Source organism: Rhinoraja longicauda, chromosome 10 (genome assembly GCF_053455715.1).
Source record: "Rhinoraja longicauda isolate Sanriku21f chromosome 10, sRhiLon1.1, whole genome shotgun sequence".
In the NCBI taxonomy this organism is placed as follows: domain Eukaryota; kingdom Metazoa; phylum Chordata; class Chondrichthyes; order Rajiformes; family Arhynchobatidae; genus Rhinoraja; species Rhinoraja longicauda.
The window spans coordinates 742,662-886,840 of record NC_135962.1 but is presented as its reverse complement, the minus strand read 5'-3'; the positions used below and the strand labels follow the sequence as shown (position 1 = coordinate 886,840).

General features: G+C 47.7%; 2 protein-coding genes and 1 non-coding gene across 4 annotated transcripts; 2 read left to right on the top strand and 1 right to left on the bottom strand.

The window, feature by feature from the left end:
* Window positions 1-13,725: 13,725 nt before the first annotated feature.
* Window positions 13,726-13,798, bottom strand: trnaq-cug (transfer RNA glutamine (anticodon CUG)). Its single transcript has one exon. It is a non-coding gene; the product is annotated as a tRNA-Gln (tRNA).
* Window positions 13,799-35,078: 21,280 nt separating this feature from the next.
* Window positions 35,079-62,715, top strand: traf3 (TNF receptor-associated factor 3). 2 transcript variants are annotated; one of them, XM_078406008.1, is made up of 10 exons: window positions 35,079-35,353; window positions 37,028-37,079; window positions 37,180-37,284; window positions 38,507-38,671; window positions 40,549-40,626; window positions 41,585-41,659; window positions 42,633-42,716; window positions 52,760-52,900; window positions 58,361-58,553; window positions 59,021-62,715. In XM_078406008.1, the coding sequence occupies exons 1-10, from the start codon at window positions 35,085-35,087 to the stop codon at window positions 59,590-59,592; spliced, it is 1,734 nt and encodes a 577-aa protein (XP_078262134.1). In that variant the 5' UTR covers window positions 35,079-35,084; the 3' UTR covers window positions 59,593-62,715. The 2 variants fall into 2 exon arrangements, with proteins under 2 accessions (XP_078262134.1, XP_078262133.1); XM_078406007.1 differs by having other exon boundaries at window positions 42,633-42,725.
* On the top strand, window positions 59,642-132,189 carry amn (amnion associated transmembrane protein). The gene is made up of 14 exons (XM_078407247.1): window positions 59,642-59,740; window positions 61,105-61,203; window positions 64,321-64,435; window positions 74,672-74,790; window positions 74,879-74,923; window positions 85,093-85,180; window positions 107,299-107,531; window positions 111,304-111,441; window positions 115,567-115,675; window positions 118,407-118,489; window positions 123,638-123,824; window positions 128,742-128,910; window positions 129,889-130,006; window positions 132,073-132,189. The coding sequence occupies exons 1-14, from the start codon at window positions 59,642-59,644 to the stop codon at window positions 132,187-132,189; spliced, it is 1,719 nt and encodes a 572-aa protein (XP_078263373.1).
* Window positions 132,190-144,179: the final 11,990 nt, after the last annotated feature.

Genomic DNA, 144,179 nt, shown 5'->3' with positions numbered 1-144,179 from the left:
TCCCGCTCTATTCCTCTCATGATGTTGTTCACCTTTACAAGATCAGTGCAGTTGTCCTCGCATCAAAAAATGCCTTGAAGCATTTTAACTAAAAACATAGAAACATAGAAAATAGGAGCAGGAGGAGGCGATTCGGCCCTTCGAGCCAGCACCGCCATTCATTGTGATCATGGCTGATCCTCCACAATCAGTAACCCGTGCCTGCCTTCTCCCCATATCCCTTGATTGCACTAACCCCATGAGCTCTATCTAACTCTCTCTTAAATTCATCCAGTGAACTGGCCTCCACTGCCCTCTGTGGCAGAGAATTCCACAAATTCTCAACTCTCTGGGTGAAAAAGCTCCTTCTCACCTCAGGTTTAAATAGTATTTATTTCACAAAATTCTGGAGTAACTCAGCAGGTCAGGCAGCATCTCAGGAGAGAAGGAATGGGTGACGTTTTGGGTCGAGACCCTTCTTCAGACCCTTCTTCAGTTTTAAATGGCCTCCCCTTTATTCTTGGACTGTGGCCCCTGGTTCTGGACTCGCCCAACATTGGCAACATTTGCCCTGCATCTAGCTTGTCCAGTCCTTGTATAATTTTATGCATTTCTATAAGATCCCCTCTCATCCTTCTAAACTCCAGTGAATACAAGCCCCGTCTTTCCAATCTTTGCTCCCATGACAGTCCCGCCATCCCGGGGATTAACCTGGTGAAGCTACGCTGCTCTGCCTCAATGAAATGAAGGTTCGGTCAGTGCCGACGCTGGCGAAGGTGCTCTCGGACAAAGACATGGTTTGTGCTGGTGGTGGGGACATGTCATGGTGGTGGGGGCAACCTCGTAGTCTAGGAAGCAGGAGAATCGTGCAGTGTCATGACTGCTGCTCACAAGCTAAAATGCTTCAAGCCACTTCTTCATGTGAGGACAGACAACTGCACTGATCTTGTCGAGGTGAACAACATCATGAGAGGAATAGAGCGGGTAGATGCACAGAGTCTCTTGCCCAAAGTAGGGGAATCGAGGACCAGAGGACATAGGTTTACTGTGAGAGAGGAAAGATTTAAAGGAATCTGTGGAATAGCTTTCCCTGCAAAGGGTGGTGGGTGTATGGAACGAGTGCCGGAGGAGGTAGTTGAGGCAGGTTATGAAACAGTTAGACAGGTACGTGGATAGGAACGGTTTGGAGGGATATGGGCCAAACGCAGGCAGGTGGGACTAGTGTAGATGGGACCTGTTGGCCGGTGTGGGCAAATTGGACTGAAGGGCCTTTTTCACACTGTATCACTCTAGGCAGTAGTTGAAAGAGAAAGGATACAAAGTGCTGGGACAACTCAACAGGCATCTGTGATAACACAGGTAGGTGATGTGGTGGAAAGAGAACTTGTGAAGGTGATGTTTGGTTGCGTATGTCATCATAGGCAGTTACTGTAGGTGCTGATTCAAGGAATTCAGATCGGCACAAAATGCTGGAGTCACTCAGCGGTAAATAATTCACAATCTCACTAACTTTCCTGTGCTGTGTCAGTGTAACCTCCTGTTCCAACTGAAAAATGTGTACCGGATCTCGGCCAGAAACGTCACCTATCCACGTTCTCCAGAGATGCTGCCTGACCCGCTGAGTTACTCCAGCACTCTGTGAAACGTCACCTATCCATGTTCTCCAGAGATGCTGCCTGACCCGCTGAGTTACTCCAGCACTCTGTGAAACGTCACCTATCCATGTTCTCCAGAGATGCTGCCTGACCCGCTGAGTTACTCCAGCACTCTGTGAAACGTCACCTATCCATGTTCTCCAGAGATGCTGCCTGACCCGCTGAGTTACTCCAGCACTCTGTGAAACGTCACCTATCCATGTTCTCCAGAGATGCTGCCTGACCCGCTGAGTTACTCCAGCACTCTGTGAAACGTCACCTATCCATGTTCTCCAGAGATGCTGCCTGACCTGCTGACCAGCGATCACGGCACGCTAACACTACCGCACACACACTAGGTACAGTTTATATTTATACCAAGCCAATTAACCTACAAACCTGCACGTCTTTGGAATGTGGGAGGAAACCGGAGCATCCGGTGAAAGCCCACGCAGGTCACGGGGAGAGCGTACAAACTCCGTACAGACAGCGCCCGTAGTCGTGATCAAACCCGGGTCTCTGGCGCTGTGAGGCAGCAACTCTACCGCTGCACCACCGTGCATATCTTTCTTTCATTTGTTCTATATCTCTCCACATCACCATCTAAATCTCTCGTTTCCCTCTCCCCTGACTCTCAGTCTGAAGAAAGGTCTCGACCCGAAATGTCACCTATTCCCTCTCTCCAGAGATGCTGCCTGACCCGCTGAGTTACCCCAGCTTTTTGGATTAATCAGTCAGAGAGTTGTGAATCTGTGGAATTCTCTGCCTCAGAAGGCAGTGGAGGCCAATTCTCTGGATGCTTTCAAGAGAGAGCTAGATAGAGCTCTTAAGGATAGCGGAGTCAGGGGGTATGGGGAGAAGGCAGGAACGGGGTACTGATTGTGAATGATCAGCCATGATCACATTGGTGGTGCTGGCTCGAAGGGCCGAATGGCCTCCTCCTGCACCTATTGTCTATTGAGTACTGCATTTCGAGACCTGTTGTGCTGCTGCAAGTAAGAACGTAACTGCTCCGTTTTGGTGCATATAACAGTAAAGCATTCTTGACTCTTGACTGAAGGAAGCGACCATGTTAGCTGTGGTCATAGAGTCACAGAGTGATACAGTGTGGAAACAGGCCCTTCAGCCCAACTTGCTCACACCGGCCAACATGTCCCAGTTACACTAGTCCGACTTGCCTGCGCTTTGTCCATATCCCTCCAAACCTGTCCTATCCATGCACCTGTCTCACTGTTTCTTAAACGATGGGATAGTCCCAGCCTCAACTACCTCCTCTGGCAGCTTGTTCCATGCACCCACCACCCTCTGTGTGAAAAAGTTACCCCTCGGATTCCTATTAAATCTTTTCCCCTTCACCTTGGACCTGTGTCCTCTGGTCCTCGATTCCCCATCTCTGGGTAAAAGACTCTGTGCATCTACCCGATCTATTCCTCTCATGATTTTGTACACCTCTATAAGATCACCCCTCATCCTCCTGCGCTCCATGGAATAGAGACCCAGCCTACTCAACCTCTCCCTGTAGCTCACACCCTCTAGTCCTGGCAACATCCTCATAGGTTGGTACAGTGATTGCCATATTGGCAGCTCATACCATACACGAGGTGGGTAGTGTAAATGAGAAAATAAACTGTTTAGTTTATTGATGCCACGTGTACTGAGGTACAGTGAAATGCTTTTCTGTTGCTTCCTACCCAGTCAGCAGAAAGACTACTATGCATGATTACAATCGAGCCGTCCACAGTGTACAGATACTGAATAAAGAGAATAACGTTTCGAGCAAGGTGAAGTCCGATTGAAGATATTCCGAGGGTCTCCAATGAGGTAGATGGGAGGTCAGGACCGCTCTCTAGTTGGTGATAGGATGGTTCAGTTGCCTGATAACAGCTGGGAAGAAACTGCCCCTGAATCTGGAGGTGTGCGTTTTCACACTTCTGTACCTCTTGCCTGATGGGAGAGGAGAGTAGACTGCAGAATATAGTGTTACAGCAATCTAGAAAGTGCTGGTTAAATTTTTTTTTTTAATTGCAAAAGCCGCAACGAGGTAGAGTGGAAGATCTGGAACACGTCAGCATGTGAGGGGACACTGTTCAAGAGACTGGTAACAAACGGGTGACTGAGGCAACTGGGCTACCTGACACAAAGTAGATTGTTGATGAGAATATTTCACCAGAATCCAGAGATCCTTTTGCTTGGGGAATAACGCATGCTCAGCACTAATAATTAAAAAAATATATATAGTCGAGTGTTCGAGGAGGAGCATCACAGTGCCAGAGACGTGGGTTTGATCCTGACTGTGGGTGCTGTCTGTGTGGGTTTCCTTCGGGTGTTCCGGTTTCCACCCACATTCCAAAGATGTGCAGGTTTGTAGGTTAATTGGCCCTCTGTAAATAGTAAATTGTCCCTAGTGTGTGTAGGATCGTGTTAGTACACGGGGATCGCTGGTCGGCGCGGACTTGGCGGGCCGAAGGGCTTGTTTTCGCGCTGTATCTCTAAAGTCTGAACTCTAAAGAGTGGGTCAGGCTAATGGAACGTTATGGGAATTGCACCATTTTATTTGAGGGTGGGAATAAGATGGGGTAAAGGGCATGCCTTATCTTGCGTGAAGATAATACTTCACTTTTTTGCAACATCAGCAGTTTTTTTCCTTGTTCACGTGAATTTGGCTTAGGCCAACCACATGGGAGACCACCAAAGCACATGTTTTATGGTGCAGCATTTAACTTGTTTATTACAGCACTCAATGATATTGTACCTCACGACAGTGAAACTCTTTGTTTTGCGTACAACCCGGTAAAATCATACAGCACGCCTCACCTAGGCAGTGCACAGGAATCACACACAATGCTGGAGTAACTCAGCGGGACAGGCAACATCTCTGGATAGAAGGAGTGGGTGACGTTTCACGTCGAGACCCTTCTTCACACCCTTCAACAGAGTAAGCTGACAAGTGTCTGAAGGTGGCTCTCGGCCCGAAAGGTTACCCATTCCTTCTATCCAGAGATGCTGCCTGTCCCGCTGAGTTACTCCAGCACCCTGTGAAACGTCACCTATCCATGTTCTCCAGAGATGCTGCCTGACCCGCTGAGTTACTCCAGCACCCTGTGAAACGTCACCTATCCATGTTCTCCAGAGATGCTGCCTGACCCGCTGAGTTACTCCAGCATTTTAGAAACATACAAACAGAGAAAATAGGTGCAGGAGGAGGCCATTCGGCCCTTCGATCCAGCACTGCCATTCAATATGATCATGGCTGAACATCCACAATCAGTAACCCGTGCCTGCCTTCTCCCCATATCCCTTGATTCCACTAGCCCCTAGAGCTCTATCTAACTCTCTTTTAAATTCATCCAGTGAATTGGCCTCCACTGCCCTCTGTGGCAGAGAATTCCACAAACTCACAACTCTCTGGATGAAAAAGTTCTCCCTCCTCTCAGTTTTAAGTGGCCTCCCCTTTATTCTTAGTCTATTTAGTGTCTATCTTTAGTGTAGACCAGCATCTGCAATTCCTCCCTATACAAAAAGCCTCCACATTTCTGGTACTGATAAAGTTTCAAAAGTTCTTAGTACAATCTTATCTGCTCACAGCTGCGAAGCGGGCATTCTGCTGCAGGTTTATAGAACAGAGGACATTTCTAAAATGTATTGATTGACATTTATGGAACATAGAGCTATAATGTACAGCACAGGAATGGCCCTTCGGCCCACAATGTCCGTGCCGAACACCATGCCAAATCAAACCCGTTGTGTAAAAGAAAATGACCCCTTGGTTTCCTATGAAATCTACCACCCCTCATCTTAAACCTATGCCCTCTGGTTCTTGATTGCCCTACTCTGGGTATGTATTTATCCTATCTAGACTTTAGACTTTATACATAGACTTTAGAGATACAGGCCCTTCGGCCCATCGAGTCGGTGCCTACCAGCGATCACCCCGTACACAAGCACTATCCTACACACTAGGGACAATTTACAATTTTTACCCAAAGTCAATTAACCTGCAAACGTGAACATCTTTGAGTGTAGGATGAAACCGGAGCACCCGGGGAAAACCTACGCGGTCATGGGGAGAAAGTACAAACTAACGGACAGCACTCGTAGTCAGGATGGTGTCCGGGTCTTACTTAAATAGTGGTTTTGGTTTCATCCTGAATGTTACTGATTTAACCCAGTTGCACTGAATGTGTCAGTCAGTTTCTTTGTGACAAACCCTGTTACTAGTCTATTTTCACCTCTGCCAGTAACTTCATCATATTATTAGAATTGTGACCTTTTATACTTGGGGAGTGCTCAGAATGGGAAGCCAGTATGTAAATCAGGGCTTGTAGCAAGGAACTGCAGATGCTGGTTTAAACCGAAGACAGACACAAAAAGCTGGAGTAACTCAGCGGGACAGGCAGCATCTCTGGAGAGAAGGAATGGGTGACGTTTTGTGCCGAGAAAAGGAAAATGAGTTGCAGACAATGAAACAGGACGACGATGAAACTAGTTCAACGACTAGGGTGGGGAGGGACGGACGGGGAGAGAGGGAAAGCAAAGGTTACTTGAAGTTAGAGAGGTCAATGTTCATACCACTGGGGCGTAAGCTGCCCAAGCGAAATATGAGGTGCTATTCCTCCAATTTGCGCTGGGCCTCACTCTGACAATGGAGGAGGCCCAGGACAGAATGGTCAGTGTGGGAATAGGAGGGGGAGTTAAAGTGTTTAGCAACTGGGAGATCATTTAGAGAGACTTTCCCAAGCTCCTGAGACCCTGTGTCGTTCCCAATTGGAGGCAGGCTGACCCGCTGAGTTACTCCAGCACTCTGTGAAACGTCACCTATCCATGTTCTCCAGAGATGCTGCCTGACCCGCTGAGTTACTCCAGCACTCTGTGAAACGTCACCTATCCATGTTCTCCAGAGATGCTGCCTGACCCGCTGAGTTACTCCAGCACTCTGTGAAACGTCACCTATCCATGTTCTCCAGAGATGCTGCCTGACCCACTGAGTTACTCCAGCACTCTGTGAAACGTCACCTATCCATGTTCTCCAGAGATGCTGCCTGACCCACTGAATTACTCCAGCACATTGTGTCCTTTGATACTTGAAATTCTAAGTTTGTCAGCTTCTCAACTGGCAGCAAGGAAATCTTCTGACTACAGAGATTTTAACTTATTTATTAAATATTAAATAAGGTGGTGCAAAGTTGCTGCCTCACAGCGCCAGAGACCCGGGTTCGATCATGACTACGGGTGCTGTCTGTACGGAGTTTGCACGTTCTCCCCGTGACCGCGTGGGTTTTCTCTGGGTGCTCCAGTTTCCTCCCACACTCCAAAGACGTAGGTTAATTGGCTTGGAATAAATGTAAATTGTCCCTAGTGTGTGTAGGAAGGTGTTAGTGTGCGGGGATCGCTGGTTGGCATAGACTCGGTGGGTCGAAGGGCCTGTTTCTGTGCTGTATCTCTGAACTAAACTATTAACAGTGGAAAGACATCTTTTGGTAATGAACAAACTGGTGAAGAATGATATTTGCAGGTGTTGTGGGGAAGCTTTGTGAGTGATGTGTAGACTAGCAGGTGGTGTGGTAAGGCACCATCTTGTACATTGCCCACCCAAACAGTATTATCATTCACTGTATATCTCTCATCACTACTCCTGTTGTCCAACGCCCATGGCTTTAAATTCTTATCACTTTTCCTCCCGCACCAGTTTATTTTCTCATCTTTCAATAATTCTGCTTTAGTTTAGAGATACAGCGTGGAAACAGGCCCTTCGGCCCAACGGGTCCGCGCCGACCAGTGATCCCCGCACATTAACACTATCCTACACCCACTAGGGACAATTTTACATTCACCAAGCCAATGAACCTACAAACCTGTACGTCTTTGGAGTGTGGGAGGAAACTGAAGATCTCGGAGAAAACCCACGCATATATAACATATAACATATAACAACTACAGCATGGAAACAGGCCTGTCCGGCCCTACCAGTCCACGCCGACCATTCTCCCTGACCTAGTCTCATCACCCTCCAATCCCCTCCTATCCATATACCTATCCAATTTACTCTTAAATAATAAAATCGAGCCAGCCTCCACCACTTCCACCGGAAGCCCATTCCATACAGCCACCACCCTCTGAGTAAAGAAGTTCCCCCTCATGTTACCCCTAAACCTTTGTCCCTCAATTCTGAAGCTATGTCCCCTTGTTGGAATCTTCCCCACTCTCAAAGGGAAAAGCCTACCCACACTCTGTCCGTCCCTCTCAAAATTTAAAAAACCTCTATCAAGTCCCCCCTCAACCTTCTACGCTCCAAAGAATAAAGACCCAACCTGTTCAACCTCTCTCTGTAGCCTAAGTGCTGAAACCCAGGCAACATTCTAGTAAATCTCCTCTGTACCCTCTCCATTTTGTCGACATCCTTCCTATATCCTCCCCAGGTCACGGGGAGAACGTACAAACTCTGTACAGACAGCACCCATAGTCGGGATGGAACCCGGGGTCTCTGGCGGTGCATTCGCTGTGAGGCAGCAACACTACCGCTGGGCCACTGTGACACTGATTTCAGTCCCAGACTTCTCCCTTTAAATGCTGCATCATTTTCCTCCAGTGATCTCATCCACTGACCTTAATGCCAGGAAATTCTGCACCAAGAAACATATTTTCCGATTCATTTTGTAACACCCTGTTCTTTGGTTGCCTTATGATTACCTCCTCTTCAGCTGACAGGCCATCTGCATGAGAAGGGGAGAGAGAGGGGTGAGGGAGAGAGAAGGGGGGTGAGGGAGAGAGAGGGGGGTGAGGGAGAGAAAGGGAGAGAGAGGGAGAGAGAGGGGAGAGAGGGAGAGAGAGGGGAGAGGGAGAGAGAGGGGAGAGAGGGGAGGCGAGGGAGAGAATGGGTGAGAGGGAGAGGGGTGGCGAGGGAGAGAGTGGGTGTGTGGAAGTGAGAGTGTGCGCGAGAGTGAGAGTGTGTGGAAGTGAGAGTGTGTGCGAGAGTGAGAGAGTGTGTGGGAGTGAGTGTGCGAGAGAGTGAGAGTATGTGTGGAAGTGAGATTGTGTGCGAGAGTGAGCGTGTGTGTGGGAGTGTGTGAGAGTGTGTGTGGGAGTGAGAGAGTGTGCGGGAGTGAGAGTGTGTGTGGGAGTGAGAGAGAGTGCGAGAGTGAGAGAGTGCGAGAGAGTGAGAGAGAGTGCGAGAGACTGAGAGAGTGTGCGGGAGTGAGAGAGTGTGTGGGAGTGAGAGAGAGTGTGAGAGAGTGTGTGTGTGAGAGAGTGTGTGTGGGTGAGAGTGTGTGGGAGTGAGAGAGAGTGCGAGAGTGAGAGAGAGTGTGTGGCAGTGAGAGAGAGTGTGTGGGAGTGAGAGAGAGAGTGAGTGAGAGAGAGTGTGAGAGAGAGTGTGTGAGAGTGTGTGTGTGAGAGTGTGTGTGTGAGAGTGTGTGTGTGAGAGAGTGTGTGGGAGTGAGAGAGAGAGAGTGAGAGTGTGTGTGTGAGAGGGTGTGTGAGAGAGTGAGAGAGTGTGTGTGAGAGAGTGTGTGGGAGAGTGAGAGAGAGTGCGAGAGTGTGCGAGAGAGTGTGTGAGAGAGTGAGAGAGTGTGTGAGTGTGTGTGTGAGAGTGTGTGAGAGAGTGAGAGTGCGAGTGTGTGCGAGAGTGTGTGAGAGTGTGTGTGTGTGAGAGAGTGTGTGTGTGCGAGAGTGTGTGAGAGTGTGTGAGAGTGTGTGTGTGTGAGAGAGTGTGTGTGCGAGAGTGTGTGAGAGTGTGTGAGAGTGTGTGAGAGTGTGTGAGAGTGTGTGTGTGAGAGAGAGTGCGAGAGTGTGCGAGAGTGTGTGAGAGAGTGAGTGAGAGAGTGTGTGAGTGTGTGTGTGAGAGTGTGTGAGAGAGTGAGAGTGTGCGAGTGTGTGCGAGAGTGTGTGAGAGTGTGTGTGTGTGAGAGAGTGTGTGTGTGTGAGAGTGTGTGTGTGTGAGAGAGTGTGTGTGTGTGAGAGTGTGTGAGAGTGTGTGTGCATCAAAGAAGTGTCAAGTCAAAAGAGTGTTTTATTTTTCCACAATAAATGAGTGAGAGATATGGAAAGGGAGTGAGAACGTGAACGCAAACAACATAAAAGCCTCAAAATACTGAGCTGGAATAAGTTTGGTGTTTAGACAGATTTTGCATAACTGGTGTTTGGTAAGAGTGACCTTTATAAATGTAAAGATTGTCCCTAGTGGGTGTAGGATAGTGTTAATGTGCGGGGATCGCTGGTCGGTGTGGACCCGGTGGGCCGAAGGGCCTGTATCTATAAAAACCAAACCATGTGACTCTTGATAGTTTGCGTTGTCTGAATGCCTGACTTTGTTTAAAACATGTTTAAAGTGTCAGAAACTCCTGCCATGTTGAGCCGTGTTGTTAGGTTGAAGGATAAACTGTGTAGGAAGGAACTGCAGATGCTGGTTTACACCGAAGATAGACTCAAAAAGCTGGAGTAGCATAGAAACATAGAAAATAGGCGCAGGAGGAGGCCATTTGGCCCTTCGAGCCATTCAATATGATCATGGCTGATCATCCACAATCAGTCCCCCATTCCTGCTTTCTCCCCATATCCCTTGATTTCATTAGCCCTGAGAGCTAAATCTAACTCTCTCTTAAATACAAGAGACTCAGAATACTCAGCGGGTCAGACAGCATCTCTGGAGAAAAGGAATAGGTGACGTTTCGGGTCGGATCGGGTCTGAAGAAGGGTCTCGACCCGAAATGTCACCTATTTCTTTTCTCCGGAGATGCTGCCTGACCCGCTGAGTTACTCCAGCATTTTGTGTGTGTTGAGGGAAAAGCTGTTTTGTTAAAAACTGACAGCCATGTAAGCTCTGGATAATGATGTTTGGGTGATTGCTTGTGAAAGCACTCTGTGACTTGGTAGTGGTTGTCAGCTAAAATGAGACAGAGCTGGTGGGATCAGGATTACAATCCTCTCTTTAGTTAGCGTGGATGTAATAGATGGACTACTTGCAAATTTATCTTTTTATAGAGTGGAATTTCTTGTAATGTGCCTGAAGTTGGATTTGCAGTCATTTATGTATATTGTTCAAACACATAGAGTCATATGGCACAGAAACAGGCCCTTTGTTTGGCTAAACTCAACTAATCTTGGTCGGAAGGAATTGCAGATGGTTTAAACCGAAGATAGACACAAAATGCTGGAGTAACTCAGCGGGTCAGGCAGGATCTCGGGAGAATAGGCAACGTTTCAGGTTGAGACTCTTCTTCAGACTCTGGGGAAAGGGAAACGAGAGATTTAGACGGTGATAGAGAGAGATATCGAATAAATTAATGCTTTTTTGCATGTCTTTCATTCATTTGTTCTATATCTCAACATATCACTGTCAAAATCTCTCATTTCCCTTTCCCCTGACTCTCAGTCTGAAGAAGGGTCTCAACCCAAGTCACCACCCATTCCTTCTCTCCAGAGATGCTGCCTGACCCATGTACCTGTCCAAATGCCTTTTAACTGTTGTTATAGTCCCTGCCTCAACTACCTTCTCTGGCAGCTCGCTCCATACACCCACCACCCTCTGTGTGAATTGAATTCTTGCAGCAGCTGGTCCAATTTAAAGCTGAGAAGAATCCCCGACCAAATGATGCATTGAAGTTTTCTTGTACATAATATGTTCACAGTGCCTAACAGAGTATGTGATTAGTGATAGACATCCCACTAAAGGTCTTTGTTGACCAATTGCTTTCAACCAAGTGTTGTTTGTGACTATGACTTTCACACTGGAGAAAGGTATTTTCATGAATACATATTTTTTAATACAAATTTGCGGAAACCGTACATTTTCAGTACTTAGTGCCTGCACCAATCTTTGTCCACTCTGATGTCCACTCTGAATCTATCTATCTCTGCCTTAGAAATATCCATTGACTTGGCCTCCACAGCCTTCTGTGGCAATGAATTCCACAGATTCACCCACCCGCTGCCGAAAGACATAGAGATAAGGAAGCGTGAGGTGTGAGAACGAACAGCATCCCCTTTGATGTCTCGTTTTCACACTTTACCCTTCCATATCTCTGTTTCTCCTTTTCCCCTGACTCTCAGTCTGAAGAAGGGTCTCGACCCGAAACGTCATCCATTCCTTCTCTCCAGAGATGCTGCCTGACCTGCTGAGTTACTCCAGCATTTGTGTCTACCTATGACTTGGCCTTCACAGATGTCTGTGGCAATGAATTCAACCAATCTATTGCCAACTAGAGAGCGGTCCTGACTTCCCATCTCCCTCATTGGAGACCCTCGGACTATCTTCAATCGGAATTTACTGGACTTTACCTTGCAGTAAACGTTATCCCCTTTATCCTGTATCTGTATACTGTGGATGGTTTGATTGTAATCATGTATGCTCTTTCCACTGACTGGATAGCACACAGCAAAAAGGCTTTTCTCTGTACCTCAGTACACATGACAATAAACAAAACTAAGATCCGCCACTCTCTGACTGAAGAAATTATCCCTCGTCCCTTTTCTAAAGGTACGTCTGGGGCGTTCACGGTGGCGCAGCGGTAGAGTTGCTGCCTCACAGCGCCAGAGACCCGTGCTCGATCCCGACTACGGGTGCTGTCTGTACGGAGTTTGTACGTTCTCCCCGTGACCTGCGTGGGTTTTCTCCGAGATCTTCAGTTTCCTCCAACACTCCAAAGACGTACAGGTTTGTAGTCAATTAATTGGCTTGGTATCAATGTAAAAATTGTCCCTAGTGTGTGTAGGATAGTGTTAATGTGTGGGGATCGCTGGTTGGTGCGGACTCGGTGGGCCGAAGGGCCTGTTTCCGCGCTGTATCTCTAAACTAAACTAAACTAAACTAAAGGTCCTTATGTCCTAGATAGGCAATGTGCTATTGTGGGCCGTAGTCAGGGCCTGTTCCTGTGCTGTGAAGTGCAGTGAGTGCCAATGTTCTCAAAGTGCAATTGTGTGCATGGTTTCCCATATATGGTGCAAAGACCAACCTCGGCATCTCTGTCGTGTTTTTAGTAAGTCCTACATTCTCATTCACTTTGACTTGCTCTGGCCACATCCCCTTCACCTTTTGAGCACATGATTTCCTTTAGAAGAGCAAATCTATTTTCCATCACCCAGCAGAATTACCCTTTTTATTTCCTTTTGAGATATTTCTATGAGAGCTCTGAACATATATGAACCATAATTGAATCTTGAGAAATTAATTTTTATGTTGCATCCCCACTTCCTGAAGGAAAACATTGTAAGGTGTGCCATTGATTATACTTTTGAAGGCAGAACTCCAATCTGCTTGAAGTCAGCCCTGTTTAGTTTAGTTTAGTTTAGTGTAGAGATACAGCATGGAAACAGGCCCTTCGGCCCACCGAGTCCACACTGACCGGCGATCCCCATTAACACTATCCTACACACACTGGGAATGATTTACATTTATACCAAGCCAACTAATCTACAAACCTGTATGTTTTTGGAGTGTGGGAGGAAACCGAAGATCTTGGAGAAAACCCATGCAGGTCACGGGGAGAACGTACAAACTCCGTACAGACAGCACCCGTAGTCAGGATGGAACCCGGGTATCTGGTGCTGTAAGGCAGCAACTCTACCGCTGCGCCTGTTTTTGTAAAAAGAATAACAGGTTTTGGAGGCTGTTATCACAGACATTAATAATGACTTGCCAAATAAAGAAAGCACAATTGTAGTTACACGTGGCAAGTGAGTTACACGTGGGGGTATTTTCAGTTCCAGATGAGGGAATTTAAGTTGTGTAGTTTGAAACAGAAAGCTATTGATGAGAGAAGCAAAGTGCTGTTAAACTCAGGGTGTTCGAATGGAGATGAGGAGGAATTTCTTCAATCAGGGGGTGGTGAATCTGTGGCATTCATTGCCACAGATGGTAGTGGAGACCACGTCACTGGGCATTTTTCAAGTGGAGATTGATAGGTTTTGATCAGTAAGGTTGTTAAAGGTTCAGTTTTTCTAGGCACTCTCAATCAACTTCATAATACGCCGTCTCGGCCATGTTATCTGAAGCCCAGGAACCTTTCCCGTTTCCTCTCAGAGATATGGTGATGGAACCCGGGTCTCCGGCGCTGCATTCGCTGTATTCGCTGTAAGGCGGCAACTCTACCGCTGCACCACCATGCCGCCCCAAAGGAAGCGCCCAACGTGGGTCTGGAACCCACGACCCTGAGATTCAGAGTCTTGTGCTCTACCCACTGAGCTAGCCGGGCTCTCGGCACAGGTCAATGTAAAAACTGTCCCTAGAGGGTGTAGGATAGTGTTAATGTGCGGGGATCGCTGGTCGGCGCGGACCCGGTGGGTATCTCTAAACTGACTTCCAAACTAAACTCGCCTAAAAAATCTACCATTTGGGACTTCTGAGGAGTTCCTTTACTGGTGTCAAATTAAATAATGACCTTGTTGAATCTGGTGAGTTAATCTTGTTTTAGTGTGGCACCTTCCATATCTGTAAAACATGAGAGTGTTTCACTGCTGAATAAGTAGTTTTTGGTGTGGTTGGGCTAGTGTGGGGAAACTCCAGCAGCAGGTTTGCCCACAGCTGCTTCCCACTAACAGCAATGCCAAATTACCAAATAATCCATTTTCATAAAAATGATTGCAGGTGCATTTTAATCAGAACAGCCCAACACAATTTCCCTCCATTTGTGTGATGTTTAGCATCATATTTGTAAAGACACTCCTCCAACACAGCAGTCTCCCTAGTTTAGTTTAGTTTAGTTTAGAGATACAGCGCGGAAATAGGCCCTTCGGCCCACTGAGTCCGCGCCGACCAGTGATCCTCGCACATTAACACTATCCTACACACACAACACACTTGGGACAATTCTTTTAACATTTACCAAGCCAATTAACCTACAAACCTGTACGTCTTTAGAGTGTGGGAGGAAACCGAAGATTTCGGAGAAAACCCACGCCGGTCACGGGGAGAACGTACAAACTCCGTACAGACGGCGCCCGTAGTCGGGATGGAACCCGGGTCTCCGGTGCTGCATTGGCTGTAAGGCAGCAACTCTACCATGCCGCCTAGTTTAGTTTAGTTTAGAGATACAGTGCGGAAACAGGCCCTTCAGCCCACCGAGTCCGCACCAACCAGTGATCCTCGCACACTAACACTACTCTACACGCATTAGGGACAACTTCCAATTTTACCAAACCAATTAACCTACAGACCTGTACTCCTTTGGAGTGTGGGAGGAAACCGGAGCATCTGGAGAAAACCCACGTGGTCACAGGAAGAACCTACAAACTCTGCAAAGACAGCAGCCGTAGTCAGGATTAAACCCAGGGCTATGACACTGTGAGGCAGCAACTCTACCAAACTGAGATGTGCTGAGGATGATGGAGCTCTGGCATTCTCTGCTCCAGTGAGGTTTGCAGACGAGAGGCAAGAGGTATGCAGTGAGCGTATATGATGAATAAGCATGGAGGAATCTGTTTATTAAGCTTGGTTAGTCAAGAGGCCAAATAATCTGCATCTGCAACGAATACTAAGAGTGCACATTTTGCTGAGAGGCTTTGATACGTTGGTCTGCAAAATGGTGGATTTTGTCAGTGAATTGATTTGCTGCCAAATGTGTATTTGCACCCACTGTTGAGAACGTCTCTTTCAGAGAGAGATTTCTTAAATTGTTCTAAAAGCTAATAATTGTAGGCTAAAAACTGCAGATGCTGGTTTAAATTGAAGGGAGACACAAAATGCTGGAGCAACTCAGCGGGTCAGGAAGCATCTCGGGAGAGAAGGAATGGGTGATGTTTCGGGTCGAGTCCCATCTTCAGTCTGAAGAAGGGTCTCGACCCGAAACGTCACCCATTCCTTCTCTCCTGAGATGCTGCCTGATCCGCTGAGTTACTCCAGCATTTTGTGTCTCCAATTGTTCTGGATTTTTAAACTTTCACACACAGTGTGGGCTTAGTGTATTTGTGGACACGTGATCTAACCTTTTAATTAGTTAACATTAATAACTGGCGATTTAGTTTGGCGACTGTCGGTTTGGTTTATTGTCACGTGAAAGTGAAAAGTGAAAAGTGCTGTGAAAAGCTTTTTGTTGTGCGCTAACCAGTCAGCGGAAAGACTATACATGATTACAAATGAGCCGTCCACAGTGTATAGATTGTAAGCAAATGTAGATACAAAATGCTGGAGTAATTCAACGGGTCAGGCAACATCTCTGGAAAAAAGGAATAGGTGACGTTTCGGGTCAGAACCCTTCTTCAGGCACATTTGTAAGCAAATGTAGTGGAAATAGTTTGAACGTCAAAGTATTAAAGAGAATGACTGGATTATCTTGTGGTATTTGACCTTCCATGACACTGGGAGCCTTGGTTTTTCATGTTGTTATCGCTGCCAAATAATATGTTATGCCAGCATTGGTGTCTGAGACCCCTGTGTTGTGATCCTAACCTCAACTGGTCTCTTTGATGTGATACTTGAATCACTCTCTTGAGATTGGTTTTCTTTAAAATTTGGTTAAAGATGCTAGTTTCTTGGGAGTTTAGTTTAGTTCGGAGATACAGCGCGGAAACAGGCCCATCGGCCCACCGGGTCCATGCCGACCAGCAACCCCAAACATTAACACTATCCTACACGAGGGACAATTTACACTTGTACCAAGCCAATTAACCTACGTCTTTAGAGTGTGGCAGGAAACCGAAGATTTCGGAGGAAACCCACGCAGGTCACTGGGAGAACGTGCAAACTCCGTACAGACAGCACCCGTAGTCGGGATGGAACCCGGGTCTCTGGCGCTGGAAGGGCTGTGTCAGCAACTCTACCGCTGCGCCACCGTGCCGCCCAGGAATGAGTGATGTTGCTGAAAGGAGGAATGGCAGGCGTGGAGATAGTTCCATTAATGGGAGAATTTTGAAGAAGGAATCCTGGCTACGTGAATGTGGCCGTCACATAGAACAGAGATGTGTGGGGACCTCTCACTGAGGATGATGGAGCTCTGGGAATCTCCACTCCAGAGAGTCATGTTCATAAGTGATAGGAGCAGAATCAGGCCATTCGGCCCATCAAGTCTACTCTGCCATTCAATCATGGCTGATCTATCTCTCCCTCCCAACCCCATTTTCCTGCCTTCTCCCCATAACCCCTGAGATGCGGACTAGAAGACAGAAGGTGTTCAATGAGGATGTGGATACATTTTTGAAAGATCAGAGATATGATAGGGCAGCACGGTGGCACAGCTGGTAGAGCCACTGCCTCACAGCGCCAGAGTCCTGGGTTCAATCCTGAGCTCGGATGCTGTTTGTGTGGAGTCTGCACGTTCTCCCCGTGACCACATGGGTTACCTCCCAGACCTCAAGGGCGTGCGTGTTTGTAGGTGAATTGGCTTCTGTAGATTGCCCCCAGTGTGTACGGAGTGTGCAGAACTTGTGTGTGCATGGATGACTGATGGTCAGTGTGGACCAAGGGGCCCGATTCAATGCTGCATCTCTAAACTAAACTAAACTAAACTAATAGGAGGGATTTAGGGAATTGGCGGAGAAGGGGAGGTGAGGCCTTGGGCAGATCAGCCATTGTTACAGATACAAAATGCTGGAGTAACTCAGTGGGTCAGGCAGCATCTCTGGAGAAAAAGGATGGATGTTGTTTTGGGTTGGGACCCTTCTTCAGACTGGACTGCTGAGTTACCCCAGCACATTGTGTCTGTCTTCAGCTTTGTAGGATAATTGTCTTCTGTAAATTAGCTCTAGTGTGAAGAATAGAACTAGAGGTCGGTGGTTGGCCCCACATTTTAACTCAGCCATTATCGTGTTGGATGGCGGGCCAGGCTTGAGATAGCAAGTGTGTAGGAAGGAACTGCAGATGCTGGTTTAAAGCAAAGGTAGACACAAAATGCTGGAGTAACTCAGCGGGACAGGCAGCATCTCTGGACAGAAGGAACGGGTGACGTTTTGAGTCGAAACCCTTCTGAAGAAGTCTGAAGAAGGGTCCCGACCCGAGACGTCACCCATTCCTTCTCTCCAGAGATGCTGCCTGTCCTGCTGAGTTACTCCAGCATTTTGTGTCTACCTTCGAGATATCATACCCCTGCTCCTATTTTGGTGTGTTCTTGTACACTACTGCCAATGTTATGTTGTGCTTTTTATCCAAATCATGTTTTAAGTTGCTGAAGTATTGCGTCATAGTGTTGGAAGATATTTCAATCAATCCCTCAGATGCTGGCTTGCTATTAAGACAAGGCTTGGAGCAATAGACCACCCAGTATGTTGCAATTAGATGGAAGTGCTGATGGCCACTCAGCTCAACGTGTTACTGATGTGTAACAACAGTTTTGCAATTGGACGTTCAAATAGCAGAAGACAGCATGTCTGCTGTGCGGGAACTTTCCCCAAATAGTTTTTTCTGGGAGTTTTATCACAGGCTGTCTGTCCCCTGCTGTACCGGGAACTGATCCCGCCCAGGAAACTCCCCAACAGTTCACATCTCCTTTCACAGGCTCTCTTTAGTGCTTCATTTCAGCTGCTTGAAGAGAGGTGATGCTGTGTCTTTATGGCAACGTTTTCAGGTGAGGCCACTGTTCTTTTCAAAGCAACCTACATTGTGCAGGTGTGCCGTGTTATTTGGTGTGGGTGCTTCATGCAAACGCCCGTGGTTCAATGGTCAACTCACGCCAACGTCACATTGTGCTTGGGAGAAATGTCTTTTGTCTGGTGAGATCTTAAGCCTTAAGCTGATTGGAGTGGTGACTTTTGAATGGAAGATAGACACACAATGCTGGAGTAACTCAGCGGGTCAGGCAGCGTCACCGAATAGAAGGAATGGGTGATGTCTCGGGTCGAGACCCCTCTTCAGACTGAAAGTCAGGGGACAGGGAGATACAGAGATGTGGAAGGGTAAGGTGTGAAAGCTAGATATCAAAGGGGAAATTTAGAATCATTGTTAGCTGGGGGAAGGTGACAACGATGCGTACAAATATAAAATCTAATCAGAAGGACAGTCAGACTGGTCAGAGAACTAGGATCTCAACCTGAAACGTTACCCATTGCTATGCAGAGATGCTGCCTGTCCCGCTGAGTTACTCCAGCATGTTATGTCTATTTACGATGTAAAGCAGCATCTGCAGTTCCTGCCTACACATGGTGACTTTTGAATATTCTTTCCTTTTTGTTCTTGCACAATTCCTGCTAGCCTTTTTATTTATATTTTCTAACAAGAAAATTCCATGCGACAGCGAATCTTTTATTCATCGTACAAAGATTACTGGATATGGCACATATTTGCTTAATTAAGTTTTAATGTACATTTCCACATTTTCTGTATACAATACTATCCAGTAGAACTGGACACAGCGGTAGAGTTGCTGCCCTACAGCGCCAGAGACCTGGGTTCGATCCCGACTACGGGTGCTGTCTGTGCGGAGTTTGTACGTTCTCCCCGTGACCTGCGTGGGTTCCTCTGAGATCTTCAGTTTCCTCCCACACTCCAATGACGTGCAGGTGTGTAGGTTAATTGGCTTGGTATAAGTGTAAACTGTCCCTAGTGGGTGTAGGATAGCGTTAATGTGCGGGGATCGCTGGGCGGCACAGAATCGGTGGGCCGAAGGGCCTGTTTCCGTGCTGTATCTCTAAACTAAACTAAACTAAACTAAACCATTGGTGATCAATCTTTTCTTTATTCATCACCATTGGTGTAAATCCCAAGATCACATTTAGTTGACAGAAGGAAGTTTTTAATGACATTTTTGTTTGAGAATTATTTTTAACTTGGTGATGTTGTTTTGAAAATGTGATTCTGCATGAGTCAGGGCCTAGTCCCCATAACTCCAATGGAATGTCACTGAATACTGTCAATGAAGAAACAAGCCCCAAATCTATGATGTTTTCCTGAACGGAAGGGTGATTCTCAACACTTGGAATCATTTTGTCAAACACTAAAGTGCAGCTCTTGAATTGAAAGGTTGTGTTATTGTCAGTGTTATTTAATTACTACCTGTGTTAGGCTAATCCTGGCAAAGAAAGGCATGGAGTTAGTATGTTCTCCCCGTGACCTGCATGGGTTTTCTCCGAGATCTTCAGTTTCCTCCCACACTCCAAAGACGTACAGGTTTGTAGGTTAATTGGATTGGTGTAAGTGCAAATAGTCCCCAGTGTGTGTAGGATAGTGTTAATGTGCGGGGATCGCTGGTTGGTGCGGACTCGGTGGGCCGAAGGGCCTGTTTCCATGCTGGGTCTCTAAACTAAACTAAACCAATACAACTTATCGAAATGTAATCTCTAGCCTATTTTTTAGCCGGGTTTCTGCGAGTCATTCAGCATGAAAACAGGCCCTTCGGCCCATCTTGCCCACACCGACCAACATGTCCCATCTACACAGTCCCACCTGCCCATATCTCTCAAATACCTATCCATGTACCTGTCCAAATGTTTCTTAAATGTGGTGATAGTTCCTTCCTCAACTACCTCATCCGGCAGCTTGTTCCACACACCCACCGCCCTTTGTGTAAAAAAATCTGCCCTGCAGGATCCTATTAAATCTTTCCCCTTCTCACCTTAAATCTATGTCCTCTGGCACTTAATTCCCCAACTCTGGGCAAAAGACTCTAAAAGTGCATTTACACAACCTATTCCTCTCATGAGATTGATAAAGGGCTTGGATTTCATTGACGATAGACACAAAATGCTGGAGTAACAAGCAGCATCTCTAGATAGAAGGAATGGGTGACGTTTTGGGTTGAGACCATTTAGTTTAATTTAGTTTAGTTTAGAGATACAGTGCGGAAACAGGCCCTTCGGCCCACTGAGTCCGCGCCGACCAGTGATCCCCACACATTAACACTCGGGACAATTTACATTTACCAAGCCAATTAACCTACAAACCTGTGCGTCTTTGGAGTGTGGGAGGAAACCGAAGATCTCGGAGAAAACCCACGCAGGTCACGGGAAGAACGTACAAACTCCGTACAGACAGCACCCGTAGTCGGGATCAAACCCGGGTCTCTAGGTCTGTAAGGCAGCAACTCTGCTGCTGCGCCCCTTCAGAGATCATTGAGAATTCATGTCATTGGATGCGTGGCTAGCTTGTGTGAAAAGTGATGTTGCTGTCTCACCGTATATATCATGTGCAAGGGTGTTAAGGCTTCAGCTGTGAGTGATGGCTCCTGCAGTTTGGGCCAGCCACTGACTTTGATGTTAAGCCGCTCCTATCCTGACTGCCGAGCAAGGACAAAGCAAACCTCGCTGTGCACATGTGCGGTATTTTTGGTATCAGTGCATCATGAAAATGCCGTGGACTTATCTCAAACATGGTGCAATGGTCATCTCACACCAACATTACGGAGGCCTCAGGAGAAATGTATTTTGTCTGTTGAGATCTTAAGCCACAAGCTGATTGGAGTTGTGGCTTTTGGGTGTTCTCTGCTATTTGTTTTTACACCATACCTGGTAGTCTTGTTACTTATGATAGACACAAAATGCTGGAGTAACTCAGCGGGTCAGGCAGCATCTCTGGAGTGAAGGGATGGATGACGTTTTACAGGTTTGTAAACCCCAGGTAGAGACCCTTCTTCAAACTGATCACCAGCATCTGCAGTTCCTTCATACACAGTCTTGTTGCTTATTTTTTGTTGCGGGAGCTTTTTTAATTTACTGCAGATATGTAGACACTGAAGGTTGGTTTTGGATAAAGCAACTTGCTGTCGGTGGGCTACAAATGGCACCTGATGCTTGGTTGGGTTTTTTCTATTGTAAAAGTGCAACAGTGGGAGAGTCTAGGGCCAGAGACAGCTGCCTCAGAACGAATGGACGTACCTTTAGGAAGGAGATGAGGAAGAACTTCTTTATTCAGAGGGTGGTGAATCTGTGGAATTCATTGCCACAGACGGCTGTGGAGGCCAAGTCAGTGGATATTTTTAAGGTGGAGATTGATTAGTACGGGTGTCAGGGGTTATGGGGAGAAGGCAGGAGAATGGGGTTAGGAGGGGGAGATAGATCAGCCATGATGGAATGGTGGAGTAGACTCGATGGGCCGAATGGCCTAATTCTGCTCCTGGAACGTATGAAGAGAGGAATGTGCAATGTTGTCTTGTGCCCTATCAAGATCCTTAGGATGTGCACCATTTGCAGGGCAAGGAGAGGGAAGCATGTCCACTCTTGGCTACTGCTTTGGCATCTGCTGTTGCCCGCTGGATGATGGTGTGATTGCAGTGCGGCACTACACAAAGCTATGTGGGAAACACCTAGCTCTATGTCACCCCACTGACTCATCCACCGTGCACATGAGGGGCAATTTACAGCTCGGCCTACTAACCTACAAACCCGCACGTCTTTGGGATGTGGGAGGAAACCGGAGCACCCGGAGGAAACCCTTGCGGTCACGGGGAGAACGTGCAAACTTCGCACAGACAGCACCCGAGGTTGAGATGGAACCCAGGTCTCTGGAGCTGTGAGCAGCAGCTCCACCAGCTCTCTGGTTGTGGTAGGGTGGTTCAGTTGCCTGACAACAGCTGGGAAGAAACTGTCCCTGAATCTGGAGGTGTGCGTTTTCACACTTCTGTACCTCTTGCCCGATGGGAGAGGGGAGAAGAGGGAGTGGCCAGGGTGCGATTTGTCCTTGATTATGCTGCTGGCCTTGCCGAGGCAGCGTGAGGTGTAGAGTCAATGGAAGGGAGGTTGGTTTGTGTGATGGTCTGGGCTGTGTCCACAGCTTTGCCAGCATAGTCTCTAATCCTACTGATCTGCTGAATGCAGTTGGTGATCCACCCTTCCATGTCTCACAAGACTGCGCCCTCCCTCAGGGGTATTGTCTTGAATCCTTGTTCTTTTCCCAGTCTTGGTTTAGTTTAGTTTGTTTGGTTTATGGTCGTGTGTACCGAGGTACAGAGAAAAGCTCTCCTTTGACAGTGAACTTATTCTGATTCACCTCCTAACCTGACCAATTTCTAATTTTCCTTTAGCTGACCACTGCTGTGCGTGATAGCACGGGTCACTTTCATCCCCCTTGGCCATTGTTCCCACTTCCTTTAGAAAATCAACACAAACCCCAACCCCACCAGAGATCAACAGACGCGATTCCCCTTTCCCTCGGGAATAACTGGTGGCACAGCGGTAGAGTTGCTGCCTTACAGCACTTGCAGCGCCGGAGACCCGGGTTCCATCCCGACTACGGGTGCTGTCTGTACGGAGTTTGTATGTTCTCCCCGTGACCTGCGTGGGTTTTCTCCCAGATCTTCGGTTTCCTCCCAAACTCCAAAGACGTGCAGGTTTGTAGGTGAATTGGCTTGATAAATGTAAAAATTGTCCCTAGTGGGTGTAGGATAGTGTTAATGTGCGGGGATCGCTGGTCGGCGCGGTCCCGGTGGGCTGAAGGACCCGTTTATGTGCTGTATCTATAAACTAAACTAAACTGCTCCACACTACCAGAACTCTTCGACATGCTGAACATGTGGTGAATCTGTGGAAATCATTGCCACAGACGGCTGTGGAGGCCAAGTCATTGGGTACCTTTAAATCGGAGATTGATAGATTTTGATTAGTACGGGTGTTGGAGGTTCGGGGGAGAAGGCAGGAGATTGGGGTTGAGAGGGAGAGATAGATCAGCCGTGATCAAAGAGCAGAGTAGACTTGATGGGCCAAATGGCCTAATTCTGCTCCTCTGTCTTCTGGTCTTCTGGGCTGCTGATCCATTTTCATTTAAAATGTGTGAAATAATTGTTAAGGTTTGCAAAGATCTTGTTTGATAATCATAATTATAATCATAATCATACTTTATCAGCCAAGTATGTTTTGCAACATACGAGGAATTTCAACATACGAGGAATTCGTACCAACAAAAAGCAACAGGACACACAAAGTACACTTTAACATGAACATCCACCACAGTGACTCCTCCACATTCCTTACTGTGATGGAAGGTGGAAAAAAGGTCAAACTTCTTCCCTTCTTTGTTCTCCCGCAGTTGGGGGTCTCGAGCCTTCCGTTGATGGGACGATCGTGGCTCTCGTAGCCGGAGGTCGGGCCTTCCTGGTCAGGGCGATCAACCTCCTGCATCGGGGGGGAATCTCAGCTTCCCCGTGCCGGGCGATCTACCCCGGGTCGGGACTGGTCAAACCTTCTGTGATTTGGAGCTTCCCGACATAATTGGGTCCCTTTCAGAATGGCAGGCAGCGACTAGTGGGGTACCGCAAGGCTCGGTGCTGGGACCACAGCTATTTACAATATACATTAATGACTTGGATGAAGGGATTAAAAGTACCATTAGCAAATTTGCAGATGATACAAAGCTGGGTGGCAGTGTGAACTGTGAGGAAGATGCTATGAGGTTGCAGGGTGACTTGGACAGGTTGTGTGAGTGGGCGGATGCATGGCAGATGCAGTTTAATGTGGATAAGTGTGAGGTTATCCACTTTGGTGGTAAGAATAAGAAGGCAGATTATTATCTGAATGGTGTCAAGTTAGGAAAAGGGGACGTACAACGAGGTCTGGGTGTCCTAGTGCATCAGTCACTGAAAGGAAGCATGCAGGTACAGCAGGCAGTGAAGAAAGCCAATGGAATGTTGGCCTTCATACCAACAGGAGTTGAGTATAGGAGCAAAGAGGTCCTTCTGCAGTTGTACAGGGCCCTAGTGAGACCGCACCTGGAGTACTGTGTGCAGTTTTGGTCTCCAAATTTGAGGAAGGATATTCTTGCTATTGAGGGCGTGCAGCGTAGGTTTACTAGGTTAATTCCCGGAAAGGCGGGACTGTCATATGTTGAAAGACTGGAGCGACTAGGCTTGTTTACTCTGGAATATAGAAGGATTGAGAGGGGATCTTATTGAAACGTATAAGATTATTAAGGGGTTGGACACGTTAGAGGCAGGAAACATGTTCCCAATGTTGGGGGAGTCCAGAACCAGGGGCCACAATTTAAGAATAAGGGGTCGGACATTCAGTCAGAGTTGTAAATCTGTGGAATTCTCTGCCTCAGAAGGCAGTGGAGGCCAATTCTCTGAATGCATTCAAGAGAGAGCTAGATAGAGCTCTTAAGGATAGCGGAGAAAGGGGGTATGGGGAGAAGGCAGGGACGGGGTACTGATTGAGAATGATCAGCCATGATCACATTGAATGGCGGTGCAGGCTCAAAGGGCTGAATGTCCTCCTCCTGCACCTATTGTCTATTGACATCAGTCTCTACCTGAGGCTGCGAGCTCCTCGATGGTGAAATCCGCAGGTTGGAGCGTGGATCCCAGGCGTGGGATCGCAGGCTCTGATGGTAATATGCTCTAAAGTAGTGGCTGTTTGGCATCCTGGTCCCCTTCTGCAAATCTGCACCTGCGTTTCCATCTCTAGGTCCGGAATCATCAGGCTGCTTCCTCCAGCCTGCCACTCTGACCCACTCCACCTTCCCTTCCAACCCCTTTTCCATTTCCGCCAAAGGTAATAATGTCCCTGTTGGGATGCTCCCTTTCACTTGCTCTCCAGAGTCCGTCTTTAGCGCAGTGTAGAGATACAGCGCAGAAACAGGCCCTTCAGCCCACCCAGTCCGTGCCAAACATCGATCGTACACTTGCACTATCATTACTTCATGTGATAGGAGCAGAATTAGGCCATTCGGCCCAACGAGTCTACTCTGCCGTTCAATCATAGCTGATCAATCTCTCCTTCTCAACCCCATTCTCCTGCCTTCTCCCCATAACCTCTGACACCCGCACTAATCAAGAATCTGTCTACGGTATCTCTGCCTCAACGCACCAGGGACAATTTACAATTTTACCTACAAACCTGTGCGTCTTTGGAGTTGGGAGGAAACCGGAGCACGCGGAGAAAACCCACACGGTTTTGGGGAGAACGTACACTGTACTGAAAGCAGCCGCAGCCAGGATAGAACCTGGGTGTGTGGCGCTGTGAGTGGGCAAGTCTACTGCTGTGCCACCATGCCGCCCTCTGATGCAGATTAACCATGACCAGGGTAAAGGGCAGAGTGGGCTTGACAGGTCACCTCGCCCATTCCTCATCCGATTTCCTGGTCTTGTAGCTCAAATACCTACCTAATTGGAGATCCTTGGACTGACTTTAGTGATAGAGTCACAGATTGATACAGTTTGGAAACAGGCCCTTCGGCCCAACTCGCCCACACCGGCCAACAATGTCCCAGCTACACTAGTCCCACCTGCTTGTGCTTGGTCCATATCCCTCCAAACCTGTTCTATCCATGTACCTGTCCAACTGTTTCTTAAACGATGGGATAGTCCCAACCTCAACTACCTCCTCTGGCAGCTTGTTCCATACACCCACCACTCTTTGTGTGAAAAAGTTACCCCTATTAAATATTCCAATTAAATCTTTTTATTAAAGGATCCTATTCTATTAAAGGATTATTATTCTATCAAAGGATTCCTATTAAGGGATTCCTATTAAATCTTTTCCCCTTCACCTTGAACCTATGACCTCTGGTCCTCGATTCCCCTACTCTGGGTAAAAGACTCTGTGCATCTACCCGATCTATTCCTCTCATGATTTTATACACCTCTATAAGATCAGCCCTCATCCTCCTGCGCTCCATGGAATAGAGTTCCAGCCTACTCAACCTCTCCCTATAGCTCACACCCTCTAGTCCTGGCAACATCCTTGTTTTCAACAATCCATAAAGTCTTTAATCAGACTTTAATGGATTTTATCTTGCACTAAACCTTATTCATGTTATCTCCTTTATCGTGTATCTGTAGTGTGTGAAGGCAGGAATAGGTGACCTTTCGGGTCAAGACCCTTCTTCAGACTCTAGAGTAGACTTCTCTCCAGTGATGCTGCCTTGCCTGCTGAGTTACTCCAGCTTTTTGTGTCTATCTTCGGTTTAAACCAGCAGCTGCAGTTCCTTTCTGCACATCTGTACACTGTGGACGGCTCGATTGTAATCATGTATTGTCTTTCCGCTGACTGGTTAGCACGCAACAAAAACTTTTCACTGTACACGTGACAATAAACTAAACAACAGTAGCATAAATGATATTAACATTTATTAACATTGTACGAACATTTTCCCATGTAAACAGTTGTGCGTAGGAATGAGTAGGTTGTTCCCAGCTGGGATTCCCCCAAGTCTGATGTGCATTAATATTCTAATAGCCAAATGCATTTTATATAGAGCAGGAGCCAGCTTGTCTGCAGTATTTGGAGCATCTATCCACTGCAATAATGGATTGGTTTTTCTATTCTCTCAGTCCAGAAATCACTTTCATAACTTTTTATAAAGCGCAGAGGTCGAGTTTGCGCCTCACAGCGCCTGAGATCCGGGTTCGATCCCGACTATGGGTTCTGCCTGTACGGAGTTTGTACGTTCTCCCCGTGACCGCGTGGGTTTTCTCCGAGATCTTCGGTTTCTTAGAAACATAGAAAATAGGTACAATAGGCAATACGTGCAGGAGGAGGCCATTCGGCCCTTCGAGCCAGCACCGCCATTCAATATGATCATGGCTGATCAATCACAATCAGTACCCCATTCCTGCCCTCTCCCCATATCCCCTGACTCCGCTATCATTAAGAGCTCTATCTAACTCTCTGGAAAGCATCCAGAGAATTGTCCTCTACTGCCTTCTGAGGCAGAGAATTCCACAGATTTACAACTCTCTTTGGGGTGAAAAAGTTTTTCCTCATCTCCAATCTAAATGGCCTACCCCTTATTCTTAAACGGTGGCCCCTGGTTCTGGACTCCCCCAACATTGGGAACATGTTTTCTGCCTCTAGCGTGTTCAACCTCACATTTATCTACATTTATACTGCTGCCCACTCACTCAACCTGTCCAGGTCACCCTGCAACCTCCTAACATCCTCTTCACAGTTCATACTGCAAACTTTGCTAGTGTTACTTCTAATTCCATCATCCAAATCATGAATATATATGGTAAACAGTTGCGGCCCCAACACCGAGCCTTGCGGTACTCCACTCACCACTGCCTGCCATTCTGACATGGACCCGTTTATTCCTACTCTTTGTTTTCTGTCTGCCATGTGCTCTAATTTTGCCCACTAATCTCCTGTGTGGGACCTTATCAAAGGCTTTCTGAAAGTCCAGACACACGACATCCACTGGCTCCCCTTCATCCGTTTTACTTGTCACATCCTCAAAAAATTCTAGGAGATTAGTCAAGCAGGATTTCCCCTTCATAAATCCATGCTGACTTGGACCAATCCTTTTACTGCTATCCAAATGCGTCGTTATTACTGCTTTAATAATTGGCTCACACACTCCACTAATGTGCAGGTTTGTAGGTTAAACCCTTGTCGTACTTAGGTGATTTGTGAGGCGACTACAGGCGACTAGGCTGTCTCCACTCGGTGGTCGGGGTGTCGCCTAAGTGGTCGTGAGTAGTCGTTTTTCTGGTCACCCCTGGATTTTGAAATGTTTAAAAATTTTTGGCGACTGTCGGTTTGACGCCAATGAGCGTAGCTTGACGTCTCCTGACGTGGGGGCTGTCATAGGTTGTCTGTCGCCAGGTGATGCAGGTTGTCGCCGGTGCTGACTTCGGTCAATTCCATTGCGGCAGGTACCGGCGTCAAAACCGGAGGCCAAAATGACGTGAATTGTCTTCAGTTGTCGCCGACACGGTCGTAGCTTGCCGTAGCTTGTTGCGGGTGGACGTAGGTTGACGTAGGTTGTCACCTGTGTGGTCGTAGGTTGTCGTAGGTGCGGTCGTAGGTGGACGTCCTAAGTCGCGACGATTGGGTCGCCGGTTGTCGGTAGCTTGCCGTAGCTTGATGTCGGCTAGGTGGTAGGTTGTTGTAGACATTGTCGTAGGGGGGTCGTGTCACCGGTTTTTCGGCGACCTGCTACGACTATGACAGTCGCCGGCAATCGCCTAAAAGAACGCCTAAGTGGGGCAGGACCCTTAGTTGGCTTTGGTAAAAATTGTGAATTGTCCCTATTGTGTAGGATAGTGCTAGTGTACGGGGATTGCTGGTCGGTGCGGACTCGGTGGTCCGAAGGGCCTATTTCTGCACTTTATCTCTGAATTAAACTTAACTAAACAAATGTTGCAGGAGTTATAAAGCTTTGTTCCAGAGTTTTGGAGAGGCGGTGTTCAATGGCACTTGACCTTATCCTGAGCTGCCCCATGCTGTGACTGACTAACTCACTGCTGATGTGGGCAGGCCTGGAATTCCCTGATGTCCACATCCCAGAGTTGGGAGAGTTGTTCACTGCATGGACTGCCAAAGATATTGACCACCGCTGCTGCTCATAACCTAAGACAGACACAAAGAGCTGGAGTAACTCAGCGGGTCAGGCAGCATCTCTGGAGAACATGGATAGGTGACGTTTCACAGAGTGCTGGAGTAACTCAGCGGGTCAGGCAGCATCTCTGGAGAACATGGATAGGTGACGTTTCACAGAGTGCTGGAGTAACTCAGCAGGTCAGGCAGCATCTCTGGAGAACATGGATAGGTGACGTTTCACAGAGTGCTGGAGTAACTCAGCAGGTCAGGCAGCATCTTCGGAGAAAAGAAATGGTTGACGTTTTAGGTCAGGACCCTTCCTCAGACTGAGAGGGATATTGACCCAAAATGTCACCTATCCATGTTCTCCAGAGATGCTGCCTGACCCGCTGAGTTACTCCAGCATTATATCTATCGACGGTGTAAGCCAGCATCTGCAGTTCCTTCCTACACATGCACAGGTGACATTTCGGGTGGGGACGCTTATTGAGACTGATTGTCGAGGGGCTGGAACTGGAAGCATGAAAAGACCAGGATAGGTTAGGGATTATCACCATATTATCTAGCGCAAGAGCACATAAAGGCAGGAAAGCTGCATCCTCACAAAAGTGAAAGGAATAGGGGAGGAGAGGACTGTTTAGTTTAGTTTAGATATACAGTACGGAAACAGGCCCTTCGGCCCATCGAGTCCGCACCCACCAGCCATCCCCACAAATTATCACTATCCTACACACACAGGGGACAATTGTTACATTTACCAAGCCAATTAACCTACAAACCTGCACGTCTTTGGAGTGTGGGAGGAAACCGAAGATCTCAGAGAAAACCCACGCAGGTCACGGGGAGAACGTACAAACTCCGTACAGACAGCACCCGTAGTCGGGATGGAACCCGGGTGTCTGGCGCTGTGAGGCAGCAACTCTACCGCTGCTCCACCGTGCCACCCCTAATTCTTGACCAAGCACTGGATTGGGCAGTATGTAGGTGGTAGAGCCCTGCCTCTTAGCACCAGAGGCCCCGGTTCAATCCTGACCTCCGGTGCTGCCTGCGTGGAGTTTGCACGTTCTCCCTGTGACCACGTGCGTTGCCTCCGGGCGCTCCGGTTCCCTCCAACGTCCCAAAGACGTGTTGGTTTGCTGGTTGATTGGGCCTCTGTGAATTGCCCCTCGTGTGTCGGGAGTGGGTGGGAAACTCAGCGGGTCAACACGCCTGGAGTAAAGATGAGGGGACATTTCGGGTCGGGAACCTTCTTCAGAGTGTGAGTGGGTGAACGTATCATGTCGGGTGATCGATGTGGGCCAGAGGGTCAGTTTCCATGCTGTATCTCAAAGCTAAATGTTACCTGTCAGCATGCACACAGTTCCTCTAAATAAGCAAGATGAGTTTCCCACCTCCTCACCTGGTCTGGTGTGGTGAAACGATGCTTAGCTGCTGACGATTATGGCCGCAGTGAGGAGGATGTGGAAACGAGAAACATGGGAAGTTAGTGCTGTTGCTTGGAACAGTTTGTGCAGCGGCTGGAACCGTGGTCAGTCATTCGCCAGTCTGACGGCAAAATATAAAAAGCAGGAGATATAAATAAAGGCCATTAACGCCGGCCAGACCAGGCATCCAGAAACAGGAAGGTTGCCTTTATTAATGGTGTGCCTTTGATTGCCTTTAAATATCTGATACACGTACATCATTGATATGTGTGTGAATATGCACATGAAGAGTGCTTTCAGAAAAAAACATTCGACGATGTTTTACGTTCTGGGTTCAGGCGGCACGGTGGCGCAGCGGTAGAGTTGCTGCCTTACAGTACCCGAGACCCGGCTTCCATCCCGACTACGGGTGCTGTCTGTACGGAGTTTGCACGTTCTCCCCGTGACCGCCTGGGTTTTCTCCGGGCGCTCCGGTTTCTTCCCACATCCCGAAGATGTGCAGGTTTGTCGGTTAATTGGCTTCTGTAAATTGCCACTAGTGTGTGGGTTAGAACTAGAGTATGGGCGATCAGTGGTCAGCGCGGACTCCGTAGCCCAAAGGGCTTGTGTCCACGATGTACTTCCAAACGAATCTGTTGTGAATGGTCAACATGGACATGGTGGGCCGAATGGCCTGCTTTCTGCTGTACCTCAAACTAGTCAGTGGGTGGTAAATCTGTGGAATTCTTTGCCACAGAAGGCTGTGGAGGCCAAGTCAGTGGATATTTTTAAGGCAGAGAGAGATAGATTCTTGATTAGTACGGGTGTCAGGGATTATGGGGAGTAGGCAGGAGAATGGGGTTAGGAGGGAGAGATAGATCAGCCATGGTGATCTATTGAATGGTGTAGACTTGATGGGCCGAATAGCCTAATTCTACTATTCCTTATGACCTTATGACTAAACTAAACTAGTGTGTGAAGGGGTGATCGCTGGTCAGCATGGACTCGGTGGGCTGAAGGGCATGGACTCGGTGGGCCGAAGGGCATGGACTCGGTGGGCCGAAGGGCATGGACTCGGTGGGCCGAAGGGCATGGACTCGGTGGGCCGAAGGGCCTGGACTCGGTGGGCCGAAGGGCCTGGACTCGGTGGGCCGAAGGGCATGGACTCGGTGGGCCGAAGGGCATGGACTCGGTGGGCCGAAGGGCATGGACTCGGTGGGCCGAAGGGCCTGTTTGTACAGTATCTCTAAACTAAACTGAAGCAGTGTGTAGTAGGAAGACAAGGTAAATGAGTTCTGCAGCTGTGTGTTTTATTTTGGGATGTGGGACTTTCCTCTCCATTCCCGTATGGAGCGCTGGAATTCAGCTTTGTGAAGCCCCGGGGCGTTGAACCAATGAGGCAAGCTGTTTGATGGGTTTGGACACGACTCAAGTTCTGGGTCAGACATTTGGACCAAGATCAAAGAGGCAAACAGCGAAAGGAAAACAGTACCTGGTGCTGCAGAGAGAGAGACTGAACGGTGTATGACAGCAACAAGCCCAGAACACAACCACATACAACACCACCTTTACACAATCATTCTAATTCTTTCAATAAAGGAAGGCTCACCGTTTGAAAGCTGAAAGGAAATGTTGTTTGAAGGTTTTTTGTTTAATAGGACAAGTTTGTGAGTTGGAATAGTGATGAAATGATGAATTCAACCCTTCATCCAGGGCCTAAATTAAACGCAGTCTAAATCAGTGGACATTGGAGCATAGAACCAGTGTTGCAGTGCTAATGTTTAAGGTGCTGGAGCTGGCACTAGTACCAGAGGGCCGCTCTTAGATTCCCCGCTTGTTAAAATTCCCCGCTGTTTATTTAGTGTTTTTTTACAGAGGTGTCGGAGTGGTGCTGCAGTGAGCTCGGCTAGCACTGAACCCCTGCATAGAACGCACAACATCACAGCACAGGAACGCAATGGCCCACAATGTCTGCCATACATGATCCATGTCCCTCTGTTCCCTGCACTTCCACAAGCCTCTTAAACACCACTATGGTATCTGCCCCCACCACCTCCCCTGGCAGTGCGTTCCAGGCTCCCACCCCCCTCTGTGTAAAAATAAACCTGCCCGCTCATCTCCATGAAACTTTCCCCCTCTCACCTCATCGCGATGCCCTCTAGTGTTCCACTCTGGGGAAGAGGTTTCAAACTGTCTACCCTGTCTGTGCCTCTCATAATTTTATATACTTTTATATAATGTGAAAACCTTAAAACAGAGTGCAGTTTAGCTGCCCTATCGTGTAAAATAGATGCCATCACTGGCCATAGTAAGAAACCCAGGGTGGCACGGTGGCACAGTGGTAGAGTTGCAGCCTCACAGCCCCGGAGACCTGGGTTCCATCCTGACTATGGGTGCTGTCTGTACGGAGTTTGCATGTTCTCCCCGTGACTGTGTGGGTTTTCTCCGGGTGCTCTGGCTTCTTCTCACACTCCAAAGACGTGCAGGCTTGTCGGCTAATTGGCCTCGGTGATAATTGTAAATTGTCCTTAATGTGTAGGATAATGCTAGTGTGTGGGGATCGCTGGTCGGCGCGGACTCGGTGGGCCGAAGGGCCTGTTTCTGCGCTGTATCTCTAAAGTCTAAAGTCCTTAAACCAGCTTGAGCCTGTGGTCCATCTGTGAAAGACGTCCATTTGTGAAACACTTTAAATAAAGTGGACTGGGATCCTGTTTGCAGTGGTACAGACAGGGAAATGAGGTCAGCCACAGTAATCTCCCTTTGCCTCTCTTCAGTGTTTCGTTTTGAAGAGACCTATTTTCTGCCAGTAATTCAACGATACAACTAAATTTGAATGATGAAATGCAGTTTGAAAATCACCTACCGTTCTCCATCTTTGAGTCAGCCACGCTAATGCTTTTAATATTCTGCAGAAAGGAAACACGTGCTTGTGTGATATGACGTTAATCAATAGTCATCACCTGCTGGATTAACTATAACTATGACCGTGCTATTCACTTTTACATGAACATGTAGCTCTGATCTGAGAGTTGTGGTGGTGTAGCCTCACAGCGCCAGAGACCCGGGTTCCATTCTGACCACGAGTCCTGTCTGTACGGAGTTTGCACATTCTCCCCGTGACCTGCGTGAGTTTTCTCTCGGTGCTCTGGTTTCCTCCCACACTCCAAAGACGTGCAGGATTTTGGGTTAATTGGCTTTGATATAATTGTTTTAAAAAAATTGTCCCCAATTTGTGGGATAGAACTCCTGATCGATGGTCAGCGTGGACTCGGTGAGCCCAATGGCTTGTTTCCATGCTCTATCTCTAAAGTTAAGTCTGGATTTTGCTGTCATTCCAATTGTTTTAGGATGATAACCCTTTGTGCTCTGGTCTTATCTCCAACATTATCTGTATTTCCATGGGCATTGTCGATGGCAACAGTGGCAGTAAGGCCTAGATACTGGTGGTGTGGAGACGATGCTTCCAGTAGTGGGAGAGTCTAGAACCAGATGCACAGCCCCAGAATAAAAGGACGTACCTTTAGAAAGAAGAGGAGGAATTTATTTCCTCAGAGGGTGATGAATCTGTGGAATTCATTGCCACAGACGGCTGTGGAGGCCAAGTTAATGGGTATTTTTAAGGCAGAGATTGACAGGTTCTTGATTAGTACGGGTGTCAGGGGTTATGGGGAGAAGGCAGGAGAATGGGGTTGAGAGGGAGAGATAGATCAGCCGAGGCAGAGTAGACTTAATGGGCAGAATGGCCTAATTCTACTGTAAAATCTTGTGATGATCTGATAATGGATTGCATTCTGGTTCCCCAGTAGCAGGGCTAGAGATGGAGAAAGACCAGGCCCATGGGCATCTACACACAGGTAGACAGACACAGGTAGACACAGGTGGGCCGCCGCTAGGATTTAAAATCCGTGGCGATGTTTTCCGGGCTGGATGGATGTGACAGGTGGGTAGCGCAGCGGTAGAGTTGCTGCTTTACAGCGAATGCAGCGCCGGAGACTCAGGTTTGATCCTGACTACGGGTGCTGCACTGTAAGGAGTTTGTACATTCTCCCCGTGACCTGCGTGGGTTTTCTCCGAGATCTTCGGTTTCCTCCCACACTCCAAAGACGTACAGGTATGTAGGTTAATTGGCTGGGTAAAATGTAAAAATTGTCCCTAGTGGGGTGTAGGATAGTGTTAATGTACGGGGATCGCTGGGCGGCACGGACTTGGTGGGCCGAAAAGGCCTGTTTCCGGCTGTATATATATGATGATATGATATGATCAGTTCCGTTTACCCTCCGCACGGATGACCTTACAGACAATAGGTGCAGGAGGCGGCCATTCGGCCCTTCCAGCCAGCAGTGGTATAGGGGCAGAGCATAAGCTATCCATGTTTGCTAGAGATATGAAAGTGGGCGGGGTGGCCCATTGTTTGTGGATGTGGGGCCTCGCAAACACACTATAGCAAGCTGGAGTGAACGGCTTTTTAGTTTAGTTTAGAGATACAGCGTGGAAACAAGGCCTTCGGCCCACATAGTCCATGCTGACCATTGATCACCCGATCACACTAGTTTGGCGTTATCCCATTTTCTCATCCCCCCTGCACACTCAAGTCAAGTTTATTTGTCACTGGAGGCAATTAAAAGAGGACTGATTAACCACAGATAGAAACAAAAAGCTGGAGTAACTCAGCGGGTCAGGCAGCATCTCTGGAGACAAGGAATGGGTGACGTTTTAGGTCGAGACCCTTCATCTACAAACCCGCACATCTTTGGAGTGTGGGAGGAAACCGGAGCACCCGGAGGAAACACACGTGGTCACAGGGAGAACGTGCAAACTCCACAGAAACAGCCCCCTGTGTCAGGATGGAAGCCGGGACTCTGGCGGTGTGAGGCAGCATCTCTACCGCTGTGCATGAAAGGGCGGGTGTGTATTTGCTTCGTACTGAACACTCCTTCCTTGCAGTTCTGGGCGGCCCTAGGCCATGGCGACGGCGAGGAACGTAGAGTCAGTGGCGCCCCCACTCTCCCTGGAGTCGCTGGTGCAGCAGTTCAACCTGGTCCAGGTGCAGGTTCAAGACAGCAAGCTGTCCTCCCTCAGCATCGAGCCCACGGATGGGGGCTTCACACAGCGCTTTGTCCTCACTGTGGAAAACAAGTACAAGTGCGAACATTGCCATCTCCCGCTCTGCAACCCCAAGCAAACCGAGTGTGGCCACCGCTTCTGTGGGAGCTGCATACGGAAAATCCTCAGGTAAGGCCACATCCTCAGGAGAATATCTGATGTGCAAATCAATACTATATTTCCATACTGACAAATTTGGATCTGAGCATTTTTGTCTTCTGTTATGTTTTGCCCCCACTACATATTGTCAAAGCAGATTGGTTTTGGTGGCAACACAAGTTGAGTATAGAAGTTGGGAGGTCATGTTGCAGTTGTATAAGATGTTGGTGAGACTGCATTTAGAGTATTGTGATCAGTTCTGGGCACCATGTTATAGGAAAGATATTGTCAAGCTGGAAGGCTTCAGAGAAGTTTTACGAGGATGTTGCCAGGATTAGAGGGAGAGGTTGAGTAGGCTGGGACTCTATTCCTTGGAGTGCAGGAGGATGAGGGGTGATCTTATAGAGGCCTATAATATCATGAGAGGAATAGATCGGGTAGATGCACAGAGTCTCTTGCCCAGAGTAGGGGAATCGAGGACCAGAGGACATAGGTTTATGTCGAAGGGAGAAAGATTTAATAGGAATCCGAGAGGTGACCTTTTTACTCAAAGGGTGGTGGGTGTATGGAACAAGCTGCCAGCGGAGGTAGTTGAGGCTGGGATTATCCCAACGTGTAAGGAACAGTTAGACAGGTACATGGATAGGACAGGTTTGGAGGGATATGGGCCAAACGCAGGCAGGGGGGACTAATGTAGATGGGGCTTGTTGGCTGGTGTGAGCATGTTTGGCCGAAGGGCCTGTTTCCACGCTGTATCACTCTATGACTATGATTCTATAAGAAAATATATCAGCTGGGAAAGTTGGTGAGGGAATAGCCGATGGAATTTAACAGACAGGTGCAGTGAACCATTTTTGGAAGTTAAACCAGGGTATGACATACATAGTGAAACAGGAGTGTTGTTGGACAGAGAGACCAGGGGGTACAAGTCATAATACCAGTGAGGAAGGTGTATAACTTCACCAGGCATGGCGTGTGAAGAGTTGGGATGTCATGTTACAGTGGTACAAGCTGTGGGCTCGGCTGCACCTGGAGTATTGTGGTCACCACACTCTCGGGAACACATGATTAAGTCAGAGAGGGGGTGGAAACAATTCACAGGGATGTTGACTGCATTGAAGGACGGTGGATTAAGGAGGAGGTTTTATCCTCTCTGATCCTCGACTCTCCCACTAATGGAAACATGCTCTCCACATTCACTCTATCCACGCCTTTCATAAGGTGGTAAGTTTCAATGAGGTCCCCACTCTAAGATCCTTCCAAACTCCAGCGAGTACAGGTCAGGTGCCGTCAAATCCTCGACGTACATTAACCCACTCATCCCTGGCCAAGCCAAGCCAAGAGTTAGTGATGTTTGGATTGAATCTGTGGCATTGTGGCAAAGTATTAGACCGGGTATGGGTAGGAAAGGTATCCATACCGAAGTATGGGCAGGAAAGGTTTAGAGGGATGTGGGCCAAAAGTACACAGTGGGGACTAACGGAGATGGGGCATCTTGGTTGGCATGGACAAGCTGGGCCGAAGGGCCTGTTTCCGAGCTGTATGACTATGACTCTAATTCTCACAATGTTTATTATGGCCAGTTTTGGCAATAGAAATTTAAATAGCATTTACCCAAAAAAGAAAATGCATCTTTTTTGAACATCTTTATTACTTTCCTATTGAGATTCGTCTTGAAATGATTACGATATTTTATCTTTCCAGGGGTCCAAAACCAGTGTGCCCACTTGATAATGTGGCTTTATATGAGAACATGGTAAGAGAATATGACCTAAGTCCACATATAGTTTTGGAATTTCAGTTTGATATCTTCTTATGGACCATTAATCTGCTGTTCTTTTTCTTTATCTTAAAAGGTTTTTAAGGACATCTGCTGTAAAAAAGAGGTTTTGGCACTTCAAATCTACTGTAGAAACGAACTAAATGGCTGCACCAAACAGCTACCTCTAGGAAAGCTTGAGGTAATTGATATTCATTAATATTAAGCAGAATATAAAGTGCTGGAGGAACTCGGCGGGTCACACGGTGGTGCAGCGGTAGATTTGCTGCCTTCCTGTGCCAGAGACCCGGGTTCGATCCTGACCTCGGGTGCTGTCTGTACGGAGTTGCTACGTTTTCCCCATGATCTGCGTGGGTTTGCTCTGGGTGCCCCTAGTGTGTGTAGGATAGTGTTAGTGTGCGGGGATCGCTGGTCGGCGCGGACTTGGGCTGAAGGGTCTGTTTCCGCACTGTATCTCTAAACTAAACTATCAACTTCCCCAAGTTAAAATGTAATCATTCTGTTGTCCACTTGTCACAACAAGCAGCAGAAACCGCAGTTTGTGCTCCAGTTAATAGAAACCGCAAATGCTTGAATCTTGAGCAAATTCAAAGTTCCCAATCCGAAAAGTATTCTGTCCGTTCCCTCCACAGACGCTGCCTGACCCAAACTCACTACCACCGTCATGTGTCTTTCTTTTAAGAGCCATGTGACAATAAACTGACTTTGAAACCTTGAAGAAGGGTTCTGATCCAAAACATCTGTCCATTTTCTCCGTTTAGCTTGGAGATATAGTCGACAGTCCCTTTGATCACCTGTACACCCGTACTATCCTACACACACTAGGGACAATTTACAATTTTGCCAAGCCAATTAATCTACAAACTTGTACGTCTGTGGAATGTGGGAGGAAACCAGAGATCCCGGAGAATACCCATGCAGGTCACGGAGAGAACATACAAACTCCGTACAGGCAGCACCCCTAGTCGGGATCGAACCCAGGTCTCTTTAAAACAAACTCCATAGTTTTATCTCACTACTAAGACATTGATATTATTGCCAGTTTCAGAAGGAACTGCAGATGCTGGTTTAAACCGAAGACAGACACAAAAAGCTGGAATAACTCAGCGGGACAGGCAGCATCTCTGGAGAAAAGGAATAAGTGATGCTCAGACCTGAAGCAGGGTCTCGACCCGAAACGTCACCCATTCCTTTTCTCCAGAGATGCTGCCTGTCCCGCTGAGTTACCCCAGCTTTTTGTGTCTATCTTCGGTTTAAACCAGCATCTGCAGTTCTTTCCTACACATTATTGCCAGTTTAGATTGTCCATTTTGAAAATTGTGAGGATAATGATCGGTTTGGCCACTGGTGGGGCACTGGTCTCGATGCAAGACCTTGTTTGATTGTCATCCCTCTGCCCACAGGCTCACTTACTTGAATGCCCTTATCAGGAAGTTTGCTGTGCTCGCCGGGGGTGTACAGAAAACATTCAGCGGAAAGATTTAGCTGACCATTTAAATTCCAGCTGTACATATCGCGAGCAAGTCTGTAAATATTGCAAAAAAAACATCACCATTGCAGAATTAAAGGTAAGATGCTGTGCGATAAATGTAACCGTGTTTCTCTCTACAGTTAATAGTGTTCTTGGCAGAGTTTAGTTTAGAGATGCAGTGTGGAAACAGGCCCTTCGGCCCACCGAGTCCACACCAACCAGTGATCCCTGCAGATTAGCTCTACCCTACACACACTAGGGACAGTTTTACATTTTATACTGAAGCCAATTAACTTACAAACCTAGAGGACTAGAGGGTGTGAGCTGTCGGGAGAGGTTGAGTAGGCTGGGTCTCTATTCCATGGAGTGCATGAGGATGAGGGGAGATCTTATGGAGGTGTACAAAATCATGAGAGGAGTAGATCGGGTAGATGCAGTCTTTTACCCAGAGTAGGGGAATCGAGGACCAGAGGACATCGGTTCAAGGTGAAGGGGAAAAGATTTAATAGGAATCCGAGGGGTAACTTTTTCACAAAGTTATGGTGGGTGGGTGTATGGAACAAGCTGCCAGAGGAGGTAGTTGAGGCTGGGACTATCCTATTGTTTAATAAAGTTAGACAGGTGCATGGATAGGACAGGTTTGGAGGGATATGGACCAAGCGCAGGCAAGTGGGACTTGGGTAGCTGGGACATTGTTGGCCAGTGTGGGGAAGTTGGGCCGAAGGGCCTGTTTCCACACTGTATCACTCTATGACCTGTGCGTCTTTGGAGTATCATATCATCATATCATATCATATATCTACAGCCGGAAACAGGCCTTTTCGGCCCTCCAAGTCCGTGCCGCCCAGTGATCCCCGTACATTAACACTATCCTACACCCACTAGGGACAATTTTTACATTTACCCAGCCAATTAACCTACATACCTGTACGTCTTTGGAGTGTGGGAGGAAACCGAAGATCTCGGAGAAAACCCACGCAGGTCACGGGGAGAACGTACAAACTCCTTACAGTGCAGCACCCGTAGTCAGGATCGAACCTGTGTCTCCGGCGCTGCATTCGCTGTAAAGCAGCAACTCTACCGCTGCGCTACCGTGCCGCCGAGTGTAGCAGGATCGAACTGGGGTCTCTGGCGCTGTGAGGCAGCAACTCTACCACTGCGCCACCGTGCCACCTGGAGGGTATGCATGTTTTTGGATCATTTAGCACAAAGGGATCCAGGGACAGCTAGCCGACTGGATAGAGAATTGGCTTCATGGAGAATTGGCTTCACGGAGAATTGGCTTCACGGAGAATTGGCTTCACGGAGAATTGGCTTCACGGAGAATTGGCTTCATAGAGAATTGGCTTCATGGAAGGAAGCAGAGGATAGTAGTGGTTGTGCAACCGATATATAACATCCCAACTTCGATAAGCAATACCCTGACTGATGAAGGCCAATGTGCCAAACACCTTCCTGACCATTCTGTCTCCCTGTGATGCGACTTCCAAGGAACGATATAGCTGCACTCCGAGATCCCTCTGCTCTACAACACTTCCCCAGAGCCCCACCAATCACTGTGAAGGTCCTGCCCTGGTTTGTCTTCCCAAAATGCAACTTCTCACACTTATCTGCATCAACCCCATTAACCATTCCTCAGCCCACTTGCCCAACCGATCAAGACCCTGCTAAATATTCTTGATAACCATCTTCGCTATCTATAATGCCACCCACTTTAACGTCATCAGCAAACTTGCCCATCATGCCATGGGCATTCTCATCCAAATCATTGATATCAAGCACAAACAGCAAGGAAGCCTGAGGCACCTCTGACTGGGATGTGACTAGACATGAATGGATGGAAGAACGATTAATAAGGGATACACATTCTTGGGTCAGCATCTTATTTTGAGAGGGCAGTATTTAGAAAACAAAATTAGACATTCAGGAAAAAGGTATTTGGAAAAACAACCTATTTTTCTTTTATTTGCTTAGAACCATGAAGACATCGACTGTCCTGCATTCCCTGTGCTTTGCCCAAACAAGTGCAATACGTTTATTCTGAGGGGCGAAGTAAGTTGGTATTCCTCTATTTCTTGCAGTATGTTTTAAAATGTTGGTGGCGTAGTTTAGTGTATTGTCACGTGTACCGAGGTGCAATAAAAAAGCTTTTTCTAATGTATTATGGATAGTCTGGGAGACAAGGATCTAATTGTTGTAGACTAAGGACATATTATATAACTAGACCAAGTGGACCCGTTGGACCCAACCCTCTCCTGCATTGGTGCAGCACCCCTCCCCTTCCCTCCCTCCTCCCTCCCCTCCCCCCTTTCCCTCCCCGCCCCCCTTTCCCTCCCCGCCCCCCGTTCCTTCCCTCCCCCCCACTCCATCCTACTCAACCCCCCTTATCCTCCCCCTCCCTCCCCCCCTCTCCTGCAGTGTTTTTGTTTATTTGGATCATTTGCAGACTAGTTAGTTCGGGTCGGGACCCTTCTTCAGATCAATCCTAAACGTCACCTATCCATGTTCTCCAGAGATGCTGCCTGACCCGCTGAGTTACTCCAGCACTCTGTGAAACGTCACCTATCCATGTTCTCCACAGATGCTGCCTGACCCGCTGAGTTACTCCAGCACTCTGTGAAACGTCACCTATCCATGTTCTCCACAGATGCTGCCTGACCCGCTGAGTTACTCCAGCACTCTGTGAAACGTCACCTATCCATGTTCTCCACAGATGCTGCCTGACCCGCTGAGTTACTCCAGCACTCTTTGAAACGTTACCTATCCATGTTCTCCAGAGATGCGGCCTGACCCACTGAGTTACTCCAGCACTTTGTGTCTTTTCATTTTGTACACCAGCATCTGCAGTTCCGTGTTTCTGTGTCGTGATCTGTAGCTTGCAATCTGTGATATCAAGATTACTTTCAGTTGTTGACTTGTATAATATAAAGCCTTCTGTGTACTTGGAAGCAGATAGTGATTGAGTTGTACACCATTCTAATGTAAAAATAATGTCCTCTTCTTTCTGCAGTTACCTAGCCACCAGTTGCAGTGTCTGAATCTGGTCATGTCCTGCCTCTTCTCTCAGCATGGTTGTAGTTTCCAGGTCAGTACAACGTTTTAACCACTTTTATTCCTATTAAAGTTTAGCTAATCTGAAAAATCTAGGCAATAAAGTTCTATGGGTGAGGCTCGGTACAAATAAAGGGCTAAAGAAAAAAAAATGAACATGCTTAATTTAATTTACTGGTAGAGCCACTGCCTCACAGCGCCATAGACCCAATTTGATCCCTACCTTGGGTGCTGTCTGTGTGGAGTTTGTACGTTCTCCCTGTGACTGTGTGGGTGTGCTCCGGTTTCATCCCACATCCCAAAGACGTGCAGGTTTGTAGGTTAATTGGCCTCTGTAAATTGTCCCTGGTGTGTCGGGAGTGGATGAGACCGTGGGATAACATAGCACTCTTATATAAGGACTATGTTACATGCGGGACTGTCATATGAGGAAAGATGGGAGAGACTGGGCTTGTATTCACTGGAGTTTAGAAGGATGGGAGGGGATCGTATAGAAATGTATAAAACTATAAAAGGACTGGACAAGCTAGATGTAGGAAAAATGTTCCCAATGTTGGGTGAGTCCAGAACCATGGGCCACAGTCTTAGAATAAAGGGGAGGCCATTTAAAACTGAGGTGAGAAAAAACTTTTTCACCCAGAGAGTTGTGAATTTGTGGAATTCTCTGCCACAGAGGGCAGTGGAGGCCAATTCACTGGATGGATTTAAAAGAGAGTTAGATTGAGCTCTTAGGGCTAGCAGAATCAAGGGATATAGGGAGAAGTCGGGCACGGGTTACTGATTGTGGATGATCAGCCATGATCACAATGAAGGCGGTGCTGGCTCGAAGGGCCAAATGGCCTCCTCCTGCACCTATTTTCTATGTTTCTCACTAGTGTGAACGGGTGGGCGTGGACTCAGTGGGCCGAAGGGCCAGTTTCCACGCTACATCTCTGGCAAAAAACAATGCTTTTCTGATATTTCGTTGATCATCTGACACCAAACTCTCTCCTCCTTTGTTCTCGCAGGGAACCAAGCAGGAGCTGAAAGTGCATGAGGTTAATGCAATGGCCCAACATTTAAAGTGTGTGCTCATGAAGAACGAACATCTGGTAAAAATGGTAAACAAAGCAAGGGAAAAGACTAAACTACTCACTTCATTCAAGTCCCCTCCCACCTCCCCTTGATTTCCACCCCCTCCCCTTCACTAAATGTTGTTTAACCAGTTCCACAGATCACAATGACGTACCCATCGGGATCACACCATCCCCAGCCAACCATCAGCCTATCCGGCAACCACCCTCTCTGGGTCATTTGTTGCTGGCCCTGAGTTGTCCTGGTCTTGTCTTTCTTCCAGTTTCTCCCCCCCCCCCTCCCACAGTCAGTCTGAAGAAAGGTCCTGACATGAAACGTCACCTAACCATGTTCTCCAGAGATGCTGCCTGACCCACTGAGTTACTCCAGCACTCTGTGAAACGTCACCTATCCATGTTCTCCAGAGATGCTGCCTGACCTGCTGAGTTACTCCAGCACTTTGTGTCTATGGTGTACACCAGCATCTGCAGTTCCTTTTTTATTACATGAGTTCATCCAAGTGTTTTGTTGTGGAGGTGCATGTGTACCAAGTGGGCAGACTGAGTGGTGTACAAGCACACACAATGAGTTTTACCTTGGAGGTTGTCTGTGGTTGAGGGTTTGTGATGTTGGCCAGTTGATTTTGGGAGGAGTGGGGTGAGAGGGGTATTGGGAGAGGGACAGAGACACAACCCTGCAGGATTACTCTTCCCGCCTGCCTAACAAAGTGTTTTGTGAACATGTCTGGTCATTATTCTTTAGCAATGGAAGCTGACACCTGCCTTCCCACCATTATATGTCCCTAAGGGCAGCATGATGGCACAGCGGTAGAGCTGCTGTCTCACAGCGCCAGTGACCTAGCTTTGATCCTCGCTCCAGATGCTGTCTGTATGGAGTTTGTACGTTCTCCCTGTGACCGCGTGTGTTTTCTGATGCTGTCTGTGTGGAGTTTGTACGTTCTCCCTGTGACTGCGTGTGTTTTCTGATGTGTCTGAAGAAGGGTCTCGACCCGAAACGTCAGCTATTCCTTCTCTCCAGAGATGCTGCCTGTCCCGCTGAGTTACTCCAGCACTCTGTGTCCATGTTCTCCAGAGATGCTGCCTGTCCCGCTGAGTTACTCCAGCACTCTGTGTCCATGTTCTCCAGAGATGCTGCCTGTCCCGCTGAGTTACTCCAGCACTCTGTGTCCTTTTGCAGTCCTCTCAGTTTGCCTGCTATTTCCAGCCACTTTGCAACTTTGGGAGTGAAAGACTTGCCTTTGTATCACGGAAAAGAAAGTTGGCAAGTTAGCTTCTTGGTTTGTACCAAGAATATTTTGGCAGACATCTTCAGAGCAGTGATGGAATCATTACAATAACATGAAGGGGAAAACCAGAACTCCCTCTATCCCACGGAGTGAGTGGCTGCTGCTGGAAGTATTTGTGCCTCCACCTCCCTTTTTGATAGGATGATTGACCAATGAGATATTTTCATATTAGTAAAATACTGTTGTGCATGTGTGTGTTTAAACAACAAATTGGGATGTTGGGATGTAATGTTAAAATTGTACCGGGCGTTGGTGAGGCCGAGTCTGGAGTATGGTGTGCAGTTCTGGTCGCCAAATTATAGGAAGGATGTCGACAAAATGGAGAGGGTACAGAGGAGAATTACTAGAATGTTGCCTGGGTTTCAGCACTTAAGCTACAGAGAGAGGTTGAATAGGTTGGGTCTTTATTCTTTGGAGCGTAGAAGGTTGAGGGGGGACTTGATAGAGGTTTTTTAAATTTTAAGAGGGACGGACAGAGTTGACGTGGGTAGGCTTTTCCCTTTGAGAGTGGGAAAGATTCCAACAAGGGGACATAGCTTCAGAATTGATGGACAAAAGTTTAGGGGTAACATGAGGGGTAACTTCTTTACTCAGAGGGTGGTGGCTGAATGGAATGGGCTTCCGGTGGAAGTGGTGGAGGCAGGCTCGATTTTATTGTTTAAGAGTAAATTGGATAGGTATATGGATAAGAGGGGATTAGAGGGTTATGGTCTGAGAGCAGGTAGATGAGACTAGGTCAGAGAGAGTGGTCGGCGTGGACTGGTAGGGCCGAACGGGCCTGTTTCCGTGCTGTAATTGTTATATGGTTATATGATTAAATAGCGAAGGCAAGAGGCAGCTTAAAACCTTTCTGTTTCACTTTCAGCTTTGGAAACAACACAACTTGAAAACATTTAATTCCTGTTGTGTTTGGAAGATTTAAACACTTAACACATTTATTTAAAAACAAAATATTCTCATTATCATAGGTGATCTGTGTCCTTGTGATATTATTATTCTATTGCTATTGTTTTGGGCAGTGGTGCAGTGGGTAGAGCTGCAGCCTCACAGCGCCAGAGACCCGGGTTCTATCCTGACCTAGGGTGCTGTCTGTGTGGAGTTTGTACATTCTCCCTATGACCGCTTGCTCCGGTTTCCTACCACAATCCAAAGTCGTGCGGGTTTGTAGGTTAATTACATAGAAACATAGAAAATGTGCCGCCCCTTAGAAACATAGAAAATAGGTGCAGGAGGAGGCCATTCGGCCCTTCGTGCCAGCACCGCCATTCATTGTGATCATGGCTGATCATCCACAATCAGTAACCCGTGCCTGCCTTCTCCCCATATCCCTTGATTCCGCTAGCCCTTAGAGCTCTATCTCTTTTAAATTCATCCAGTGAATTGGCCTCCACTGCCCTCTGTGGCAGAGAATTCCTGGGTGAACTCTCTGGGTGAAAAAGTTTCTTCTCACCTCAGTTTTAAATAGCCTCCCCTTTATTCTTAGACTGTGGCCCCTGGTTCTGAACTCCCCCAACATTGGGAACATTTTTCCTGCATCTAGCTTGTCCAGTCCTTTTATAATTTTATACGTCTCTATAAGATCCCCTCTCATCCATCTAAGCTCCAGTGAATACAATTAGTTTCTGTAAATTGCCCCCTCGTGCATACGGAGTGGATGAGAAAGTGGGATAACATAGAAAATAGGTGCAGGTGGAGGCCATTTGGCCCTTCCAGCCAGCACCACCATTCATTGTGATCATGGCTGATCATCCACAATCAGTAACCTGTGCCCAACCTAGCCCCTAGAGCTCTATCTAACTCTCTTTTAAATTCATCCAGTGAATTGGCCTCCACTGCCCTCTGTGGCAGAGAATTCCACAAATTCACAACTCACTGGGTGAAAAAGTGTTTTTCTCATCTCAGTTTTAAATGGCCTCCCATTTATTCTAAGACAGTGGCCCCTGGTTCTGGACTCCCCCAACATTGGGAACATTTTTCCTACATCTAGCTTGTCCAGTCCTTTTATAATTTTATACGTTTCTATAAGAAACGTATGAAATTAATGTTAACAATTGTACTAGAGAGCGGTCCTGAGCTCCCATCTACCTAATTTGAGATCCTCAGACTCTCTTTAATCGGACTTTACTGGACTAAACATATTGCCTTTATTCTGTATCTGTACACTGTGGACAACTTGATTGTGATCATGTGTTGTCTCTCGGCTGACTGGATAGCTTTGTGTTGTTCCTCGGTACACGTGACAATAAACTAAACTTAATGTGCAGGAAGGAACTGCAGATGCTGGTTTGCACCAGAGTTAACTTTGAAACATTATTCTGAATTAAATTAAGAAATGGCTCAGTAAAATATGAAGCCTGAAGTTTAAAATGAATTCATGGTCAACAGATGGTTTGTAGGTGGGGAGTTGAGCTGGATGGCATTGAGATTGGTTGCTTTGTGTAGTGCCTTTGTATGGAGTTGTCAGTGTTATATGTGTTGAACCTATTCAATACACCATCTAGTGTAGAAGCAAGGAACTGCAGATGCTGGTTAATGCACAAAAATGCTGGAGGAACTCAGCGGGTCAGGCCACATCTCCAGAGAACGTGGGTAGTTGATGTTTTGGATCGAGTGCCTTCTGATAGAGATCCACAAAGCTAAAATGGAGACGTGGGAAGGAATTGCTGCAATATTTATCCAGGGGCGGTCACGGTGGCGCAGCGGTAGAGTTGCTGCCTTACAGCACCAGAGAGCCGGGTTTCATCCCGACTACGGGCGCTGTCTGTACGGAGTTTGTACGTTCTCCCTGTGACCCACGTGGGTTTTCCCTGAGATCTTCGGTTTCCTTCAACACTCCAAAGACGTGCAGGTTTGTAGGTTAATTGGCTTGGTATAAAATGTTAAAATTGTCCCTAGTGTAGAATAGTGTTAGTGTGTGGGGATGATTGGTCGGTGCGGACTCGGTGGGCCAAAGGGCCTGTTTCCTAAGGGCTCTATCTCTAATCTAAACTAAACTTAAACTAGCAACACACTATGTTGTATCTTAATAACCAGAAACATCACATACCTCTGTCCAGTTAGCTTGTTAATAGATTATGGTTATTACGATATTTATACGATTATAATAGATTAGGTGGTGCAGCGGTGGAGTTGCTGCCTCGTGACACCAGAGAACACGGTTCCATCCAGTTCTCGAGTGCTGTCCGTGTGGAGTTTGCACGTTCTCCCGGTGACCATGTGGGTTTTCTCCGGGTGCTCCGATTTCCTCTCACATCCCAAAGACGTGCGGGTTTGTAGGTTAATTGGCCCTCTGCAAATTGCCCCGGGCGTGTGGGGGTGGATGAGGAAAGGGGGACAACAGAGATGGTCGGATGTTGACATTCTACTTGGAATTAGAAGATATTGGCCAAAACCATTAACATTCCAGATTCCCCAATGGGCTTGAAAATGTTACTCAGAATTTGTAAATCATTGACACGCATCTGACCAAGAGGGAGGAGCAGGGGGAGGTGCCAAACAACTTTAATAAACTTCTCATGAGGTCAACCAACATCAAGATGATCTGAGCTTGTACTCTGAAGTTTAGTTTAGAGATACAGCGCGGAAACAGGCCCTTTCGGCCCACCGGGTCCGCGCCGACCAGCGATCCCCACACATTAACACTATCCTACACCCACTAGGGACAGTTTTTACATTTACCAAGCCTCAAACCTGTACGACTTTGGCGTGTGGGAGGAAACCGAAGATCTCAGAGAAAACCCACACAGGTCACGGGGAGAACGTACAAACTCCGTACAGACAGCACCCGTAGTGGGGATGGAACCCGGGTCTCCGGCGCTGCATTCGATGTAAGGCAGCAACTCTACCACTGCACCACCGTGCCGCACAAAAGGTTCCAGTTAATTCCAGTTTATTTCCTACTCTTCCAGCTTTCCTTCTTCCCACCACTGCAATTATTCTGAGGAAGGGTTCTGACCCCAAATGTCAACCTTCCATTTTCTCCAGAGATGCTGCCTGGCCTGCTGAGTTTCTCCTGCACTTTTAAGGCAGAGATAGATAGATAGATTCTTGATTAGTACGGGTGTCAGGGGTTATGGGGAGAAGGCAGGAGAATGGGGTTAGGAGGGAGGGGTAGACCAGCCATGATTGAATGGCGGAGTAGACGTGATGGGCTGAATGGCCTAATTCTACTCCTATCACCTCTGAATGTGTGCACACCTTGACCCTTCCTGCTTCTGTAGACTTCTCCAGCAATCCCCCCACAAATTGTGGCCTCTTGTTGTCGAGCCCTCAAAGCAGCATCGGCAGTTCCTTGCTTCTACCTTCCTGGTTTCACTTTTGTTTTCCTTCTCCTCATTAAATGGTGTACTGCACTGTAAAAACTTGCCCAGCACTGATGCTGCCCGACCTGCTGAGTTACTCCAGCATTGGGCGTCGATCTTCATTATAAACCAGCTCTTCCTTCCCATACTGTTTTCTGAATCATGAACACGGGTATTTTTTACAGCTTTCCAGACTTGAAACACAATTAAAGAACTCTAGACTTTAACCACCACTCCCATTTCTTTCACCCAGCAAGGTTGTTTGTAGTTTAGTTTAGTTTAGTTTAAACAGGCCCTTTCAGCCCACTGGGTCCGTGCCGCCCAGCGATCCCCGCACATTAACACTATCCTACACCCACTAGGGACAATTTTTACATTTACCAAGCCAATTAACCTACAAACCTGTACGTCTTTGGAGTGTGGGAGGAAACTGGAGCACCCGGAGAAAACCCACGCAGGTCACGGGGGGAACGTACAAACTCCGTACGGACAGCACCCGTAGTTGGGATGGAACCCGGGTCTCCGGCGCTGCATTCGCTGTCAGGCAGCAACTCTACCGCTGCGCCACCATGCCGTTGTTATTGGATGAATAGTAGCCCAGAGATATTGGGAGCAAAGACCGTACTGAGCTGGAACTTGAATGGAGGATCTCCTCGTTGTCCTTGAAAATCAGAAATCTGAAATAAAAGACAACAATGACAATAGTTAGCGGGTCAGGCAGCACATGTGGAAAGAGAAACAGTTGACATTTTGGGTCAGAGACAGCTCGTCAGCATTCCTTCCACAGGTGTGCAGGAAGGAACTGCAGGTGCTGGTTTAAACCAAGGATAGACACAAAATGCTGGAGTAACTCAGCGGGACAAGCAGCATCTCTGGAGAGAAGGAATGTGCAGTTTCGTCTTGAGACTCTACTTCGGACTCTGAAGAAGGGTTTTGACCCACAACATCACCTATTCCTTCACTGATGAGAATGAACCCAGGAATGAGTGGGTTAACATATGATGAGCGTTTGTCAGCACTGGGCCTGGACTCGCTGGAGTTTAGAAGGATGAGGGGGGGGACCTCATTGAAACTTACCGAATTGTGAAAGTCTTGGATAGAGTGGATGTGGAGAGGATGTTTCCACTAGTGGGAGAGACTAGGTCCAGAGGTCATAGTTTCAGAATTAAAGGACATTCCTTTAGGAAGGATATGGGGAGGAATTTATTTAGTCAGAGGGTGGTGAATGTGTGGAATCATTGCCACGGAAGGCTGTGGAGGCCAAGTCATTGGATATTTTTAAGGCATAGATAGATTCTTGATTAGTACGGGTGTCAGAGGTTATGGGGAGAAGGCAGGAGAATGGGGTTAGGAGGGAGAGATAGATCAACCATGATTGAATGGCAGAGTAGACGTGATGGGCTGAATGCCCTAATACTACTCCTATCACCTCTGAATGTGTGCATACTTTGTGTCCATCTTTGGTAGAAACCGTGACCCTTCCTGCTTCTGTAGCCTTCTCCAGCAATCCCCCCACAAATTGTGGCCTCTTGTTGTCGAGCCCTCAAAGCAGCATCGGCAGTTCCTTGCTTCTACCTTCCTGGTTTCACTTTTGTTTTCCTTCCCCTCATTAAATGGTGTACTGCACTGTAAAAACTTGCCCTGCACTGATGCTGCCCGACCTGCTGAGTTACTCCAGCATTGTGCGTCGATCTTCATTATAAACCAGCTCTTCCTTCCCATACTGTTTTCTGAACCAAGAACACGGGTATTTTTACAGCTTTCCAGACTTGAAACACAATTAAAGAACTCTAGACTTTAACCACCACTCCCATTTCTTTCACCTAGCAAGGTTGTTTGTAGTTTAGTTTAGTTTAGTTTAAACAGGCCCTTTCAGCCCACCGGGTCCGTGCCAACCAGCTATCCCCGCACATTAACACTATCCTACACCCACTAGGGACAATGTTTACATTTACCAAGCCAATTAACCTACCTGCACGTCTTTGGAGTGTGGGAGGAAACTGGAGCACCCGGAGAAAACCCACGCAGGTCACGGGGGGAACGTTCAAACTCCGTACGGACAGCACCTGTAGTCGGGATGGAACCCGGGTCTCCGGCGCTGCATTCGCTGTCAGGCAGCAACTCTACCGCTGCGCCACCATGCCGTTGTTATTGGATGAATAGTAGCCCAGAGATATTGGGAGCAAAGACCGTACTGAGCTGGAACTTGAATGGAGGATCTACTCGTTGTCCTTGAAAATCAGAAATCTGAAATAAAAGACAACAATGACAATAGTTAGCGGGTCAGGCAGCACATGTGGAAAGAGAAACAGTTGACATTTTGGATCCAGGCTGTGGAGGCTAAGTCATTGGATATTTTTAAGGCATAGATAGATTCTTGATTAGTACGGGTGTCAGAGGTTATGGGGAGAAGGCAGGAGAATGGGGTTAGGAGAGAGAGATAGATTAGCCATAATTGAATGGCAGAGTAGACTTGATGGGCCAAGTGGCCTCATTTTTCTCCTATCATTTATTAACATGAACTTCTCCAAAGATGCTGCCTGACCCGCTGAGTTACTCCAGCACTCTGTGAAACGTCACCTATCCATGTTCTCCAGAGATGCTGCCTGACCCGCTGAGTTACTCCAGCACTCTGTGAAACGTCACCTATCCATGTTCTCCAGAGATGCTGCCTGACCCGCTGAGTTACTCCAGCACCCTGTGAAACGTCACCTATCCATGTTCTCCACAGATGCTGCCTGACCCGCTGAGTTACTCCAGCACTTTGTGTCTCTTCATTCCACAGATGCCACCTGACCTGCTGAACATTTGCAGCGTCTCCTGGCTTTGCACTTGCTGTGTATGTCTGGCGTCTACCCATTGATTTTCTGCCACATCCTGAAACCACTAAAAGCTTGTCCTTTGCCCCAATTTCCAAGCTCGCCTCAGCCTCAGCTAGCCTGTTTTTACCCATCCCAGGGCATATGTTTCTAATTTAATCTTGGTTCTGATCAAAGGTCAATAATGTTAAATATTGACTTTCTACATTTACTTACACTGTATTCCTTGCTAAATGCTGCCACCATTGCCTAAATTTATCTTGGCAATTCTTATGGTCTTTAGAACTGGTTTTGCTACTTTGCATTTAACTTGCTTTAAGCTGTTTTTGTATGACACAGATCCCATGAAAGGTTCCCTTTTATATATGTGTGCAATTGTAAACCATAAATGTGCTGTAAATGAGCTGGTATTCTCCAGAGCTGCTGGCCAAGAACACACATAGATCAGTAAAGCGCAGGAACAGGCCCTTCGGCCCACACTGCCAGTTTAGCTCAGAGATATAGTGCAGGAACAGGCCCTTCTGCCCACACTGCCAGTTTAGTTCAGAGATATAGCACAGAAACAGGCCCTTCGGCCCACCAGGCCCGCTCCGACCAGCGATCCCCGCACACTAACACTATCCTACACATACTAGGGACATTTTTTACATTTATACCAAGCCAATTAACCTACAAACCTGTACGTCGTTGGAGTGTGGGAGGAAACCGAAGATCTCGGGGAAAACCCACGCAGGTCACAAACTCCGTGCAGGCAGCACCCGTAGTCAGGATGGAACCCGGGTCTCTGGCGCTGTGAGGTAGCAACTCTACCGCTGCGCCACCGTGCTGCCCTGGCACTGTGCCGTTTGTGCCAATCATGATGCCAAGACCATCTCTTATCTCCCTGCACATGATCAATATCCTTTCATGCTCTGCATATCCATTTGCGTATCCAGAAGCCTCATAAATTGTTGGTCATTGTGGGCAAGTTGCGCCAAAGGACCTGCTTATCGCGGACCAAGCGCAGGCTCAGCCATCGTTTCACTGAACACATCTCAGTCCCCCTAAACCTTCCTGATCTCCCGGTTGCTAAACACTTTAACTTCCCCTCCCATTCCCACAATGACCTTTCTGTCCTGGGCCTCCTCCATTATCAGAGTGAGGCCCAGCGCAAGATGGAGGAACAACACCTCATATTTCGCTTGGGCAGCTTACGCCCCAGCGGTATGAACATTGACCTCTCTAACTTCAAGTAACCCTTGCTTTCCCTCTATCTCTGTCCCTCCCCCATCTTAGTTCTCCGACCAGTCTGACTGTCCTCCAGATTAAATTTTATCTCTACATGCTTCGTTGTCATCTCCTAGCTAACAATGATCTATTCTACATTTTCCTTGAGCCTCGTCCCCTTTGATGTCTTGTTTTCACACCTTACACTTCCTTATATCTGTATCTCCCCCTCCCCTGACTCTCAGTGTGATGAAGGGTCTCGACCTGAAGCGTCACCAATTCCTTCTATCCAGAGATGTTGCCTGCCCTGCTGAGTTACTCCTGCATTGTGTGTCTGTATTCGGGCCTGTTTCCACACTGTTTGACTCTCGGACTCTGAGAGAGAAGTATTTATGGTTGATTTTATGAGCGGCCCTGTAGTAACTAACAGTCCTTCTGTCTTGCTGCAGGTTTCCGAGCTGCAAAGCCAGCTGCAAGAAAAGTGTAAAACGGTGGATTTGATGTCAGCCCAGATAGGCCACCTGGAGAAGGAACAAAGTAAATTTGCACAGCTTGCCAATAAGAACGAAAGCCGCCTTGGCCACATGCAGGTAAGACCTGTCGGCACGGATACAGCAATGCTGTCAACTTTGCTGATTGTGTGCATGGAAGGATCTTGGTTAATCACATGATCAGCCATAAAATGTTGAGAAACTAAACTAAAGCGGTGGAACATAAATGGGATAGACACAAAATGCAGTGCATCTCTGGAGAACATGGATAGGTGACATTTCGGATCGGACCTTTTTGCAGTCTGAAGAAGGGACCTGACCCAAAACATCACCTATCCATGTTCTCCAGAGATGCTGCCTGACCCGCTGAGACTCCAGCACTCTGTGAAACATCACCTATCCATGTTCTCCAGAGATGCTGCCTGACCCGCTGAGTTACTCCAGCACTCTGTGAAACGTCACCTATCCATGTTCTCCAGAGATGCTGCCTGACCCGCTGAGTTACTCCAGCGCTCTGTGAAACATCACCTATCCATGTTCTCCAGAGATGCTGCCTGACCCGCTGAGTTACTCCAGCACTCTGTGAAACGTCACCTATCCATGTTCTCCAGAGATGCTGCCTGACCCGCTGAGTTACTCCAGCGCTCTGTGAAACATCACCTATCCATGTTCTCCAGAGATGCTGCCTGACCCGCTGAGTTACTCCAGCACTCTGTATCCATCTTTGGTATAAACCAGCATCCGCAGTTCCCAGTTATTACATTAGAACATTAATGGGAATTTTGACTAACCTGTACAATATTTTGTACATCTAATATATCCATATTGAATTGCTTTATCTTGCACTAAACGTTATTGCCTTTATCGTGTATCTGTACACAGTGAGTGGCTCTATTGTGATCATGTATTGTCTTTCCACTGACTGGCTAGCACGCAACAAAAGCTTCTCACTGTACATGACAATAAACTAAACTCAACTAAAATGGCCAGTTATTAAAAGCAATGAAGAGAAGAACTACAAGAGTGAACTTTGAGGAAAAACTAGTGGCTTAATCCAGAAAAGGTGAAGCTGAGAGGAAATCTTAGAGAGATGTAACATCATCTACCATCGCAGCAGTAGAGTTGCTGCCTTACAGTGAATGCAGCGCCGGAGACTCGGGTTCCATCCTGACTACGGGTGCTGTCTGTACGGAGTTTGTACATTTTCCCTGTGACCTGCGTGGGTTTTCTCCGAGATCTTCGGTTTCCTCCCACACTCTGTACAGGTTTGTAGGTTAATTGGCTGGGCAAATGTAAAAATTGTCCCTAGTCTGTGTAGGATAGTGTTAATGTGCGGGGGTCGCTGGGCGGCACGGACCCGGTGGGCCGAAGGGCCTGTTTCCGCGCTGTATCTCTAAATCTAAATCTAAATCATCTGTTTAAACCCGCATCTGTAGTTGCTTCTGACACATGCAACCTCATTAAGGTTGGAAGAGATTTCAGGATGTGAAAATTAAATTTCACATTCAAATTCTATCCTAAAGAATATTGGTACGTTCTCCTTGTGACCATGTGGGTTTTCTCCAGGTACTCCGATTTCCTTCCACACTCCAAAGATGTGCGGGTTTGTAGGTTAATTGGCTTCTGTAAATGATCCCAAGTGTGCAGGATGCGAAAATGTGAAAAAGAACTACTGTAAGAGGTGATCAATGGTCAAGTCAAGTCAATTTTATTTGTATAGCACATTTAAAAACAACCCACGTTGACCAAAGTGCTGTACATCAGTTCAGGTACTAAGAAACGAACATACAATGGCACACAAACATAACAGCACATACATAAACAGTTCACAGCGCCCCCTCAGAGGGCCTCAAACGCTAGGGAGTAGAAATAGGTTTTGAGCCTGGACTTAAAGGAGTCGATGGAGGTGGCAGTTCTGATGGGGAGAGGGATGCTGTTCCACAGTCTTGGAGCTGCAACCGCAAAAGCGCGGTCACCCCTGAGCTTAAGCCTAGACCGCGGGATAGTGAGTAGCCCCATATCGGCCGACCTGAGGGACCTGGAGATGGAGTGGTGGGTTAGAAGATTTGTGATATGGGGGGGGCAAGCCCGTTTAGGGCTTTGTATGTGAATAGGAGGAGCTTGAAGTTGATTCTGTACTGTACTGGGAGCCAGTGGAGAGAGGCCAGAATCGGGGTGATGTGGTCCCTTTAACGGGTGGACTTGGTGGGCCAAGGGCCTGTTTCCATGTGGTAGCTCTAAAATAAGCTAAAAATTAAAATTTGATTCATTTCCAATGGACATGGGTTCAAGCGAGGATACTTATTCAGATGAGTCAAATTTAAATGTAACAAAATCATGGATGAGAATGGGGAAAGCAGATGAACTGAGTTAGGCAAATAGTATAACAAGGAACTACAGAGATGCTGCCTGACCTGCTGAGTTACTCCAGCATTTTGTGAATAAATCGATTTGTACCAGCATCTGCAGTCATTTTCTCATATATACTTAAGGAACTACAGATGCTGGTTTAAACCGAAGATAGACACAAAAAGCTGGAGTAACTCCGGGACAGGCAGCATCTCTGGAGATGGGATAGGTGACGTTTCGGGTCGAGAACCTTCCTCGGACTGAGAATCAGAGGAAAGGGAAACGAGAGATACAGATGGTGATATAGGGAGGGGAATGAATGAAAGAACAAATTAGTTAAAGATATGCAAAAAAGTAAAAATGATCAAGAAAACGGTACATTGTTGGCTGTGGGCTCGGTGTTAACGAGTTATACAGATAAAGAGACTCAACAATGAGACAATAGACAATAGGTGCAGGAGGAGGCCATTCAGCCCTTTGAGCCAGCACCACCATTCAATGTGATCATGGCTGATCATTCTCAATCAGTACCCCATTCCTGCCTTCTCCCCATACCCCCTGACTCCGCTATCCTTAAGAGCTCTATCTAGCTCTCTCTTGAAAGCATCCAGAGAATTGGCCTCCACTGCCTTCTGAGGCAGAGAATTCCACAGATTCACAACTCTCTGACTGAAAACGTTTTTCCTCATCTCCGTTCTAAATGGCCTACCCCTTATTCTTAAACTGTGGCCCCATGGAACATGTTTCCTGCCTCTAACGTGTCCAACCCCTTATTAATTTTATATTTTTCAATAAGATCCCCTCTCATCCTAAATTCCAGTGTATACAAGCTTAGTCGCTCCAGTCTTTCATCATATGACAGTCCCGCCATTCCGGGAATTAACCTAGTAAACCTACGCTGCACGCCCTCAATAGCAAGAATATCCTTCCTCAAATTTGGAGACCAAAACTGCACACAGTACTCCAGGTGCGGTCTCACTAGGGCCCTGTACAACTGCAGAAGGACCTCTTTGCTCCTATACTCAACTCCTCTTGTCATGAAGGCCAACATTCCATTGGTTTTCTCTGGAGACGGTGATACAATGACTAAGGTGGTGGTGGGACAGAGAGAGGGGGATGCCAGGCTCACTTGAAGTTAGAGAAATCAACATTCGTACCACTGGGTTGTAAGCTGCCCATCAACATCTGCTGATGACAGTGCTAACAGCGTTGAAATGTGAAATATCCATGTTCTCCAGAGATGCTGCCTGACCCGCTGAGTTACTCCAGCACTCTGTGAAACGTCACCTATCCATGTTCTCCACAGATGCTGCCTGACCCGCTGAGTTACTCCAGCACTCTGTGAAACGTCACCTATCCATGTTCTCCACAGATGCTGCTTGACCCGCTGAGTTACTCCAGTATTTTGTGTCTTTTTTTGTCATCCAGCATCTGGGTTGAGATCCTTCTTCAGAGCTGTTGCTGCCTGACCTGCTGAGTCACTCCAGCACATTGTGTCCTTTTGTGTATTAACCAGCATCTGCAGTTCCTTGTATGTACAGTGCAGAGGGAGTGGGTGAGAGAAAGTGTGTAGAGGCATAGATGGCATTGAGAAGATGGATTTGCTTAATAGTGTGTAATGTGGGCTTTTACAATTATTTCTGATGGTACCATTATCATTCTCTTACAAGAGGAATGTTGCCCATCCTGTATTTCTTATTGAAACCTTCTCCTTACCTAAACATTAAGCATGGACCAAGGTCATAACTCTCTGTTGTCACCTGCAGCTTTGGATTTAGAGTCATAGAGTGGGGAAACAGGCCCTTCGGCCCTTCTTGCCCATACCAAACAACATACCCCATCTGCACTTGTCCCACCTGCTTCCTCTATACCTATCCATATGAGTTCACAAATGAGTTTTTAATGTTGTGATAGTACCTGCCTCAACTACCTCCTCCAACAGTTCCATAGACCCACCACCCTTTGTGTAACGATTAATTTGCCCCTTAGTTTCCTATCAACTCTTTTGCTTCTCACCACATGTCTGCTGGTTCTTGGTTCCCCTTCTCTGGGGTATAGACTCTGTGCATTCACCCATCTATTCATAGAAACATACAAAATAGGTGCAGGAGGAGGCCATTTGGCCCTTCGAGCCAGCACCGCCATTCATTGTGATCATGGCTGATCATCCACAATCAGTAAACCGTGCCTGCCTTCTTCCAATATCCCTTGATTCTGCTAGCCCTAAGAGCACAATCTAACTCTCTTTTAAATCCATCCAGTGAATTGGCCTCCACTGCCCTCTGTGGCAGAGAATTCCACAAATTCACAACTCACTGGGTGAAAAAGTTTTTTTCTCATCTCAGTTTTAAATGGCCTCCCCTTTATTCTTAGACTGTGGCCCCTGGTTCTGGACTCCCCCAACATTGGGAACATGATCCCTCTCTTGATCTTGTACACTTCCATAAGGGCACCCCTCAGCCTCCTGTGCTCCAAGGAATAAAGTCCTTGCCTGCCCAACCTGTCTCTCTCGCTCAGTCTCCCCTCAAGCCCTCCTGCGTCATGGCAACATCCTCGTAAATCTTCTCTGCCCCCTTTCCATCTTGACGACATTTGTCCTACAACAGAGTGACCAAAAGTGAACACAATACTCCAAATGTGGCCTTGTACATTTGATGCTGAAACTTTAGATTCCAAGTCTCCATGCCTATTGCCTCAGAATGGATCAAGGTATTGATTTGTATTGAATGTAATCTCAGAATAAAAGGACGAATGAAAGGAGAAGGGGAGGAATTTCTGCAGGTGGTGAGGCGATTCAGTGGGAATTTGGAGTTTGGAGATTGTTGAGTAGTACGGGTGTCAGGGGTTATGGGGAGAAGGCAGGAGAATGGTCATGTGAGCTCTGACATTCAATCATGGCTGATCTACCTGCCTGCCTTCTCCCAACAACCCCTGACATGCATACTGATCAAGAATCTATCTATCTCTGCCTTGAAAATACCTATTCACTTGGCCTCTGCAGCCTTCTGTGGCAAAGAACTCCACAGATTCACCACCCTCTGACTAAAGAAACATCCTTTCCACATCCACTCGATGCAAGGGGTTGGAAGGGAGAGATAGATCAGCCACGATTGAATGGCGGAGTAGACTTGACGGGCTGAATGGCCTATTTCTGCTCCTATAAACCTATGAACTTTTATCATTTCTACATTTTGTTTCTTTTCCCGGTAGAAAATGTTAGCGAGTCAGACGGACAAGTTGATGACCATTGATCAAAGCTCGCAGCAGGCTTACCAGCAGCAGGAGGAGACTGCTCGAGACGCCAAAACACTGCGCGAGTCTGTGGACCACCTGCAGACCCGGGTTAGACAACTGGAATTGCCCGGCAGAGTTGCTGGTGCAGGCACCGGGACGGCCAGCCTGAGTAAGTTCAAAGCCAATACTTCTCCCAGTCACCACACATCATGTGCCATCTACATCTGTGTGGCACCGTGGCGCAGCGGTAGAGTTGGTGCCTTACAGCGAATGCAGCGCCGGAGACCCGGGTTCCATCCCGACTACGGGCGCCGTCTGTACGGAGTTTGTATGTTCTCCCCGTGACCTGCGTGGGTTTTCTCTGAGATCTTCGGTTTCCTCCCACATTCCAAAGACGTACAGGTTTGTAGGTTAATTGGCTTGGTAAATGTAAAAATTGTCCCTAGTGGGTGTAGGATAGTGTTAATGTGTGGGGATCGCTGGTCGGTGTGGACCTGGTGGGCTGAAGGGCCTGTTTCTGCGCTGTATCTCTAAACTAAACTAAAAAAAATAAACTAAAAGCGGCATGAAATAAATAATGAGTTCTGTTGCAAAATGACTTGGCTGCAATGAAATGTGGATGCTTTTGCCTTGCAGCGGAGTTAAGTAACCAGCTGAAGAGGTTTGACAGTCTGCTGAGCGTGCATGACGTGAGGCTGGCGGACATGGACTTGCGCTTCCAGCTGTTGGAGACGGCCAGCTACAATGGCAAGCTGATCTGGAAGATCCGTGACTACAAGCGGCGGAAGCAGGAGGCGGTCAGTGGCAAGACGTTGTCCCTGTACAGCCAGCCCTTCTACACGAGCTACTTTGGATATAAGATGTGTGCCCGCGTCTACCTGAATGGAGATGGCATGGGCAAAGGAACCCACCTGTCCCTGTTCTTTGTTGTCATGCGCGGGCAATACGATGCACTCTTGCCCTGGCCCTTCAAGCAGAAGGTGACCCTGATGTTGCTGGATCAATGCCAGGCTGGCCGGTACTTGGGCGATGCCTTTAAGCCCGACCCCAACAGCAGCAGCTTCAAGCAGCCGGTGGGGGAGATGAACATCGCCTCGGGCTGCCCCCTCTTTGTTGCACAGACCGTCTTGGAAAGTGGCCCCTACATTAAGGACGACACTATCTTCATTAAAGTGGTGGTCGATACCTCGGACATGCCCGACCCGTGACTGGGCAACGCAGCGACTGTGCGGGCAAGCGTGCCGAGCAGGGCCGGCAATGGAGGAGCAGTACACATGGGCTGCTGCAGACGGGGCCGCTTCACCGGATGGCCTGATGGCCCTTCCCGATGAAGGGGCGTGCGCTGGGACACCGGCCGTCAGTGGGGGAGGGGAGGGGGGGACCGGTCACATGTGGGGAACTCCACCAGAGTCCATGATCGTGTGTGCCGACGGTGTACACCACCCCATCCACGTGGGAAAGGCAGCTGGAATGCACCAGCTTTGTTTGAAATCACCACCTGGATTTATATCAGCATTTCCACAGAGTAAAACCGTGTCTCCCGGGAATGTTTGTCAAGCAACGTTTCATATTGAGCCACTCGTTAGAAAACACGACCAAAAACTGGGGCAAAATCATTATGCTTGTTAGCATTACAGTCTGGGCTGTCTGAACTTCATAAGTTCATTGGTGATAGGAGCAGAATTAGGCCATTCAATCATGGCTGATCTATCTCTCCCTCCTAACCCCATTCTCCTGCCTTCTCCCCGTAACCCCTGACATGCGCACTAATTAAAAATCAATCAATCTCTGCCTTCAAAATACCCATTGACTTGGCCTCCGCGGCCTTCCACAGCTTCACGGCTCAGGCCCAACTGGGCTCCTTGCTTCTTGCCTCGCGAGAATTCAGATGAGTTGCACGAAAGGGAATCTCCAACGTTGCCACACCATGACCTCAGGTTAACATCAGTAAAATCCCCTGCTTGCCTGTGCAGATGCAGAGAGCTGGGTGCGTGAGGCAGTGAGGATGCAAAGATGCAGTGTCACCAAGTCAAACAGGTTCCTGTCTCAACCCAATGCCACAAGATCAGTTTGTCACAGCATTAAGGCGATTGGCAAATGCTCACCCCACCTTGGAACATGTCAGAACAATACACCTAAAGTGAAAGTATTTAGTTCCTATTGTGATAAAATGTTTATTTAGTGCAGTAATGAAGGATGGAAAATAACCTGGAGGATTACCTACCCTATTGATCGTGTTTGATCTAGGGTTAAAGTTACTAGAAGTTCAGTGAAGGAGATAGTTCTGTACTTTTATAGCAAGGTTTCACAATCTAAAGATTTTAGAGTTTGTTAGTGTACTTTTGACCTGGAGTCAGTGTTGCAATGTAGGAAGTTCAACCACAGCCAACAGCTTGGAACTGCAGTAACCATCGTGTGATGTTGGTCAGATAACCTATTTGTGTTCATTAGTTCATTGAGGGTCAAGGAATCCTGTGCTCTCTTTTGAAATAGAGTCACGGATTGTTAATCCCTCAATGGACACAAAATACTGCAGTAACTCAGGACGAGACCCTTAACGTCACCCATTCCTTCTCTCCACAGATGCTGCCTGTCCCGCTGAGTTACTCCAGCACTCTGTGAAACGTCACCCATTCCTTCTCTCCAGAGATGCTGCCTGTCCCGCTGAGTTACTCCAGCACTGTGTCTCTTTTCGGTTGATGATGGTGTTCTGTGATCAGGAAGTGCTTATAACGATTGAAACCTGCTCAGATTTATGGATGGACAGTTATGAGAAGCCAGATGCCACTTTAAACATTGTGATGTGTCTCGAAATGAGGGTAGGCTTTGAAATCTTCAGGTATCGTCCCAGCCCAATAGTTGATGATTAGATTTATTCCTCCTTCCAATTGTATTGTTTTTAAACTAGTCAAGGGTGAGCATTTAAATATATTTGATGCAAATCAGTCATGCAAACAAATTTCTGCATCTACCAATATAATAAGAAGGAACCGGGCAGCACGGTGGTGCAGCGGTAGAGTTGTTGCCTTACAGTGATCACAGCGCCAGAGACCCAGGTTCAATCCTGACTACGGGTGCTGTCTGTAGGAGTTTGTACATTCTCCCCGTGACTCTGTGGATTTTCTCTGGGTGCTCCGGTTTCCTCACACACTCCAAAGACATACTGGTTTGTAGGCTAATTGGCTTGGTAAAAATTGTAAATTGCCCCTAGTGTGTGTGTAGGATAGTGTTAATGTGCGGGGATCACTGTTCGGCACGGACTCGGTGGGCCGAAGGGCCTGTTTCCGCGCTGTATCTCCAAACTAATCTAAACTAAAAGTAAGAAGGAACTGCAGATGTTGGTTTATACCAAAGATACACACAAGGTGCTGGAGTAACTCAGCGGGTCAGGCAGCATCTCTGGAGAACATGGATAGGTGACGTTTCACAGAGTGCTGGAGTAACTCAGCGGGTCAGGCAGCATCTCTGGAGAACATGGATAGGTGACGTTTCACAGAGTGCTGGAGTAACTCAGCGGGTCAGGCAGCATCACTGGAGAACATGGATAGGTGACGTTTCACAGAGTGCTGGAGTAACTCAGCGGGTCAGGCAGCATCTCTGGAGAGAAGAAATAGGTGATGTTTCGTGTCGCGACCCTTCTTCAGACTGCAGACTAATTTTCCACATTTCCCTGCTAAATGCTGCTTCCCTTATACCAGTGGCTACATGTTAGACTCGTTTAAATATTGAGACCAGAAATCTGCTGCTAAAAGGAAAAGAAAAGGCTGTATTTAGCCCAGCCAGGGAGTAGAATAGTTGGGCATTGGAGCCACTGGGGCTGAACGCTGGCCTGGAATGTACAGCAAGGTGAAGCAGTGTACAGATGAGGTGGTGGATACGTGACGATGTAGCAGGCTGTCAGAGGCACCAGACCCCAGAGGTTAATGCCAAACACCCACAAGCCACGGTCATTTCAAGCCCACTCATCCACTTTGACAGTTACATTTAAATTATTAGAAATTGTTATTGCAAATGTTTACCTTATGACTAATGTAACCTCAGTTTGTGTTTGTAATTTTGTGAGAGTTCTATTATTTAATTGCTGGCACGTGTGTTTGGGTGACTGCTAGAGTGCATACATGTGTGGATGACATTGCGATGCGTGGATACTCTTTCATTCTTCTGGCTGGAGAGACACCAGTGAAGAGACGTTCTTTGTAAGAGCTTCTTTCAGTGTCTGTTTGTTGAAACCATGGTTTCTTTGTTTTGTCACCAGTTCATCAATGAAATGATGTGTTTGAGAAGCCACGAGATTTCTGTTGCATTCTGGACTAATCCCATTTCAATAAATACAGACATACCTCAGAAATACTTCTTCACTCCATGTGATAACGTTCCTCGGAAATAGTGCAACGTGAATGAATGAATGAATACTTTACTTCACATGCTTGCCTACCCAAGGTATGCAAATAGTGGCCACATAAAGGGCGCAGACAAAGTTACAAGGTATCTCACGGCGTGTCCTCCTATGTTCCCGATGGTGCATCTTCCGACTCCAACGTAACCCGTCCCTGACCATCGGTGTTCTCACCGATCGCCGCACTGCCGACCACGGGTCGACCCATGAGGCTTGGCAAAGCAACATTACAAAGGTGATGGGGAGAGGGCAGGAGAATGGGGTTGAGGGGGAGAGATAGATCAGCCATGATTGAATGGTGGAGTGGATTTGATGGGCCGAATGGCCTAATTCTACTCCTGTCACTTATGAACTTATGGCATCTTGTAACATAGTGAAATATCTCAGTGTTTCACAGATATTTTAGCAAACAAAATTAGCGGCCTGCCACATCTCAGCTTTGTGTTTGGGCAAATGATCAAAATCTTGGTCAGAAGCGTTGCGATGTAAAGAAACATCTTGAAGGAAAATGTACGGTTAGGTATGAAGTTTAGTTTATTGTCATGTGTACCGAGGAACAGGGAAAAGCCTTTGTTGCGTGCTAACCAGTTAGCGAAAAAACAATACATGATACCATCGAGCCATAGTCATAGTCATAGATTAATACAGAGTGGAAACAGGCCCTTCGGCCCAACTTGCCCACACTGGCCAACAATGTCCCAGCTACACTAGTCCCACCTGCCTACGCTTGGTCCATATCCCTCCAAACCTGTCCTATCCATGCACCTGTCTCACTGTTTCTTAAACGATGGGATAGTCCCAACCTCAACTACCTCCTCTGGCAGCTTGTTCCATACACCCACCACCGTCTGTGTGAAAAAGTTACCCCTCGGATTCCTATTGAATCTTTTCCCCTTCACCTTGAACCTATGTCCTCGATTCCCCTACTCTGGGCAAGAGACTCTGTGCATCTACCCGATCAATTCCTCTCATGATATTGAGAGCCATTTGCAATGTGTCGATACAGGATAAAGCTATATTGTTTAGTACAGGGTAAAGCCAGCTGGATAAGGTGCAGCATATTGCTTTGGGTAGGGATTTGTTAAAAGTCAGGAAATGGAGTTAAGAATGAGGCAAAAGGACACAGAGTGCTGGAGTAACTCAGCGGGTCAGGCAGCATCTCTGGAGAACATGGATAGTTGACGTTTCACAGAGTGCTGGAGTAACTCAGTGGGTCAGGCAACGTTTGTGGAGAACATGGACAGGTGAAGTGGGGGGTCGGGACCCTTATCCAGGGCTGGCTGGGGTCAGCAGGGTCTCCTGTGAGGAGTGGCAGACGCACATACAGACCCCGCGGGGTCTGCGCTGGAACTGAGAGCTTATGAGGTTACTGATTGAGAATGATCAGCCATGATCACATTGAATGGCGGTGCTGGCTCGAGGGGCCGAATTGTCCCTTGTCATGAGAGGCAGAGGAAAGAGGAGAAACAGTTGGAGACTGTGTAACACTCTGGTTCATTGCTTGGGAAGTGCTGGCACCCACTTCACGTGACATGACCAGCCCCAGACGGTGCAAAGGTTACTGTACGCTGCAGAGGAGCGCTGGAAGCAAGCAGAGGCAAGCCGCTGGGAAAGCAACATGTTGTCAGCGGCGTTTATCCTCAGTCTGTTCTGCCGTAAGTTGTGGCATTTAGGGTAGGGCAGGGGAATGTGCATTGTGTGTCAAAATGAGAGAGGGATTCGGGAGGGGGGAGGGGGGAAGAATAAATACACCTGATTTGTAAAGGTGGGTGTGCCACTGCACAGCCATATAGCCGTTGTCTGCTCTGTGTTCTCTGTGCCCTGTGATCTTGAACGTCATCCCAACATCATCTGTGAAGAAGGGTCTCGCCCCAAAACGTCACCTATCCATGTTCTCCACAGATGCTGCCTGACCCGCTGAGTTACGCCAGCATTTCGAGTCTATCTTCGTATGTGAGGGCTGATTGTAGGAACTCAACAGCATAGGATTTAAAAAAAAGATATTTCACAAGGTTAATCCCCAGGATGGCGGGACTGTCATATGAGGAAAGATTGGAAAGACTGGGCTTGTATTCACTAGAGTTTAGAAGGATGAGAGGGGATCTTATAGAGACGTATAAAATTATAACAGGACTGGACAAGCTTGATGCAGGAAAAATGTTCCCAATGTTGGGCGAGTCCAGAACCGGGGGCCACAGTCTTAGAATAAAGGGGCCACTTAAAACTGAGGTGAGAAAAAACCTTTTCACCCAGTGAGTTGTGAATTTGTGGAATTCTCTGCCACAGAGGGCAGTGGAACCCAATTCACTGGATGAATTTAAAAGAGAGTTAGACTGAGCTCTAGGGGCTAGAGTAACTCAGCGGGACAGGCAGTATCTCTGGAGAAAAGGAATGGGTGATGTTTCGGGTCGAAACCCTTCTTCAGAATGAATCGGGGAGAGGGAGACACAGAGATCAGGAATTGTCAGAGATCACAAGAGATGCAGATCAAGCAAAATGTAGAATAGATCATTGTTAGCTTGGAGAAGGTGACAGCAAATCAAACAGAGACACAATGTAATCAGGGACAGTCGGACTGGTTGGAGAACTGGGAAGGGGGAGGGGTGGAGAGAGATGGAAAGCAAATTGAAGTGCTGAGCCACCGGGAGATCAGGTTGGTTAAATCGGATTGAGCGGAGGTGTTCAGTGAAACGATCGCCGAGCCTGCGCTTGGTCTCGCCGATGTAGAGAAGTTGACATGTGGAACATCGGATACAGTAGATGAGATTGGAGGAGGTGCAGGTGAACCTCTGCCTCACCTGAGAGGGGAAAGTATCTGGGGAGGGGGTGGTTTGGGTGGGAAGGGACGAGTTGACCATGGAGTTGCGGAAGGAACAGTCTCTGTAGAAAGCAGAAATGGGTGGAGACTACCTCCTGCACCCATGCGGAACTCACTGACCATTAACTTCACAACTAATTTCCATCCTGTACTCAAATTCACTTGGACCATCTCCGACATCTCCCTACCGTTTCTGAATCTCACCGTCTCCATCACAGGAGACAGACTATTGACTGACATCCATTACAAACCCATTGACTCCCACAGCTATCTAGACTACACTTCCTCCCACCCTGCATCCTGTAAACACTCTATTCCCTACTCCCAATTCCTCCGTCTACGCCGCATCTGTGCCCAAGATGAGGTGAGCCATACCAGGGCATCCGAGATGTCCTCATTCTTTAGGGAACGGGGGTTCCCCTCTCCCATCATAGACGAGGTCTTCACACGTGTCTCCTCGGTACCCCGCAGCTCCGCCCTTGCTCCCCCTAGTCGCAACAGGGACAGAGTCCCCCTAGTCCTTACCTTCCACCCCATCAGCCATTACATGCAACACATAATCCTCTGATATTTTTGCCGCCTCCAATGGAATCCCACCACTAGTGACATCTTGCCATCTCCGCCCCTTTCTGCAGAGACTGTTCCCTCCACAACTCCCTGGTAAACTTATCCCTTCCCACCCTAACCACCCCCTCCCCAGGTACATTCCCCTGCAACCGCAGGAGATGCAACACCTGTCCCTATACCTCTTCCCTCAACTCTGTCCAAGGACCCTGACAGTTTTTTCAGGTGAGGCAGAGGCCCACCTAACCTCATCTACTGTATCTGCCGTTCCAGATATGGACTCCTATTTTTTTTGGATTAGATATATCCGAGGACATTGTGGGAAACTAGAGAGAAAATTGCGGGAGCCCTGGTTGAAATTTCCGAGTCGTCCTTAAATACAGGAGAGGTGCCGGAAGACTGGAGGGTGGCAAATGTTGTGCCTCTTTTCAAGAAGGGCTGCAGGGAAAATGCTGGGAACTATAGGCCGGTGAGCTTAACATCTGTAGTTGGTAAGTTACTGGAGGGATGGGATATACAGGCATTTGGATGGGCAGGGGCTGATTAGGGATAGTCAGCATGGGAGGTCGTGCCTCACAAATCTGATTGATTTTTTTGAAGACGTGACCAAAAGGGTGATGAGGGCAGAGTTGTAGATGTTGTGTACATGGACTTCAGTAAGGCGTTCGACAAGGTTCCGCATGGTAGGCTGCTCTGGAAGGTTAGATCGCATGGGATCCAAGGAGAGATAGCTGAATGGATAACAAATTGCCCTCATGGAAGGAAGCAGAGGATGATGGTGGAAGGTTGCTTCTCAGACTGGAGGCATGTGACTAGTGGTGTGCCTCAGGGTTCAGTTACTGTTTGTCATCAACATCAATGATTTGGATGAGAACATACAGGGCAAGATTAGCAAGTTTGCTGATGATACAAAAGTGAGTGGTTTTGCAGATAGTGAAGATGGGTGTGAAAGATTGCAGCAGGATCTGGATCGATTGACCAGGTGGGGGGAGGAATGGTTGATGGAATTTAATACAGAGAAGTGTGAGGTGTTGCATTTTGGGACGTCGAACAAGGGCAGGATCTACACAGTAAATGGTAGGCCTCTGTGTAATGTTGTAGAGCAGAGGGATCTAGGAGTACAGGTGCATGGTTCCTTGAAGGTCGAGTCACAGGTAGATAAGGTGGTCAAAAAGGCTTTTGATACATTGGCCTTCATCAGTCAGAGTATTGAGTATAGAAGTTGGGAGGTCATGTTGCATTTGTATAAGACGTTGGTGAGACTGCATTTAGAATATTATGTTCAGTTCTGGGCACCATGTTATAGGAAAGATGTTGTCAAGCTTGAAAGGGTTCAGAAAAGATTTACGATGATGTTGCCAGGACTAGAGGGTGTGAGCTATAGGGAGAGGTTGAGTAGGCTGGATCTCTATTCCATCGAATGCAGGAGAATGAGGGGAGATTATAGAGGGGAGATTATAAATGTAAATAAAGGACAAAATCATGAGAGGAATAGATCAGGTAGATGCACAGAGTCTCTTGCCCAGAGTAGGGGAATCGAGGACCAGAGGACACAGGTTCAAGGTGAAGGGGAAAAGATTCAATAGGAATCCAAGGGGTAACTTTTTCACAAAGAGGGTGGTGGGTGTATGGAACAAGCTGCCAGAGGAGGTAGTTGAAGCTGGGACTATCCCATCCTTTTAGAAACAGTGGGACAGGTACATGGATAGAACAGGTTTGGAGGGATATGGACCAAGCGCAGGGAGGTGGGACATGTTGGCCAGTGTGGGCAAGTCGGGCCGAAGGGCCTGTTTCCACACTGTATCACTCTGTGACTCTATGAAGGGCCTGTTTCCACACTGTATCACTCTGTGACTCTATGAAGGGCCTGTTTCCACACTGTATCACTCTGTGACTCTATGAAGGGCCTGTTTCCACACTGTATCACTCTGTGACTCTATGAAGGGCCTGTTTCCACACTGTATCACTCTATGACTCTATGAAGGGCCTATTTCCACACCATATCACTCTGTGACTTTATATCGGCGAGACCAAGTGCAGGTTCGGCAATCATTTCGCTAAACACCTCTGCTCAATGCACCTAAACCTACCTGATCTCCCAGTTGCTAAACACTTTAACTCCCCTCCCATTCCCACACTGACTTTTCTGTCCTTTGCCTCCTTCATTGTCAAAGTGAGGCCCAGCACAAATTGGAGGATCAGCACCTCATATTTTGCTTGGGCAGCGCACACCCCAGCGGTGTGAACATTGACTTCTCTAACTTCAAGTAACCCTTGCTTTCCCTCTCTCTCTCTCTCTCTCCATTCCCCCCTCCCCCTCCCAGTTTTCCGACCAGTCTGACTGCCCCGATTCCATTGTATCTCTGTTTGTTTTGTTGTCACCTTCTCCCGGCTAACAATGGTCTATTCTACATTGATCTGCATCTCTTTTGATCTCTGACAATTCCTTATCTCTTTAACTCCGTGAGTTACTCCAACATTTTGTGTCTATCTTCTTTCGTTTGGTTGAGTTTAGTTTGGAGATGCAGCATGGAAACAGGCCTTTCAGCCCACCGAGTCCACACCGACCAGCAATCCCCCGTCCTACCCTAAACACTCGGGACAATTTACAATTTATAGAGATCAATTAACCTACAAACCTGCACGTCTTTGGGATGTGGGAGGAAACCGGAGCTCCTGGTGAAAGCCCGTGTGGACATGGGGAGACCGTACAAACTGCATCCATCCAGCACGTGCAGTCAGGTTTAGACTTGGGTCTCTGATGCTGTGAGGCAGCAGCTCTACCATTGCACCAGTGTGTGATCTCAAGGTAGCATCGGTCACCTGCAGTCTGCCTTCCGTGTTACTTATGTACCGGCCTACCACCGATTGTCCGGCTACTGGTGGAGCGGCAGCTCCTCTAATGTGAGCAAAATCACGAGTGCACTTGGAATCCCGGCTGAAACCCCCCAAAGATGTGATGCCCAGGCCGGGTCAGGCGGCCGATCTCTCTCTGATCGGGACTACCACGGTCAATCGTCGGGGTGAATTAGCCCCCTGCGGCTGGGGCTCTGGAACTCCGGCCCGGCCCGAGCCGGCACATCCGTTCCCACAGCCGACCTCCGCGGCCGACCTCTCAGCCCCTCGGCGGCCTAGGCGGAACGTTCCGGTACCGCTGGACTCCTCCTGTGGCCGTGACCTCTGTTGGTCCGGCAACACAGGTAATCCAGGAAGGCTCTGGAACCAAGGGTGCTGGAAAATGGGTGATGGTTCCGTACTAGAATTAACGCACTAGTCCCTGTGGTAAGATCAGTAGTGAACGTGGGTAGGGCCACATTACTGCCTTTTTGGTGCATTAAAGGAATTGGTGTTGAACAAAAATCTTAATGGCTTACTATCAATTGCCGTTAGCAAATGAGAGACCTAGCTTCTCTCATGGTTTGCATGTAGTAGAGTGATTTTAATTTACACCTTGGCCTGCACGGTGGCGCAGCGGTAGAGTTGCTGCCTTACTGCACCTTACAGCACCAGAGACTCGGGTTCCATCCCGACTACGGGTGCTGTCTGTACGGAGAATGTACGTTCTCCCCGTGACCTGCATGGGTTTTCTCCGAGATCTTCAGTTTCCTCCCACACTCCAAAGACGCACAGGTTTGTAGGCTAATTGGCTTGGTATAAATGTAAATTGGCCCTAGTGTGCCAACTATCTCACTCTCAAATATGGGACAAGGTGACGTCACCGCCCCACGCGACCTCATCAAGCCTGCGGCCACGTGCTCGCGCTCCACCAATGGAGGCCTCCCGGGCCGAGAGGTGGGTTGCTATGCAACCACTGTTAGGCGGCCTCCGGGCCTACACTGTCCGGGCCTACAGTGTCCGGGCCTACAGTGTCCGGGCCTACAGTGTCCGGGCCTACAGTGTCCGGGCCTACAGTGCCCGGGCCTACAGTGTCCGGGCCTACAGTGTCCGGGCCTACAGTGTCCGGGCCTACAGTGTCCGGGCCTACAGTGTCCGGGCCTACAGTGTCCGGGCCTACAGTGTCCGGGCCTACAGTGTCCGGGCCTACAGTGTCCGGACCTACAGCGGCCTCCGGGCCTACACTGTCCGGACCTACACTGCCTGGACCTATGCTGTCTGGGCCTACGCTGTCCGGGCCTACGCTCTCCAGGCCCACAGCATCCGGGCCTACAGCGGCCCCCAGGCCTAATACGGGACAAAGGTGGTCCCGTATGGGACAAACCAATTTACCCCAAAATACAGGATGTCCCGGCTAATACGGGACAGTTGGCAACCATAGAGTGTAGGGTAATGTTAGTTTGGGGGGTCGCTGGTCGGCCTGGACTTGGTGAGCCTGTTTCCGTGCTGTATCTCACATTTTTCAAAAAGCCAAGATTCTACCTCTGAGTCTTTTGCTCCTTGATCAGCAGAGGAACTATCTTCCTTATTGGTTTTTGGACACTTCAATCATTGCCCTTTAATCTTCCAAATTCCAGGGAACACAGTGCCATTAGTATAATTTCTCTTTATTATTTAACAATTTTTGGGCATTGCAAAGGAGCAATTGTGCCAGCCAATCTTTGCACAGTAAGGTCCCCGAAGCAACTGGAGAAACAAAGAACTACAGATGCTGGTTAATACCAAAAAAGAGGACACAAAGTGGTGGAGTATCTCAGCGGGTCAGGCAGCATCTGTGGAGAACATGGATAGGTGACATTTCACAGAGTGCTGGAGTAACTCAGCGGGTCAGGCAGCATCTCTGGAGAACATGGATAGGTGACATTTCACAGAGTGCTGGAGTAACTCAGCGGGTCAGGCAGCATCTGTGGAGAACAGGAACCCTTCTTTAGACTGTCCCGACCTGAATCGTCACCTATCCATGTTCTCCAGGGATGCTGATGATACACACAATAACTCACTGGGTCAGGCAGCATCCCTGGAGAAAAGGAATAGGTGACATTTCGGGTCGAGACCCTTGCCTACCTGAACTCTACTAAGCATCTGCAGTTATATAATAATAATAATAATAATATTCATTTATTGTCATTGCAACGAGTACAACGAAATTAAAAAATAGCCAATCCTGATGGTGCGTACAAACATATATGCAATAAATGCAAAAACAAATAAATACATAAATACAATTAAATACAATTATATGACCGATTTTTTAACGGTGTTGCCTAGTGCAAGGTAGTGTTCAGTTCTCGTATGGCCCTGGGGTAAAAACTGTTCTTAAGTCTGTTTGTTCGGGATTTGATCGACCTGAAACGTCGACCAGAGGGCAGATGAACAAACAGACGGTGGCCGGGGTGGGATGGATCTTTTATTATTTTGCCTGCTCTCCTGAGGCAGCGTAGGCTGAACAGGTGCTCCAGGGAGGGCAGTGAGCAGCCGATGATTTTCTGGGCCGTCGTGATGACCCTCTGAAGGGCCTTCCTGTCCTTTTCTGAGCAGCTGGCATACCATGTGGTTATACAGTATGCCAGCACACTCTCGATGGAGCAGCGATAGAAGGACAACATGAGCTTCTCCTGCAGGTTGGTTTTCCTGAGGATCCTCAGGAAGTGGAGTCTCTGCTGTGCCTTCTTTACTGTGGTGATGGTGTTGGTAGACCAGGTGAGATCCTCTGCGATGTGCGTACCCAGGAACCTGAAAGCTGGTACCCTTTCCACACAGACCCCATTGATGTAGAGTGGGTCGTAATCTCCACTGGTTTTTCTAAAGTCAATTATAAGTTCCTTTGTTTTGGAGGAGTTCAGGACCAGATTGTTCACTGAACACCATGCTGCCAGCCTTTGGATTTCATCCCTATAGGCTGTCTCATCTCCTTCTGAGATGAGTCCAACCACAGTCGTGTCATCCGCGAACTTGATGATGGTGTTGGTGGGATGGGTGGGGGCGCAGTCGTGAGTGTAGAGGGAGTAAAGGATGGGGCTCAACACACAGCCCTGTGGTGAGCCGGTGCTCAGTGTAATGGAGGAGGAGAGGTGAGGGCCTATTTTGACTGTCTGGGGGCGGTTGGTCAGGAAGTCCTTGATCCATTGGCAGATGGTTTGGGAAAATCCAAGGTCGGAAAGTTTGGTGACCAGTCTGCTCGGGATGACCGTGTTAAAGGCAGAGCTGAAGTCGAGGAAGAGCATCCTCACATAGCTCCCCTGGTGTTCAAGGTGGGTCAGTGCAGTGTGAAGAGCAGTGTCGATGGCATCCCCTGTAGACCTATTTGCTCTGTAGGCAAACTGGTGTGGGTCGAAGGTGGGTGGGAGGCTGGCTTTGATGTGCTGCAGGACCAGTCTCTCGAAGCACTTTGTGATGACTGGTGTGAGTGCTACCGGACGGTAGTCGTTAAGACCGCTGATGACAGACTTTTTCGGCAGTGGGATGATTATGGCGGACTTCAGGCAGGGAGGGATGGTGGATTTTAAAAGGGACAGGTTGAAGATTTTTGTGAAGACCTCAGATAATTGGTCTGCACATTCCCTCAGCACTCTGCCCGTCACACCATCGGGGCCTGCAGCTTTCCTGGGATTCACTGCTCTGAGCACGCGCTTAACATCATACTCCTGCACAGTGAAGGTGTTGCTGTCAGGTGCTGGAGAGGGTGTAATGTCTGCCACTGTAGCTTTCACCTCGAAACGAGCAAAGAAACAGTTAAGTTCCTCAGCCAGCGAGGCGTCGCCGTCGGCAGTCGTGCGGTTGCTGGTCTTGTAGTTGGTGATGTGCTGGATGCCTTGCCATACCCGCCGTGGGTCATTGTTGGAAAAGTGGTCCTCAATCTTCCTCTTGTAGGACGCTTTGGCATCCTTGATGCCTCTCTTCAGGTTGGTTCTAGCAGCACTGTATAGAGCTCTATCACTAGACCTGAAGGCGGTGTTACGGTCCTTGAGGAGAGACCTGACTTCCTTTGTCATCCACGGTTTTTGATTGGGGTACAACTGGATGCGTTTGTCGACGGTGACATTGTCAACACAGTTTTGGATGTAGCAAAGTACAGTTGATGTGTACTCCTCCAAGTCCTGATCCTCAAAAATATCCCAGTTGGTCCTTTCGAAGCAATCCTGCAGCTGCGAGGAAGCTCCTTCAGGCCATGTCTTAACAGTCTTTATGGTGACTGGAGCTTTCCTCCTGAGTGGGGTGTATGCTGGAGTTAGGAATATGGACAGGTGATCTGACTGCCCCAGGTGTTTAGTTTAGTTCAGAGATACTGCATGGAATCCGGCCCTTCAGCCCATCGAGTCCGTGCCGACCAGCGATACCAGCACATTAACACTATCCTACACACACTGGGGACAATTTACAACTTTATTTTACCGAAGCCAATTAACATACAATCCTGCACGTCTTTGGAGTGTGGGGGAAACCGGAGCACCCGGTTACGAGGAGAATGTACAAACGGCAGCACTCGTAATCAGCCTGGGTCTCTGCCGTTGTAAGGCAGCAACTCTACCGCTGTGCCACCATGCCACCCTGTTCCTTCCTGCACGTTCTCCACAGATCCTGCCTGACCCGCTGAGTTACTCCAGCACTTTGTCCCACTGGAATCATCCTTGATGAATCTCTGCCTTTCAAAGGTCTCGTGTGTACAGCCCCATAGAATTGAAGCCACTCATTTAAGCTTGTATTGACTTCATTAATTCCTTCCTCCCACTTTAGCAACATTTCAACCGTTCATTGTCCAACCATCTGCCTATTAAAGGCCCCTTACCTGTATCCACCTATCACTGTGTAGGAAGGAAGTGCGGGTGCTGGTTTAAAATGAAGATAGACGCAAAATGCTGGAGTAACTCAGCGGGTCAGGCAGCATCTCTTGAGGGAAGGAATGGGTGACGTTTCAGGTCGAGACCCTTCATCAGACTGGCCTCAAAGATATCTCTTCGATCCAAAATGTCACCCATTCTTTCTCTCCCGAGATGCTGCCTGACCCACTGAGGCATTTTGTGTCTATCCACCTATCACTTGCCAGGTTTATTCTGCCCTCCCACTAAAATCAGTCTGAAGAAGGGTCCTGTCCCGAAACGTCACCTATCCATGTTCTCCAGAGATGCTGCCTAACCCGCTGAGTTACTCCAGCACTCTGTGTCCTTTTTTCAGCCTAACTCGCCCATACCGGCCAACAATGTTCCAGTTACACTAGTCCCACTTGCCTGTGCTTGGTCCATATCCCTCCAAACCTGTCCTATCCATGTACCTGTCCAACTGTTTCTTAAATGTTGGGATAGTCCCAGCCTCAACTACCTCCTCTGGCAGCTTGTTCCATACACCCACCACCCTCTGTGTGAAAATGTTACCCCTCGGATTCCTATTAAATCTTTTCCCCTTCAACTTGAACCTGTGTTCTCTGGTCCTCGATTCCCCTACTCTGGGCAAGAAACTCTGTGTATCTACCCGATCTATTCCTCTCATGATTTTGTACACCTCTATAAGATCTCCCCTCATCCTCCTGCGCCCAGCCTACTCACCCTCTCCCCAAGTGGGTTAGTGAATCTTAGTTTCTGTGGCTGTGTCCAACTTGCTGCTAACATTCCTGTCAAAGATGTTTCAGGTGGCTTATACAGAGAGTGGCTTCCCAACACCAATTTCAACAATGCCTCAAACTGGGACAAAGGGAAAGGTCCTTGTAAAAACAACCGAATCTTGTTTTCTAGAGATCAGGTACGTGAGAATATAATCATCTTGTTTATCTTTTTACTTTATATTCAGACGCCATCATACAAACTAATGCTATACATTTTCTTTGCAGGAGTTGTCAGTGTTTCTGCAAACACCAATTGATGTGATGGAAATGGTAAGAATAGGCCAGTGTTTGTGTAAGATGGTTTAACAAAGGGACAGCCTGATTTTAAAATGTGTTGAGCAATGAATCGAGGGTGGTATTTTAAAGTTTTAGTGTGTTGTGTAGATGACGATATTTAAGCTTGTATGTGGTGCACTGAAGTTGTGGATCACTGCAGATAACTTCTACATTTGCACATTGAAAGCATTTTATCAGGATGTATCACGGGTTGGTTTGGAAACAGCTCCATCCAAGACCGCAAGATATTGCTGTGAATTGTGGACGCAGCCCAGACCATCACACAGACCAACCTCCCTTCCATTTACTCCATTTACACCTCACGCTGCCTTGGCAAGGCCAGCAGCATAATCAAGGGCCAGTCTCACTCTGGCCACTCCCTCTTCTCTCCTCTTCCATCAGGCAAAAGGTATAGAAGTGTGAAAACGCACAACTCCAGATTCAGGGACAGTTTCTTCCCACCACTTAACAGGCAACTGAACCATCCTATCACAACCAGATAGCAGTGCTGAACTACTATCTACCTCTTTGGTGACACTCAGACTGATTGGACTTTGCTGGCTTTACCTTGCACTAAACGTTATTCCCTTATCATGTATCTCCAGAGATGCTGTCTGTCACACTGAGTTACTCCAGCACTTTGTGTCTACCTTCGAGTCCACACTGACCATCGATCACCCGTTCTCGCTAGTTCTATGTTATCCCACTTTCTAATCCACTCCCTGCACACTAGGAACAATTTAGAACGCATTGAACCTACAAACACGCTCGTCTTTGGGATGTGGGAGGAACACTCCAACACTCTGTGAAATGTCACCTATCCATGTTCTCCAGAGATGCTGCCTGACCCGCTGAGTTACTCCAGCACTCTGTGAAACGTCACCTATCCATGTTCTCCACAGATGCTGCCTGACCCGCTGAGTTACTCCAGCATTCTGTGAAACGTCACCTATCCATGTTCTCCAGAGATGCTGCCTGACCCGCTGAGTTACTCCAGCACTTTGTGTCTTTTTTGTAAATCAGCATCTACAGTTCTTTCCACAGGAAAAATTATAGTGGGTTAAAAAGAGATGGCTGGCAAATTAAATACTTTGTAACTATCTTCACTGCAGCAAACTCATTGAAGAGAGAAGGGAACTTAGTACCTAAGAAAATAAGCACATTAATATAATTCAACGTAAAATCTAAGCAATATAAATGGGGTCCAATTAATCAATTCAGTTCCGTTTTAGTTTAGATTATTGTCACATGTGCCAAGGTACAGTGAAAAGCTTTTGTTGCGTGCTAACCAGTCAGCGGAAAGACAATACATGATTACAATTGATCCATTTTCAATGCACTGATACATGATAAGGCAATAACGTTTAGTGCAAGGTAAAGCCAGCAAAGTCTGATCAAGGATAGTCCGAGGGTCACAAGTGAAGGAGATAATAGTTCAGCACTGCTCTCTGGTTGTGGTCGGATGGTTCAGTTGCCTGAAAACAGCTGGGAAGAAACTGTCCCTGGATCAGAGGGGAAATCACGATTACAAAGAAAATGTGTAAGAAGGAACTGCAGTTGCTGGTTTGGAGTGTGAAGAAGGGCCTCGACCTGAAACGTCACCCATTCCTTCTCTCCAGAGATGCTGCCTGTCCCGCTGAGTTACTCCAGCATTTTGTGTCTGTCTCGATTATCATATCATATCATATATCATATATCTACAGCCGGAAACAGGCCTTTTCGGCCCTCCAAGTCCGTGCCGCCCAGTGATCCCCGTACATTAACACTATCCTACACCCACTAGGGACAATTTTTACATTTACCCAGCCAATTAACCTACATACCTGTACGTCTTTGGAGTGTGGGAGGAAACCGAAGATCTCGGAGAAAACCCACGCAGGTCACGGGGAGAACGTACAAACTCCTTACAGTGCAGCACCCGTAGTCAGGATCGAACCTGTGTCTCCGGCGCTGCATTCGCTGTAAAGCAGCAACTCTACCGCTGCGCTACCGTGTTGCGTTTCAAGGCTGTGACTAAGGAAATATACTAGTAAACAATCAAATAAATCTTCGACACTATTCTCCAGTGGTGACTAGGATGGAATAATTTCTCCCAAATACTGGTGAGAATAAAACATAATCCAATAACATAAATGCTGGGCCCTGCTCTGTGATAATCACTTGCTGAGTAATATAGGAATAGAGATATGATGATGACTTCAATTACATCTTTCGCACTGACCTCTGTAGTCATGAAGACATTTGAAAGACTTGTGCTGGCCCAGCTGAAAAACATCACAAACCCCCTGCTGGACCCCCTGCAGTTTGCATCCAGGGCCAATAGATGACGCAGTCAACCTAGGCCTGCACTTCATCCTCCAGTACCTAGACCGCAAGGGGACCTATGCCAGGATTCTGTTTGTGGACTTTAGCTCTGCATTTAACACCATTGTGCCAGAGCTACTACACTCCAAACTCTCCCAGCTGACTGTGCCTGAACCCCTCTGTCAGTGGATCATCAACTTCCTGACAGACAGGAAGCAGCATGTGAGGCTGGGAAAGCACATCTCAGACCCGCAGACCCTCAGCATAGGAGCCCCGCGAGGCTGCGTACTCTCCCCTCTCCTTTACTCTCTCTACACCAACGATTGCACCTCCACTGACTCCTCTGTCAAGCTTCTCAAGTTTGCAGATGACACAACCCTGATTGGACTGATCCAGGATGGGGAGGAATCTGCCTACAGATGGGAAGTGACACAGCTGGCGTCCTGGTGCCATCACAACAACCTGGAGCCCAATGCTCTCAAGACAGTGGAACTAATTGTAGACTTTCTAAGAGATCCCCCCCCCCCTCCCCCCACTCACCATCAACAACACCACCGTCACATCTGTGGAGTCATTTAAGTTCCTTGGAACCATCATCTCCAGGGACCTTAAATGGGGGTCCACCATCGACTCCACAGTCAAAAAGGCCCAACAGAGGATGTACTTACTGCGGAAACTGAGAAAACCCAATCTGCCGCAGGCAATGATGGTTCAGTTTTATACTGCCATCGTAGAGTCTGTCCTCACCTTCTCCATCATGGTCTGGTTTGGCTCAGCCACCAAGCACGACATCTGGACGCTGCAGCGCATCGTTCGCACAGCTGAGAAGGTTGTTGGCTGCAAGTTCCCCCCCTTGACGAACTGTACACTGCAAGGGCCAGGAAGCGAGCGGGCAAGATCATCTCTGACCCCTCTCACCCTGGCCACAAACTCTTTGAAGCACTTCCCTCTGGAAGGCGACTCCGGACTGTCAAAGCAGCCACAGCCAGACATAAAAACAGCTTTTTTCCACAAGCAGTAGCTCTTCTCAACAACCAAAAGTCTGTAGCCACCTTTTGCTCTGGTATTTTATTTCATTCCTCACGTTTAAATTACAATGTTTTATGCTTAACTGTTTTCTGTATGTCATGTCGTTACTTGCGAGCAAAGCACCAAGGCACATTCCTTGTATGTGTAGACAATAGACATTAGGTGCAGGAGTAGGCCATTCAGCCCTTCGAGCCAGCACCATACAGGTGTACAGAAAGGGCCAATAACAATTATTCAACATAATTCAATTATTCAATTCAATGTTCTGCGGTTCAAGGCTGTGACTAAGGAGATGTACTAGTAAACAATAAAATAACTCTACACTATCCTCCAGTGGTGACGAAGATGGAATAATTCCTCCTAGTTACTGGTGAGAGTAAAACATAATCCTGTAACATAAATGCTGGGCCCTGCTCCATGATAGTGACATGTTGGAGTAATATAGGAATAACACATTGTGATATCTTGAGAGGTCGGGAGCTTTTCTCTTGAAGGTTGGGAGGCGTGGGTGCCGGAAATGAAGACAGAAACGTTCTTGTTTTCAAACTTAAATTCCATATATTTAGTCTTTTCCAAAAACAGGTAAACTTAATTGTTTGCAGACAGGTACACAAAACCAAAACAGGTAGTTAAATCAAAACTGTAGCTTGTTGCCTTCATACAAAATATAACTAAAACACTGCTTCTCTCCCTGTCTGCTCCAGTCGTTGTCTCTCTTTTAAATATACTGCTTCCTTTCCCTTTTAGCTCTCTCACTGAGGCAATCAGCTCTACTGGTTCAGCTGGGCAGCAATCAGTGTCAGCAGCAATCAGTGTCAGCAGCAATCAGTATCAGCAGCAATCAGTGTCAGCAGCAATCAGTGCCGACTATGGGTTTTGTAGTCTTTTGCTGGCAGCCATGATGGTTTGTAGTCCTTGTTGCATCCACCGGGAGGAAATGTATCTCCCCTCTATGACTACCTCTCATGATATCACATTCCCCCCTCCCCTGACTTAAGGCCTCCGGACTGGGGAAGGAGGCCCACAGGACATCTCTTCGGGAAAGGGCATCTGCATTCCCATGTTTCCGACCTGCTCTGTGGACAACCGAGAAGTTAAAAGCCTGGAGGCTGAGAAACCATCTTGTTACCCGATTGTTCGTTTCTTTATTTCTTGACATCCACTGCAAAGGAGCATGGTCTGTGAGTAGAGTGAATTTGCGCCCAATAAGGTAATAGCGAAGGGTTTCAAGGGCCCACTTAACTGCCAGACATTCTTTCTCCGGTGTAGAGTATCTTTTCTCATGGGCCAAAAGCTTTCTGCTACTGTAGAGGATTGGGTGCTCCTCACCCTTCTGTATCTGAGAGAGTACCGCCCCAAGAACCACCTCTGAGGCATCTACCTGCACAACAAACTCCTTGTTGAAGTCTGGGACGGCCAGAACTGGGTGGGAACACAAGGCCTTCTTCAGGCTGGTGAAAGCCTCCTCTGCTTCCATATAACCATATAACAATTACAGCACGGAAACAGGCCCGTTCGGCCCTACCAGTCCACGCCGACCACTTTCTCTGACCCAGTCTCATCTACCTGCTCTCAGACCATAACCCTCCAATCCCCTCCCATCCATATAACTATCCAATTTACTCTTAAATAATAAAATCAAGCCTGCCTCCACCACTTCCACCGGAAGCTCATTCCATACAGCCACCACCCTCTGAGTAAAGAAGTTACCCCTCATGTTACCCCTAAACTTTTGTCCCTTAATTCTGAAGTTATGTCCCCTTGTTGGAATCTTCCCCACTCTCAAAGGAAAAGCCTACCCACGTCAACTCTGTCCGTCCCTCTTAAAATTTTAAAAACCTCTATCAAGTCCCCCCTCAACCTTCTACGCTCCAAAGAATAAAGACCCAACCTATTCAACCTCTCTCTGTAGCTTAAGTGCTGAAACCCAGGCAACATTCTAGTAAATCTCCTCTGTACCCTCTCCATTTGTCGACATCCTTCCTATAATTTGGCGACCCGAACTGCACACCATACTCCAGATTCGGCCTCACCAATGCCCTGTACAATTTTAATATTACATCCCAACTTCTATATTCGATGCTCTGATTTATAAAGGCAAGCATACCAAACGCCTTCTTCACCACCCTATCCACATGAGATTCCACCTTCAGGGAACAATGCAGTTATTCCCAGATCCCTCTGTTCCACTGCATTCCTCAATTCCCTACCATTTACCCTGTACGTCCTATTTTGATTTGTCCTACCAAAATGCAGCACCTCACACTTATCAGCATTAAACTCCATCTGCCATCTTTCAGCCCACCCTTCCAAAAGGCCCAAGTCTCTCTGTAGACTTTGAAAATCTACTTCATTATTAACTACATTTCACCGTTCGGGACTATCTTTTAGTTGTCAGATCTGTTAGGGGGGCAATTAGATCAGAGAAGTTGGGAACAAAGCGTCTATAGTAGTTTGCAAGGCCTATAAAGGATTTTACTTGTCTCTTTGATACAGGTCGTGGCCAATCTTGGATGGCCCTTAGTTTAGCATCTTGAGGTTTAACAAGGCCACGCCCTATTGTGTAACCAAGGTACTCTATTTCACTATAGGCTAGCCTGCACTTGCAGGGATTGGCTGTGAGACCTGCTACACGAAGAGCATCCAGTACCTTCTGTACTCGGGGCAAATGACTTTCCCAATCTGTGCTATGTATCACTATGTCATCTAAATAGGCTGCAGCATATTCTTTGTGGGGCCGCAGGACCCGGTCCATCAGCCGCTGGAAGGTAGCAGGCGCTCCGTGTAGACCAAATGGTAACTTGGTGTACTGGAAAAGCCCTTCACTTGTTGCAAAGGCTGTTTTCTCTCAGGATTCTAGGGAAAGCGGAACTTGCCAGTACCCCTTTGTGAGGTCAAGGGTTGTGATGAAGCGAGCCATTCCCAGACGGTCTATTAGTTCATCTACTAGGGGCATGGGGTAAGCGTCGAACTCGGACACTTCATTTAGTTTTCTAGTCATTGCAGAATCGAGTCGACGTATCAGGTTTGGGGACCAGTACAATTGGGCTTGCCCAGGCACTAGTGGATTCTTCAATAACTCCTAGTTCAAGCATCTTTTTACTTTCCTCTCTAATTGTTTCCTTATGGGCTTCTGGAACTCTTTCGGGCCGCTGATGGACTACCTTTCCAGGCTTAGTGCGAATTTCATGTACCGCGAGATGTGGTGCCCGGCTTGGCCGAGAACACATCTTGGTTACGGTCAACCAGCTCCATGCACTCTTGACGTTGCTGGGGTGACAGCTCTGGGCCCACCTTTATGTCATCTCTTGGTGGTGCTCCTGACTCTTTTGGGGGTAAACAACTTAATATAACCTCTGCCGGGTGCCATTTTTTCAACAGGTTCACGTGGTAAGTCTGTTTTGGTTTTCTCCTTCCCGGTTGCTTTACCTTGTAGTTTACCTCTCCCACCTTTTCGATGATTTCGTATGGCCCCTGCCAAGTGGCTAAAAATGTACACTCAACAGTGGGCACCAGAACCAGAACCCGGTCGCCTGGCTGGAACTCACGGGGCTGTGCAGGGCGGTTGTAGGATGCTTGCTGTTCCCTTTGAGCTTTTTCCATATGTTCTCTGACAATAGGATACATAGTAGCCACCCTGTCTTTCATGGCCTCCACATGCTCAATAACAGTGCGGTGAGGACTAGGCTGTTTCTCCCATGATTCTTTAACTAGGTCAAGAAGCCCCCTGGGTTTGTGACAGTATAGGAGCTCAAAGGGTGAGAAGCCTGTAGAAGCTTGGGGCACCTCCCTAACTGCAAACATCAGGTAAGGAAGGAGCTGGTCCCAGTTGCGCCCATCTCTTTCAATTGCCTTCCTTAGCATGGCTTTAAGAGTCTTGTTGAACCTCTCTACCAGACCGTCAGTTTGAGGGTGGTATACTGATGTTCTGAGGTGCTTGATCCTTAGGAGGGAGCACAGGCCCTTAGTGACACGAGACATGAAAGGGGTCCCCTGGTCTGTTAATATTTCTTTTGGAATCCCTACTATACTGCACAGGAGGAACAGTTCCTTTGAGATATGCTGGGCTGTAGCCTTTCTGAGGGGTACAGCCTCGGGATAACGGGTAGCATAGTCTACCAGGACCAGAATATACTGATGCCCCCGACCGGGTTGGGTAGGGGGCCCACAATATCTAACCCAATCCTTTCAAAGGGGACTTCAATGATTGGTAGTGGGATAAGGGGATTCCTAAATGAGGGCCGGGGGGCAGTGAGCTGGCATTCTGGACAACTACGGCAATAATTTTCAACTTCTTTGTGGATGCCTGGCCAAAAGAACCTCTGCAGAATTCTGTCTTTTGTGTTTTCCTCTCCTAGATGTGCCCCGAGCAAGTGTGTATGGGCCAGTTGTAACACTGTGAGACCAAAAGCTTATCTCACTAACAACTGCTCTCCTACCTCATCTTGCCCTTTTTTCATCTGGTACAGAAGCCCATTCAAAATGAGGGTGAGTTAAACCACTTCCCGGCCCCTGGTCCACACCCTCTAACATTTATCAATATAGGATCTTTGAGCTGAGCAGTACCATACTGGCCTGAAAGCGGGGGATGGTCTGTCTGCTACCCGGTTGGAATCCTTACTTGATGATGGCCAATTGTTTCCTTGCGGCTCCTCCCCTACAGAAGCAGGCCCCGTATCACTGGATGATGCTACCGCGCCCAGGAGAGCATTTACTGGAGAAGTAGGCGTTAAACTAGCACTGGACCTATTCTTAGGACTGGTTCTCTTATGCTTGTTCTTACCTCTGGGCAGTGATGTATCCCTAGATCGTCTCTCTTGTATTTCCCTCCAGAGTCTGTGGAACAGGGGGCAGTCTCGTCCTATTAAGAGTGGGACTGGCAGGGCATCCAAAACCCCTGCGTTGACTTCACACATGCTTTGGGTTGTGACTAGCTTCAAACTACTAGTAGGATACTCACGAGTGTCACCATGGACGCAGGAGACGGGTCGGGTCAGACCCTGCAGCAAGTCTGTTTCATCTATTAAAGATTTGTGAACTAGTGTGAAATTACTCCCTGAGTCCAGCAAAGCTTCCACATCTTGGTTATTTAGCTTCACAGGGCATATAAAAGCTGGGTGTTCAGCACCCTCCATCAAGGCAGCATAAAGGTTTGTGGGTTGGCTGCCAGAGGAGTCTGCAGTGGGCATCAATTCATCCACTTTGTCACATTGCCATGAAATATGACCCATTTCCCCACATCTGTAGCATCTTCTGGTGTCCCTGTCCAGGATTTTTCTCCTTTGTTCAGCCTGATATAATCCCTGTACATTAACCTGTCTGGTTGGGTTGCTTTGTATGGGTTTTTGAGGCTGTGGCCCAGGATTTGCTTGACGTCCTTGAACGATAGGTTGCTCTTTTTTCCCCATACGGAGCATTTCATTAGTAGCCTGAAACTGTCCGACTGCATCCATTAAGGCACTAGCTGCAACAGGAGCACTGTGGCCGATAACCCTTTTTGCCTCATAGGGCAGAGCACGTAAATATCGATCCACAACAATGGCTTCCACAATGGCTACTGCAGAGATTTTATCAGGATCAAGCCACTTCTTTGTAATACGAATTAGTTCATGCATCTGAGTCCGGGGGGGTTGGTCATTCCTAAAACCCCAATTATGGAAACGCTGAGCCATTCCAAACTTTGTAAGTCCTATTCTGCTCAATATTTCCTGCTTCAAGATGTCATAGTTATTCGCTATTGTACTGTCCAAGTCTTGAAAAGCTTTCTGTGATTCCCCGGCTAGGAACGGGGCTAGGATACCAACCCACTGGTCTTTAGGCCACTTTTCTCAGGTTGCAGTGTCTCGAATGCATGGAGATAGGCCTCTGGATCATCGGTGGGTCCCATTTTAGGAATAAAATCACTGGCACGGACCCTCGGGTTGGTGGTTGATGGCCCCGCTCCTTGAGACTGGATCCTCTGTAACCTGAGTTCCTCTTCTTTCAACATATTGGCTTTTCTTTGTTCCTCCAAAAGAGCCCGGCTCGTCTCTATTTGGAGCTGGTTACTCTGAGCCATCATATTCAACATTCCCTCCATGTTGTTCTCACTGGTTCTCAATTGTGCCAAGCGGATAGTCAGATCACTGATGGACATTCGTACTCACCCACCCCTCCTTATTTGGCATTCTCCACCATTGTGATATCTTGAGAGGTCGGGAGCTTTTCTCTTGAAGGTTGGGAGGCGTGGGTGCCGGAAATGAAGACAGAAACGTTCTTGTTTTCAAACTTAAATTTCATATATTTAGTCTTTTCCAAAAACAGGTAAACTTAATTGTTTGCAGACAGGTACACAAAACCAAAACAGGTAGTTAAATCAAAACTGTAGGGCCTACAAAATATAACTCAAACACTGCTTCTCTCCCTGTCTGCTCCAGTCGTTGTCTCTCTTTTTAAATATACTGCTTCCCTTCCCTTTTAGCTCTCTCACTGAGGCAATCAGCTCCACTGGTTCAGCTGGGCAGCAATCAGTGTCAGCAGCAATCAGTATCAGCAGCAATCAGTATCAGCAGCAATCAGTGTCATCAGCAATCAGTGTCCGCAGCAATCAGTGTCCGCAGCAATCAGTGTCCGCAGCAATCAGTGTCAGCAGGGCAGGCAGCCCTGCTGACTATGGGTTCTGAGGTCTTTTGCTGGCAGCCATGATGGTTTGTAGTCCTTGTTGCATCCACCGGGAGGAAATGTATCTCCCCTCTATGACTCTACCTCTCATGATATCACAACATGATGATGACTTCACCTAAACATTTATCAATCGGAGCTCTGACGCATCTTGTGCCTGATTTCTCCAGTACATGCCGCTTGATGGTGAGTTCATCCTGGGCCACGGTGCCAGCCTTGCTGCAAGCGATGGTCGCAGTCTACCCGGATGTCAGACAGGTATTGTCTATCGGTGACTCAAATTTCACTGCACCTTCACTGGTACAAGTCACAATAAATTGACCGTGAAATCACTCTTGAAATCTAGAGTGCTGCATGTATAAACTGTTATTTAGTGTGGATGCACAGTGTTATTTAGTGTAAATGTACAGTGTTTTTATATCACAGTACATTTCTAACAGTGTAGAAGTTCTACACTTCTAACAGTGTAGAAGTACAGTATTATTTAGTGTAGAGGTACAGTTATTTAGTGTAAATGTACAGTGTTATTCAGTGTAGATGTACAGTGCATTTTAGTATAAAGGAACAGTGTTATTTAGTGTAGATGTACAATTATTTAGTGCAGAGGTGCAGTATTACGGTGTTATTTACTATAGATGTATAGTGTTATTTAGTAGTGAGGTAGTGTTATTTAGTGTAGAGGTACAATGTTATTTAGTGTAGAGGTACAGTGTTGTTTATTGCAACCGCAGTGTTATTTGGCATAGAGTTTCAGTGCTGTTTAGCTTAGAGGTACAGTGTTATTTAGTGTAAATGTACAGTGTTATTTAGTGTAGAGGTTCAGTGTTATTTTATGCAGAAGATGTACAGTGTTTTTTAGCATAGAGATACAGTGTTATTTAGCATGGACGTACAGTGTAATCTAGTATAGAGGTACAGTGTTATTTTGTACAGAGGTACAGTCCAAATTAGCGTAGAGGTATAGTGTTATTTAGCATAGATGTACAGTGATATTTAATGTAGATAGACTGCCTCTGAGTAGGTACCTAGTGTAGATACTGCATCAGAAGGCAGTGGAGGCCAATTTTCTGGATGCTTTCAAGAGAGAACTAGATAGAACTCTTAAAGATAGCGGAGTTAGGGGGTATGGGGAGAAGGCAGGAATGGGGTTCTGATTGTGAATGATCAGCCATGATCACAGTGAATGGCGGTGCTGGTTCGAAGGGCCGAATGGCCTACTCCTGCTCCTATTATCTATTGTATATAGATGTGCAGTATTATTTAGTGTAGAGGTATAGTGTTATCTAGTGTAGAGATGCAGTGTTAGCGTAGTGGTACAGTGTTATTTAGTGTAGATGTACAGTGTTATTTAGTGTGGATGTACAGTGTTACCGAGTGTAGAGACACAGTGTTAGCATAGAGTACAGTGTTATTTAGGGTAGATGTACAGTGTTATTCAGCGTAGATGCACAGTTATTTAGTGCAGAGGTACATTGTTATTTCGTGGAGATGCACAGTGTTAATTAATGTAGATGCACAGTTATTTCGTGTAGATGTACAGTGTTATTTAGTGTAGAGGTACAGTGTTGTTTAGGGTAGCCGTACAATGTTTAGCCTAGAGTTTCAGTGCTGTTTAGCGTAGAGGTACAGTGTTATTTAGTATAGAGGTACAGTGTTATTTAGTACAGAGGTACAGTGTTATTTAGTGTAGGTACAGTGTTATTTAGTGCAGATGTACAGTGTTATTTAGTATAGAGGTACAGTGTTATTTAGTGTGGAGGTACAGTGTTATTTAGTGTAGAGGCACAGTGTTATTTAGTGTACAGTGTTATTTAGTGCAGATGTACAGTGTTATTTAGTGTAGAGGTACAGTGTTATTTAGTGTACATGGGCAGTGGACAAGTCCTAAATGGGACTTGTACGGGAGTTGTTCGACCCCCCCCACGATGTCTCCACTGTCTTGTGTGCATGCCACATGTACAGTCGGCAAGTCATTGGTTCCAGCGGCTTTAGGGCTTGTCTACCTAGCATGTGAAGCCTGGGTTCGGCGGATTGAGCGGAGGAAACCACCAGAAGGTTCAACGGGCAGAAAGACGATCCCAGCAAAGCGCCGTGGAGCGCAAACAGGGCAGAGTGAGATACGTAGGGCACTTCTGACCATCCACTGCATCCTGACCTGTCCCCAGCCGTCCCCACTATGTCTTGCAGCTGGAACCCGATAGGCCGGGACGAGAGAGTGAGGCCCACGATCTGTGCAACTCACCCTCACTTAAACCCAAGTCAAGCGCAAGTCATGACTTCAACCCCATACCGTGCAACCTCAAGTCCTGTGGCGATGGGAGAGTGGCGAAGCAGCAGGTGTGGATACACTGGAAGCTGTAGTCACCAACCTGCACACAGGTGGCCCAGGGCATAGGGTCGCTCTCTACTGGACCGAAGCAGCAGCGGAGTTCGGCAGCTCCCTGGGTGTCTGAGCAGCCCTCTTTAGGATTCACTCTGCTCACCTCCAAGGAGGAAGGGGCTAGAAAAGGTGCCTCAAACATAGCCTGCTTCACTTCATCTTGGCCAGCATACCGCAGCTGGCGGGGATCTCAATCAGCGGTCGAAATAATAAGAATAAGAAAAACAAGTTGAAGGTGCTGAACCTGGGCACGTGGAACGTGCAAACCCTGCTGGATAACATCAAGGCAGATAGACCAGAAAGAAGAACTGCACTGGTCGCCAAAGAATTAGCTCGCTACAACGTGGACATAGCAGCACTCAGTGAAACTCGCCTTGCAGACAAGGGTCAGCTCTCAGAACTTGGTAGTGGGTACACCTTCTTGTGGAGTGGTCGCAGCAGCGCTGAACGGCGAGAGGCAGGCGTTGGATTTGCCATCAGATCTCACCTTGCCCGAAAACTTGCCAAGCTTCCAGAGGGCATCAATGATCGCCTGATGACACTTCAACTCCCACTTGGAAACAAGAAGAGTGCAACGTTGATCAGCGCATATGGCCCAACAATGACCAACCCCGATGCTATCAAAGATAAGTTCTATGAAGAAATTGACGCCCTCATTGCCGCAGTCCCACAGTCAGAGAAGCTTATTGTCCTCGGGGACTTCAACGCCAGAGTGGGGGCAGATCACCAGACTTGGGAAGGAATCATTGGAAGACACGGTTTATTAACAAAATGCTGGAGTAACTCAGCAGGTCAGGTAGCATCTCGGGAGAGAAAGAATGGGTGACGTTTCGGGTCGAGACCCTTCTTCAGACACGGCACCGGCAAGTGCAACAGCAACGGCGTGCTACTCCTGAAGATGTGTGCCTCACATGACCTAGTCATCACCAACACACTCTTCCGTCTCCCCACCCGTAAAAAGACATCTTGGATGCACCCACGCTCCAGGCAATGGCATCTGATTGATTATGTCATCACCAGGAAGAGGGACAGGCAGGACATGAGAGTGACAAAGGCCATGTGTGGTGCCGACTGCTGGACTGATCATCGCCTCATCGTGTCCAAACTCAAGCTTCGCATCGTGCCCATGAGAAGACCCCAAGGTCAGAAGACTGCAAAGAGGCTCAACGTCTCCAAGCTGAAGAGCAGCAAAGTTGCAGATGAAATCTCCAGAGACCTTGATGGCAAGCTGGTGGGCACACCCCATGATGACCAGGACAGCACTGACAAACAGTGGGTGGCCTTTAGAGATGCAGTCTACTCCATCGCCCTCGAACACCTTGGGCCAGCATCCCGCAGAAACCAGGACTGGTTCGACGAGAACCATGAAGAGGTACAGGCACTGCTATCAGAGAAACACCAACTGTTCAGAGCACACCAGAACGACCTCACGTCACAAGCAAAGAAAGATGCCTTTGCCAGCGCAACACAAAAGGTACAGAAGAAACTCCGTGAGATGCAGGATGCATGGTATAGCAAGAAGGCTGATGAAATCCAGGGCTACGCAGACAGTCACGACACCAAGCGTTTCTACGATGCATTGAAGGCTGTGTATGGACCCCAGTCCTCTGGCTCCTCTCCTCTCCTCAGTGCAGACGGGACCCAGTTGCTGACAGAGAGGAAGCAGATTCTGGAGAGATGGGCTGAACATTTCAACCAGGTCCTCAATCAACGACGAGGCCATCACTCGCCTACCTCAGATGGAGATCAACAAAGACCTTGACAACCTCCCGACAGAAGAAGAAGTCACAAAGGCCATCAAGCAACTTTCCTGTGGCAAAGCACCAGCATCAGATGCAATTCCTGCCGAAGTATACAAAGCAGGAGGCCCTGTCATGATGCAGAAGCTGACTGAACTCTTCCAGTCCATGTAGAATGAAGGGAAGGTCCCACAACAGCTGAAAGATGCCAGCATAGTCCACATCTACAAGAGGAAAGGCAACCACCAGTCTTGCGACAATCATCGAGGCATCTCCCTCCTGTCCATAGCTGGGAAGATCTTGGCTCGAATCCTGCTCAACCGTCTCATTCAACACCTTGAGCAGGGTCTCCTTCCAGAAAGCCAATGTGGTTTCCGTGCTGGACGTGGAACCGTCGACATGATATTTGTTGCACGCCAACTCCAGGAAAAATGCCAAGAGCAACACAGCGACCTGTTCGTGACCTTCGTCGATCTGACAAAGGCCTGTCAGCAGAGAAGGCTTGTGGAAGATAATGCAGAAGTTTGGCTGTCCCAGCAAGTTCATCACCATTGTCCAGCAGTTCCATGACGACATGATGGTGAAAGTGCTAGATGATGGAGATGAGTCGGAAGCCTTTCCAGTGACAAACGGCATGAAGCAAGGTTGTGTTCTTGCCCCTACACTCTTCAGCATGGTCTTCTCTGCCATGCTGACTGATGCCTTCCGTGACTGCCAGGATAGAATACACATCAGGTACAGGACTGACAGCAGGCTGTTCAACCTCAGGTGCCTGCAAGCTATTACAAAGGTGAAGGAGACCATCATCAGAGATTTCTTATTTGCTGATGACTGTGCCCTCAATGCCAGCACAGAGCAGAAGATGCAGCATGAAATGGACTGTTTCTCACAGGCCTGTGACAACTTTGGTCTCTCCATTAGCACCAAAAAGAAAAGTTATGTACCAGCCCGCACCTGGAAAGCCCTATCAGGAACCACACATCACGGTGAAGGTGCAGAATCTACAGGCAGTCGACAGCTTTGCCTATCTGGGTAGTACACTCTCGCAAGTGGTGAACATTGACGCTGAGGTCAACAACAGGATTGCCAAGGCCAGTGCTGCCTTTGGGCGACTCCGTGGGAATGTTTGGGAGCTGAGAGGACTCAGCCTCACCACCAAGCTGAAGGTCTACCATGCAGTGGTACTCACCACTCTTCTCTACGCCGGTGAGACCTGGACTGTCTACAGCAGACATGCCAAACAGCTCAACCACTTTCACTTGAGCTGCCTACGCAGACTCCTTCACATCAGGTGGCAGGACAAAATTCACGACACAGAGGTCTTGGAACAGGCCGGAATCCCCAGCGTCCACACCCTCCTACGGAAAGCCCAAGCCAGATGGGCAGGCCATGTCGTCAGAATGCCCGAGAGTCGACTGCCAAAACAGCTTCTGTATGGAGAACTGTGTCAGGGCAAGCGCTCAGTAGGAGGACAGAAGAAACGGTTTAAGGACTGCCTCAAAGTGTCCCTCAAAGACTTGGACATCAACCTCAGCACTTGGGAGTCTCTTGCTCTGGACCGTCCAACCTGGCGTAGCAAGCTCACCACAGGAGCCCGTGCAGCAGAGAACAGACGCACTGCAGAGGCCCAGAGGAAACGCACCGCGCACAAGGCCCGGGCTACCTCCAATTCCACTGCAGCACCCATCCACTTGTGTCCTACGTGTGGGCGTGCCTTCCGGGCCTGGATTGGCCTCACCAGTCACTTCCGGACCCACAGCCACCAATCCTCCAACTGAAAGTGAAGTCATGGTCATCTTTGAACCCGAAGGACGAACAACAAGATGTACAGTGTTATTTAGTGTAGAGGTACAGTGTTGTTTAGGGTAGCCGTACAGTGTTTAGCCTAGAGTTTCAGTGCTGTTTAGCGTAGAGGTACAATATTATTTAGTGCAGATGTACAGTGTTATTTAGTATAGAGGTACAGTGTTATTTAGTGTAGAGGTACACTGTTATCTAGTGTAGAGGTACACTGTTATTTAGTGTAGATTTCGTAGTGTTTTTTAGTATAGAGGTACAGTGTTATTTAGTGTAGATGTTCAGTGTTATTCAGTGTAGAGGTACATTGTTATTTAGTGGAGATGCACAGTGTTAATTAGTGTAGATGCACAGTTATTTAGTGTAGAGGTACAGTATTATTTAGGGTAGAGATATAATGTTATTTTGCATAGATGTTCAGCGTTATTTAGTATAGAAGTAGTGTTATTTATTAGACACGTTCCGGTATTATTTAGCGTAGATGTACAGTGTTATTTAGTATAGAGGTACAGTGTTATTTAGTGTAGAGGTACAGTGTTGTTTAATGTAGAGGTACAGTGTTACCTAGTGTAGAGATACAGTGTTAGCATAGAGTACAGTGTTATTTAGGGTAGATGTACAGTGTTATTCTGCATAGATGCACAGTGTTATTTAGTGCAGAGGTACAGTGTTATTTAGTGGAGATGCACAGTTAATTAATGTAGATGGACAGTTATTTAGTGTAGATTTACAATGTTATTTAGTGTAGAGGTACAGTGTTATTTTGTGCAGAGGTACATTGTTATTTAGTGCAGAGGTACATTGTTATTTAGTGTAGAGGTGTGTAGATGTACAGTGTTATTTAGTGTTGAGGTACAGTGTTATTTTATGCAGAGGTACAGTGTTATTTAGTGTAGATGTACAGTGTTATTTAGTGTGGAGGTACAGTGTTGTTTAGGGTAGCCATACAGTGTTTAGCCTAGAGTTTCAGTGCTGTTTAGCGTAGAGGTACAATGTTATTTAGTGCAGATGTACAGTGTTATTTAGTATAGAGGTACAGTGTTATTTAGTGTAGAGGTACACTGTTATTTAGTGTAGAGGTACCCAGTGTTATTTAGTATAGAAGTACAGTGTTATTTAGTGTAGAGGTGCAGTGTTACCTAGTGTAGAGATACAGTGTTATTTAGTGTAGGGGTACAGTGTTATTTAGTATAGAAGTACAGTGTTATTTAGTGTAGAGGTACAGTGTTACCTCGGGGTAGAGATAGTGTTAGCATAGAGTACAGTGTTATTTAGGGTAGATGTACAGTGTTATTCTGCATGGATGCACAGTGTTATTTAGTGCAGAGGTACATTGTTATTTAGTGGAGATGCACAGTGTTAATTAATGTAGATGCACAGTTATTTAGTGTAGATTTACAGTTATTTGGTATAGATGTACAGTGTTATTTGTTATAGATGTACAGTGTTATTTAGTACAGAGGTACTGTGTTATTTTGCATAGATATACAGCGTTATTTAGTATAGAAGTAGTGTTGTTTAGTAATAGAAGTAGTGTTATTTATTACACAGGTTCCGGTGTTATTTAGCATAGATGTACAGTGTTATTTAGCATAGATGTACAGTGTTATTTAGAGGTACAGTGTTATTTAGTGTAGATGTACAATGTTATTTAGTGTAGAGGTATAGTGTTATTTAGCGTGGAGGTACAGTGTTGTTTAGGGTAGCCGTACAGTGTTTAGCCTAGAGTTTCAGTGCTGTTTAGCGTAGAGGTACAATGTTATTTAGTGCAGATGTACAGTGTTATTTAGTATAGAGGTACAGTGTTATTTAGTGTAGAGGTACACTGTTATTTAGTGTAGATTTCGTAGTGTTTTTTAGTATAGAGGTACAGTGTTATTTAGTATAGAGGTACATTGTTATTTAGTATAGAGGTACATTGTTATTTAGTATAGAGGTACAGTGTTATTTAGTGTAGAGGTACAGTGTTATTTCGTGTAGATGTGCAGTGTTATTTTGTGCAGATGTTCAGTGCTATTTAGCATTGTGGTATAGTGCTGTTTATTGTACAGGTATAGTTTTATTTAGTGTTGAGGTACAGTGTTATTTAGTGTAGATGTAGTGTTATTTAGTGTAGAGGTACAGTGTTATTTAGTGTAGATGTAGTGTTATTTAGTGTCGAGGTAGTGTTGTTTAGGGTAGCTGTACAGTGTTTAGCCTAGAGTTTCAGTGCTGTTTAGCGTAAAGGTACAACGTTATTTAGTGCAGATGTACAGTGTTATTTAGTATAGAGGTACAGTGTTATTTAGTGCAGATGTACAGTGTTATTTAGTATAGAGGTACAGTGTTATTTAGTGTAGAGGTACAGTGTTATCTAGTGTAGATGTACAGTTATTTAATGTAGATATTCAGTGTTATTTAGTGTAGAGATACAATGTTATTCTGCATAGATGCACAGTGTTATTTAGTGCAGAAGTACATTGTTATTTAGGGTAGAGGTACAATGTTATTTTGCATAGATATACAGCGTTATTTAGTATAGAAGTAGTGTTATTTATTAGACAGGTTCCGGTATTATTTAGCATAAATATACAGTTTTATTTAGTATAGAGGTACAGTGTTATTTATTACAGAGGTACAGTGTTATTTAGTGTAGATGTACAGTTATTTACTGTAGATGTAGAGTGTTATTTACTGTAGAGGTACAGTGTTATTTAGTGTAGATGTACAGTGTTATTTAGTGTCAAGGTAGTGTTATTTAGAGTAGATGTACAGTGTTATTTAGTGTAGAGGTACAGTGTAATTTAATGTAGATGTAGAGTGTTATTTAGTGTAGATGTAGTGTTATTTAATGTAGATGTACAGTGTTATTTAGTGTCAAGGTACAGTGTTATCTAGTGTAGAGGTACACTGTTGTTTAGTGTAGATGTAGAGTGTTTTTTAGTATAGAGGTACAGTGTTATTTAGTGTAGAGGTACAGTGTTAGCACAGAGTACAGTTATTTAGGGTAGATGGACAGTGTTATTCAGCGTAGATGCACAGTGTTATTTAGTGTAGAGGTACAGTGTTATCTAGTGTAGAGGTACAGTATTATTTAGGGTAGAGGTAGTGTTATTTTGCATAGATGTACAGCGTTATTTAGTATAGAAGTAGTGTTATTTATTACACAGGTTCCGGTATTATTTAGCGTAGATATACAGTTTTATTTAGTATAGAGGTACAGTCTTATTTATTACAGAGGTACAGTGTTATTTAGTGTAGATGTACAGATTTATTTAGTGTAGATGTAGAGTGTTATTTAGTATAGAGGTACAGTTATTTAGTGTAGAGGTACAGTGTTATTTAGTGTAGATGTACAGCGTTATTTAGTATAGAGCGACAGTGTTATTTAGCGTAGAGGTACGGCGTTATTTAGTATAGAGGTAGAGCATTATTTAGTATAGATGTACAGTGTTATTTAGTGTAAATGTCCAATGTTATTTTTGTAGAGGTACAGTGTTATTTAATTTAGAGGTACAGTGTTATTTAGTGTAGATGTAGTTATATTTAGTACAGAGGTACAGTGTTATTTAGTGTAGAGGTACAGTGTTATTTAGTGTAGAGGTACAGTGTTATTTAGTATAGAGTTAGTGTTATTTAGTGGAGGTACAGAGTTACTTAGTGTAGATGTACAGTGTTATCTAATATAGAGGTACAGTGTTATTTAGTGTAGAGTTACAGTATTATTTATCATAGAGGTACAGTGTTATTTAGCGTGATGGTTCAGTGCTATTTATCGTAGAGGTACAGTGTTATTTAGTGCAGAGGTGCAGTGATATTTTGTGTAGATGTACAGTGTAATTTAGTGTAGAGATAGTGTTATTTAGTGTGGATGTACAGTGTTATTTAGTGTAGATGTACAGTATTTTTTAGCATAGAGGTACAGTTATTTTGCATAGAGGTACAGTGTTATTTTGCATAGAGGTACAGTGTTATTTAGTGTAAAAGTAGTTATTTAGTGTAGAGGTACAGTGTGATTTAGAGGTACACTGTAATAGAGGTACAGTGTTATTTAATGTAAATGCAGTTATTTCATGTAGATGTACAGTTATTGAGTGTAGATGTACAGTGTTATTTAGTGTAGAGGGACAGTGTCATTTAGTATAGAGGTACACTGTTATTTAGTATAGAGGAAGTGGCTCTAGAAATCGTGGACACATTGGTGATCAATTTCCAATGTTTTATAGATTCAGGATCAGTTCCCACTTTTTAAGAAAGGAGGGAGAGAGACAACGGGAAATTATAGACAGTTAGCCTGACATCAGTGGTGGGGAAGATGCTGGAGTCAATTACTAAAAGAAGAAATTGTGAAACATTTGGATGGCGTTAACAGGATCGTTACGAGTAAGCATGGATTTACGAAGGGGAAATCATGCTTGACTAATCTTCTGGAATTTTTTGAGAATGTAACTAGGAAAATTTACAGGGGAGAGCCGATGGATGCTTTCAGGAGAGAGCTAGATAGAGCTCTTAATGATAGCGGAGTCAGGGGGTATGGGGAGAAGGGAGGAACGGGGTACTGATTGTGAATGATCAGCCATGATCACATTGAATGGCAGTGCTGGCTCGAAGGGCCGAATGGCCTCCTCCTGCACCTATTGTCTATTATCGTTTGTTATTTAGTAATAGAGGTAGTGTTATTTAATGCAGAGGTTTCAGTGTTATTTAGTGTTATGTGCTGTATTATTTAGTACACAGGTTCCAGTGTTATTTAGTGTAGGTGTACAGTGTTATTTAGTGTGGATATACTGTTATTTATACAGAGGTACAGTGTTATTTAGTGTAGATGTAGTGTTATTTAGTACTAGACCAAGTGGACCTGTTGGGCCCATTCCTCGTAGAGGGGGGACAGGGAAGGGGAGAAGGTGTGATGGAGTGAGGCCTGGACCCAAAGCCTCTCCTGTATTGTAGCACCCTCAACCCCCCACTCAATCCCCCTTATCCCCCCCTCCTCCCCCCACTGACCCACTCCATCCCCCCTACCTCACCCCCACTTTCCCTTCACCTGCCCCCATTCCCCCCCGGCCCTGCCTCCACCCCCATTTCCCCCTCCCCACCACTATTCCCCCCTACCCCCCACTCGCCCCAACGTCCCTCCCCTCCCCTACCCCACTCTCCCTGCCCGCACCCCACTCTCCCCCACCCCAACCTTCCCTCCTCCCCACCCCCAATCTTCCCTTCTCCCCACCCCCACCCTGCCCTCCTCCCCACCCCCACTCTCTTTGCCCACACCCCACTCTCCCCCACCCCCAATCTTCCCTTCTCCCCACCCCCACTCTCCCCCACCCCCACTCTCCCCTTCCTCCCACCCCCTGTGTTATTTAATGTTGAGGTTCCAGTGTTATTTAGTGTTGAGGTGCTGTTGAGGTGTATTATTTAGTACACAGGCTCCAGTGTTATTTCGTGTAAATGTACAGTGTTATTTAGTGTAAATGTACAGAGCTATTTAGTGTAAATGTACAGTGTTATTTAGTGTAGATGCACAGTGTTATTTAGTGTAGATGTACAGTGTTATTTAGTGTACAGTGTTATTTAGTGCAGATGTACAATGTTATTTAGTGTAGATGTACAGTGTTATTTAGTGTAGAGGTACAGTGTTATTTAGTGTACAGTGTTATTTAGTGCAGATGTAAACAATAGGTGCAGGAGGAGGCCATTTGGCCCTTCGAGCCAGCACCACCATTCAATGTGATCATGGCTGATCATTCTCAATCAGTACCCCGTTCCTGCCTTCTCCCCTAACTCCCTGACTCCGCTATCCTGAAGAGCTTTATCTAGCTCTCTCTTTATTGCATTCAGAGAATTGGCCTCCACTGCCTTCTGAGGCAGAGAATTCCACAGATTCACAACTCTCTGACTGAAAAAGTTTTTCCTCATCTCCGTTCTAAATGGCCTATCCCTCACTCTTAAACCGTGGCCCCTGGTTCTGGACTCCCCCAACATTGGGAACATGTTTCCTGCCTCTAAAGTGTCCAACCTCTTAATAATTCTATATGTTTCAATAAGATCCCCTCTCATCCTTCTAAATTCCAGTGTATACAAGCCTAGTCGCTCCAGTCTTTCAACATATTACAGTCCCGCCATTCCGGGAATTAACCTAGTAAACCTATGCTGCACGCCCTCAATAGCAAGAATATCCTTCCTCAAATTTGGAGACCAAAACTGCACACAGTACTGCTTTCTTCACTGCCTGCTGTACCTGCATGCTTCCTTTCAGTGACTGATGCACTAGGGCACCCAGATCTCGTTGTACGTCCCCATTTCCTAACTTCACAACATTCAGATAATACTCTGCCTTCCTATTCTTACCACCAAAGTGGATAACCTCACACTTATCCACATTAAACTGCATCTGTCATGCATCCGCCCACTCACACAACCTGTCCAAGTCACCCTGCAACCTCATAGCATCTTCCTCAGTTCACACTGCCACATCATGTGCAAATTTGCTAATGTTACTTTTAATCCCTTCATCCAAGTCATTAATGTATATTATAAATAGCTGCGGTCCCAGCACCGAGCCTTGCAGTACCCCACTAGTCACTGCCTGCCATTTTGAAAGGGACCCATTTATCCCCACTCTTTGTTTTCTGTCTGCCAACCAATTTTCTATCCATGTCAGTACCCTACCCCCAATACCATGTGCTCTAATTTTGCCCACTAATCTCCTATGTGGGACCTTGTCGAAGGCTTTCTGAAAGTCAAATTACACTACATCCACCGGCTCTCCCCTGTCAATTTTCCTAGTTACATCCTCAAAAAATTCGGAAGATTAGTCAAGCATGATTTCCCCTTCGTAAATCCATGCTGACTCAGAACGATCCTGTTACTGCTATCCAAATGCTCTGCAATTTTGTCTTTTATAATTGACTCCAGCATCTTCCCCACCACTGATGTCAGACTAACTGGTCTATAATTTCCCGTTTTCTCTCTCCCTCATTTCTTAAAAAGTGGGATAACATTAGCTACCCTCCAATCCACAGGAACTGATCCTGAATCTATAGAACATTGGGAAATGATCACCAATGCGACCACGATTTCAAGAGCCACCTCCATAAGTACCCTGGGATGCAGACCATCAGGCCCTAGGGATTTATCAGCCTTCAATCCTATCAGTCTACCCAACACCATTTCCTGCCTAATGTGGATTTCCTTCAGTTCCTCCGTCACCCTAGGATCTCTGGCTACTAGAACATCTGGAAGATTGTTTGTATCTTCCTCAGTGAAGACAGATCCAAAGTACCGGTTCAACTCGTCTGCCATTTCCTCGTTCCCCATAATAAATTCCCCCGCTTCTGTCTTCAAGGGACCCACATTTGCCTTAACTATTTTTTCCTCTTCATATACCTAAAAAAGCTTTTACTATCCTCCTTTATATTATTGGCTAGTTTACCCTCGTACCTCATCTTTTCTACCCGTATTGCCTTCTTAGTCATCTTCTGTTGCTCTTTAAAAGAGTCCCAATCCTCTGGCTTCCCGCTTTTCTTTGCTTTGTTGTACTTCTGCTCTTTTATTTTTATGCTGTCCTTGACTTCCCTTGTCAGCCACTGGTGTCTCTTGCTCCCCTTGGAATCTTTCCTCATCTTTGGAATGAATTGATCCCGCAACTTCTGCATTATTCCCAGGAATACCTGCCATTGCCGTTCCACCGTCTTCCCTGCGAGGGCCTCCTTCCAGTCAAATCTGGCCAGCTCCTGCCTCATGCCTCTTTGCTATACTGTAATACTGTAATACTGACACTTCCGATTTGCTATACTGTAATCCCCTTTGCTATACTGTAATACTGACACTTCCGATTTTCCCTTCTCCCTCTCAATTTGTAGATTAAAACATCATATTGTGATCACTGCATCCTAATGGCTCTTTTACCTTGAGTTCCCTTATCAGATCAGGATCATTACACAACACTAAATCCAGAATTGCCTTTTCCCTGGTAGGCTCCAGTACAAGCTGTTTCTAAGAATCCATCTCGGAGACACTCCACAAACTCTCTTTCCTGTGGTCCATTTCCAACCTGATTTTCCCAGTCTACCTGCATGTTGAAATCTCCCATAACCACCGTAGCATTACATTTTTGACACGCCAATTTTAGCTCTTGATTCAACTTGCACCCTATGTCGAGGCTACTGTTTGGGGGCCTATAGATAACTCCCATTAGGGTCTTTTTACCCTTATAATTCCTCATTTCTGTCCATACTGATTCTACATTTCCTGATTCTATGTCACCCCTTGCAAGGGAGTGAATATCATTCCTCACCAACAGAGCAACCCCACCCCCTCTGCCCATCTGTTTGTCTTTTCTATACGTTGTGTACCCCTGAATATTCAGTTCCCAGCCCTGGTCCTCTTGCAGCCATGTCTCAGTGATTCCCACAACATCATACTTGCCAATGTCTAACTGAGCCTCAAGCTCATCCACTTTATTTCTTATACTTCGCCAATTTCAATACAACATTTTAACTTCGGTATTCACCTCCCCTCCCCTCCCACACCGGTCACCATTGGACCTGACCTTACTCTCTTATCCCATCTAGAACTTCCCTTCCCATTTATTCGAGAATCCTTTGCAATTTCTCCTGTATTCGCTTCCCCTTTAACTCCATCTTCATATTCCCAATTTGTCAACCCCTCCCCCCCACTATTTAATGTAGATGCACAGTGTTATTTAGTGTCGAGGCACAGTGTTATTTAGTGTAGAGGCACAGTGTTATTTAGTGTCGAGGTACAGTGTTATTTAGTGTCGAGGTACAGTGTTATTTAGTGTAGAGGTACAGTGTTATTTAGCGAAGGTGTCCAGTGTTATTTAGTGTAGATGAATAGTGCAGATGAACTCACCCACTTCGTCTCCCCCTCACCCCCTCACAAACTCCATCCCCTCCCCTCTCATCATTCCTCCCCACTCACCCACTCCAACCCCCCTCCCCATCCAATCCATCCTCCCCTCCCCCACAAACCCACTCCCTACCCCCACTCACCCACTCCACCCCCCTCCCAAACCCCGTCCCCCCCCTCCCCCTCCCCCTCCCCCCACCCTCTCCCACTCCACCCCCCCTCCCCCACCCCCCTCCCCTCCCCCACCCCCCTCCCCCACCCCCTCTCCACCCCCCCTCTCCCACTCCACCCCCTCCCCTACCCCCTCCCCTCCCCCACCCCCACCCCCTCTCCCTCTCCACCCCCCTCTCCCACAGTCCTCCCGCTGGTCCTCCCGCGGGGGGGGGGGGAGCACATCTGTTAAAGTCCCCCCCTCCTCATTGGCCGCCACTGCTGTCACTCTGGCAGGCCCCGCCCCTGGATGTCATTGTGTCCCCACTCATTGGCTGTCACTACCGTCACTCAGGCAGGTGCCATTGTGACGTCAACGCTGGTGGGCGGGGTCAGTGGGAAAGTGAGTTTGTAAACTTCATTAGCGGGGCTGAACTGGCAGCCTTGATCCCATCAACGGGTCCCCACTGTACAGGCGTGAACTCACACTCCCCGCTGTGACCTCATACGGGGGGGACGGCTAAAGGGAGAAAAAAAGTGATCTTTTAAACTTTAAAAAGAGATTTTGAAAGATTAAAAAGTGATTTTTTTCAAGAACATATAACATTTACTGCACCCCCTAGGACAATGGTGAGTAAGTTGGGCCTAAAATGGTCACTCTATCGTGTACCGTTTTGGCTGTGGCAAGCCCCAAAAAATATACAATTAATATATACACAAAGTTTTAGAAATGTCCTCCCCCAACTCCCCCCCCCCACCCGCACGCGCCTCCCTCCACTCCCCTCCCCCTACTCAGCCCCTTTCCTCTCCACTCCCCCCTCCCCATCCACTCTCCCCTCCCCCTCCACTCTCCCCTCCTCCTCCACTTCCCATCCGTTCCCCCCTCCCCTTCCGTTCCCCCCTCCCCCTCCACTCCCTCCCCCTCCACCTCCATTCCCTCCTCCCCTTCCGTTCCCCCCTCCCCGCCACTCCTCCCTCTACTCCCCTCTCCCCCTCCACTCCCCCATTCTCCCTCCACTCCCCCCTCCACTCCCCCCTTCCACACCCTCCCTCCACTCCCCCCTCCCCCTCCACTCCCCCCTCCGTTCCCCCCTCCCCCCTCTACTCCCCTCTCCCCCTCCACTCCCCCATTCTCCCTCCACTCCCCCCTCCACTCCCCCTCCACTCCCCCCCTCCCCCTCCACCCGCCCTCTACTCCCTCCCCTCTGTATCCATGCACCCGTTAGTGAGCAGGGAGCATCCCTCGCTGCCATGACGGGGGTAGTAACCCTACCGTTGGCGGCGAAAGCCACTTACCGGTGCGGCGTGCATACAGCACTGAGCGGCGGTGAGCGGTGGCGAGCGGCGGATCCTACCGATGCATGCACCGGTTTGCGAGCGGGCAGTGTGCATTTAGCGCTGTTGGTCGGCGAGCTGCGGGCAACGGTGGAGAGTGGAGAGGCAGTGCTGTTCGGTGGCGGGCGGCAGCCATCTTGTCGGTCCTTCTCGCGCCGCTCTGCACCATGGGAGGAAGGTCAGGCACGGGGCATGCCGGGATGGGCAGCGGTCCTCCCCCCGCTGGTCCCCCACCCCACCCGCTGGTCCCCCACCCCCCCCCACTGGTCCGTCCCCCCCTTGCTGGTCCATCCCCCCCCCCCCCACCGCTGGTCGCCCCCCCCCGCTGGTCCGTCCCCCCCCCGCTGGTCCGTGTCCCCCCCCCCGCTGGTCCGTCCCCCCGCTGGTCCCCCCCCCCCGCTGGTCCCCCCCCCGCTGGTCGTCGTCCCCGCTGGTCGTCGTCCCCGCTGGTCCCCCCCCCCCGCTGGTTCCCCCCCCCCCCCCCCCCGCTGGTCCCCCTCCCCCGCTGGTCCTCCCCCCCGCTGGTCCCCCCCCCCCCCGCTGGTCCCCCCCCCCCCCGCTGGTCCCCCCCCCCCCCCCCGCTGGTCCCCCTCCCCCGCTGGTCCTCCCCCCCCGCTGGTCGTCGTCCCCCCGCTGGTCCCCCCCCGCTGGTCCCCCCCCCGCTGGTCGTCGTCCCCGCTGGTCGTCGTCCCCGCTGGTCGTCGTCCCCCCGCTGGTCCCCCCCCACTGGTCCCCGTCCCCGCTGGTCGTCGTCCCCGCTGGTCGTCGTCCCCGCTGGTCCGTCCCCCCCCGCTGGTCCGTCCCGTCCCCCCCCGCTGGTGCTCCCCCACCCCCGCTGGTCGTCCCCCCGCTGGTGCTCCCCCACCCCCGCTGGTCCTGGGGGGGGGGAGCACATCTGTTAAAGCCCCCCCCCTCCTCCTCCTCATTGGCCGCCACTGCCGTCACTCTGGCAGGCCCCGCCCCGGACGTCATATTGTCCCCCCTCCCTCCCCCCTCATTGGCCGTCACTACCGTCACTCGGGCAGGTGCCATTGTGACGTCAACGCTGGTGGGCGGGGTCAGTGGGAAAGTGAGTTTGTAAACTTCATTAGCGGGGCTGAACTGGCAGCCTTGATTCCATCAACGGGTCCCCACTGTACAGGCGTGAACTCACACTCCCCGCTGTGACCTCACACGGGGGGGGGGCGGCTAAAGGGAGAAAAAAGTGATCTTTTAAACTTTAAAAATAGATTTTGAAAGATTAAAAAGTGAATTTGTAAAGAAAATATAACATTTACTCCACCCCTAGGACAATGGTGAGTAAGTTGGACCTAAAATTGTCACGCTATCGTGTACCGTTTTGGCTGTGGCAAGCCCCAAAAGATGTACAATTACTATACACACAAACAAACAGTGTTTTAGAGATTCCTTCCCCCCAACCCCCAACTCCCCTCACCCGCACCGCACCCGCCTCCCTCCACTCCCCTCCCCCTACTCAGCCCCTTTCCTCTCTACCCCCCCCTCCCTCTCCACTCCCCCCTCCCCTCCAGTCCCCCTTCCCCTCCACTCCCCACTCCACTCCCCACTCCACTCCCCCCTCCCCCTCCATTCCCCCCTTCCCCTCCATTGGGTCAAGATGGCGCCATGCACAATGTTCACTGTTGCACTCTACATTGACTGAGTTCTCTGTGATCACCAGCTCCTGTATAGTTTGCCATCATTCTGATTACTCGGCAAAGTGTCCACCCCTGAACTCTTCAACACTCTTCAGCAAGGAAATAAAATGCCAAATATTTTCATTTTGTTAAAAATGATCACATTTTCAGTCAGCTATCACCTTTGTCAAGGACATTAAATAATTGTGTAGGAAGGAACTGCAGATGCTGGTTTAAATCGAAGGTAGGCACAAAATGCTGGAGTAACTCAGCGGCTCAGGCAGCATCTAGGAAGAGAAGGAGTGACGTTTCGGGTTGAGACCCTTCTTCAGACTGAAATAAAATAATTGCTTGGGCAGCTTACACCCCAGCGGTATGAATATTGACTTCTCCAACTTCAAGTAACCCCTGCTTTCCCTCTCTCTCTCCATCCCCCCCTCCCTTTTTCCCAGTTCTCCGAGCAGTCTGACGGCCCCCTGGATTACATTGTATCTCTGTTTGATTTGCTGTCACCTTCTCCCAGCTAACAATGGTCTATTCTACATTTTCCTTGATCTGCATCTCTTTTGATCTCACAATTCCTCATCTCTGTAACACCCTGTCCCCGATTCAGTCTGAAGAAGGATCTCGACCCGAAACGTCACCCATTCCTTCTCTCCAGAGATGCTGCCTGACCCGCTGAGTTACTCCAGCATCTTGTGTCTAGCCTCTTTGGTTTGGTTGCATTTAGTGTAGGGATACAGCATGGAAACAGGCCTTTCAGCCCACCGCATCCGCACCGACCAGCGATACCCGTACACTAGTCCTATCCTACACACTGAGGACAATTTACAATTTACAGAAATCAATGAACCTACAATCCTGTACGTCTGCGGCTGGAGGAAACCTGATTAAATCTTATCTCTCTATGCTTCGTTGTCACCTTCTCCTAGCTAACTATAATTTATTCTACATTTTCCTTGATCTCAATCCCCTTTGATGTTTTGTTTTCCCACCTTATACTTCCTTATCTCTGAATCTCCCACTCCCCTGAATCTGAAGACCCGAAATGTCACCCATTCCTTCTCTCCAGAGTTGCTGCCTGTCCCGCTGAGTTACTCCAGCATTTTGTGTCTATCTGAAGAGAATTTGCTCCTGTGTATTCATATGACGTGGTTTACATACCATTGTACAGCTGTACGTCCTTGACTTTGAATAGGGTTACTCTTAAGACTGCCGTCCAAAACCCCCCCACCCCACCGAAGATCAACATGGTCCAGTTGTTTGCTTTCTTTAGCTTTTTGTGTTCTTCCTGCAGTTCTAACTTAGTCATAGTGTAATAGAGTGATACTATGTGAAAACAGGCCCTTCATAGAGTCACAGAGTGATACAGTGTGGAAACAGGCCCTTCATAGAGTCACAGAGTGATACAGTGTGGAAACAGGCCCTTCATAGAGTCACAGAGTGATACAGTGTGGAAACAGGCCCTTCAGCCCAACTCGCCCACACCGACCAACAATGTCCCAGCTACCCTAGTCCCGCTTGCCTGCACTTGGTTCATAACCCTCCAAACCTGTCCTATCCATGTACCTGTTTAACTGTTTCTTAAACGATGGGATGTTCCCAGCCTCAACTACCTCCTCTGGCAGCTTGTTCCATACACCCACCACCCTCTGTGTGAATAAGTTATGCCTCGGATTCCAATTAAATCTTTTCCCCTTCACCTTGAATCTATGTCCTCTGGTCCTCGATTCCCCTACTCTGGGCAAGAGACACTGCATCTACCCGATGTATTCCTCTCATGATTTTGTACACCTCTATAAGATCTCCCCTCATCCTCCTGCGCTCCATGCAATAGAGAGCCAGCCTACTCACCCTCTCCCTGTAGCTCACAGCCTTCAAACGTCTTCATACGTCCCCCTCCCCTGTGTAAACCCTCCCCCAGCAGGGTCTCGAGGTGCTCGCAGCTTTACCCAAGCCCGCAGTGCCCAACTGCTCACTGTTAATACAAGGGTGAGGCAGAGAGAAGGTAGACAGTCAGAACCTTTTCCCAGGGTGCAAATGTCCAGCACTAGAGGCCAGAACTGTCCATTGAGAGGGACACTGTTTAATGACACCAGAGGCCATTGCAATATGGTGAGAGGGGGAAAGTTTAATGGCAAGTTTATTTTTACACAGAGGGTGGTGGGGGCCTGGAACGCACTGCCAGGGGTGGTGGTGGTGGAGGCAGATACCATAGTGCCTTTGAGACTTTTAGATCGGCATGTGGAAGCGCAGGGAATAGAGGGATATGGATCATGTACAGGCAGATGAGATCAGTTGAACTTGGCATCATGTTGGGCACAGACATTGTTCTAGTGCTGTACTGTTCTATTGCACAAACCTATTGTACAACACTCTATAGAATGGAGTACTGTGCTCCATTCTCTAAAACCATCTTGTTTGGGAAAGTAGCAACACAGCATGGTCTTGCAGTCATAGAGTGATACAGTGTGGAAACAGGCCCAACTTGCCCACAGTGTCCAACATCTCCCAGCTACACTAGTCCCACCTGCCCGCATCTGGCCCATTTCCCTCCAAACCTGTTCTACCCATGTTCCCATCTAACTGTTCTTAAATGTTGGGATAGTCTCTACCTCAACTACCTCCTCTGGCAGCTTGTTCCATATGCCCACCACCCTTTGTGTGAAAAAGTCACCCCTCAGATTCCTATAAAATCTTTTCCCCTTCACCTTGAACCTATGTCCTCTGGTCCTCGATTCCCCTACTCTGGGCAAGAGACTCTGTGCATCCACCCGATCGATTGCTCTCATGATTTGATGCACCTCTATAAGATCACCCATCATCACCCCAAAGAGTGGGGATAAATGGGTCCCTTTCAGAATGGCAGGCAGTGACTAGTGGGGTGCCGCAAGACTCGGTGCTGGGACCGCAGCTATTTACAATATACATTAATGACTTGGATGAAGGGATTAAAAGTACCATTAGCAAATTTGCAGATGATACAAAGCTGGGTGGCAGTGTGAACTGTGAGGAAGATGCTATGAGGTTGCAGGGTGACTTGGACAGGTTGTGTGAGTGGGCAGATCCATGGCAGATGCAGTTTAATGTGGATAAGTGTGAGGTTATCCACTTTGGTGGTAAGAATAGGAAGGCAGAGTATTATCTGAATGGTGTCAAGTTAGGAAAAGGGGACGTACAACATGTTCAGGGTGTCCTAGTGCATCAGTCACTGAAAGGAAGCATGCAGGCACAGCAGGCAGTGAAGAAAGCCAATGGAATGTTGGCCTTCATAACAAGAGGAGTTGAGTATAGGAGCAAAGAGGTCCTTCTGCAGTTGTACAGGGCCCTAGTGAGACCGCACCTGGAGTATTGTGTGCAGTTTCGGTCTCCAAATTTGAGGAAGGATATTCTTGCTATTGAGGGTGTGCAGTGTAGGTTTACTAGGTTAATTCCCGGAATGGCGGGACTGTCGAATGTTGAAAGACTGCAGCGACTACGCTTGTATACACTGGAATTTAGAAGGATGAGAGGGGATCTTATTGAAACATATAAGATTATTAAGGGGTTGGACACGTTAGAGGCAGGAAACATGTTCCCAATGTTGGGGGAGTCCAGAACCAGGGGGCCACAGTTTAAGAATAAGGGGTAGGCCATTTAGAACGGAGATGAGGAAAAACGTTTTCACTCAGAGAGTTGTAAATCTGTGGAATTCTCTGCCTCAGAAGGCGGTGGAGGCCAATTCTCTGAATGCATTCAAGAGAGAGCTAGATAGAGCTCTTAAGGATAGCGGAATCAGGGGGTATGGGGAGAAGGCAGGAACGGGGTACTGATTGAGAATGATCAGCCATGATCACATTGACTGGAGGTGCTGGCTCGAAGGGCCGAATGGCCTACTCCTGCACCTATTTTCTATTGTCTATCCTGCTGTTATTAGAAAGGAAATGATGAACCCATGATGTAGTGGTGAACAGGCCACACACATCCCACCAGAGCACTTTGCAAATGTGCCTCGATTCATCGCTACATATTATCTGTGCTGGGAATTAGAGGGAATAATATGAATTCTATATTCACAAATCACAACTATTTAATTTTCTAGCATTAATTACTCTTCTTGGAATGAGCCCAACATACAACAGTAGAGAGGTTTAGTTTAGAAAGACAGTGAGGAAACAGGCCCTTCAGCCCACTGAGTCCGCGCCGACCAGTGCTCACCCTATACACTAACACTATCCTACACACACTGGGGACAATTTACAATTTAACCAAAATCAATTAAACTACAAACCTGTATGTCTTTGTAGTGTGGGAGGAACCCAGAGCTCGCGCACGGTCACGGGGAGAACGTACAAACTCCGTACAGACAGTATTCGTGGTCAGCATGGCACCCGTGTCTCTGGCGTTGTGAGTCAGCAACTCTACCGCTGTGCCACCGTGCCACCCATAAAAGGTTCAGTAAAGGTATGAATTCTGAAGTGCTCCAAGTGTCCCCATTCTTTTCACCCACAGGTGAGGTGACCTTTAAAGACCCTGATCGCCACAACTGGTATGACCCCAAAAACTGGCAGACAAGGTCCTCTGTGCTTGAGGTGCCGCAGGACCAGCACGCCTTCACTCTGGATGAAGAGAGAGTGCCTTGCCAACATGACGACGTTGCTTTCCAACCTGCCACATCTTTCCGTGTGAACTTGGACAGTGATGCACAAAATATTCATGTTAAAACCATTTCTTTAATGAATAGGGTAAGTGCTTCACTTCTTTGAATGCCAATTGATTTGTCTTGCAAATTCATTAGAGCAGCTTAATATAGGGTTTATGCTTTACAACAAGCTTTAGACTTTGGAGATACAGCGCGGAAACAGGTCCTTCGGCCCACCGAGTCCGCGCTGACCAGCGATCCCCGTACACTAGCACTATCCTACACACCAGGGACTACTTACAATTTTACCGAAGCCAATTAACCTACAAACCAGCACTTCTTTGGAATGTGGGAAGAAACCGGAGCATCCGGAGAAAACCCACAAGGTCACAGGGAGAACTTATAAACTCTGTTGAGACAGCACCTGTAGTCAGGATTGAACCCAGGCTCTGCCTCTGTAAGGCAGCAACTCTACCACTGCGCCACCGTGCCATCTGCAAAAACTGAATGAAAACTAAATGACAAATTTGTTCAGGTCAGTTGCCAGGAGCCAGTAGTCAAGTAGAGCTACTTAAACTAAACCCAGGGCATTCATCAGAAAATACTGGAAATGTCCACAGAAAGAATTAGAGTTAATGTATCGTCAACAAGCTTCTGCAATGTGAGTGGCCCTGAGCAGAGAAGATAGTGGAAATAGTCACAGAGTGCTGGAGTAACTCAGTGGGTCAGGCAGCATCTCTGGAGAACATGGATAGGTGACGTTTCACAGAGTGCTGGAGTAACTCAGCGGGTCAGGCAGCATCTCTGGAGAACATGGATAGGTGACGTTTCACAGAGTGCTGGAGTAACTCAGCGGGTCAGGCAGCATCTCTGGAGAACATGGATAGGTGACGTTTCACAGAGTGCTGGAGTAACTCAGCGGGTCAGGCAGCATCTCTGGAGAACATGGATAGGTGACGTTTCACAAAGTGCTGGAGTAACTCAGCGGGTCAGGCAGCATCTGTGGAGAACATGGATAGGAACATTTTGGGTCGGGACCCATCTTCAGACCCTGACCTGAAACGTCACCTACGTGGATATGTTCTCAGATGCTGCCGGACACACAGAGTTACTCCAGCACTTTGTGTCTATTGTTGGTGTAAAGCCACATCTGCAGTTCCTTGTTATTGCATTAGAGAAGATGCCGTGTTTTCTAAATGCTCTAAAGCCAGTGAGTGCCATTGAAGAGGTGAATACTGACTGCATCATCCTCCTGTCGGCTGTGGCTAGTGCCCCTGTCCATTGTCTCACCCACCCTTCCACTTCACCAGCTAGGTCTGGCTGCATAGTTGATGTGAGATGCTGGTCTTCAACAGCCACAGGTCAGAGCAGGGGCATCGTGTTGTAATTTTCTAGGTAATTGGCGAGGCTACATGTGGATTCACATGTGCACCTGGCCGTCACACAGTAGAAAGAGGGCAGAGTGCAGAGGGCATTCATCAGCCTGGCATCTCATTGCAGCGCACCTATAATGAAAGGCCTGGGTAGATGAATGTGTAGATGAGAGTCTCAGACCAGAGGGCACAGTTTCAAACCTAGGGTTTTCTCCGGGTGCTCCCGTTTCCTCCCACATGCCAAAGACGTGCAGGTTTGTAGGTTGATTGGTTTCAGTAAAATGGTCAATTATCTCTGGCGTGTAGGATAATTCTAATCTACGGGGTGATCGCTGGTCGGCGTGGACCCGGTGGGCCAGAAGGTCTGTATCGGTGATGCCTAAAGAATAAAAGGACGTGCCTTGAGAATGGAGTTGAGGAAGAATTTCTTTAGTCAGAGGGTGGTGAATCTGTGAAATTCATTGCCACAGGCGGCAGTGGAGGCCAAGTCGTTGGATATTTTTAAGGCAGAGATCGACAGGTTCCTGATTAGTAAGGACATCAAAGGTTATGGGGAGAAGGCAGGAGAATGGGGTTGAGAGGGAGAGATAGATCAGCCACGATGGAATGGTGGAGCAGACTCAATACAGAATATAGAATACAGAATACAGAATACAGAGCCTTTATTTGTCATTCGGTACCGAGGTACCGAACAAAATTACGTTACCAGCAGTCACACAAAAAAAGAAACACGACACATAACCCCAACACAAATATCCATCACAGTGACTCCAAACACCCCCTCACTGTGATGGAGGCAACAAAACTTCCGCTCTCTTCCCCACGCCCAAGTCCCCGTGGCCGAGCCGCACCGGGCGCTGAAACATCCCACGGCCGAGCCGGGCGATGGAAGGCCCCGCGGCCGTACCGTGCGCAGCTAAGTCCCGCGGCCGCGCCGCGCCGGGCGATGGAAGGCCCCGCGGCCGAGCCACACCAGCGATGTAAAGTCCCGCGGCCGAGCCGCACCAGCGATGTAAAGTCCCGCGAATGGCCTTATTCTGCTCCTATCTGCTGCCTGGATGAAGCATTTCAGTTATTTGGAGGGATTGAATGGAATGGGGTTGTTTTTCGTGGAGTGATGGTGTTGAAGCTGATGGAGATATACAAAATAAAGAGGTACATGGGGTTGATAGTAAGAATCTCTCCCCCACCATGGGGTACAAGAGGACATGGTAACCATGTGAGAGGTGGAAGCTTTACAAGGGATCTGAGGGGGAGTCTTCTTCTTTCGAGTCCATCATCCATGTTTCAATTGTTACATCACTGTCATCCTCCGTCCTGAAAAGGGCGCAAGCTTCCGGCGACAGTCAGTGGGAGCCATTACTTGTACAATAGATGATGGTGGTAGCAGAATTAGTTCAGGACACTTCCAGTTTCCAGCCCCACGATGTGGTCGCTTCTGCGATGGGGCCAGGGGGAATTCTCGAGCAGTTTCTATTCCGGAACAGGCGGCCTGTGGAGCTGGAGTTGATGTACCTTCACCTCATTTAAGGAGCATCTAGAGAACAACTTGAATTGCCATTGTATGGAAGGCTACAAACCCCACAGGCTACAAGGCGGCACGGCATGGTGGTGCAGCGGTAGAGTTGCTGCCTCACAGCGCCGGAGACCCGGGTTCCATCCTGACTACGGGTGCTGTCTGTACGGAGTTTGTACATTCTCCCTGTGACCTGTATGAGTTTTCTCCGAGATCTTCGGTTTCCTCCCACACTCCAAAGACGTACAGGTTAATTAGCTTGGTATAAATGTAAAATTGTCCCTAGCATGTGTAGGATAGTGTTAATATGCGGGGATCGCTGGTCGGTGCGGGCTCGGTGGGCCAAAGGGCCTGTTTCTGCGCTGTATCTCTAAAAAGACCCACTACAGTAAATGGTTAGCATGGACATGGTGGGCCAAAGGGCCTGTTTCTGTGCTGTATCTCTAAAATGACCCACTACAGTAAATGGTTAGCATGGACATGGTGGGCCAAAGCGCCTGTTTCTGTGCTGCACCAAGCTTAAATACTGACTGAATTTGAAAGGTCACGTGTTAAAATGTAGAACCTGGAGGACAGGTTTCACCAGTTGGAGGAGAGTGTTAGTAGCGGGATAATTGCACCTCTGAAGAAGCTACTCGCCCCGATACGTCACCTATCCATGTTCTCCAGAGATGCTGCCTGACCCGCTGAGTTACTCCAGCACTCTGTGAAACGTCACCTATCCATGTTCTCCACAGATGCTGCCTGACCCGCTGAAATACTTGCATTGTGCCCTTTTAGTTCGCATGTCATGTTACAGGAGCAGAATGAGGCCATTCGGCCCATCAAGTCTACTCTACCATTCAATCACGGCTGATCTATCTCTTCCTCCTAACCCCATTCTCCTGCCTTCTCCCCATAACCCCTGACACCCGTACTAATCAATGTCAACTTGCTTTTTGCCCATGTGATTAATGACTAATTGCTGGTTTTATTTTGCATGGCAGAGGTTTGCTAGCAGTGAAGACTTCCTTGTGTACAAGGAGTCCAACACGGGAAGACTGCAGTTCCATGGAAATGGCTCCGTCAGTGTGACCAACACAGAGTGTGATGACCGATCAGGCTGTCACTGTGGTAACTCCCGTGTAAGAAGCACATTACTGTGTTGACCTTAGGTTTAAACAGCTCGCCAGCACCTCTATGTTCATGAAGGATTTTGAACCAGACACATCAGTGCACAGGCAGATTCTGGGTCAAGGATTTAGGGCGGCACAGTGGTGCAGCTGGTAGAGCTGCTGCTGGAGTGCTGTCTGTGTGTGTGGAGTTTGCACGTTCCCCCTGTGACCGTGTGGGTTTTCTCCGAGGTCTCTGGTTTCCTCCCACATCCCAAAGACGTGCGGGTTTGTAGGTTAATTGTCCCTCAGTAAATTGTCCCCAGTGTGTAAGGGGCGGATGGGAAAGTGGGATAACGTAGAACTAGTGTGAACGGATGGTCGGCGTGGACTCGTTGGCCGAAGGGTCTGTTTCCATGCTGGATCTCTGAACTAAACTAAGGTAAGGCACGTTGGTGTTCCTCTGTTGGAGTTATGAGTGTGTATTGACCCAGAGGTCGTAGCTGCAAATTAAACCGATTCAATATAAAGGCAGTTTGAAGAAGGGTTCCCACCCTATTCCTTTTCCCAAGGGATGCTGCCTGACCCGCTGAGTTACTCCAGCACTCTGTGAAACGTCACCTATCCATGTTCTCCACAGATGCTGCCTGACCCGCTGAGTTACTCCAGCACTCTGTGTCTATCTTTAATGTAAAAGTAGCTAGGCATCTATCTAGTGAACAGGATTTGTCTTGAGATCAGTCACACCTCCTCCACCCTTCAATCAGCCAAAACATTATGACCTGATGAGCCAAAACATTATGCCCACCTGCTTAACATGCTGTTGGTCCTCCGTGTGCAGCCCCATATGCAGCAGGGTGCGATGCACTGTGTATTGTGACACATTCCTCTCGTGACCACCATTAACATTTTCTGTGACTTGTGCCACAGTAGACATTCTGTCAGTTCGGACCAGACGGGATAGCCTTCGTTGCCCTCGCGCATCGATGAGCCTTGGTCGCCAGTTTGTGGTTTGTCCCTCCTCGGTCCACTGTCGGTAGGTACTCACCACTGCTGACCGGGAGCACCCCACAAGCCTTGCTGTTTCAGAGATGCTCTGACCCAGTCGTCTGGCCATAACAATTTGGCCCTTGTCAAAGTCGCTCAGGTCTTTACTCCTGCCCATTTCTCCTGCATCCAACACATCAACTTCAAGAACTAACTGTTCACTTGCTGCCTAATATATCCCACCCCTTGACAGGTGCCATTGTAACAAGATAATCAATGTTATTCACTTTGCCTATCAGTGGTCATAATGTTTTGGCTGATGGGTGCATGTTAATGTATGGGGTCACCTTACAGCAGGGCTGCAGTGCTTGTGTGTGTGTGGACTGTGGAGCAGGTTTAGTGTCACCACACCTAGAGGAGAGCCTGAAATGCTGTAACACAAAGTTCACCTGATTAGTCACTCTGTATAAATATTAACAGAGCATTTTAAAACGCCACAAAAGCTGAAGAAAGACCGTAAGACCATTTGATACACAAGCAGAATTAGGCCATTCGGCCCATCATGTCTACTCCTGGTCATGGCTGATCCATCTTTCCCTCTCAACCCCATTCTCCTGCCTTCTCCCCATAAACTTTGACATCATTACTAATCAACAACTAATCAGTCTCTGCCATATAAACACGCAATGTCTTGGTCTCCACTGTCGTTTGTGGAAGATGGACACTAAACCAGCATCTGCTGCTCCTTTCTACACATCTGTGGAAAGTCTTGGGTCAAGTAAAATATAGGTGAAGCTGAGCTTTCATTGAGGTTTGTAGAGCAGAGGGTTGAGGGGTTGGACAGAAGGGGCCACGTCTGGATGGCCAGCTTTCCCGTTGCCAATGCAAGGTACAGGGGACAAAGTCAAACTGCTCCTGACTGCATTGAGATGCAGTGGCCAGTGAATGACAAAGGTATTGGACAAGGGTGGCTCAGTACACAGACAACTGTACTCAGGATGTCCTATTACGAAGATGTTGCCAGGACTAGAGGGTGTGAGCTATAGGGAGAGGTTGAGTAGGCTGGGTCTCTATTCCATGGAGCGCAGGAGGATGAGGGGAGATCTTATAGAGGTGTACAAAATCATGAGAGGAGTAGATTGAGTAGATGCACAGAGTATCTTGCCCAGAGTAGGGGAATCGAGGACCAAAGGACATAGGTTCAAGGTGAGGGGGATTTTAATAGGAAACCGAGGGGTAACTTTTTCACACAGAGGGTGGTGGGTGTATGGAACAAGCTGCCAGAGGAGGTAGTTGAGGCTGGGACTATCCCATCATTTAAGAAACAATTAGACAGGTACATGGATACGACAGGTTTGGAGGGATATGGACCAAGCGCTGGCAAGTGGATGAAGTGTAGTTGGGATATTGTTGGCGGTGCGGGTGAGTTGGGCAGAAGGGCATGTTTCCACACTGTGTCACTCTATGACTCGATGTGTCATGTACATTACCTCTCCAAACAAGCTCTCCATTTGACTGGGGAAGACACAGTGCTGGAGTAACTCAGCGGGTCAGGCAGCATCTCTGGAGGAAAAGGATTGGATCAGGTCTGAAGAAGGGTCCTGATCTGAAACGTCATCTATCAGTCTGAAGCCACGTATCCATGTTCTCCACAGATGCTGCCTGACCCGCTGAGTTACTCCAGCACTCTGTGAAACGTCACCTATCCATGTCCTCCAGAGATGCTGCCTGACCCGCTGAGTTACTCCAGCACTCTGTGAAACGTCACATATCCATGTTCTCCACAGATGCTGCCTGACCCGCTGAGTTACTCCAGCACTCTGTGTCCATTAAAAGAAGATGCGGATAATTTCCCTGTTCTTCCTGTAAATAATGCCGACCCACCTGAAACCACAATGGACCGTTGTTTATTTTCTCCACGTCAAAGAACATTGACCTCTCTGCCAATATACAGAAGTGTATAAGATCAGGAGCGGAATAGACAGAGCAAATGCAGTCTCTTGCCCAGAGTGGAGGATTCAAGAGGACATAGTTTTAAGGTGAGGGGGGGAAAGATTTAATAGGAGCCTGAGCAGTAACTTTTTCACACAAAGGGTGGTGGGTGCATGGAACAAGCTGCCAGAGGAGGTTGTTGAGGCTGGGACTAACATAAGATTTAAGAAGTATTTGGACAGGTACATGGATAGGATAGGTTTAGAGGGATATATAGGCCAAACGCAGCCAGGTGGGACTGGTGTAGAAGGGACATGTTGGTCAGTGTGGGCAAGTTGGGCTGAAGGGCATGTTTCTGTGATGTATGACTCTATGGCTCTCTCTATTACACTATCTATCACAACTCTCTCTATCACATCACTCTCCCTCTCCCACTCTCTCTCTCCCACTCTCTCCTTCTCCCCCTCTCCCACTCTCTCTCCCACTCTCTCTCCCACTCTCCCTCTCCCACTCTCTCTCTCCCACTCTCTCCTTCTCCCCCTCTCCCACTCTCTCTCCCACTCTCTCTCCCACTCTCCCTCTCCCACTCTCTCTCTCCCACTCTCTCTCCCACTCTCCCTCTCCCACTCTCTCTCTCCCACTCTCTCTCCCACTCTCCCTCTCCCACTCTCTCTCCCACTCTCTCTCTCCCACTTTGTCTTTCCCACTCTCTCTCTCCCACTTTGTCTTTCCCACTCTCTCTCTCCCACTCTGTCTCTCCCACTCTGTCTCTCCCACTCTCCCTCTCCCACTCTCTCTCTCCCACTCTCTCCTTCTCCCCCTCTCCCACTCTCTCTCCCACTCTCTCTCCCACTCTCTCTCTCCCACATTCTCTCCCCCCACTCTCTCTCTCCCACTCTCTCTCTCCCACTCTCTCTCTCCCACTCTGTCTCTCCCACTCTCTCTCTCCCACTCTCTCTCTCCCACTCTCTCTCTCCCACTCTGCCTCTCCCACACTCTCCCACTCTCTCTCTCCCACACTGCCTCTCCCACACTCTCCCACTCTCTCTCTCCCACTCTCTCTCTCCCATTCTCTCTCCCATTCTCTCCCCCACTCTCTCCCCCACTCTCTCTGCCACTCTCCCATTAGTCTATACACAGTATATCTGCAGTGGGAGCCCTGCCCCACACCTCATGATACTGCAGTATATGGACTGCCTCTGTCACTGTGAATGAACTGTGTGCTGTTTCCATTTGCAGAACCTAGGGAGGATTTGTGTGAATTTGCTGCGGGGGTTCGGAGACCGCTGTATGGAGCTCGATTGTGCAAACCCCTTGAAGCCTCAAGGACACTGCTGTGAGATTTGTGGTACGTTTAGCTTCAGATTTGATCCACTTTAATCCAACAGAATTTAAAGTCATATTTTAATTTATTGAACAGTGTCAGGCAACTGAACCATCCTCTCATTAACTGGAGCGATCCTGACCTATTGATCTATAACATTGATCTATTCTACATTTTCCCTCAACTTTGTCCCCTTTGATGTCTTGTTTTCACACCTTACCCTTCCTTATCTCTGTGTCTCCCTCTCCCCTGACTCTCAGTCTGATGAAGGGTCACGATCCAACACGTCACCCATTCCATCTCTCCAGTCTGTCTGTCCCGCAGAGTTACTCCAGCATTCTGTGTCTATCTCCCATCTACCTCATTGGAGATGCTTGAACTATCTTTAATTGGACTTTCATATCATATCATATCATATATATACAGCCGGAAACAGGCCTTTTCGGCCCTCCAAGTCCGTGCCGCCCAGCGATCCCCGTACATTAACACTATCCTACACCCACTAGGGACAATTTTTACATTTACCCAGCCAATTAACCTACATATCTGTACGTCTTTGGAGTGTGGGAGGAAACCGAAGATCTCGGAGAAAACCCACGCAGGTCACGGGGAGAATGTACAAACTCCTTACAGTGCAGCACCCGTAGTCAGGATCGAACCTGAGTCTCCGGCGCTGCATTCGCTGTAAAGCAGCAACTCTACCGCTGCGCTACCGTGCCGCACTTGGACAGCCTGATTGTAATCATGTATAGTCGTTTCAGTGACTGGATAGCACGCAACAACAAAACTTTTCACTGGACCTCAGTACACGTGACAATAAACTAAACTGTTTCATCTGAATTTAGTATTCGTTGAACACAGGGTGCTGGAACTATGAATATGGGCGGTTTTGTATTTCTGGGATAATTGGGATAATGATAATTCAATGTCGAGGGTAAGCTTTGGTCTAATACTGTACAGTGTGGCATCCTCAACCTAAGCACAATTGGGATCACTCTACTCTGTAATATGAAATTTGACTGCTTAGGAAATGTAGTGCAAATATGCTAGTTATTCTTTGCTGTATGTATCAGCCATCAGGAGATGACCTTGAACCCACGGTGCACCCAACCAATTAGGCACCAGCTTCTCGTTTTCACCCAGCAAACAGCTAACAATGGCCTGTTTCCTTTATCAGTGTTACCTTTATCATATCTTACATTCATTGTTCTTTATCTCTCCACAAAATCATCTATATCTCTCGTCTCCCTTATCCCTAACCAGTCTGAAGAAGGGTCTCGACCCGAAGCGTCACCCATTTCTTAGAACGGAGATGAGGAAAAACATTTTCACTCAGAGAGTTGTGAATCTGTGGAATTCTCTGCCTCAGAAGGCAGTGGAGGCCAATTCTCTGGATGCTTTCAAGAGAGAGTTTGAGCTCTTAAAGATAGCGGAGTCAAGGGATATGGGGAGAAGGCAGGAACAGGGTGCTGATTGTGGATGATCAGCCATGATCACAGTGAATGGCGGTGCTGGCTCAAAGGGCCGAATGGCCTCCTCCTGCACCTATTGTCTATTGTCTATTGTCCTTCTCTCCAGAGATGCTGCCTGACCCGCTGAGTTACTCCAGCACTCTGTGAAACGTCACCTATCCATGTTCTCCAGAGATGCTGCCTGACCTGCTGAGTTACTCCAGCACTCTGTGAAACGTCACCTATCCATGTTCTCCACAGATGCTGCCTGACCCGCTGAGATACTCCAGGATGTTGTGCCTATCTTCGGCAGTGTGTTTGTACAGATTTAGACATGTACCAAAGCTACCCGTGAGGACAGAAAGTGGCCCAAGTGCCCATCCTCTCTCTCACACGCGCTGCTTTGAGCATCGTGATGTGTGCACTCTCTGCCCGGTCCAAATCTCTGCAATCTGGAGAGGGGGGAAACATTAAACCATAGGACATAGGAGCAGAATGAGGCCATTCAGCCCACCATGTCTGCCCCGCCACTCCATCTCTTCTTCCTTCACAACCCCATTCTCCTGCCTTCTCCCCGTAACCTTTGACACCCGTACTAATCAAGAATCTATTAATCTCCGCTTTGAACACCGTCTGCACTAAACTTGGCCTCCACCGCTGTCTGTGGCAATGAATCCCACGGATTCACCACCCTCGGGCTAAAAACAATCCTCTTCATCTCCATTCTAAACGTACGTCATGATCACAATGAATGGCGGTGCTGGCTCGAAGGGCCAAATGTCCTCCTCCTGCACCTATTTTCTATGTTTCTATGTTTCTACGTCCTTTTATTCTGAGGCTGGGCCCTCTGGTCCTAGACTCTCCCACTAGTGGAAACATCCTCCCCATATGCACTCGATCCAAGCCTTTCACTATTCAGTTTCAAAGAGGTTCCCCCCTCAGGAGGCCCACCCTCATCCTTCTAAACTCCAGCGAGTACAGGCCCAGTGTCGTCAAACGGCCGTCATCTGTTGACTGTACGTCTTCATCAAATGCTCACCACACATTAACAATATGTGCAGGAAATAAATGCAGATGCTGGTTTAATCAAAGGTAGACACAAAATGCTGGAGTACCTCAGCGGGTCAGGCAGCATCTCTGGAGAGAAGGAATGGGTGACGTTTCGTGCCGAGACCCTTCTTCAGATCGTACATATACATACATGTACTCATACATGTTACCACAGAATAAGGAATATTATAGCATGTTTCTATTTTTCCAAAAGTCTTGAACAATAGAACATATTGCTGTCCCCTTGATTACAGGTGCCATTATTTATTTAAAATATGACCAAAAATTCAACCTGGAATTATACAAAGAGCGGCTCATCAATTCATTCCTTGGCTTGGTATGTGTTTTCAGCGTTTCATATCTTTTGGCAAGTTATTGGCAACCAAATAATTTGCAATGCTTTGCTTTTCTTTGTTGTTCCATATTTGTGACCGTGCAGTGATTGGCACATGGACAGAATAAGGCCTATGCCTTGCAGATCATGGCATCTTAATCACCTTGCCTTCCAGTGTTGCGATCTTCACACCACTCAACATGACCACTGATATCCCTCTGTTCCCCAGTGCTTCCAAAGGTGCAACCAAACCTTGACTTTAGAGGTACAGCATGGAAACAGGCCCTTCGGCCCACTCAATCCTCAGCGATCACCCCGTACACCAGCAACATCCTGTACACCAGGAATAATTTACAATCTACAGAAGCCGAATTAACCTACAAACCTGCTCGTCTTTGGAGTGTGGGAGGAAACCGGAGCACCCGGAAGAAACCCTCGCGGTCACGGGGAGAACGTACAAACTCATGTTCCACGTCCCACATCCATGTTCCACGTCCATGTTCCACGTCCCACCTCCATGTTCCACGTCCCACCTCCACATCCCACCTTCATGTTCCACTTCCATGTTCCACGTCCCACCTCCATGTTCCACGTCCCACCTCCATGTTCCACGTCCACCTCCATGTTCCACTTCCATGTTCCAAGTCCCACCTCCATGTTCCACATCCCACCTCCACGTCCCATCTCCATGTTCCAAGTCCCACCTCCATGTCCCACCTCCATGTTCCACGTCCCACCTCCATGTTCCACTTCCATGTTCCAAGTCCCACCTCCATGTTCCACGTCCCATCTCCATGTTCCACGTCCCACCTCCATGTTCCACATCCCACCTCCATGTTCCACGTCCCACCTCCATGTTCCACATCCCACCTCCATGTCCCACCTCCATGTTCCACGTCCCACCTCCATGTTCCACTTCCCACCTCCATGTTCCACGTCCCACCTCCATGTTCCACGTCCACCTCCATGTTCCACTTCCATGTTCCAAGTCCCACCTCCATGTTCCACATCCCACCTCCACATCCCACCTCCATGTTCCAAGTCCCACCTCCATGTTCCACATCCCACCTCCATGTTCCACTTCCCACCTCCATGTTCCACATCCCACCTCCATGTTCCACTTCCATGTTCCAAGTCCCACCTCCATGTTCCACCTCCATGTTCCAAGTCCCACCTCCACATCCCACCTCCACGTCCCACTTCCATGTTCCACGTCCCACCTCCACGTCCCACTTCCATGTTCCACGTCCCACCTCCACGTCCCACCTCCATGTTCCATGTCCCACTTCCATGTTCCATGTCCCACCTCCATGTTCCAAGTCCCACCTCCATGTTCCACGTCCCACCTCCATGTCCCACCTCCATGTTCCACGTCCCACCTCCATGTTCCAAGTCCCACCTCCATGTTCCACGTCCCACCTCCATGTTCCACGTCCCACCTCCATGTTCCACGTCCCACCTCCATGTCCCACCTCCATGTCCCACCTCCATGTTCCACGTCTCACCTCCATGTTCCATGTCCCACCTCCATGTTCCACGTCCCACCTCCATGTCCCACCTCCATGTTCCACGTCCCACCTCCACGTTCCACCTCCATGTTCCACGTCCCACCTCCATGTTCCACGTCCCACCTCCATGTTCCACGTCCCACCTCCATGTTCCACGTCTCACCTCCATGTTCCACGTCCCACCTCCATGTTCCACGTCCCACCTCCATGTTCCACGTCCCACCTCCACGTTCCATGTCCCACTTCCACGTTCCAAGTCCCACCTCCATGTTCCACATCCCACCTCCACGTCCCACCTCCATGTTCCAAGTCCCACCTCCATGTTCCACGTCCCACCTCCATGTTGCACCTCCATGTTCCACGTCCCACCTCCATGTTGCACCTCCATGTTCCACGTCCCATCTCCATGTTCCACTTCCATGTTCCAAGTCCCACCTCCATGTTCCACATCCCACCTCCATGTTCCACCTCCATGTTCCAAGTCCCACCTCCATGTTCCACATCCCACCTCCATGTTCCACCTCCATGTTCCAAGTCCCACCTCCACATCCCACCTCCACGTCCCACCTCCATGTTCCACGTCCCACCTCCATGTTCCACATCCCGCCTCCATGTCCCACCTCCATGTTCCACGTCCCACCTCCATGTTCCATGTCCCACCTCCATGTTCCACGTCCCACCTCCATGTCCCACCTCCATATTCCATGTCCCACCCCCATGTCCCACCTCCACGTTCCACCTCCATATTCCACGTCCCACCTCCATGTCCCACCTCCATGTTCCACGTCTCACCTCCATGTTCCATGTCCCACCCTCCATGTTCCACGTCCCACCTCCATGTCCCACCTCCATGTTCCACGTCCCACCTCCACGTCCCACCTCCATGTTCCACGTCCCACCTCCACGTTCCATGTCCCACTTCCACGTCCCACCCCCATGTCCCACCTCCACGTCCCACCTCCATGTTCCACGTCTCACCTCCATGTTCCACGTCCCACCTCCATGTTCCACGTCCCACCTCCATGTTCCACGTCCCACCTCCATGTCCCACCTCCATGTTCCACGTCTCACCTCCATGTTCCATGTCCCACCTCCATGTTCCACATCCCACCTCCATGTCCCACCTCCATGTTCCACGTCCCACCTCCATGTTCCACTTCCCACCTCCATGTTCCACGTCCCACCTCCATGTTCCACGTCCACCTCCATGTTCCACTTCCATGTTCCAAGTCCCACCTCCATGTTCCACATCCCACCTCCACATCCCACCTCCATGTTCCAAGTCCCACCTCCATGTTCCACATCCCACCTCCATGTTCCACTTCCCACCTCCATGTTCCACATCCCACCTCCATGTTCCACTTCCATGTTCCAAGTCCCACCTCCATGTTCCACCTCCATGTTCCAAGTCCCACCTCCACATCCCACCTCCACGTCCCACTTCCATGTTCCACGTCCCACCTCCACGTCCCACTTCCATGTTCCACGTCCCACCTCCACGTCCCACCTCCATGTTCCATGTCCCACTTCCATGTTCCATGTCCCACCTCCATGTTCCAAGTCCCACCTCCATGTTCCACGTCCCACCTCCATGTCCCACCTCCATGTTCCACGTCCCACCTCCATGTTCCAAGTCCCACCTCCATGTTCCACGTCCCACCTCCATGTTCCACGTCCCACCTCCATGTTCCACGTCCCACCTCCATGTCCCACCTCCATGTCCCACCTCCATGTTCCACGTCTCACCTCCATGTTCCATGTCCCACCTCCATGTTCCACGTCCCACCTCCATGTCCCACCTCCATGTTCCACGTCCCACCTCCACGTTCCACCTCCATGTTCCACGTCCCACCTCCATGTTCCACGTCCCACCTCCATGTTCCACGTCCCACCTCCATGTTCCACGTCTCACCTCCATGTTCCACGTCCCACCTCCATGTTCCACGTCCCACCTCCATGTTCCACGTCCCACCTCCACGTTCCATGTCCCACCTCCATGTTCCAAGTCCCACCTCCATGTTCCACGTCCCACCTCCATGTCCCACCTCCATGTTCCACGTCCCACCTCCATGTTCCAAGTTCCACCTCCATGTTCCACGTCCCACCTCCATGTTCCACGTCCCACCTCCATGTTCCACGTCCCACCTCCATGTCCCACCTCCATGTCCCACCTCCATGTTCCACGTCTCACCTCCATGTTCCATGTCCCACCTCCATGTTCCACGTCCCACCTCCATGTCCCACCTCCATGTTCCACGTCCCACCTCCACGTTCCACCTCCATGTTCCACGTCCCACCTCCATGTTCCACGTCCCACCTCCATGTTCCACGTCCCACCTCCATGTTCCACGTCTCACCTCCATGTTCCACGTCCCACCTCCATGTTCCACGTCCCACCTCCATGTTCCACGTCCCACTTCCATGTTCCACGTCCCACCTCCATGTTCCACGTCCCACCTCCACGTCCCACCTCCATGTCCCACCTCCATGTTCCAAGTCCCACCTCCACGTCCCACTTCCATGTTCCACGTCCCACCTCCATGTTCCACGTCCCACCTCCATGTCCCACCTCCATGTTCCACGTCCCACCTCCACGTCCCACCTCCATGTCCCACCTCCATGTCCCACCTCCAGGTTCCATGTCCCACCTCCATGTCCCACCTCCATGTTCCACGACCCACCTCCATGACTCACCACGATGTCACACCTCCAGGTTCCATGTCCCACCTCCATGTTCCACGACCCACCTCCACGTCCCACCTCCATGTCCCACCTCCAGGTTCCATGTCCCACCTCCATGTTCCACGACCCACCTCCATGTCCCACCTCTATGTTCCACGTCCCACCTCCATGTCCCACCTCCATGTTCCACGTCCGACCTCCTTGTCCCAAGTCCCACCTCCGTATCCCAAGTCCCACCTCCATGTTCCACCTTCATGTTCCACCTTCATGTTCCACCTCCATGTTTCACGTCCATGTTCCACGTCGCACCTCCATGTCCCACTTTCATGTTCCAAATCCCACCTCCATGTTCCACGTCCCACCTCCATGTTCCACCTCCATGTTCCACGTTCCACCTCCATGTTCCACGTCTCACGTCCCACCTCCATGTTCCACGTCCCATCTCCATGTTCCACTTCCGACCTCCGTGTCCCACGTCCCACCTCCATGTTCCATGTCCCACCTGGATGTTTATTCAATGTTTAACCTGAATCCACACAAGGTGCAGGAACTGAAATCTCAGCAGGTTTTCCCTGATTTCCCCCGGATTCTCTCTCGGCATCTGTTTACTTAGATTTTAAAACTGAGATGAGAAAAAAACTTTGTCACCCGGAGAGTTATGAGTTTGTGGAATTCTCTGCCACAGAGGGCAGTGGAGGCCAATTCACTGGATGAATTTAAAAGAGAGTTAGATAGAGCTCTAGGGGCTAGCGGAATCAAGGGATTTAAGGAGAAGGCAGGCACAGGTTACTGATTGTGGATGATCACAATGAATGGCGGTGCTGGCTCGAAGGGCCAAATGGCCTCCTCCTGCACCTATTTTCTATGTTTTCTATCAATAATTCTGTACAAAGTAGCTGGAGATTCTGTGCCACATTGGAGAAACTAGCGACAAGGGAGTTGATGCTTTCCATTGATACAGGATGACTACAAAGATGTGCGGATATCCCTGACAAAAGTGCACACAGAGCATGTTTCCAGGGCAGCTCTGTCCAGCGATGCACTTGCCTGCATCCAGATCGTGTTAATTGATGGGGCCTCCAGCGGGGCAACAGGGACATCTGCTGCTCGCCTGGCAGAAGACATCGTGGCTGACATCGCCCGGCAAGGTAGCTCTCGAACTCTGCTGCAGTCCTTTATAACAACACTATGTAGGGTTGCCAACTGTCCCGTATTAGCCAGGACATCCCATATATTTGGCTAAATTGGTTTGTCCCGTACGGGATCGCCCTTGTTCCGTATTAGGCCCGGGGGCCGCTGTAGGCCCGGACACTGTAGGCCCGGACACTGTAGGCCCGGACACAGCAGGCCTTGACAGTGTAGGCCCAGACACTGTAGGTCCAGGGGCCACTATAGGCCCGGACATTGTAGGCTCGGGGGCCGCTGTAGGCCCGGACCATGTAGGCCCGGATGCCTGGAATCCTCCTAATGGAGGTTGCGTAGCAACCCGCCTCCTGGCCTGGGAGGCCGCCATTGGAGGAGCGGGAGCACGTGGCCGCTGGCTGGGGCAGGGCAGTGATGTCACCTTTTGTCCCTTATTTGGGAGTGAGAAAGTTGGCAACCCTAGTCTGTACATTCTCCCAGTGACCATGTAAGTTTTTCCTGAGTGTTCCAGTTTCCTCCCATAATCCAAAGACGTGCAGGTTTGTAGGTTAATTGGCTTCAGTAAAAATTGTAAATTATCCCTAGTGTGTAGGATAGTACGAGTGTACTGGGGATTGCTGAAGGGCATGTTTCCACGCTGTATCTCTAAATTCTAAGGCAAGTTATGATTGGCTGTTTGCTGCTTTGCCATCATCACACTACATTCGTACTTTAAGATTTCATCTCTGCATTCACTCCCTTTTGCCTGTCATGGTTGTGTGAAATTGGTGGTAAAGTCAACAAATGAAGCTTCATATCTCCAGCCCAGAGGCCCATCTGTCAGTAGAGTTGCATTTAACATTTAATCATAGCGTTATAGAGTGATACAGTGTGGAAACAGGCCCTTTGGCCCAACTCGCCCGCACCAGCCAACTAGAAAATTGGTTGACAGACAGAAAGCAAAGAGTGGGGATAAATGGGTCCCTTTCAGAGTGGCAGGCAGTAACTAGTGGGGTACCGCAAGGCTCGGTGCTGGGACCGAAGCTATTTACAATATACATTAATGACTTGGATGAAGGGATTAAAAGTACCATTAGCAAATTTGCAGTTGATACAAAGCTGGGTGGTAGTGTGAACTGTGAGGAAGATGCTATGAGGTTGCAGGGTGACTTGGACAGGTTGTGTGAGTGGCAGATGCAGTTTAATGTGGATAAGTGTGAGGTTATCCACTTTGGTGGTAAGAATAGGAAGGCAGAGTATTATCTGAATGGTGTCAAGTTAGGAACAGGGGACGTACAACGAGATCTGGGTGTCCTAGTGCATCAGTCACTGAAAGGAAGCATGCAGGTACAGCAGGCAGTGAAGAAAGCCAATGGAATGTTGGCCTTCATAACAAGAGGAGTTGAGTATAGGAGCAAAGAGGTCCTTCTGCAGTTGTACAGGGTCCTAGTGAGACCGCACCTGGAGTACTGTGTGCAGTTTTGGTCTCCAAATTTGAGGAAGGATATTCTTGCTATTGAGGGCGTGCAGCGTAGGTTTACTAGGTTAGTTCTCGGAATGGCGGGACTATCATATGTTGAAAGACTGGAGCGACTAGGCTTGTATACACTGGAATTTAGAAGGATGAGAGGAGATCTTATCGAAACGTATAAGATTATTAAGGGGTTGAACACGTTAGAGGCAGGAAACATTTCCCAATGTTGGGGGAGTCCAGAACAAGGGGCCACAGTTTAAGAATAAGGAGTAGGTCATTTAGAACTGAGATGAGGAAAAACTTTTTCAGTCAGAGAGTTGTGAATCTGTGGAATTCTCTGCCTCAGAAGGCAGTGGAGGCCAATTCTCTGAATGCATTCAAGAGAGAGCTGGATAGAGCTCTTAAGGATAACGGAGTCAGGGGGTATGGGGAGAAGGCAGGAACGGGGTACTGATTGAGAATGATCAGCCTTGATCACATTGAATGGCGGTGCTGGCTCGAAGGGCCGAATGGCCTCCTCCTGCACCTATTGTCTATTGTCTATTGTCCATTGACTAGGGGGACTCTGTCTCTGTTGTGACTAGGGGGAGGGGGGAGCAAGAGTGGAGCTGCGGGGTACCGAGGAGACACAAGTGAGGGCCTCATCTATGATGGGAGAGGGGAACCCCCGTTCCCTTAAGAATGAGGACATCTCGGATGTTCTTCATACCCTCAACATCGTCTTTCTTTTGACAGGATAGCACGCAACAAAGGCATTTCACTGTACCTCGGTACATGTGACAATAAACTAAACTAAACCAGGCCGCATCGCTGGAGAAAAAAGATAGGTGACGTTTCAGGTTGGGACTCTTCTTCAGACAAGGGTCTTAACTCGAAATGTCAACTATCCATGTTCTCCGGAGATGCTGCCTGACCCGCTGAGTTACTCCAGCACTCTGAAACATCACCTATCCATGTTCTCCGGAGATGCTGCCTGACCCGCTGAGTCATGGATTTGATAAGGGAACTCAAGGTAAAGGAGCCATTAGGAGGTAGTGATCATAATATGATCAGTTTTAATCTACAATTTGAGAGGGAGAAGGGAAAATCGGAAGTGTCAGTATTGCAGTTGAACAAAAGGAACTGTGGAGGCATGAGGGAGGAGCTGGCCAGAGTTGACTGGAAAGAGACCCCAGCAGGGAAGACGGTGGAACAATAATGGCAGGTATTTCTGGGAATAATACAGAAGGTGCAGGATCAGTTCATTCCAAAGAGGAACAAAGATTCTAAGGGGAGAAGGAGGCGACCGTGGCTGACAAGGGAAGTCAAGGACAGTATAAAACTAAAAGAGAGGAGGTATAAAATAGCGAAGAAGAGCGGGAAGCCAGAGGATTGGAAATTTTTTAAAGAACAACAGAAAATAACTAAAAAGGCAATATGGGGAGAAAAGATGAGGTACGAAGGTAAGCTAGCCAAGAATATAAAGGAGGTTAGTAAAAGCTTCTTAAGGTACGTGAAGAGGGAAAAAATAGTTAAGACAAATATGGGTCCCTTGAAGACAGAAGCAGGTGAATGTATTATGGGGAACAAGGAAATGGCAGACGAGTTGAACGGGTACTTTGGACCTGTCTTCACTAAGGAAGACACCAACAATCTCCCAGAAGTTCTAGTGGTCAGAGGTCCTAGGGTGACGGAGGAACTGAAGGAAATTCACAATAGGCAGGAAATAGTGTTGGGTAGACTGATGGAACTGAAGGCTGATAAATCCCCAGGGCCTGATGTTCTGCATCCCAGGGTATTTAAGGAGGTGGCTCATGAAATCATGGACGCATTGGTGATCATTTTCCAATGTTCTATAGATTCAGGATCAGTTCCTGTGGATTGGAGGGTAGCTAATGTTATCGCACTTTTTAAGAAAGGAGGGAGAGAGAAAACGGGGAATTATAGACTAGTTAGCCTGATATCAGTGGTGGGGAAGATGCTGGAGTCAATTATAAAGGAAGAAATTGCAGAGCATTTGGATAGCAGTAACAGGATCGTTCCGAGTCAGCATAGATTTACGAAAGGGGAAATCATGCTTGACTAATCTTCTGGAATCTTTTGAGGATGTAACTAGGAAAATGGACAAGGGAGAGCCAGTGGATGTGGTGTACCTGGACTTTCAGAAAGCCTTTGATAAGGTCTCACATAGGAGATTAGTGGGCAAGATTAGAGCACATGGTATTGGGGGTAGGATGCTGACATGGATAGAGAATTGGTTGGCAGACAGGAAACTAAGAGTAGGGATTAACGGGTCCCTTTCAGAATGGCAGGCAGTGACTAGTGGGGTACCGCAAGGCTCGGTGCTGGGACCGCAGCTATTTACAATATACATTAATGGCTTAAATGAAGGGATTAAAAGTAACATTAGCAAATTTGCGGATGGCACAAAGCTGGGTGGCAGTGTGAACTGTGAGGAGGATGCTATGAGGATGCAGAGTGACTTGGACAGGTTGTGTGAGTGGGCGGATGCATGGCAGATGCAGTTTAATGTGGATAAGTGTGAGGTTATCCACTTTGGTGGAAAGAACAGAAAGGCAGATTATTATCTGAATGGTGTCAAGTTAGGAAATGGGGAAATACAACGAGATCTGGGTGTCCTAGTGCATCAGTCACTGAAAGGAAGCATGCAGGTACAGCAGGCAGTGAAGAAAGCCAATGGAATGTTGGCCTTCATGACAAGAGGAGTTGAGCATAGGAGCAAAGAGGTCCTTCTGCAGTTGTACAGGGCCCTAGTGAGACCGCACCTGGAATACTGTGTGCAGTTTTGGTCTCCAAATTTGAGGAAGGATATTCTTGCTATTGAGGGCGTGCAGCGTAGGTTCACTGGGTTAATTCCCGGAATGGCGGGACTGTCATATGTTGAAAGACTGGAGCGACTAGGCTTGTATATGCTGGAATTTAGAAGGATGAGAGGGGATCTTATTGAAACATATAAGATTATTAAGGGATTGGACACATTAGAGGCAGGAAACATGTTCCCAATGTTGGGGGAGTCCAGAACCAGGGGCCACAGTTTAAGAATAAGGGGTAGGCCATTTCGAACGGAGATGAGGAAAACCTTTTCAGTCAGAGAGTTTTAAATCTGTAGAATTCTATGCCTCAGAAGGCAGTGGAGGCCAATTCTCTGGATGCTTTCTAGAGAGAGTCAGATAGAGCTCTTAAAGATAGCGGAGTCAGGGGGTATGGGGAGAAGGCAGGAACGGGATACTGATTGTGAATGATCAACCATGATCACATTGAATGGCGGTGCTGGCTCGAAGGGCCGAATGGACTACTCCTGCACCTATTGTCTATTGTCTATTGACCCACAGAGTTACTCTAGCACTCTGTGTCCATCTTTGTTGTAACCCAGCATGTGAAGTTCTTTGTTTCTATATTTTGACGTGATGTAATGATGTTTCTATATTTTGACGTAATGTAATGATGTGCAACCATGCTGTGCCTGCAGGTGATGTGTTTGGCATTGTGGGTGCTGAAGTCCAGATGAGCACCAGTGTTGAAGAGCCAGTGGGAGGAAATGTCGGCGTGGGAACAGTGGCTGGGATTGTGCTGGGCGTTCTCCTTGCTGCCTCGGTCACTGCAAGTCTGGTCGCCGCCTTCATTTCAGCAAGAATCAGGTGAAGAAGAAGCATCTCGACCTGAAACGTCTCCCATTCCTTCTCTCCAAAGATGCTGCCTGACCCGCTGAGTTACTCCAGCACTCTGTGAAACGTCACCTATCCATGTTCTCCAGAGATGCTGCCTGACCCGCTGAGTTACTCCAGCACTCTGTGAAACATCACCCCATTCCTTCTCTCCAGAGATGCTGCCTGTCCCGCTGAGTTACTCCAGCACTCTGTGAAACGTCACCTATCCATGTTCTCCAGAGATGCTGCCTGTCCCGCTGAGTTACTCCAGCATTTCGTGTCTGTCTCAGATGAATGTAGAAGGTCGTGGAGAGCTTGTAGTTTTCCAAAGCTCAGGCTGAAACCAGGCAGCCAATAGCTCCCAACTACAGAGATGGGGGCATTATGTTTGTCTCTGCACTATTATAGTTTGTTTAGGCACAATGATATGCAGGGAATAAGGCTTGGATGTGGAGAGGATGTTTCCACTGGTGGGAGAGTCTAGGACTAGAGGTCATACCCTCAGAATTAAAGGACGTTCCTTTAGGAAAGAGATGAGAAGGAATTTCTTTGGTGAGAGGGCAGTGAATCTGTGAAATTATTGCCACAGAAGGCAGTGGAGGCCGTCAGTGGATATTTGGAAGGCAGAGATCGATCAATTCTTGATTAGTGCGGGTGTCAGGGGAGGCAGGAGAATGGGGTTAGGAAAGAGAGAGAGATCAGGCATGATGGAACCCGGGTCTCGGGCGTCTGTCAGGCAACAAGACCACCGACTGCTGAGCCACTGTGCTGCCCTAACCTTCCTGAGAGCAGTCACGAGGTACGCAAGTTCCATTGACTGGGATTAGTAACACAGAAACAGGTAAGGCCAGGGACTATTATTAAGTAATGACGAGTAATCTCTTTCCATGAATGGTAACTCAAATTTCACTGCACCTTAATTGGTACATGTGACAATAAACTGAATCTTGAATCTTGAATCTTTTACAGAGTCAGAATCCCATCGGCTTTTGTCAGTCTCAAGAATGACTTTAACTGTTCCACTGCAGATAATGTGGACAGAGGATTCACCAATCCAGTGTTTGATCCACAAGTGAACCTGTCACTCGTAAGTATTAAAACCTGCTCCCTTCCCTTTGCAGGTCAGGAATTCAGCAAGGGTTTTTGTATGAGATGAACACCTGGAGATATCGAGTGATAGAATCACAGTCACACAGCATGGAAACAGGTCCTTGCCCGTCGGCAGTTTTGGTCTCCAAATTTGAGGAAGGATATTCTTGCTATTGAGGGCGTGCAGCGTAGGTTCACTAGGTTAATTCCCAGAATGGCGGGACTGTCATATGTTGAAAGACTGGAGCGACTAGGCTTGTATACACTGGAATTTAAAAGGATGAGAGGGGATCTTATCGAAACGTATAAGATTATTAAGGGGTTGGACACGTTAGAGGCAGGAAACATGTTCCCAATGTTGGGGGAGTCCAGAACCAGGGGCCACAGTTTAAGAATAAGGGGTAGGCCATTTAGAACGGAGATGAGAAAAAACTTTTTCAGTCAGAGAGTTTTAAATCTGTAGAATTCTCTGCCTCAGAAGGCAGTGGAGGCCAATTCTCTGAATGCATTCAAGAGAGAGCTAGATAGAGCTCTTAAGGATAGCGGAGTCAGGGGGTATGGGGAGAAGGCAGGAACGGGGTACTGATTGAGAATGATCAGCCGTGATCACATTGAATGGCGGTGCTAGCTTGAAGGGCCGAATGGCCTACTCCTGCACCTATTGTCTATTGCTACATCTGGCATGGAAACATCGAGTTCCACCCAACTCCTCCATGCTGATCAAGATGCTCCTCCTAAGATAGTCCCATTTGCCCATGCTTGACCCATATCCCTCTCGATCAATAACATTCCTATCAATGTACACACAAAAAGCTGTACTAACTCAATGGGTCAGGCAGCATCTCTGGACAAAAGGAATAGGTGATGTTTCGGGTCGAGATCCTTCTTCAGACTGAGTCAGGGGAATGTCGGAATTCCTATCAATGTATCTTATAGAAACGTGTAAAATTCTTATAGAAACGTATAAAATTCTTATAGAAACATATAAAATTCTTATAGAAACGTATAAATTTCTTACAGAAATGTGTAAAATTCTTACAGAAACATATAATATTCTTAAAGAAACGTATAATATTCTTATAGAAACATATACAACTCTTATGGAAACGTATAAAATTATAAAAGGACTGGACAAGCTAGATGCAGGGAAAATGTTCCCAATGTTGGGGGAGTCCAGAACCAAGGGCCACAGTCTAAGAATAAAGGGGAGGCCATTTGATAAAGACCATGTGATTTGCTAAATGCCTAGAGAACAAGAGGCTTGTGCATTGGAAGTGCTCACTCCAGTGGGATGGGCTGCTTTGCATCATTTCATCAGGTTAAAACTTGGTTCTCACTGATTTGTGAATGTATGGAGTTGCCATGTACTTTATTCCCAAAGATAATGATAATATGATATGTATGATAATACATAATAGATCAGCACCACTTAGTGTGTCCAGAAGTCATAGGAGCAGAATTAGGCCATTCGGCCCATCGCGTCTATTCAATCATGGCTGATTCAATCATGGCTGATCTATCTCTCCCGCTCAACACCATCCTCCTGCCTTTGACACCCTTACCACCAAGAACCTAACAATCTCCACTTTACAAATACCCAACGACTTTCCCCCAGCCTTCTGTGGCCTTCTGTTCCACAGATTTACCACCCTCTGACTAAAGAAATTCCTCCTCATCTCCTTTCCAAAGGTAGGTCCTTTTATTCTGTGGCTGTGCCCTCTGGTACTGAGTAGGAAGGAACTGCAGATGCTGGTCTACACCCAAGAGAGGCACAAAGTGCTGGAGTAACTCAGCGGGTCAGGCAACATCTCTGGATAGAAGGAATGGGTGACGTTTCAGGTCGAGACCCTTCTTCAAACTGAACCCATTCCTGCCTGAGTTACTCCAGCATTTTGTGTCTATCTTCACTGACTGGAGTAAGGCAGGTGAACCTAGGGAGCAAGGTCAGAAGTGCCAACTTTAATCATCTGATACACAATTTGGCAGCAATGAGATTGAAGCACATGCAGCCAGATCTGCTGATGGCCAGGTGTATATTGTAATTCAGGTCCTCTTTCTTTGTAGGATTTATGCAGACCATTCACAGGCGAAGATGCAATTAACATCGTTCCAAGCCGACTAGGGACTGATACCACCAATGTGCTGTTTGATCCACCTGGCTTTGGAGAGCAAGAATGTTAAAATCTTACACATCGTTGTATTAATTTTTAATGTTATCGAAAGCAATGTAACCTAGGAGTAATTTGTGGACCAATCATATGATGTTTTTTCTTGTAAATGATAAGTGTGCTGAGAGAGTAGTTGCTGTGATTTTCATTCTCAGACGTCTCAATTAAAGCTGTGTCAGGTTTAGTTTACTTTAGAACCACAGCGTGGAAACAGGCCCTTCGGCCCATCGGGCCCGTGCTGACCAGCGATCCCCAGCACACTAACACTATCCCACATACTTGGGCCAATTTACAGAAACCAATTAACCTACAAACCCGCTCGTCTTTGGAATATGGGAGGAACCCGGAGCACCCGGATTAAATGCGTGCGGTCACGGGGAGAAGGTACAAACTCCGTACAGACAGCACCCGAAGTCAGGATGGAACCCGGGTCTCTGCCGCTGTAAATGCTGTAAGGCAGCAACTCTACCGATGCAACATTGTGCTGTCCTGCTGCAAGACATGTTGACAAAGATTGAGGGAATAAAGGTGTATTTTCTATGTTAGTCCAGCTTACAGCAGACCTATCCAGCACAGTCATACAACCGGGTAGAAGCAAGGAATTGCAGATGCTGGTTAATGCATAAAAGAACACAAAGTGCTGGAGTAACTCAGCAGGTCAGACTGCAGCCATAGAGTCATAGTGATACAGCGTGGAAACAGGCCCTTCATAGAGTCACAGAGTGATACAGTGTGGAAACAGGCCCTTCATAGAGTCACAGAGTGATACAGTGTGGAAACAGGCCCTTCATAGAGTCACAGAGTGATACAGTGTGGAAACAGGCCCTTCATAGAGTCACAGAGTGATACAGTGTGGAAACAAGCTCTTCGGCCCAACTCACCCGCACTGGCCAACAATGTCCCAGCTACACTAGTCTCACTTGCCTGCACTTGGTCCATATCCCTCCAAACCTGTCCTATCCATATACCTGTCCAACTGTTTCTTAAACGATGGGATAGTCCCAGCCTTAACAACCTCCTCTGGCAGCTTGTTCCATACACCCACCACCCTCTGTGTGAAAAGGTTACCCCTCGGATTCCTATTAAATCTTTTCCCCTTCACCTTGAACATATGTCCTCTGGTCCTCGATTCCCCTACTCTGGGCAAAAGACTCTGTGCATCTACTCGATCTATTCCTCTCATGATTTTGTACACCTCTATAAGATCTCCCCTCATCCTCCTGCGCTCCATGGAATAGACACAGCCTACTAAACCTCTCCCTATAGCATCTCTGGAGAACATAGATAGGTGACCTTTGGGTCGGGACCTTTCTTCAGACAATGCATGTCCCATTTTGTGACACATTTTGTACAAAGTGGTCCCTGTCAACACATGGAGGTGTGGATACAGAATCGTGCGGGATTATTCAAGGTCACGGTTGTGGTGGAGCGGCATCACTTAACAATGTTCCCGATAATGTTCATCCCTCAATTAAGTTGCTGACATCTGCTGACTTGAGGAGCTTGATATTTCAAGGATGGTTGTCATAATTTCACGTCTAAATTGCAACTGTGACTTTAGTTCAAAAGTGGTCCATTGGTAATAACTTGCATCTGTGTATTGTCTTTAGTTAAATAAAATATTCAAAGGAACTCCCCAGAAGAGTTAATAGACACAATTTAGATGTTAAAGGACACAGTGCGGGAGTAACTCAGCGGGTCAGGCAGCATCTCTGGAGAACATGGATAGGTGACGTTTCACAGAGTGCTGGAGTAACTCAGCGGGTCAGGCATCATCTGTGGAGAACATGGATAGGTGACGTTCCACAGAGTGCTGGAGTAACTCAGCGGGTCAGGCAGCATCTCTGGAGAACATGGATAGGTGACGTTTCACAGAGTGCTGGGGAATGTGGATTGTTGACGTTTCAGTATCGTGAAACGGACTGTGTTGCAGTCCCGTGACAACTTAAAGGAGTGGCTTTGCACAAACATCTATGGATAACTGAACCAAACCCATACAATGTAAATAAAGACAAAGCTACAGTTCCTTTTACAATCTCAGGCCAGCCATTTAATACTTTTTTACGCACAATTATTGCCGTAAGGCAGAACTTGCACCAGCTCTGCACCCAAACACATCTCATGAAAAGCAATGTGATGGTAATCCGTCAATAAATAGTAGAGTTTGTTGTGATGTTGAGTTGAGTTTAGTTTAATGTCACGTGTACCGAGCGAGGTACAGGGAAAAGCTTTTGTTTCAATGAAGTGGTGACGTTCCCTTCTTCAGACTGATTGTGGGGTGCCTCGCTGAAATGTCACCTATTCTTCTTTCTCACAGATACTGCCTGACCCGCTGAGTTACTCCAGCACTCTGTGAAACGTCACCTATCCATGTTCTCCAGAGATACTGCCTGACCCGCTGAGTTACTCCAGCATTCTGTCTTTTGTGTATTAACCAGCATCTGCAGTTCTTTGTTTCTACAATTTAGATGCCGCAAGGTTTTGAAACGGACTGCATCAATGTACGTCTTTCTTTCACTAACCTCATAGGATTTTCACCTTCCTGACTCTCAATTGCTGCCTTGTTGAACAAGGAGTATTTTTCCATAATCAACGCTTGCAAAACGAATGCATTGCCTTTGCTTTCTGTGAAATGCTTTATATAAATCAAAGATAGACACAAAATGCTGGAGTAACTCAGCGGGACAGGCAGCCTCTCTGGAGAGAAGGTATGGGTGACTTTTTGGGTCGAGACTCTTCTTCAGACGTTTCTGTTTGAGACCATTATATAAATCAGATGTGAAAGGATGTACTATGTACAATCCGTGAGCATAAGTTTGACATCTTTGGGAAGCTTCTCTCGGAATGCCTGCTCGAACATAAGGCACTCCGTGTGTTCACATATCATATCATATCATATCATATATATACAGCCGGAAACAGGCCTTTTCGGCCCTCCAAGTCCGTGCCGCCCAGTGATCCCCGTACATTAACACTATCCTACACCCACTAGGGACAATTTTTACATTTACCCAGCCAATTAACCTACATACCTGTACGTCTTTGGAGTGTGGGAGGAAACCGAAGATCTCGGAGTAAACCCACGCAGGTCACGGGGAGAACGTACAAACTCCTTACAGTGCAGCACCCGTAGTCAGGATCGAACCTGAGTCTCTGGCGCTGCATTCGCTGTAAAGCAGCAACTCTACCGCTGCGCTACCGTGCCGCCCCACAACTCTACCTGCTAGCGTTAACATTTCAGCCATGAGAACGGACGGCAGCCGATCTCCGAGATCCGGTAGGTGCATAAGCCTCTTAGCTCGGTCATGCCTACTGAATCCGAAGGTTCGTAACAAGAGTACCTTCAGTGCCTCGTACTTGTCTTCTGCGGGAGGGTTGACGATGAACCGCATCACCCGCGCGGTCGTCTCCGGCGGTAGAGCGCTGACGAGGTAGTAGTACTTTGTCGCGTCCGTTGAGATGTTTCTTAAGTGAAACTGGGCTTCGGCATGGACAAACCAAGATTGTGGTTGATGTGCCCAAAACGATGGAAGGTGAACGCTGACCGCGCTTAGCTGCGGTGTGCTGGGCGTAGGAGCCAAAGACGAGGCGTCTTGTTCACTCATGATAGATGATCGGCTGGATCACGTCGGGGTCACCAATATGGCGAGTCTGGAGGCTCGTTCTTTGTTGAAGAAGTTTATTGCGACAGCAATATTCGATCACAAAGTTTACTGAACAAGATTACAGACAACCATTAATTCTAACTGTTCACTTCGAAGAAGTCTCCCAACTGGTTTTTGGGCGCCAAAACCACACGTGACGACGCTGTCCAATCAGCGGTCTCACTCCCTGAACCAATCCCTACGGTCGCACCCACACGTGACCTCGCTGGCCAATCTGAGGGTTCGACTCCCAGGACCAATCTCTATGGTCGCTACAGTACATACATTAATATTGCTTACTTCCAAAATAATAAAGTCATGTGATAGGAGCAGAATTAGGCAATTTGGCCCACCAAGTCTACTCCGCCATTCAATCATGGTTGATCTATCTTTCCCTCCTAACCCCATTCTCCTGCCTTCTCCCCATAACCTCTGACACCCGTACTAATCAAGAATTTATCTATGCCTTAAAAATATCCGCTGACTTGGCCTCTACAGCCTTCTGGGGCAAAGAATTCCACAGATTCACCACCCTCTGACTAAAGATATCCCTCCTCATCTCCTGCCTACAGGAACATCGTTTAATTCTAAGACTGTGACCTGTAGTCCTAGACTCCACAGTAGATATTCGAGCCCTTCCCCATGCATGCCTCCACTTCCACCCTCTTCCCACTCAGCTGCAAGTTGTCTGCCACAGTGCAGCATCCTGCACTTGCAATGAAATCAAAGTCACAACTGGCCCATCCCAACTCTCCAGTCTGCAGACGGGCCCCGAGCTGAAACATTGTCTGTTCATTCCCTCCACAGACACTGCCGGATGCACTGAGTTCCTCCAGCACTTTGTGTTTTCATCAAGATTTCAGCAACTACAGTTTCTTGTGTCTCCCTTTAACCTAGATTTCCCCATGACTGAGATTACATTTAACTCACAACAATGTTATTGTTTTAATACAGGCCCTTTGGCCCACCGAGTCCCGCACTAAGCAGTAATCCCCGCACAGTAATATTTCAGTGACTTAAAAGAATGAAATAATGAAAATCTTTCATTTCACCACAGTTCTCTGACTGCTCAGGAAGCAGTGGTACTTGTTAGTTGCTGGTCTTTACATTGTGAAGGATTGTGTTCTTGTGAACAGATGTAGGTGCCAGCTGGTCACAGAGTGGTGGCCACATGAGATCACCCCACCATTCAGCTCCGGTCTGTGGGAAGCTGATGATGGTGATCTGATGGATGAGGAGGGATGTGATCACTAGCCTCAGCCACACACTTGTTAAGTGTTGCTTTGTGCCAAAGGTTTTTAAAAAAGTTTAAACCTCTGACGTAATAGTATTCATCCCCTGCACTGGAAGGAACTGCAGATGCTGGTTTAAACCGAAGATTGACACGAAATGCTGGAGTAAATCAGCTGGTCAGGCAGCATCTCTGGAGAGAAGGAATGCGTGACGTTTTGGATTGAGACCCTTCATCACACTGATGTATTCTAGTATTCCTCCCCTTCTCGCAAAGACCATCCAGCAATTTGTAAGGAAATTATAAAACTAACTAGTGATCAACAAATGTACAGAATTCCAGTTGATTGCTCACACTTTTCCTTTGTAAGATTATAAGTTCTAGGAGCAGTATTAGGCCATTCGGCCCATCAAGTCTACTCCACCATTCAATCATGGCTGATCTCTTTTTCCCACTCAACCCCATTCTCCAGCCTTCTCCCGATAACCTCTGACACCCGTACTAATCAAGAATCTATCTCTGCCTTAAAAATATCCACTGACTTGACCTCTACAGCCTTCTGCGGCAAAGAATTTCACAGATTCACCACCCTCTGATTAAAGAAATTTCTCCTCATCTCCTTCCTAAAGGTACATCCTTTACTTCTGAGGCTATGGCCCCTAGTCCTAGACTCTCCCACTAGTGGAAACATTCTCTCCACATCCACTCTATCCAAGCCTTTCATTATTCGATGTTTCAATGAGGTCCCCCTCATTGATACTCCAGCGAGTACAAGCCCAGTGCCGATAAATGCTCATCATATGTTAACCTAATCATTCCTGGGATCAGTTTAACTTTTAGTTTAAGTAACTAAAAAAAAATCAAAGGAAATGGCCCAAATGAGCCCCTAGCAATGGAGTTTTAGTTTAGTTTAGAGATACAGCGCGGAGACAGGCCCTTTCGGCCCACTGGCTCCACGCCGACCAGCGATCCCCACACATTAACAATATCCCACACGCACTAGTGACAATTGTTTTTACATTTACCAAGCCAATTAACCTACAAACCTGCACGTCTTTGGAGTGTGGAAGGAAACCGAAGCACCCGGAGAAAACCCACGCAGGTCACGGGGAGAACGTACAAACTCCGTACAGACAGCACCCGTAGTCGGGATGGAACCCGGGTCTCCGGCGCTGCATTCGCTGTAAGGCAGCAACTCTACCGCTGCACCACCGTGACCTCCCCTAAACTGGGGGAATCCAGTTTATATATATCCATCTATTTAGTTTATTGTTTATTATAGAGATATATCCATCTATTTAGTTTATTGTTTACATTAATATTAACACAGCTCCTTCACAAAGTTTGGTTTCAGGAATGTCAATAATTCTACTTTATTATAACTTTTAGATGTGCCTCATTCTTTTTTCCACCAATAATTAATTTGAAATGCATTTGTTAATACTGGAAAATGTTATACCATAGTCATACAGTGTGGAAACAGGCCCTTCTGCCCAACTTGCCCATGTCGACCAACATGCCCCAACTACACGAGGCCCACCTGCCTGTGTTTGGCCCATATCCCTCATCGAGTCATAGAGTTACAGAGTGATACAGTGTGGAAACAGGCCCTTCATAGAGTCACAGAGTGATACAGTGTGGAAACAGGCCCTTCGGCCCAACTCGCCCACACCGGCCAACAATGTCCCAGCTACCCTAGTCCCACTTGCCCGCGCTTGGTCCATAACCCTCCAAACCTGTCCTATCCATGTACCTGTCCAACTCTTTCTTAAACGATGGGATAGTCCCAGCCTCAACGACCTCCTCTGACAGTTTGTTCCATACACCCACCACCCTCTGTGTGAAAAGGTTACCCCTCGGATTCTTATTAAATCTTTTCCCCCTCACTTTGAACCTATATCCTCTGGTCCTCGATTCCCCTACTCTGGGTAAAAGACTGTGCATCTACCCGATCTATTCCTCTCATGATTTTGTACACCTCAATAAAGATCACCCCTCATCCTCCTGCGCTCCATGGAATAGAGACCTAGCCTACTCAACCTCTCCCTATAGCTCACACCCTCTAGTCCTGGCAACATCCTCTTTTCTGAATCCTTTCAAGCTTGACAATATAACCTTGACAGTATAAAAATAAAGGAGAAGTATAACATAGCAAAGATGAGCGGGAAGCCAGAGGATTGGGACTTTTACAGAACAACAGAAGATAACTAAAAAGGCAATACGGGGAGAAAAGATGAAGTATGAAGGTAAGCCAGCCAAGAATATAAAGGAGGATAGTAAAAGCTTCTTTAGGTATGTGAAGAGGAAAAAAATAGTTAAGACAAATGTGGGTCCCTTGAAGACAGAAGCAGGTGAATTTATTATGGGGAACAAGAAAATGGCAGACGAGTTAAACAGGTACTTTGGATCTGTCTTCACTAAGGAAGACACCAACAATCTCCCAGATGTACTAATGGACAGAGGTCCTAGGGTGACGGAGGAACTGGAGGGAATTCACATTAGGCAGGAAATGGTGTTGGGTAGACTGATGGGACTGAAGGCTGATAAATCCCCAGGGCCTGATGGTCTGCATCCCAGGATACTTAAGGATGTGGCTCATGAAATCACGGATGCATTGGTGATCATTTTCCAATGTTCTATAGATTCAGGATCAGTTCCTGTGGATTGGAGGGTAGCTAATGTTATCCCACTTTTTAAGAAAGGAGGGAGAGAGAAAATGGGGAATTATAGACCAGTTAGCCTGACATCAGTGGTGGGGAAGATGCTGGAGTCAATTATAAAGGAAGAAATTGCGGAGCATTTGGATAGCAGTAACAGGATCGTTCCGAGTCAGCATGGATTTACGAAGGGGAAATCATGCTTGACTAATCTTCTGGAATTTTTTGAGGATGTAACTAGGAAAATGGACAAAGGGGAGCCAGGGGATGTGGTGTACCTGGACTTTCAGAAAGCCTTTCACAAGGTCCCACCTCGGAGATTATTGGGAAAAATTAGAGCACATGGTATTGGGGGTAGGGTACTGACATGGATAGCAAATTGGTTGGCAGACAGGAAACAAAGAGTAGGGATTAACAGGTCCTTTTCAGAATGGCAGGCAGTGAAAAGTGGGGTAGCGCAAGGCTCGGTGCTGGGACTGCAGCTATTTAAAATATACATTAATGGCTTAGATGAAGGGATTAAAAGTAACATTAGCAAATTTGTGGATGACACAAAGCTGGGTGGTAGTGTGAACTGTGAGGAAGATGCTATGAGGTTGCAGTGTGACTTGGACAGGTTGGGTAAGTGGGCAGATGCATGGCAGATGCAGTTTAAAGTGGATAAATGTGAGGTTATCCACTTTGGTGGTAAGAACAGGAAGGCAGAGTATTATCTGAATGGTGTCAAGTTAGGAAAAGGGGACGTACAACGAGATCTGAGTGTCCTAGTGCATCAGTCACTGAAAAGAAGCATGCAGGTACAGCAGGCAGTGAAGAAAGGTAATGGCATGTTGGCCTTTATGACAAGAGGAGTTGAGTATAGGAGCAAAGAGGTCCTTCTGCAGTTGTACAGGTCCCTGGTGAGACCACACCTGGAGTACTGTGTGCAGTTTTGGTCTCTAAATTTGAGGAAGGATATTCTTGCTATTGAGGGCGTTACTAGGTTAATTCCCAGAATGGCGGGACTGTCATATGTTGAAAGACTGGAGCGACTAGGCTTGTATACGCTGGAATTTAGAAGGATGAGAGGGGATCCTATTGAAACATATAAGATTATTAAGGGATTGGACACATTAGAGTCAGGAAACATGTTCCCAATGTTGGGGGAGTCCAGAACCAGGGGCCACAGTTTAAGAATAAGGTGTAGACCATTTAGAATGGAGATGAGGAAAAACTTTTTCAGTCAGAGAGTTGTAAATCTATGGAATTCTCTGCCTCAGAAGGCAGTGGAGGCCAATTCTCTGGATGTTTTCAAGAGAGAGCTAGATAGAGCTCTTAAATTAGTAAGTATCCAGATGATATTAAGATAGGTGGTGTAGTTAATAATGAAGTAGATTTTCAAAGTCTACAGAGAGACTTGGGCCTTTTGGAAGGGTGGGCTGAAAGATGGCAGATGGAGTTTAATGCTGATAAGTGTGAGATGCTGCATTTTGGTAGGACAAATCAAAATAGGACGTACAGGGTAAATGGTAGGGAATTGAGGAATGCAGTGGAACAGAGGGATCTGGGAATAACTGTGCATTGTTCCCTGAAGGTGGAATCTCATGTGGATAGGGTGGTGAAGAAGGCGTTTGGTATGCTTGCCTTTATAAATCAGAGCATCGAATATAGAAGTTGGGATGTAATGTTGAAATTGTACAGGGCATTGGTGAGGCCGAATCTGGAGTATGGTGTGCAGTTCTGGTCGCCAAATTATAGGAAGGATGTCGACAAAATGGAGAGGGTACAGAGGAGATTTACTAGAATGTTGCCTGGGTTTCAGCACTTAAGCTACAGAGAGAGGTTGAACAGGTTGGGTCTTTATTCTTTGGAGCGTAGAAGGTTGAGGGGGGACTTGATAGAGGTTTTTAAAATTTTAAGAGGGATGGACAGAGTTGACGTGGGTAGGCTTTTCCCTTTGAGAGTGGGGAAGATTCCAACAAGGGGACATAACTTCAGAATTAAGGGACAAAAGTTTAGGGGTAACATGAGGGGTAACTTCTTTACTCAGAGGGTGGTGGCTGTGTGGAATGAGCTTCCGGTGGAAGTGGTGGAGGCTGGCTCGATTTTATTATTTAAGAGTAAATTGGATAGGTATATGGATAGGAGGGGATTGGAGGGTTATGGTCTGAGAGCAGGTAGATGAGACTAGGTCAGAGAAAGTGGTCGGCATGGACTGGTAGGGCCGAACGGGCCTGTTTCCGTGTTGTAATTGTTATATGGTTTATATGGTTAAAGATAGCAGCGTCAGGGGGTATGGGGAGAAGGCAGGAACGGGGTACTGATTGTGAATGATCTATTGTCTATTGACAATATCTTTCCTATAAAATGGTGCCCAGAACTGAACACAATATTCTAAATGCGGCTTCACCAATGTCTTATACAACTGCAACATGACCTCCCAACGTCTATACTCAATACTCTGACTGATGAAAGCCAAAGTGCCAAAAGCCTTTTTGACCACCTTATCTACCTGCGACTCGACCTTCAAGGAACCATGCACCTGTTCCTAGATCCTCTAAACCTTTCCTATCCATATACTTGTCCAAATGTTTTTAAACCTTCTGATAATACCTGCCTCAACTATCTCCTCTGGCAGCTCGTTCCAGATACCTACTACCCCCAGGTTTCTATTAAATCTTCTCCCCCTCACCATCGACCTATGGTTCTGGATCCCCTAGTATGGGTAAGAGATTGTGCAATTGTCTTATCTTATATCTTGTGATCTTGTCCACCTCTGTAGGATTACCCCTCATCCTCCTGTACTCCAAGGAATAAAGTCCGATCACAATATGCAAACGAATGAACAATGTATTGATTAAGGTGTTTTTAGTCATGTAATAATGTTGCTATCAGGAGCAATCTCTGTTCCTTTTTAGTTTAGTTTATTTTAGTTTAGGGATACAACGTGGAAACAAGCCATTCGGCCCATCGGGTCAGCACCGCCCAGCGATCCCCGCACATTAACACTATCCTACACCCACTAAGGGCAATTTTTACATTTGCCAAGCTGATCAACCTACGGACCTGTACGTCTTTGGAGTGTGGGAGGAAACCGAAGATCTCGGAGAAAACCCACGCAGGTCACGGGGAGAACGTACAAACTCCGTACAGACAGCACCCGTAGTCGGGATGGAACCCGGGTCTCCGGCGCTGCATTCGCTGTAAGGCAGCAACTCTGCCACCGTGACCAACAATTTTCCTCTCTGAATATCAGTGGTTTAATAGTTGAAAAGATGATACTTCAATATTTCCCACAAAGGGTGGAAATAAATCCCAAAGCATTAGATGCTGGAGGTAAGATTTGTGTAAATGGTTGGTGTGGCCTCAGAGGGCCATAGGACCAGTCACGGCGCTGTGTGTCACTATCATCCATGGAAGAAGTAAGCTTTAACATGATGGCTCGGGATACGGCAGCTAAGGCAGCGGTAGAGTTGCTACCTCACAGCAGCAGAGACACGGGTTCAATCCCAACTACGGGTGCTGTCTGTACAGAGTTTGTACTTTCTCTCCGTGACCTGCGTGGGTTTTCTCCGGATGCTCGTTTCCTCCCACACTCCAGACGTACAGGTTTTGTAGCTTCTGTAAAATTGTAAATTGTCCCTTTTGTAGCGTGTTAGTGTACGAGGTGATCGCTGGTCGGTGCGGCCTCGGTGAACCGAAGGGTCTGTTTCTTTGGAAACCAGCATCTGCAGTTCCTCGATGGCTCATAAGTTCACAAGGTGGAGAATTAGGCCATTCGGCCCATCGAGTCCACACTGCCATTCAATCATGGCTGATCTATCTATCCCTCTCAGCCCTAAGTCAGGCTCCAAAGTATTTGGAAAATCCTATTTCAATGCAAAATAATAACTGCTAGCTTTTAGCAGTGGGGTAGTGTACAAATGGAATAATTAAATGAGTTACAAAGAACTATTTGAGGAAGCTAAGTGTTCTTTCCATGTGAACTATTTTTAACACGTGACTGGCGGCTAAAAATAACAATTCCCGGCACATTGTCCCACCATCAGCAGCAAATAAAACCTGGTGAACTGTGAGCTTTAGATTGTTATCCACTAAACTAACTGCAAACCTGTCATGTAATGAATTGAAGGACAATGTGTCTTTGCTGGCTGTGATCTGTGAAACGTTTAATTGAAGACTTGCATTTCACGTGCGGGCAGGGTGCAGTTTTGTGCTTGATTTGACATAAAATATCTCACTTTATGTGGAATACTATAAACATCCAGGTCATCTGAGCGTTTTGTTTGCAAGTCACTTAAGTGCCGCTTATTTAGGACTTTGTAAAATAGCGGAGTCCAGTGCAAGCCTTAGTGGGTTACATTTCTGGCAGTGACTGCCAATTCTGATATTTCAGACTTTCAAAGAAATATGAGCACTTTCAAAACCAACTTGCCAACTCCAGTGAAAATAAAAAGTAATAGCTAAAGTGGCTTATGAGGATACTCGAGTG

Excerpts from the sequence above, each read along its gene's own strand:
- traf3 (XM_078406007.1), top strand. The coding sequence starts at position 35,085 with ATGGCGACGGCGAGGAACGTAGAGTCAGTGGCGCCCCCACTCTCCCTG. Across the intron at positions 37,080-37,179 it reads TGGCTTTATATGAGAACATG|GTTTTTAAGGACATCTGCTG; the intron begins GTAAGAGAATAT and ends TTATCTTAAAAG. Across the intron at positions 37,285-38,506 it reads TACCTCTAGGAAAGCTTGAG|GCTCACTTACTTGAATGCCC; the intron begins GTAATTGATATT and ends CTCTGCCCACAG.
- amn (XM_078407247.1), top strand. The coding sequence starts at position 59,642 with ATGGAGGAGCAGTACACATGGGCTGCTGCAGACGGGGCCGCTTCACCG. Across the intron at positions 118,490-123,637 it reads TCAATTCATTCCTTGGCTTG|GATGACTACAAAGATGTGCG; the intron begins GTATGTGTTTTC and ends CCATTGATACAG. Across the intron at positions 128,911-129,888 it reads TTCATTTCAGCAAGAATCAG|AGTCAGAATCCCATCGGCTT; the intron begins GTGAAGAAGAAG and ends AATCTTTTACAG.